This window comes from Pholis gunnellus (genome assembly GCF_910591455.1).
Source record: "Pholis gunnellus genome assembly, chromosome: 5".
Classification (NCBI taxonomy): domain Eukaryota; kingdom Metazoa; phylum Chordata; class Actinopteri; order Perciformes; family Pholidae; genus Pholis; species Pholis gunnellus.
The window spans coordinates 13,495,232-13,632,615 of record NC_136531.1 but is presented as its reverse complement, the minus strand read 5'-3'; the positions used below and the strand labels follow the sequence as shown (position 1 = coordinate 13,632,615).

The following is a 137,384-nucleotide window of genomic DNA, read 5'->3' as shown; positions in this document are numbered from 1 at the left end:
AGCAACGTCATCATCTCTCTCTCTCTCATACATATGTATCTGTTGGTAAGTAAGTACACAGTATACTTGCTATTTTCGTATTATATAGTATATTCGTGTCATACACTCTCATTCCCTCAAACAAACACTCTCACACACAGTTGCACACACGCACAGTGATCCGTCTCATAAATCAGTATGCTCTCTGAGAGGGCCGGAAACCCAAGGACAGCTCAGACACGTGGAGCAGATGCAGCCAAGACCTCCTGGTCCCACTCCACCCTCTCTCACTGTGTGTGTGTGTGTGTGTGTGTGTGTGTGTGTGTGTGTGTGTGTGTGTGTGTGTGTGTGTGTGTGTGTGTGTGTGTGTGTGAGAGAGAGAAAGAGTGTGTCTGTCCATATTTATGGCTGACTCTGAATGCTCAGTCCCGTGTGTGCTCTCACAAGCATGTGCACGTTTATCTGTGTCTGTTTGGCGTGTGCACGTTTGTGTGTGTGTGTGTGTGTGTGTATGTGTCAAGTGAATGTGTGCTGCTGTCTCTCGCTGCCAGATTGGCCTCTTGTCTCTCTCTCTCTCTCTCTCTCTCTCTCTCTCTCTCTCTCTCTCGGCTGTGTGGACTCGCACAAGGCCTCTAAGTTATGAATCTGCAGACATCTCTCCCTCTCTGGCCCCTCAGCCGGTCTCTGCTCCGCCACTTGGCTTTTGTACAGGCACAGCACTCAGTCACTCGTGTATCTAATTGTGTGCGTTTGTGTGTGTGCGTGTTAGCATGTACGCATTTGTTTGTTTGTGTCAATCTTGGTCCTTTGCGCAGTTGTGTCTTTACTCAGATGTTTATTCCTGTCATTTTTTTCCGTGCTCACGCCGTTTTTTTATGTTCCTCAACTACACACACTAAACTCGCACTTAACAAGCTTTTGATCCCCAAATGAGCCTGACCCCCATTAATGGCCACCTGTTCTGGGTCTATGGGGAATGTGCTGTAGTCAAACACTGTGTTGTTTAACATGATTAACACGCAAGAATGACAGGGGCGGGGGATGGAGTGTGCATCAAAAGGAAGCTATTGGTTTTTAATGATGTTTTTCAGCCTCTAACTGACTCTATGCAGCCGAACAGAGAGCATTGAAATGAAACAGCAGCAGGAAACGTCCTGTTGTCTTTTGTGTGTCTGGATGGGACTGTGAGTTATTTATGGGGTCTTTAACACACTGTGGGGACAAGTAGGAGGGCTGGAGAGGTGAGCAGAGTGTCGGATGAAGGGGACGGCTCATTCAACAGCGTCGGTGCCAAAGCAGAGCCTTTACAAAATTCCTTCTCATTCTTACCCAACCCCCCTTCTTCCTTTTTTCTTTCCCTTTTCCATCTCTCGCTCATCCATACCCCATACTTCCCACATATCTGAGGGATAATTCAAATTTCTTTCCCCCCTCAGCCCTCTGAATCAAATCTAATTTCACTCAGGTCCACTCCTGCTAATTTGCCGTTAATGCTTCAATCCTGCTCCACCTCTCTTATCTCTCCGCGGCTCTTTTACTCAGAATGAAATTCAAGTGTAATTTGAAAATCTCCCACTGAATCAAATCTAATTTCTCTCACCATCTCTCACACTAATGTGTATTTAAAAAGCTCTAATGCTGTAGTTTCTCATGGTGATCTGTCCGTGCTGCAGGATATCCATCCTTCTCTTATCTGTTCAACTCTGATTCAAGAGCAAATTGAGAAAAGAAGAATGTTTTACATTATGTGATGAAAGATATCAGGACTCTTGAGGAAGGGAAAGCTGCAGATCGTTGCAGAAACATTGCATTAGATGAATTTATATTTCAGTATAATGTATTGTTAATTTGTTATCTTAACTTCAGCATTTTTTAGACTAAAACCTGAAATCATTTTAGAAACGGACCAGTTCAAATCTAATTTGTACATTTTTTGTCTCACTCTGTCCATCTCGCTTTCTTCTTTTCCCTCGTTTCCCTTCTCACTCTCTCTTATGGTCTGCCTCACACTTTATATCTCCCCCCCCCCCTGCCCCATCCGACCGCCACCATCAACCCTTTCTCCTTTCTCCCCCCACACTCTCCTCCAGTGTGTAACCATGGGTGCGAGATGTCTGGTCAGAGAAAATGTTCCCACATATCAAAAGGCTCCTGGGTTCTGAGTGGAAGCGGCCAAGAGAAGGAAAAGGTCAAGTTGAATACAGTGGTTGAGGACAGAGACATGAGGGCAGGGCTGTGAAGAACGGTGATTAATACCAGCGGCAGAGAGGCTGCAGCACTGAAAGGGCACTGAGAGAGGGAACTAATACTGCACTGTTTTGTCCTTTATTTCCTCTTTGAAATATCCATTCATGGCCCTTCCCTATTCTGTGTCAGTGTTTTGCAATCAACTTCATTTTTGTTAGATCTATGCTTTTGATAAACAGCCTGGCTCACTGTTTGGACAACAATGGAGCTCTGGCACAGAGAAAGAAGATATAAATCAGGTTTTGACTCCACAGACAGTCAGTGAGATCAATTCATTGTTAGCTTTGGCCTGTTTATAGGATTTGTTGACAATAACTGGTATAGAAGATTCCAAGCCTTAGTCTTTATCCTTTTTGCTGTTTATCGTAAATATTAAGTATTTTTTCTTTTTGCACTGGAAACAATTTCTTGAAAACCAGTAAAAAATGAACACGTCAATAACCCCTCTCCATAAAATAGCTCTCAAAATCCCTCTCAGTGTGGCAGCCATTTTTATTCAGATGCCTTGTGTCATTTCTCTCCTTGTTCCCTCCTTTCAGTCTCGTCTACCAAACTCCATGTAGCACCCTCAACAAAAAAAATTTAAATTCAATCACAATAAGCACATTTGCTCCCCCACAGGACATCATTGAGTGGCACGCAGCAACAGTGCAAGGTACTCCAATCAATGGCCTTGTTCGCTCGACACAGGCCTGGAGCTCGTAATTTGCATGACATTGGACGAGTTAGCAGATACTCTCTCTCTCTCTCTCTCTCTCTCTCTTTCTCTCCTTCCCCCCCTCTCTCTCTCTCTCACGGCTACAACCACAATTGCATGCTTCTTATCATCACACACTTATTTTGCTCCATAACACAAAAGACAAGGATATTCACACAGGCCCAATGCGCCCCATGTGGGCTCTAAAACTCACACACAAAGTGAGAGAGAAAAACTACAATAATAAGAGAGGCGGGTTAATTTATGACACATAGATGTGAAGTTTCCACTGAACATTAATCTAACTTGCTGCAGCCCTCGTGTTCTGGTTCCTGTCTACTGCTGCTGGTGGGTGGACTTTGACTGGTGTGTGTGTGTGTGTGTGTGTGTGTTGGTGTGTGTGTTCTCTATCACTTTGTTTATGAGTGCTGTGTAATATACGGATCGCAAACCCCTCCCCGAAATAGCGGTTGTCCAATCATAGCTTAATAACACATTTCAACAGGATAAAGTGGTGTGCAGGGGGCTGTAGTAAGAGGGATATTTAGGATGCAAGATTTGGAGGTTTGTGTCTTTTTTTAGCCTTTCCAAAACACAAGATAAGTGTGAGGAGTTAAGACGAGCTGTGTTGCCCATTTCAGGTTGAATACAAAAAGCTTGATTTAGGAAAGGCACATCCGCTGCATTGGAGCGTAACATTAGCGGCTCTGTCCTGCACTCACAGTTCGGTAATTTACCCCAAACATGTTTGCTGAAATCATTGCTTAGTCCACATCTGAGAAGACTTCTGTTTTGGAAAAGTAAACCATATTGTTTGGAAAATACTAACAATGACGAGTGCATTTTATCTTTGGGTTTCTTCTTTGCTCAATTGTAAAACATTTCTATAACATCAAAATGAGGTTATATCAGGCGAGAAAATGCAGTTTGCAACGAACTCATGGAGTTACCCATAATTAGCTGATAGTAGCAGCTGATAAGCTCTGCCAGTGATAGTTGTCTTCAGTCTGTAAAATCAACAGTCGCTGGCTACAAATGAGAAGCGTGTCCGCCTCTGTGTGACATCAAGGATCTGGAAAGTGTTTTTTTTTTTTATTTAGCTAGTTTGTCGACACCATTAGAGAAAAACTACCGTCCCGCTTTTCATGAGCCTGTTAGAGGGATGTAGCAAAGGGCCAAGGAAGAACCCATTACATCTTGGCCTTGGCGCAGGTCTGTGCTCTCCGAGTGCCATTCTAATTTTGAGATTACTCTGAATTTTGAGTGGTAGCACTGTCATCATTGTAAGCTGTATATGTGCTATGCAAGAATGGAAAGCTTGACAGGCATAGCAACAGTAACTAAGGGAAGCGAGGCCTAGTGAACAGATAAACAACACACACACACACACACACACACACACACACACACACACACACACACACACACACCCTGTGTTCCTCCTCTGTCTATCAGGTGAAGGGCAGAGAAAAAGGGTTTGTGCAAGCGGCAGCTAAGTGGCTCAATGCCATCGACTTGCTCACCGTAGCAACCTGCAGAATTCCACCGCCTCCCCACGAGCCTGGCAGACTATCTGTTCACCCTCCCTTCCCTCCTCCTTCCTTTCCTCCCTCCCTTCCTCCCTCCTCCCTCTCTCCCATCCCCCACTCCAGTAGCACCAGGGAAGCGGTGACGTGGGAGCTCTCAGTTCTGAGAACAGAGAGAGAAAGAGGCACAGAAAGAGAGCCTGGAAGAGAGCGAGGGTGAGGTGGGAGAGAGAAGACGGAGCTGCTGAGAGAGAGAGAGAGAGAGAGAGAGAGAGAGAGACAGAGAGAGGGAAAGAAAAAAGATAAAGATCCTCCCTCTCCAAGCACTGGCTGACAATGACACTGGGAGAGTCATTTCGAAGCAATGAGCCAGAAAACGCAGAGCCGCCACTGCCATTCATCCTCCCTAAGCACGACACTCAGTCACCACCTCGCCACAATCACATTCATCTCTGAGAGAATAGCACTGGCTTAATAAAATGTATAGCAGACCATGTGTATTATAAAAACAGCCCATCTGAATGCAGTGACTCATATTCTTAAAAAATAATGGAAAAGTGGATTTTGATTGTGCGATAGTGCGTTTTATTCATGCAGCTCTCTCCTGCTCCAGGTGTATTTGTAAAAAAAACCTCATACCATGATTTTATGAAAAGATAATACATAATGTGTTCTTATAATATGTGCATATTTGATTGATTGGTTGATTGATCACCACACGAGACAAAAAACAAACACAACCAAGAGGATCACATACATAATCATGAAGTACAGTGTCACAAAATCGAAGAGAAGACATTACGTTTCCATTCAAAAGTCAACTCGACCAAGAAGAACGAATACAAAATCACGATTCTTTGATTGCTTATTTTAAATATTGGACTCCTGAGGTTTCTGTATTGAAATGTATAAAATACAGAAGTACATTACAAGTGAATTATTTATGCTCTTAAACCAATCATTCAGAATATCTTGTATAAAATGGCACAAAATTGACTACATTCATGGCAGTGAAGTGTCACATCACTTATCCCTCTCCAAGTAGGACATCTTGTAATTGCCTGAATTGAATATTCATGTCCCAGCTACCAGCCCTACTCCACTTTCTCTTCCTCTCTACAAATAATCAAAAATACCATTTCATTTCCCCCAATCAGCCCCAGGTCCATGTGCTGACGATGAGATGGAAAACACAGCGTGTCGTTAAGCTGCCAGCTAATCAGCGTTGGCTAGTAATCCCCCCCTCTTTCCATCATGTCTTCCAAACGGGCCCTTCCCTCCCCTCCCTCCCTCCACCACCATCGCTGCTGCTGCTTCTGTAGTCTGCCTGTGAGATGGATGGCACAGCCCTAATCACCCCCTGCAGTGCACTGTCAGCATGGCTGCAGGCCGCTCTTAACATTTACACCACATGATCACACACGCACGCACAATAAACACCAGCCAATAAGTGAGAAAAATCTTCTCTCACTCCGCTCTCTTTTTTCTCATCCTTCAGTTTCCAGCTCCCTCAGTGTGCCCTGCCCAAGGCCCACCACTTCTCTCGCTGTCACCTTGGATGGATTCAGTGGGATGTCCTTTGGGCTGAGGCTTCTCCTCCTCCTCCTCCTCCTCTTCCTCCGCCTTCTCACACAGCGCCTTCCTGCCGTTACCTCCAGGCTCGAGTCTCATCGGCCTGCGCATTAGCACCGGCTTCCAGCTGCCTCACCACCAGCTTCGACGGGGGAGAAGGCTGCCAGAGGAGCCGGGAGGGAGGCCGCTCCCATATCAGCATCCTCTCATGTGGTCGGCTTCAAGGTTCCTCTCAGGCAAGCTTTCAGTCAAGTCTACATGGAGACACACATTCACATTCGTGTGTCAGAAGTGCAGATTTTAGCACTTTAGTTTGTGACTCTCAGATCGTTCCAGTGCAGCTACAATGGTAAAAATGTTCAGCATCTTAAATATTAACATTAAACCCAGAGACAAGGGCTATTTCTGTTCTTCAACATTCACATGGGGGTAAAGCTATCATGAAAGAGGCAGAGAAACGAGTGTCTCCCCTAAGAAGTAGCCTCAGTAGACCAGGGTGTGTATTTATGAAAATGCTAAAAGTGAAGTAAAAATTATTCCTGAAGATCTCTGCTGGTGCATCCTAAAGTCAGGGCGCCCATGTGGAGGATGACTAGAGTGATGCATGGCCACTGTGGGGAATGCTAAATCATTGAAAGACAGAGGACCCTGGACACGAGACTGAGCAAACTCTGAGTGTGACCTTTATCGTTTTAGTTTATATTGTAATCACATGGGGCTTATTCCTCTTTGGAGTTCTGTTAAATCAACTCACCACAAACTAACACAGATTCATTATGATGCCAGCATGGGAGTATTGGTTGCACTGGACTCATTAATGGGAACTTGGAGGGGACAGGGGACATTAAGGGTTCAGTAAGGGCCAAACACTACATTTTTGCCTTGAGGCCCTTAGGTTAATCTGGCCATGATCTTAGCCTGGACTTAGAGACTACAAATATTTAACAGGAAGCATGTGTTGCAAACTGGATGTGTGGAGTTTTATAGAAATGTGAAACCAGGGAGGGAAAGTCTAAAGAAACATGCTATCAAGTTGCATTATTCGAAGTGTAGGATCCGGCATTTTTAGAGCTCAACACCTACTAAGTGATGGTCAAAAAGGGAAAAAGCAGCATTCCGAGTAATAATTATTAATAACTTGCAGAAACATTGCGTGCAGTAGTCCACCATCTCTCCCCCTCTTTCTGTCTCTTTCTCTCTTAAACACACACACACACACACACACACACACACACACACACACACACCACCAGCCAATGTGCTGGAGACCGCTTGTCTCGGTCCTTGTCTCAGACCCCATTCCTGACATTTGTGCTACTGTAATGCATAAAGTTGTCGGTTTGCAGGTCGGGTTCAGGTGGTTGAATAAAGCATATTTTTGTAATTGTTCTTAGCGAGCTAGGCGGTGTGGACGGAGTCTTATAACGAGTCAAGTGGGTGCAGGTAATAACAGACGCTTACACAACCGTCACTAGTGTCTAAATGTTATATCTCGGGCCTCTGCTTTTTCAGTTTTGACAATTTATTTTTTAAATATGCCTCTCTTATGTCACTCTGTAATACACTGGAGTCCGCAATAATGCAATGAATTTACCTGCTCTGCATCACTAAAGCTGTGGGTGAAAAACAGCCGCCATCTATGCGACTGTTGTCCTTCTATGTTTTTGTACTGGTTGAAGCTGCCATAACGTCAATACTGCAGATCAACCCGTACAAGCCGCGGTTTGCCCACCCCTGCCACAGTGTGCCGTTACACATTTCTTACCCTAATCAAGATGTTTTCTCGAGAACACTTGATATACCATGATATGTTTAGTCTTCCATGTGCAGACAAAACATTTAGTGCTGCAGATGTGGAGGGCAGTTCCTCCTTGTAGGTTGGCTGTATCACCTGCGGGCAAACTTTTAGATTCACAACATTTCCATTTTTGCCCAATCTTTCAACAACTAATAAACAGAAATGTTGAATGTTTTAACCAAACCAAAGGAGCTGGTATGTTCCTGGCAGAAAGCCTGCAGGCACATATAGGCTCACATATGTGCTACTTATATTTATTTCAATTTACTTACAGCTCCTCAAGGTGGCTCACCTCATTCTGCTGTTTCTCAAATGAATTAGTCCAAATACTTTTGGGCCAAATACCTTGGTCCTCGTGAGGGTGAAGATTTTTCAGCATCAGTTGTTCGATGGTCATGTCCTCAATGGCTTTGTAAGGGTGCTTTTACACCTGTAGTTGGGTTCATTTGGTCCGGACCAAGGAGAAAAATGATTCACCGATGCATTTTAGTTCTGGTTATTCAGACTGACAGGTAACTCACTGACTGGACAGTTTTGGTGATTGTCATCCTCATCAGGACCCACGCGGGGAAATCAAACTCTGGTGACGGATAGAAGTTTATGAAGCACTTTAATGCTTCTGATGTGTGTATTCATGTCTTTTGGTACCACAAAGAGCTTACAAAGAAACAACTAGCATTTATTAGTATTATTAGACTGCAAATCGACCGCATGTTATGAAAAATAAAAAGGATGAAAAGGAGGCGTCTCGTACAGTGATGATTCATTGCTTATTACTGTGGGATCCCTGTCACGCATGTTTTAATAGACTTCATGAACTCACAAAGTACACAAAGCCAGATACAACCAGCAGAGTTTGATTGACACCAGCCCAAATGAACCGACCGACCGTGAGTTTGTTTTAATCGGACCAAACAGGTTGGGTGTGACAACACCTTTACACTCCTGTTAAAATAATAAAGAATTCATGTTGTGGATGAAGAAAAGTGTTGGCCCTATTTGATTTTGATGGGCTAGTGACATAAGAGGGAAAAAAATAATGTGTTTAGGATCCTGAGAGATAATACAAAGGGGGCAAAAATTAGTTTTTTTTTTTATTTATTTCTCCATATTTTGTCTGAAGCTTCAACAAATGGAATTCAGTCTGTAGGCACTGTCTAAATTCAGGTTTACTGTGGAAAATATATTATTGGATTGCTATTCATTTAGTTCTTATTAACTACAATTACAATCTCACCAGGAATGGATGAAATATAATACCAAAACAATATGCAATAGTAAAAAGAGAGACCCTCCCCTGCTTTCCCAAAACATTTAGACTGCATAACCATCCCCCTTTTCTGACCTCCCAAATCTATTCAGTCCATTTCAGTGGCAAAATGGACTTCAGTTTAAAGCACATATGGATTTGAATGCCGATTTTAAAGCAGCTATAAAGGCCGTTTTATGACAAAAAAGTGTTTTTACAACGATGGGAGAGGGCCAGGACATGTGGGAAATTGTGTGTCAGTACAGGAGAATTCTCTTTAGTTTTTTATAGGCTCTCCTCCAGCATGACATTCACATAATTTGGTTACAACATTTTACAGCTCAGTTTTGCTTGGCACCTCTCTGCGTGACTTCCTCGCGTGCATTTATTTTCCAAGGATTTCTGCCAGTCAGATGAATCCCCTGCCTGTTCTACCTATGCACGCGCGCGTGTCTCCGTCTGTATGGTTTATGTACATGACTGCTCCCCTGTTGACCTGTTGACCCGACCGTCCAATGAAACCATGTGTCCGCTCCAAACCAGACTCCGCTCAGCTGCTGTCTCTGTCTCTCCTCCAGCCTCCCCATCAACAACACACATGTCTCCTACACGGCTCCCTGCCAGACACGCAATTATTTCCATGTGCACCGTTGGCATCGGAGCTGCAGCGGACAAAGAAATACATCTCCCAGGAGTCATTTGGTGACCAGTAAGCATCGGTTTATGGTTCATCTATGAGTCAGGAGGCAGAGGCACTGTTGACTGCAGATTAACCACAAATAGTTGTAAAATTCATAGACATGATAACTAGTTTCATCGCGTGTGTGTGTGTGTGTGTTTAAGCACGACATATGAGGGAGGTTTAACCCACGTCACAATCAACGTAAGATCTGTTATGTACTTTTCTACTGTGAGTCACCGAGGACAGCGGCCACTGCTCCGACAGTCGTGACTGCTATACCTGCGTCTGACATTGACAAGCGCACAAACACACACAGCGTCATCGATTACATGTTTAGTTAGAAGGCTGAGTCACTGTGATGACAGGACACACCTCTCTCTCTCTCTCTCTCTCTCTCTCTCTCTCTCTCTCTCTCTCTCTCACTCTCTCTCTGTGTGTCTGCAGGAGTCTTTAGAAAACCTCCCATGAGACTCATTTCACCCATGAGTCATGTGCACCCATTAACTTCTACGTCATTTCAGATAAAAATAACTCCAGTATCAGGATTGCGTCTTGAATCGGTAATTGCATGCTGGTGATTCATGTGTAGTTCCCGCTTTATGCATCTCCAAAGCCTTTTGAATTATACTCAAAGGAGGAGATAATGAGTGTGACTTCATGAATCCCAAAGAATTGACTCTGTCCCCTCGGCAGGTTAAAAACATTTGTCACACGCCGCCACACGTTGGGAAATCAGATTCTTTCGAAGGCAGCTCTGGAGATTACATTTTCCTTTTGTGGCTGGCACAAAGACAAAACCCCTGAAGAAGTGAGACGTTAGAGGTGTGTGTTCATTTAAGACAACACTCCTGTTTATAATCTGAATAGTCTGAAATACATAATGTCAATTCTTAGTTTCTAGTACTTTTTAACACATAACGGTGTATAACACAACATAGAAAGAGCCAACATAAGTCATCCAGTAAATGTAAGATATGACAAGTGAGCGGTCGATATTCTCATTGTCAAACATGTTTTATTTAAGTCACATGATTACGTTTTGTGCCATTCATCATTTTTACAAAAGGACATGTCACATCAAATGGTGAAAGTCTCTTTAATGATAAAATCTCTGACAGGTGCTGTGTCAAAGAAATTAATACAAATGTGTGTTGTGAAAGAAATGTTGAGTATCTCTTCAGTTTACAGTATTAATCCAGTTCTCCATTTCTCCCTCTCGCTAACATTACTGCTAACAAAACCAATAAATTGCGTCATGAGCGCAGGCTGAGCTGTTGTTAAAGGTGCATTAGAACCTGCCGGCAGTTCAGTGGTGACTCACTTGTTTGATCTTTGTAAAAAAAAAAAAAAAAAAGAAAAAGCTAATGTCCCTGCTGAAAATAACATGAACAGTGAAATGAAGTGATGACAGTTTGTGCTGTTCAGCTGTGGCCGTCGACGAACCACGACTACAACCTTTGTACTGTTCTAATACTAAAAGTAACATTCACCCCACTCTGCTCGATGTAACATCCATTTAAACTGTCACATTTCCAGGAGCTGCCCGAGAAAACAGTCTTGTTCCCAGGTGATCCATCAGGCATTTTGGGGTTTGGTTTTGAAAAGGTTTAATTAAAAACAAACATGTAAGTCAAATTTGGCAAAGCCGAAGAGGAATATGCAGTCTTTCAGCTGATGTTAAAATCTGAAACGCCTGGAATTCTTTTGTTTACGTAACTGAGTCAATTATCCTTTTTTTTTTTTACAACAGCAAGTACTCAGTCATCTTTTCATTTATTATCAAATGCCAATTCTGTATATTCAGTTCCTAATTAATCATAACAGTCAGAAGACTTTTATTCGTGAGACAAAGTGAGTCTCCTCTCTGGTTTAACAATCATGCGGATTTGGAAATACACATCTTTATTTCCTTATGAGCAAATATGTGCTGTAATTAATCACATCCTTTCCACTGGACTTTGTTTCATGACACCTCGTCTCGCTTCCATCCTCCTGTTTTTCCTCTGCTGTCATTTAATCTGTAGTGCGGCGCTGTGACGCAGGCAGAGCGTCACTTTTTCCTCCGTGGAAATGTCATCTTAATCAGATGCCCTCACTTCCAGGGCGAAGCAGTGGCATCATCGGATCCATGGATCCAAGTGAACTTGTCCATAAACATCAGCTCTTGTGTTCACCTGCTCCTCCTCCTCCCTGTATGTGCAGCGAAAATGCTCTTTAATAGATAGCCCTTCACTAACTCTGATTTTCAGCTTCTCTTTGTGTCAAGTCTGAAATGTTTGTGGGTTTCTTTCACATTAAACACATTTACTGTAAATGATGTTCTGTGTATGTGGTGCCCTGCACGCAGTTGTCTCCAACACTCCTCTGACAAAGAGATTTTAAAACAGTTTTAGAAAGCAAAGTCTGCATTTTTCACTCCTCCTCACAGTAATGTCGTCTTTCCTCCCTTCACTATGTCACTGTGTATTATCATCACATCTTTCCGTTTAAGCTTCTCCCTTGCACAACAATCATGTGCTTTGGATTAGTTAGTTGATGTAGAGGAGAAATGTTTCATCATGTCTTAACTGGTGAAAGGTGCAGGTGTGGAGTTAACTTTATATTGAACAACTGACTCTGCAAACAACCAAAGCGCTATAAGTGTAACAACTATTGAGTGAAATGTTGAACAACAATATGATTTATTTACCAATTATAACTTCCTTACCTAATGGGTTTGATAGAGTATTAATACCAGGATATATCTAATGTAAAATGGGTTAGAGTTACATTTCCTCCATTCAAAATGCTGTGTTCAATTTCCTCTGGAATTTCTGGAGGATTTCTCATGTGCTGCTCTTACTGGATGAAGTGATCATCTTCAGCAAATCATTTCATGTGCAGTATGTCAGTCAGTTTCACCAGTGGGGCGGGTTGCACCTGCACATTGTGCTATTGCATGAAAACGACCATTGTCATGTTCATAAATTAAAGAATGAAGACACGAAGTGATCGGCATATTTATTCTGAGGAGTAATTGGCAGCAACCTAACCGCACCTCTGAACTCTGAATTTTGTTTTCGTTTATGTCAGAAGACCAGAGGAAGAGACCAGATGTAGATAAATGAGCGGTTTGACGTCGGAATTGTTTATCAGGTACAGGACAGACCTGGTCGCCTCCAGGCTCACGTTTTTTCTTTGCTTGTTTTTTCTTTTCTTCCCTTAAATGATGCTTCATTTTGCATAAATATATATAAAATAAACCACGTTATACACAGCTCAAGAAACACCGGCTGCTCGTGAGCTGAACGTGACTGTCTGCTGGTTTTCGTGTATCTTGTTAATGCATAAACACTGTGGACTGAGCGGGACTCGGCGGTGCTGCTCAGGTGAAGTTTCTGTTCGCGCGGTACCATTAATAACACACGCACGTGCTGCATCACATTCCATCTGCCCCCCTGGAGCACGTGCCATGTTCCAAAGCTCTTACATTTCCACGATAACTGTCGCGTGAGCGCTGTGTTTTATCAACCTTTGGCTTCATCAGCCATTGTCCCACTGCTTTGACATTACTATCTGGTGAGCCTAGTGATCAATGCTGTTATATGTTTGTGAAACCAACATGTTGTGTGGCGGCGTGAGGAGCACACAGGTGACAGAGTGGTCGTCCGTTAAAAGCTTCCTGGCCAGTAATACCTCCCATTAAACCCCTTATAGCTTCTAATTGACCACCGTGTTTCTTTAGCTCGTCTTTAATTTAGGAATGACGCAGCTGAATTAGCAGACTGCAACGCTGCGCCCTTGTGCGCGCGACGAAGCCGCTGATGCGCGAGCCCCGCCGTGCCGCAGAGAACGAACCAGTGAAGAACGACGGCTGTTTTGACAGTCAGGGTGCTCGTGAGAGGGATACTTGACACAAATATGCAAGTGTGAATGGGCTATGCTCGTTTATTTAAAGACATATTTCACCGTCGATTTGCACTCATTGCCTTATAAGGAAAGACAGTCGTGCCTTTCTGCAATAGGCCAAGCGCTGCAGCCTGCGGGATCCCTGCACTTTAACCCTTTCACTGCTGAATTTTATTTGGTCCAACCGTATAAAACAATGCAGCGAGGGCTTCAAAGACAATTTTATATTTTTATTTTTAAAGCAATGCATCGAAAATGTATCCGTGCTGTAGATATACGTGCAATTAATAACACTAAACAACTGGATATAGGAGACAATGGCAGTAAGCAACTGGATATGTGATTTGAAATCTTCTCTTTGTCCGTCTATATCAATTATTATTATTTTAACTTTGGTACAACCTTAGGCACTGCCATTTCAAAAAACTCTATATAGGTTTGGTGCCGGGTGTCTTTGTGTCGCTTTAACGTCAGGCCTAAGCTGGTTCACACCGTGAGTCATGTCGGCACGCTCTTCGTGCCAAGCGATAACGGAACCGTCTGGTGCCTGTCCTGTCGGGACTCCATAGTCAGAAATGACCCTGCTGGAGTTAAAGCCGGCGGGGTGAGAGCCCCGACTGGGGATGCTGACCTACATCGACTGCCACACAACCAGGGGCCATCTTTTAACAGCGCGAGAGAGAGAAAAAATCCACCAGAAAATCCCCCGCGACACAGTGCCATCTGAAATGTCATCTCTTTGTGTGACCTTGACTCAGAGAGGATATGGAAAATCTATTCATTGTAACGCGCACAACAGCGGCCGGGCTCTGCCAGCAGTTTAACCACGAGCAATGATTCATGGCGCATTACACATAAGCGGCTCAGTGCAACGCAATAGCAGCAACTAATGGGAATTTGTTTCCCTGTTCCACCAGGATTCCCCGTAATAGACGAGGCCCTGTTATGGCGGCGGTGATAAATCAGTGTCGAACAGGCTCTGGCCTTAACGTTGGTTGGGCCTATCGTGCGTTGTCGGGTGGAATAATTCGTTTTGTGGTACTGATTGTCTTACAAGTGGACCCAACTGTATCATGTGCCCAACTCATTAATACATGTTTGATCGCCCTGTGTGTAGTGGGCTACACCGAAGGCGCGAGGATACGAACCCAGCCCGACTAGTCCTGGCTGAAAATACTAAATGAAGCCAAAGGCCTGGACACGCTGCAACATTTGATGTGATTCAGGCCATCGCGGTTTAGGATAAAAAACGCTCTCCTCTTTCATAGCACCCTCTTGCAGTTGGATCTCGCTACACATCCAGCAACACAAGAGGCAGGCACGGTGCGTTCAGGGTTTCATCTCAGCTCGTACTTTAGACATCCACATTCCGTTTTTTTTTTTTTTTTATGTATTGTCTTTGGTTGAACATTATAAAATGTGTTATGTGCGCTTTGATTGTTATCTCCGTGGATTCCTGTGTCATGGGCGGGTAGGGTTTCGTTCCAACCAAACAAAACAGCAGCTGTCTTCACATACTGGCACTCCTTCTCAGCCAGAGAGGGGAGAAAAACAACTTTCCTACAATTCTGGGAAAGGAAGAGGAAATATTGCCCTGAACAATTTTGGTTTTGTGCCACAGCATAGCCAAGAAGAGGTGTGTGTGTGTGTGTGTGTGTGTGTGTGTGTGTGTGTGTGTGTGTGTGTGTGTGTGTGTGTGTGTGTGTGTGTGTGTGTGTTAATTGATTACTTGATGAGCTATGTGGCATATTCATGTGTTATTTGTGCAGATACTGACTAACAGTTGAATAACGAAATAATAATAATTAAAAATAAAGTCCTCATGTATTCTAGGTGAAACGAGTTAAATAGTCTATGATTATATAATTCAGGCTTCAACCAGTTGTTGCCATGTTTTTCATCCCCTTCACTAAATGCCACGCACCTTAGTGTTTTCATAGATACATCTGTCTTTTCCTACAGTGTAACTATTTACATATTGTTCAAATGCCAACGAAGTCGCGATTCCGACAGCACCTGAATGCAGCATGGGAACAACCCCCCGCCCCTATTACCTCCCCCTTGTCTGACGTCACACCAACGGTTATTTGCATGAAGTGTTTTCTCGCTGCAGATTCAACTCGCCTGCAGAACGAGTCTCTCCGAGGGCAAAGCGAGGGAAGAGGCGCAGTGAAAATAGGAGGAGGAGGGGGGCTCTTGTGGTTCACATCAGAGCAGCAGCAGGAAAAAACGGCCTGGACGCGAGGATAAGGTGTCGGATAGCATAAGCAGAGGGTAAAAAAACAAAACAAAAAACAGAAGAGCCGCTACTCTTGTATCGGAAAATGGAGCTGCCCGCCGCGGGAGAGCACGTCTTTGCGGTGGAGAGCATCGAGAAGAAGCGCAGCAGAAAGGTTTGTCACAAGAGCACTGAAGGACATCTTTACACACATGCACATGGAAAGGAGGATCATTACTCATTGGGTTTCCTTCACCCTGTTATGGACTATTTGTTCTATTATTTTTTTTCATTAGATCATTACTAAGGTGACGGTGCAATGCAGAGTGACATTGTCTATGTAAAGTAACGTTGCGCTGATTATCCCGTTTCTCTCCATTCTCAGGGGAGGTTCGAGTATCTGGTCAAGTGGCGAGGATGGTCTCCAAAGTAAGTCCCTTTGTCAAACATAATACTCATGGTGATGATAAAACAACATTCAAAACAGAAGTGTGTGAATGTGTGCGAGCTTAGGCGCGCACATGGACGGTTGCGCGTTCTTGCTTTGGGCACTCGACGCGTTGGCCTCGATGATGGATGTGGTTTTACAATGTATGCAATCCCCAGTGTGCCAATTAAAGGAAGACATGTCTGTAATTGAGCCCTATGTTTAAGACATGCCCATATATCTACAGTTGAGTGGAGGCTGGGCAATTGTTCTCCTCCCCTCCACATACCCGCGCGTAAAAGTTTCTCATGATTTATTGCACGTGCATCCACAGGGAGTGCAAGTCTCAGCATGTTGTTTACACATGGCCATGCCTACAAATATGAGCTAGAGTTGTTGTGGCGCAAAGATAGCATTCTGATGATGTCTGCCACAGTTTGACAGGCCTATGTGTCCTCACTGCTCACTGTCTGCTCTCTGAATAGATACAACACGTGGGAACCAGAGGAAAACATCCTGGACCCAAGACTGCTTGATGCCTTCCAAGACAGGTACGTTTTGAGTTTGGTAAACAGTCCTCACAAGTGGTGAGTTTCCCGTTATATATCACACAAACAGGTTTCGATCAAACGCCTCCTACATTTCCAGTTCTCCACACAATAGCTGTCTGTTACTCATCCACGTGTTTGAAGAAGGAACTCCCTGAATGTTTGCAGTTGGGAACTATGCTGCATGGTCACTCTATCTGGATAATCCCATGTGGATAATAAACTTGCTACATAATCTGTCAGTCAATGTTCAGAAATGCAGCGCCTGGGGGTTAGGATGAGGATTAACACTAGTGTCATCGGAGGGTCAGGGTAGGGTTAAACTCAGGTCAGGGTTACCAGAGCAAACTGTGACACTGTGTTGCATCTACTTTGTCACCTGATAGTTATTTGAGTGTCAGCAAAAGGTTATAATGCTAAAGTGCTACCTGCTGTCCCACCCTCCAGTCACCACATGCACCTGTGTCATCTTCCACAGGACATGGCAACCACTTCAATTACCCAGTAGACGAATTATTATTGATTATGCAAAAATGATAAACCTACTTTATCAATAGTTCTGTCTGGCTAATTGCTAATTTGGCAAATAGTTTTGACACATTTACATCATTATTTAAGTAGCTACTGAAACTTCAGACGCCCTGCAGAAATCTTTGAAGACATAAACAATACTCTGATTGGAATAACAATGGATGTCTCATATGGGTTGTTGTTGTTTTCACCAAAAAAAGTTAGTTAAAATGATTAAAACCTCTTCTCCTTCACGAATAACTCCATATACTATGAATTAGAGAGTATTGTTCAATTCAAAAGTTTAACTACGAGAGACAAGATTGCTCCTACTCGGCAGAGGTGATAGCAGAGAACCTTTAGCAGATTAATGTGGAAGCAGCATTCAAATGTCAAACTCTACTCCTACATCATTCTGCACAGCGAAGGTCCAACATCCAAGTGAAGTAAGAAAAAAGCAGGAAAACACATTTTCTGAGAGAAGGGGGGGGGGGGAGGGGGGGGAATTATGATGCACATCTTTTCTTAATCTGCTCATGATGTAGTGGAAAGGCAAGAGGAAATGAAGATTGAAGTGAGCAGCGAATTTAAATAGCAGCTTAGTAACTAATAAATCAGAGGTGCATGCACGGTCTCAATGTCTTACCAGAGGTACTTCCTGATGTTCTCTATTAGAGGAAAATGTGTCCATGGTCTTCAAAGTGGGCTACCATGGTGAAATTAGCTGCTTGGCTAATTGCTAAATAGTCTGTTGAGTGACTGACCAGACAGCTCCACATGAAGGACAGTGTAATTTAATTTCTTCAATGCCTGGCGTGTTAAAACTGTCACTGGCTTTTCTCTTTGCCTCCCTCACCTTTTTGCTTGCAGCAACCTTTCAGGCTTAGGTCACACGTTAAAGCAAAACACCAACCTCACTCTGTGTCTGTTTTTGCAATTACCTCTCTCTCTAAAGAGGAGCGATCATAAACTAATTGAGTGTCTCTCCGGGGAGCCAAATCGTCTGAATGCCAGGCTATGAAAATACACTGAGTTGTCATTGTAATTAGACGTGCGCGAGGAGACTGGGGGAGGGGACTGACGTCACTCCCGTCTGTGGTATTGAGTTACTGCCTTGGAGAGACTTACATGGAGACGCAGTAAAGCTAAAGAAAGTCAGAGGAGGGCTGGTCTTTATCTTCTACTTTAGATATAGACATTACATGAGATAGTATGTGTTTTTAATTAAGGAGCCTCGTTTGAATCCACTATCCCAGTTGAGGACAAGTGTAATGAGATACTGAACATGAAGAAAGGTTAGGATACTGTGAAAAGGTAAATACATAACAATGACATAAAAAATGATGCTCCTTTTTAATCTGTGCTGAATGAATTTCACTGTGCACCAGGAAGTGTAACTCCAACCTGTAACACGGGCTCAGTATTTCCTAATTGAGCCTGAGGAGGACACCCGTGACGTTGTGTTGCCATGCAACGGCGACTCATCTCTGCTAGACAGTCTCACTGATTGGCTGCTGCTTTGTCTCTCCCACAGGGAACGCCAAGAGCAGCTGATGGGATATCGCAAGAGAGGACCCAAGCCCAAGCACCTTCTGGTTCAGGTGAGAAAGTAATGATACTCAACACTTCTCCTGATCATCAATAATGCAAGAGATGAATTACAGCTTTGCTTAAGATCCATTGTGCACAATTCCCTCTCAGATCCCAGGAAGCAATATAGAAGCATTTAGAATTTCAGATTAAAGGCTGATTTAAAGGGGCCCTCCAGAGATTTAATATTGCACTTCCATAAAGTCACAAAAACACAGTGGATTCCCCGTTTAACTAAGTTAGAATATTTATTACAAACAATAGATTTGCTTATTATTAGGGACCATTTTCATGACCTAACAGTTGTAGCTAAATGCTCAGTGAATCGTACATTTAGCGAATCAATCACAGGTCCAAAAGGCTGGGGGAACCCCTCAGAAGAGTCTTTTTGTTCCTCTCAGGAGGGTGTTGGTGGTAACACATGGGATAAAGTCAATGACGGGACACAAAGCAGCCAGTGACATTCCTCCGAGCTGAGGTCACAGCCACAGGAGACACTTTGAAATGTCACTCTGATGGCCCGGCCAGTGACTGAAAGAGCTTCACAGTAGCTGTTGGAGGGCTGTGAAAACATGGACGAAGGCCCCTGAAATAAACGTTGTGCCTCAGAAGAGCCCCTCACACATTCCAAGCACTGTTTCTCCAGTGCAACTCATGGGCCCCAACGAACCATGGCTTTTTGTTGTAGCCTGACACAGACACATGTGTAGATACTGTAGACAGTTCAACCATTAACCGCCCCACTGAAAGGGATGCTTGTGTAAAAACACCAGAAATTGTGTAATTCTTCATGTAATACTGATGGAGGTGTATGTAATTCAGGCTTTTTTGAATAACACAAATTGCTGTCTGGTTTCACAGGTTCCGTCTTTCGCCAGGAGATCCAGTCTTCTGGCTGGTCTCCATGAGGCGGCCCTGGACGAGGACAGCTGTCAGAAGACCAGCCCCATCCAGATGCTCCGTCCCCAGGGACAGCAGTACCAGCTGAACAGCAAGAAGCACCACCAGTACCAGCCGCTGTGCAGGGAGCGCGAGGCCGAGCAGCAACAGCCCAATGGCAAGAAGTTCTACTATCAGCTCAACAGCAAGAAGCACCACCACTACCAGCCGGACCTCAAGGACCACGAGGCCATATTTGTTAAACCCAGAGAGTTAAAAACGCCAGAGCTGGCTAACAAGGGTTACAACCTTCCCCCAGTGCTGCAGCAAAAGTGGGTCCGGGACAAGGACTCCGGCTGCCTGACCAAAGTCAAGGATATCACCATGGAGCTGAAGAAGCTTCCAGCGGACCTCAATGGCCACAAAGAGCCGGAGAGGGTGAAACCCAAAGAGGATGCTCTACCGCAGTCTAATGGTGTCAGCAACGGCAAGCTAAAGATCGTGAAGAACAAAAACAAGAACGGGCGGATCGTTATTGTCATGAGCAAGTACATGGAAAATGGAATGAAGGCAGCTAAGATTAAAAATGGTGATTCTGAAACCGCTGGAAAGCCACTGCAAGGAACTGACAACAGCACGGAGAACCACCTCGAGAAGATGAAACTCGTCAAGAAGCTCGGCCTTATGAATGGATTTGCTAAAAACCCCAAAGACAAACCAACAGTTCCCAGTTCTGGATTTAACGGACGTTGCTCCAAAGAAAAGGAGCTGTCCCCCAAAACGGAGCCAACTGTGATGGAACGGGATAAACATGTCGAGGTCAGGGGTCAGGGGCAGCTTTCAGCAGATCAGCCTTTACAATTGACAACCAAGCCTAATCTGCTCTCCCTGCCTTTGGATAGGGGAGTTCCCTCCCCACTGGACAAAAGAGGAAGCCAAGGTGGATTTCAAGGACTGAAGCGGCACCTCTCTGACATCGACAGTGAGGTTCATGGGAGTAGTAAGAAGTTTTTGAGCTCCAGGAGTATAAGCGCTCCTAAAACAGTGTCTTCGCCCTGCCAAAGCATCAGCAGCGACCAAAACGGACACCAGAGTCACATTGGACTGCAGGACTGTGGGTATGCAGACCAAGAGGAACCTATCGACCTGAGCATTGTCAAGTCCAGGCCGAACGCAGCCCGGCCTGAAACACACACACAACCTCAGACTGTAAGACAAGCTGAAGCGCACACACCGGCTGAAACGGACACACAAGCTCAAACACAAACGGACACACAGACAGAAACTCAGAGTGAAACTGAAATACACAAAGAGGAGGAGAATATTAGCTCATTGTCTGTTTCGAACCACGAAAAGACAAAAGAAGAGACATTTCCCTCTTTCCAGCCTTTCCTTGGGAATATAGTGATCACAGACATTACTACAAACTGTCTCACAGTCACATTTAAGGAATACATCACAGTGTAACTGAACTGGGTGCAAACTGTGCAACTGTATAAATGTACATTAGATATATTTGTATTTTCGGATGCTTGAATGTACAAATGGACCCTTGATGTTGCTTTCATTTTGTATAGTTCAGATTTTAAAAAAAAGAAAGCTCCTTTTATTGCATTATTTGCATATTTCTTCAAATAAGTCTCTGTTGTTATTACTGGAGATGCAGTATCTACATTTTGCTATTTCAAACTTTAAGCCAATTTAGGTCAAATAAATGTCTGAACTTTGAGATGCACTAAACTCTTGTAAATACTCTTCACTTTTCTATTGCTGTAATTTCATTATTCACTCAACTGTCTGCATCTCAGAAAATGTTTAACAAATGTAGGCTATATGGAGAATTTTGTAAGGCAGAAAAATTATATTGAAACATGGTAAATTACACTGTGTGTGTGTGTGTGTGCGTGTGAACAGATGGACAGATTTAAACAAGGATGCATGCTGTTTGGAGAGATTATGCTATTAAGCATGCTTAAACAAGCAGATAAAGAAAAAATGAGCGCCTTTCTGTCAATAAATGTGATTTACGTTGTTGAAAGGGAAAATGGGATGTTTTTAAATGAAAGATTATTAACGGTTAATGTTTGATATATGCTCCTTTGTGAAGTGTTTTTTGAGTCATGCATCTCGAGATCTGATACTGAGCACAAGTCACTTCCATTAAGACAGCTGACGTACAACCCTGGGACTCTATTTATTTTATGTTTTGTAGCAGTGCAGTTACAAAAAAATGCCTTTTTTTTTTTTTTTTTTTATTGAATCATATCGGTCACAAATCTGTGTTAACGCTGCCAGTGGAGCTGTGTAATCCAATAGATTAGTACCACCAGCTGGGTGCTCTATGATTCCGTTTTTCATGTTTCCGTTCTCTGCCTCCCTGACACGTCCTGTAGGCGACACAGTTATGAATGGGATTGAATGGACTTGTCCTGGTGTCATATTTTAGTAACTTTTGCATCATCGCGTTAATGTGAGAGCACACATCCTTTTTAATAATCAGATCTGTTCCCTTGTGTCACACATGCCCCCTCTCCTGTTTTCAAAATCCCTTCCAGCACTATGTGATCTGAGGTGCATTGAACTGCTCTGAGAACCATGATCAGATGAACTTTTGATGTTTTTTGTGCAGACTAAAAAAAAATGAAGGCTTCCTATGATACATTTTGCAATAATAAAATTGTTTGCAAATGATGTATGGACTTGTGTGCAATGTTTTTTTTAAGATTTACATAATCTTGTCCAGGTTCATGGCTGGTATCTTACATCACATGTGACCTTGGCCTCCCACAGGGAATCAAGATTTAACCCGGAAAGGGCGGCTGCTAAAGCGCTCTTACATGGCCATCCTTACCTCCGAAGTTGCTAAATCTGTACATGGCTCTATTTGTGGCCATGTGTGCGGAGGCTGCAGGCCGTGAGGATTATTACCGTGAGCGTTTATTTTCAGATGGGCTGCCCGAACCAGCTATGTGCCCTGTGTGCATAATGTCGCAGGTCAGTCCTGGTTTTTACTGATCCATACGGAGAGAAATGCCTTTTCATTCATTTCAAACACTCAACACATTCAAGCGACTGAAGAGGCAGGTTTGCTGTTTAATAAACATAACTGGTAGTGTTGTAAAATGAAGATAACAGGTGTGTGTTACCCAACCTTTAAATGTGTTGTATACTCAGAGAAAAACTTAATTGGATAATAATTGTTATTAATTAATGTTCATTAAACTAGATGGCAAAAAAGATCTATACTGTGAGCTGGTTTATGGTTTAACCAACACTTCGAGGTGCCCTTTTTAGTCGTTTAAAGCTCATCATTTTGACTTGAACAACTGTTTGTCAGATGTGACCTGAATAAATCCTCCTGACATGCAGAGAGAAAGCAGGAGGCGACTGGTTTCTGTGCTTAACCAACAGGTTCAGCTGAAATGGCTCCCCACACATAACGCGGGATGTTATTTCCACGGTTTCTCGTTTCAGCCATTCGCATAATGAGGCTGACAGTTGCTGTTCCTCGGAATAACTGGAGGGCGCTGTAAAGGAAGGATGTGCAGAGAAGCTCCGTCCTCTCCCGGTTCGCAAACCTCCCGAAACATCGGTCCTGTTTGCGAGCATTTGAACGCAACCTCTGCCTTTTTGTCTCGTTTGTTAGGGTACAAATGTTTGATGTTTGCCTTTTCCGACGCTGTGAACACATGACTTGGCGAGCGAAATGACAGACGGCAGCTTCCGACCATTTCCTGGGCTGCAGCCCGCCAATAAAACTGCTTTCTGTGCGTGTTAACGTGAGCAACGACAGAGAAAATGGCTGTCCTCCCTCTCTGCTCCATCCAGTTTCTTCTCCATCGTGTCTGTCCGAAACGCCTCGCAGCTGCTGCAGCTGACAAGATAATTGCAAAAATGTTTCTGCTGAGCGACTAAAGCGGTGAATTCCCCCGAAGGATGCACGATGGAATTACGTATCACGCGGCTTGTTTGCTCATGTACAGGCCAAAAAAACCTGCAAAGCTCCAACCAGATTTTTACGTTATCCGTTAAATTAAACAAGAACTGTGTAAGAATTGTGTAATAACGTGTTGTTGGTGAGCCACCCTCTGGTTCCTCTTATCTGCCAGCTCATGCTGAATGTGTGCATGCGTGAGTTAGGCCTGAAAATGCTCTCTGGCCGATAAACACAACTAGTTAGTGTGCTGTTGTTTTTCTCAAAATCACTGATCTATTCAGGGGATCCGTTTTGATAGAAACGGGAACTAATTATGAACCAAATGTGTTTTCCACAGAATCTTTTCAGTGTAGGCCTACAGGGGTATTTTCCACATCCACATAAAGTGCATGCAATGCAGATTTTAAACATTTCTGAATCCAGCCACAACAGTTTGATAAGGAAGGAGGCTTGAATACTAAATTTGCAACAAACAATCTTTCCTTTACTTATGGTAAATATGAGTATTGCTCCAATGCAGTTGTCAGGAACTAAACACGAAACAGCCTTTAGGCCTATACTTGTGCTTAACAATGACTACTGATACAGGTGACACATATAGCTTAAATTGTGAACTCAATTGTTTAACCATGAGCTATAGAACTCCGATTATTCTGTGAAAATTAATTCATTTTATAAAAGTTTTTGAATAAAACTCAAGATGTTTGTCATAAAAAAAACACATTTAGTTCCACTATCAGAATGATACAAAATATTAATCTCAAACTCGTTGCTGAGCTATCTATTCACAATGTCACAACGCCTCCATTTGCCTCCGTGATTTCAGCCTCGTGAGCAACTCGGTGGTAAATTGTTGCAGAGGCAAACAGCGCACGTGCACTCACTCACAATGCTTGATTTAACCTGCTGGAATAACCCAGCTGGATCCAGTTTAGTGACAAACAATTGACTAAACCCCAAATCATCCAGCAGTGACTGATGCATTACCGCTGACCTCTGTCCACGTGCATGATTCAACAGGAGTAACGACACAGGTGGTTTAACACAGCTAGGCCTGTGCGCGCTGCCGTGGTTAAAATATGACCCAGTCACCGATCAGTGTTTTACGTCATGGGATTAGATTTGTTCGTGGCACGCGGACAAAATTAGCCAGTAGCCTAACTGGTGAGGCGTTAACACGTAGGCCTATACCCGTCACACCACACCGCCTACGTGTCTGTTTTTTTTTTTTAAATAGGATTTGTAGCCTCCATTGAAATCTATTTTCCTTTATGCCAAGGGGGATTCAGGGAAGGAAACACCTATAAATAACGCTGGTATGCAAGACTACCTGTTCTGTTCGTATGATACGAGAGCCTGCATCACCTTTCTATTAGTTGCTTATGACTTGTAGATCAAGGTCCGGCAGGGACGTTTGCTTAAGAAAGACGCATAAACAGGAATTCATTGACTGTCGCACCTGCGATAATCATCCCACCTCTCACCCTCTCTCTCTCTCTCTCTCTCTCTCTCTCTGTTTCTTTATTAAAATGACTGCATGATCCATATTGCCTGTGGTGTGGGTGTGTGTGTGTGTGTGTGTGTGTGGCCGTGCTTTCCCGTTTTGTGCGCACACGAGGAACCAGCGTCTTGCCCGGATACAAGCCAACCAATAGTGTTTTAACGGCGGCAGCACTGCTGCACTGCAGGCGCGCCGAGACCAATCGCATCCAGAGTCTGAGGTGCGCCCATCTTCCCTTTCTGTGTCTACACTGTGTGTTTGTTTGCGAATTGGAAAGTACGACAGTAACGACAGAAAGAGGAGTGGAATCATAAAGTACATCTTAAAATCACAATTAGACAATCGCCGTCCTCCTCTGAAATGCATTCATTCCAAATGCAATGGTGTATTGATGCTTTAAAGATTCCGATATAGCATTTACCACCACGTTACAATTTCACAGTATAGTGCTTTATAAAATGTGCATATCTTCGATAAATCTATTGTTTGGTAAAATGTCTTTAGATGGATTTACTCTCGCTCTCTGTGGTCTTTCTGCAGAGGCTTTGAGTGAAGTAGTCTGGCTTATTTGGCAAATGTGCGCATGCATGAAACAGATCAGCAAAGAATGTGACAAGTGGAGACTCAATGTTCTTGTGAATATGATTTATCTGCGTTAGGCCGTCGCTTTGCTGTGTGCCAATGACTGGATTTTGTGTCAGAACAGCCTGCAGAAGTTTAGTTTGAACTGATCTACCTTGAGTAGAAACAAATGAGAAGGAACATGTGTTTTAGTAACACATTTAGCAACAGTGTGATCGCGTCTAGACTTTTAAGATAACTCAATTCACCGTGGCCTATTTCTGTACTTTGCAGACACGGTAATTAATTAGTCATTTGCACACAAGGGACTTATAAAGACAACTATTCTGATGAACAGACAAAATGTTAGTGGTCATTATAATAAATGATTGACCCTTCATCATCCCACAGCTACCATGGTCTTTAAATAGCGATTATTGTCTTGATGTCTGATGTCTGATGTCTGATGTTGATATATATATATATATATATATATATATAGGCCTATATTAGATGAGGGCTCATGGGATAATACAAGTCTATACATTCTTTAAATTAAGCCGATGGCCCGAGACATTCCGTCGTTTGTTCTTGTCTTGAAACCACAAACAATAATCATTGCCTCTACTTGGATCGTTCATTGATATGAAACATGTCATTGGCTCCTTTTTAAATGCATGTTAACATATTTGATCATCATAAGTTATTAAGATGTTGGATTTAGAAGCTTTATTGTTACTTTGGGTTTAAGTATCTGACTATAACAATAATGTTGCGCTGTCTAATTAAGAAAGTCAATATTCTTCACACAATAACGTGATTTAAATAGACAGGTTTTTAAATATTTTAAATATTCAATTAGATTGTTTAATGCATTCTTTTAAATCAACGATACACTGATAAGGCTTTGCATGGGTGTCTGGCATGATTTTACTTCTTTTTTTTGAAGTGGAAAGGCAAAGGTTTTATTTTCTATCTAAATCGTTATTGGACATGAGCGTCAATTCCAACCTACTTTCAACCTAATCTGCCAATCGCTTTGGTCCGGGAGACTTGCTCAATTAAAGTAGCACGCTTTGTTAATATAATATAATATATAATCGTATAGTTTATTAGTCCTTTTGAGAAATAATGACTAAGTGATGTACTCAGTTATTATCGGTTCATCGTTCCGGGCTGCATGAAGAACTCGCATTTTAAGACTTGGTTGTTTGTTCATCTATTTTCTGTTCTGTTTATTTTACTGTTTAGTTAATGAATGAATAATCATTATACTTTTAAGGGTTGACAAAGATAGGCTATATGCTGTAGGCTTTCCTATTTTATAAAACTGTTAGTTCTGTTGACCAGCTACTATCATTATTATTATTATTATTATTATTATTATTATTATTATTATTATTATTATTATTATTATTATTATTATTATTTGTTATTATTCAGGTCAGGTACTTTATTCGTATCAATTACAATACATTATTTTATTTGGCATTGCCTATTACCTTTTGTTGAGCCTTTGCTATTTTAATTTGTATATATTTTTGTCTTTATTATATTTATCTATAGCATAGAAAACGTACCTTTCGGCCTGTCGGTTGTAGACTCAGCATTTATTTATTGATATTATTATGTCAACGTTTTAAAAAGAATTTAAGACACTAAAATATTCCCTTCTCTGGTGTTTACTTTTAATTTTGTGTGGCTCTGTTATCGCGTTGGCTGGTCCATTCAAAAAGGCCCAATGAAAGCCTATACATGTTTTGATGGACTTTGGTTGAGTAATCTCACTGGCAGAAAAAATCACATACAGACATAAAATCTGTTAATGGTTTATACACCAGAAGCAGACCACAACCCGATGTTTTATTGAAAAGATCAGTCAGACAGTAACTACAGAAAGGAAACTGGCAAGTAGTCGGTCAGACCTGAAATGCAGATAAATATGAAACGCTTTCCTGGACCGCATGCAGTCACAGCCTAGTTTAGACTACAATCTAGAAATACCATGGACTGTCATTTTACCCGATTTAAGATTTGTTTTTAATAAATGACCACTCAGAGAACCTCTCTGTTTATGACAGGTCTTTGATTTAAAACAACACAATTCCATAAGTAGGCCTGTATGCAACACATTTGCTACATATGCCCTAAAACCTTGCGTTCAAAGTCAACACACAAGGTGTGGAAAGATGAAATAGTATGAATAAGAAATAGCCTCTAATTTCGCCTGACGGGAGCAGTGCATTGATCCTTGGCAAACGAAATGAACGCGGTCACTTCACTTGCAACGAGTTCACACGGACGACTACCGCGTGTGTACTGAATAGCACTAATACGCTGATAATAACATCTGCCAAGCAAGTTTACTGCATTATCTGATGGATACTTTGCTGGCTATACTTAACAAAAATGAGGGATTGTCTCCGTATCTCTCGCCGTCGCATAAATCAAACGGCATTGCTATTTCCTGGTTCATCTATTCGCTTGAGGGACACTGTCGCGTGCATGTAAACTAAACTGCATTTGATACCACGTGCATTTTTTTTGAATATCTCATATAAATTGCGCGAAATGATTCACTCGCCGCGCGGGTAAAAAAAAGCCACCACCACTCCTCCCGCCCCGAAAAGAATTTACTCGGGCTCGCGCTCCTCCCCTCACTTAGCAACCCGAGCACGTAGCAACGGCTGCGCCAATGGGCGTTCTCCTCGAGGTTCCACCGACTGCGGTTCCTTAGCAACGCAGTAAAAAAATTGCGCTGACGTCCATTCTGTCGGGGAGTATTATGGTCTGTCGGGAATTCAGAGTGGCTGGGACCGGAGAAAAATATATCTGCTGTGCTAACTGTTAGCTGTTCACCGAGCTAACGGTAGGTAGCACTGGAGTAAACATGGAGCTGTCTGCCGTCGGGGAGAGGGTGTTCGCGGCAGAGTCGATCATCAAACGGAGGATAAGGAAGGTACGAGGGAGATGGAACGGGCCCCGTTTCTCCGTCAACACCGCACTGTACTCGTACTGTTGCCCTGCAAGCTAATGAAGTATTTTCTGTTTGTTTCTGATGGCATGCAGGGTCGGATTGAATACCTTGTGAAATGGAAGGGCTGGTCTCCCAAGTAAGTCCTGCTACACTGTGCGTGTGTGTGTGTGTGTGTGTGTTGCGTGTTTTCAGCCCGCAGTGGTGGTGTGTCTGCACTGTCTCGACTGTGGCTGTCGTTAGCCGGGCAAAGCTAGCGAAACAGATTAAAACCGAGGAGTAACGTTCGCGTTATCGCACGATGGAGATTGTAGCTTGCAGGCTAACGATACGGCCGTCCCCAACAGTGTGTGTGTGTGTGTGTGTGTGTGTGTGTGCGCGCGCGCGTGTGTGTGCGTCTGCGTGAGTGTGTCAGCGACCGCTTCCTCAGCTTCCCCTAACGCTAATGTTTTAATTCACAGATACAGCACTTGGGAACCAGAGGAGAATATTTTGGACTCCCGTCTGTTTGCCGCTTTCGAGCAGAGGTGAAGTTAAAATGCTTTTTATGTGCAGAGCCAATGACTGTTCACATGTCCAATAAATACATATATATGCATGGTGTCCTCGCGGTGCACTTTGCTCCCGTGACACTCAACGTGGGTGTCTGTCACTATGTTTTTCACAGGGAGCGTGAAAGGGAGCTGTATGGGCCCAAAAAGAGAGGACCAAAACCCAAGACATTTCTGCTCAAGGTAAAGTTTAGCAGCGTTGTTTCATGTGTGTTTTAATGCGTCGCATGCTTGCCCCCAATAACGTCAAATCCGTACTAATATGTTTAATATATCACAACACAGTCTATATAATGTATATTCTGGTCTCGTACCTTTTTACTTGAAGCCTTCTCAAATTCATTTCGGTCTCATTGTATTTCGCCTTAATGCGCAAGCCTCCTTAATGATGCTAATTATACATATTCCGTATGTAGCTTGTTTATTAGCCAGTGAGGAACTGTTGACATGCCATGTTTGCAAGCTTGCGTTGAAGCTTCTTGCTCTAGGTCCTTAATCTTCATGTAAAATCCTCCTGCACCATGCCACTATATCTGTCATTAAATTAAGATGAATAAATGTTTGGGCAGTAATTTAAACACTCAACATGTGTTTTTAGAGAAGACATTTTGACATGTTACAGTAGGAAGAGCACAGGTGTGAATAATAAAATGAATGATGGCTGAATACCATTTAGCTGCTCAGGTTTCAGGGTCCTGGCATGCTGCCTGGTCACGCTGTCTTACTATAACCAGTCAAAACAACTGCCATGAAAAAGGCTTGTTAAGTCAACTAAGAAATACCAAAAAACGAAAAAGAATAGTCATTTATTTGTATAATTTTGAATAATAATTTCCCTCTCATTTTCTTACCTTTCAATAGGCTCAGGCTAAAGCCAATTCCTATGAGTTCAGAGGCGATGTAGTCCGAGGGATGCACATCACCTACCCGACCCCGACCCTTGTGACCCCCAGGGCCAGAGAGGGTCTGAGAGCCGTGGTTCCCACCATCTTCCCACCCAGCACCGTCAACCGCGGAGAAAGCGTACGGTTCCGACCCCCAGAACTGACCACCCGTGAGTACCAGCAGCCTTCCCTTCAGCAAAGCAGTCCAAACGGGCTCATCCACATACCCAAAAAAAGAGGCCCAAAGCCTAAGCCCCGCTTCAAGGACGGCAGCTGCAGCTTTGAACACCACAAGAGGAGAGCAGAGGAGCAGGTGAACTACAGCCCTCACAAACTGGCTAAGCTCCAGGGGGGTGAAGAGATGAGTCTGATCAAAGTGACCCACAGACATCCAGAGATCCACGGTCATAAACACCACCACCATCATCACCACACGCACAACCGGGGACTCTCCGGGGCAAGCTCCTACAAGCAGCTCCACTCGGACCGCAGCCTGCATCCACACAGGACAGACATGGACACACACAGGACTAAGGACAGCTCCACCTACCTGGCACCTGTACACTTCAAGCACCAGTCCAAATTGAACCAGAGCCCGAGTCGCCCCGCGGAGCTTCCACAGATGGAAAAGCCTTACTTCTTTGACAGGCCGTCCCCGACCAGGCTCGACGTCGACTTGGACGAAATGACGTGGAGGCCCTCCGCCGGCAACGTGGAAAAGGTCTTGGTGACGGACGTGACCACCAACTTCTTGACCGTCACCATCAAGGAGAGCAGCACTTCTAAAGGCTTCTTCAAAGGACAAAAGATGATTGCTTGACTCATTTCCTCTTGCCACGCTTCGCTTTCTCTAACTTGCATCAGAGTCATTCTTTAGCATATATGACATAGTGTGATTATTAAGCAAAGCGTTTCTTGTATTTAGTGTATGAAAGCAGATTACGTAATGTGCATATGTGTATATATTATAGAGTTGGACATGTTCTGTTTTAATGTATTGACCAAATCAAATTAGGTCCACTTCACATCTTGCATTGGTTGAAACATGAACAAGTTGCATGTTTCTTTTGCAGCAGTCGGCTACTTTCTGTACAGTGTGAATTTTACTATTTTGCAATTTTAACTAACTAGAATGTATTTTTTTCACTCTTATATCTTCCAGTCTGAGCTCATTTATGAGAAGTGAGGCGACGTTTGGATTAATAAATTCAATCCGAGGATTGATTATTTCTCTACAATTTGAACCGATTAGACTGAATATAACACGTTCAATTCAATGGGGTCAATATTTAATAATGTACTCAAGCACTTTGAATTCAAAAGTATTAAAAAAAAAATCATCTGTTTGTGTTGCATTCAAAGACCGAGTCTGTAATGTCTCTAACATTTGTAATTGTAAGAGACGTAATCAATTTAACATGGACACGCTATACGAGTTTTCCCAAGGTGTGTATAACAACATGTTTCCATTAACTCTATTTTACATTTTCATAGAAAACGTTCATAAAGCTTTAATGTAAGACGATAATCACAGAGTTGGTGTCAATTTGCTTTTTAGACGCTTTCCAATAAATCCTTTTGAATTTTCTCAATTCCAGTGTGTTTTAATGAGAGTTTTTATTTCAGCCCCGTCATTTTTTTACTGTTCTTTAAAGGCAATGGAAATAATGGATTTTATCAAAACATGTTATGCAACAGGCCTTTAGGTCCACCGTCTATCGTTAGGGTTACTTTCTTATTCTTTATATAGATTTGAATGGCCTCCATTTCTGTTATAACTATAGGACATTGGGAGATCAATGAAAGAATGTTATTTTTAATTCTTACAAGCTAAATAAAGCGTCACTAGTGCGATGACTAGGCCTACAGCACAAGTTAAAGGCCTTTTATAGATACAGGCCGCTGTAGCGGGCCTGTATCATTTCGGATTAGAGTTAGTTTAGCAGAACATTCGGGTATTCTCTCTTTAACACTAGCAGTCCATAAACCCGTAGACTTGCTGTGAATATTTCGCGCCAGTCAGCTTTTTTTAGGCCACTCTAGCTCAGTCGTTTGAATAAACGACACAAATGCAGCTATTTATTCTCATAGGCCTGTTCTTTATTCCGAGATGTATTCAATTTCTATCATTTTAGAATAAGCGGCACATTTATTTGTTTAATATATAAAAGGACGATATATAGCGTCAACCAATGCCATATACCGCAGCATTTATAGCCTATGGGCTTTTAAAATACATATTTCAGAGTTCTTTTAGATAGAATATTGTTCTTCTGGGCTATAAGGCCTCTTTCTCCCGAGTGTGCAGCTGGATGGACCTACTTTTTTACTGCTCTTTCCAGGCGCGACATTAGGTTTCCCTTTGTGTGTCAGGTCTCCGGTCCAGAACACCTGACAACACTTTCACGGGACACCTAACCCCGGAACGAGGCCGTCTCTTTTGTTGTGCCGAAATGATAAACGAAACAAACTGTTTCCTGGGCTTGAACCCTTTTCATTACCGGATCCTGGTCTCTTCCAAAAGCTCTCTTTATCGAAATGTGATACTGAACCAAAGTAAGAGGCACAGCATTTTGTTCTCGCTTATCTGATTGTTAATTAAACGCATAACGTCATAAGCTCCTCGATTTAATGCGTTAAACCGCTTGTGCCACTGACTATAAATAGGAGCTATAGCCCATAGAGGGGAAACAGCCTACATAACACCTCCCCCTGTTCTTATATAATAATAATCATCATCATCGTCATCTTAATAACAAGACCACTGTTGTATAGGCGCATATATGGATTTATTTGTGATTGTACTCACTATAATACATTTCACTCTTTGACGCACGTTTAAGAAAACAAATGCAGAAACTACTGACAGTAAACCACACAACTGTAATACAGTAAGATTAAATGCATGACCATTTATATATCAGAAGTCTTCACATGGAGAGACAGAGAGAGAGAGAGTCCATCTTTTTATTATTTCGTTGCCATGTCCATGTGGTCCTTTACTGTGAAGAGAAAAACGTAAAGAACAGTTCAAACAGTGTTATCTGGTCAGGTGAAGTCAAACATTATGTGATTCATGGATTCTACTACATCAAACATGCAGCTGCCATTATGAATCTAAACTGAATGCATTCAGGGTCATATTTCCTCACCAAACATTTGGGAGGGAAGGTTGTCTCCCATATATATTTTTTGTAGCCAACAATGGCAAAAACATCTGTCTCTGATGTGGTAATTGGCGTGTTGATATTCAAACATATAACTGGTCATTAAAATCATGCTTTGTTTGAAATACTTTCTTAAATGTATGTGTATATATATTAGTTTCTTTTATTTAATCAAACCATTTGGCAGTAGCTCAGCAGCCCACTAGATGGGGCCGACCAATGGCTGAGAATAATTGGTTTAAAGTATTACGTGACATGAGTCAGAAACAGTTTTACAGGTTTCTGAGGTTTCCTCCTGTCTTGATAAAATCACAGACAAACAGTAAGAGAGTTAACAATAGTGAAAAATTACCAACATAGAAATAAGCAATTCAAAAAAGGAAGAGGCAATGAAGAGATTAAGTTGTAGATGAATGTAATGACTTTACTCCGGCCCGAAAGCAAGAATTACTTTTCTACTTTTGAAATTAGCGGTTTGGTAAGTGTGGAAAAAAAGTTTACGCCCTGCAGTGTTGGTTTCTTGCTGTGTGTGTGCACAGGGGTGCTTTCAGGTTCAGTGTGCATTTGGGGTCCGAAGTGAAAGTGTAGACTTGTGGGGACCTCTGTCATCACCTTCATCAGACGGGGTATCCGTAGTTCCTGTCACAGCGAGGGTAGCAGTGGGGGTTCAGCCAGTTCTCCATGTTGGTCTCCTGGGCCCTCTGATCCAGAACCTGCATGTGGAGCAGATGCTCCTGGGTGGAGTGATAGGGTGATTAAGGTGGAGGTACATGAATAACTGCAGGTCTGTTTTGCAACCCACATTTGCACAAATGAAACCGAGTGTTAAAGAGGGGAATCAGTGCTACTCAGAACTTCCCCTGCTTTCGTTCTTGCTTTACACCACAGCAGCAGTGGCACATGACAGCCAAGAGTGAAATTACAGAGGTGAGTGGAGCTAAACAGAGTGAAACATGCTTGGACTTGAACAATGATGAATGGATGCATTCGAAGCATTACAATGCACAAACGCACGGAGACACATTACTTTAAAGATGCTGCTGCCTCAGTTGGATTAGTTGCACTTCAGTACACTGACAAAGGCTGAATGTCTTTTATTAGCTGATTCACATAGTGAGTGCATGAGGACTGATTTGTAATATATATAAAAGAAACTGTTAAAAACTGTTTTTTTAAATAGATTTATTGAGTTTTGGGGTAAATATTTTCTACAGAAAGTCAACATGGCTCTATGGTAAAGTGATGTCCAGGTGACATAATTTAGTGTAAGTGAAAACTAACTGTGTATTTAAAAAACAAGTAAAACTTAAATCTTAAACTCTAAACTCCCCTCCCATTCTCCAATGACTGTGTATGTAATATACTTAATTGATTTCAAATTAGAAAATACTTTATAATATATGATATTATATCTAAGGTTTCTCCAAACAATCTCTGACGACTTATTTCTATTTATCTGTTTGTTTAATATTTTATTTTGTTGTTTTATTTGTTTTATTTTAACTCTTTGTTGAACTGGTTTTACATGTCAACTGTATCTGACACGTACAAACTACTAAACAAGTGTAAAAATGTTTTCCATGAATGAATAATAAATGTAAGACATTTTTAAAAGATGCTGATGTCGTATGTAAATGCATATCTTGTCGAAACCACCTAACACTCCTAATTAACAAATAATGAACGCTTAACGACATAATTGATATATGACATGACATGACATGCTTTCATGAGTGTGGAATACAATTTAAAACCTTTTTAAACCCAACTGTGTATACAAACACTTATTATTTTTATCGAGCATTCATTAATTGTCAATACAGCAGCAATTGATGCTTCATATGAGGAACTATTATTGTTGTCAATGAACACTATGATAAAAACGTCTTAGTCATTTCTTAATGCTACCTTACAGTTTCTAAGAATGTATTGCTTATAATAGGAAGGTTAAAATGCTGTTTTACAGAACTCAGTGTGATCGATAGTCAATATGTCCACCCTGTGTAATGTATCTGTGCTCTGTGCTCTGAATGAACCTTACCCTCATTGGCTCATCAGGGTGGCCGGCCTTCATTGGCCGTTCCTGCCTCTTGCTGCGGAGCAGCTGCTTAGCGAAGCTCTCCTTGATGATGGGGTTGGCATCTGAAGGAGAGAAAGAGAGTAAGAGTTGGACTAAAAAGAGATCAAATGTTTTTCATGTGCTACTAACATCCAATTCTTCGATGTGGGAAAGAAAACATTCCACAAAGTTGCACATACAGAGATAAAAGAATGAGATTGTATTTTTGTTTTTGTCAGATGTGAGTGTGTGTATGTGAGTGGAAACTAAGACTGTCAGCTCTGGGTTTAACCTCTGCCTGAGTTATTTTGGTTTTTTTCTACAATCATATCAGCTGTTGGCTCTGTGGCTGGGTGTTAGCTAATCAGGATGACATTCCTCTTAAAGCTGTGTTTAGACCCATGAATAACCCTCTCACCACCACCCATTGCTGGTGAGCTGTGGCTGACCTGATCTGTTTAGCTGGTCCATGTGAGGCTGTTTATTCCCCAATGCAAGCCCCAAAGGAGCTGCTAACACACACACACACACACACACACACACACACACACACACACACACACACACACACACACACACACACACACACACACACACACACACACACACACACACACACACACACACGCACACACACATGCACACACATGCTGGCCTCTGCAAGGGCTCTCTGTTTCCCTCTCTCTAACCCAGGCCTGTTTTAGGAGGCACAGTGTTTGGTGGAAGGCAACAGAGTGCCCATTCATCCTCCTCGCTCCCCAGGGAGTCGGGCCCATGCATCACGTGACCCCAGCAGGCAGCCAGGCTGGCCCTCTCTTCCTCCCCTGCCAGAGGGAGCTGCTGTGAATCAACCCAGCTCTGTCAACACGAGGCCAGAGCTGCTGCTGCTGCTGCTGCCTGGGCCCCTCAAAGCAACGTGGCAACACACTCTCACACATTCTCAAGTTATCCCGTTAAGAGAGACAGATTTTTAGTTTTCAGAAAAATCATCAATTGCGAAGATTTGTGCGATTTAACTTTTTTGTTTTCAAAGCAGGAAAGCCCGCTGAAGTTAGAGCAGTTGTACTGGAAATGAACTTGATGCAGCATCTCAATATGGTCATGCAACGAAAGCAAGATGCACTAAATTCAGACTCTCCTAAATGACATCCTCATTATTCTGTTCCTGTCTTTTCTTAACTGGCCTAAATCTGCCCTACTGATTGTTGTAAATTCACGCAGCAGGACAAAATGTTCTTTTGACCGAAATTTCAACCCATAATTCATTGAGATTGGCTTCATGCTCTCCTCAAGTAAATCTCAGGTAATCTCAGGTAAATCTGAGAGTTTCTTACCTGTGTAGATGGTCAGCAGGACCAGGCAGAGCAAAAACACCACCAGCTTCTTCATCTTCTTTGCCTTTTTCCTGTCTGAGGCTTCTCTGCTCTGAGGTCCCGACCAGAGTCCAGAGGGGGTGAAGGGGGAAGTTCTCCTCCTCCTCCTGCACGTCACCCACAAACTGTCACATACGGGCTCATGTTACTGAGGCTATGTTTCAAATAAACCACGATCAGTGATGATACATTTACTCACATACGAATGAAATGAAATATGAATCATATTAGCTCTAAAGCTGCAAAATGACAATGCAGGAACAATTGAAAGCACTTATGTGTGAGGTCTATTGAGGCAAATGGGAGGGTGTCCACTAGATGGCGGTGCAAACACAGTCATGTGGAGATGAGAGGCGCTTTTCAGGTTGTTCAAATCATTTCAGTAAGTGATGAGCTCTGTGTAAACCGGTCGTCTATTTTATAGATTCAGGGTGATTCCCCTGTTTTAGCAGGTAAATGTTTAGGTTATCTACTTTTTGAGAATATTTTATATTTGTAAATTAAGGATAATGTAGAAATCAACCATGAAGTACATACAAGTTCAAATGTGACATCTATCTATCTATCTATCTATCTATCTATCTATCTATCTATCTATCTATCTATCTATCTATCTATCTATCTATCTATCTATCTATCTATCTATCTATCCATCTATCTATCTATCTATCTATCTATCTATCTATCCATCCATCTATTCATCATCTACCAAGATGGGTTCTATTATCAGTGACCATGTGTTGGGGGCCCTGTCATGTAGTTTTAAGAGCTCATGTAAATGTATGATGAAGTTGTGTTCAATCAAATTACCATAAATATATAACACAAATGAAGCATTATTTTAGCACAGGAGAAGGTCTACTGGTTGCTCTGGGATTCATGTGAACTTGGATGCAACAAGGTAAAACAGTGAACAACACATAGCCTATGACATGTATCAGCCCATCAGTTTGCTTTGCTTATCTTACATCATGGTTGTTTTATTGTGTTATTATTTCCTTTGCTGTCACAATGACATTATTTTTGAACGAGGACCATACATGTTTTATATAATCTAATTTGTAATGTATGTGTTACTGTGTGTTTGAACACTTACCTGTCTAAGTATCACCCTAGATTGATTTTTGTTTATTATTTGTTCATTCATGTATTCCTGTAATGGATTGGAGCCCTGCCATTGACGTGGGAAGGAAAACGTTATTGTGCGTCACTGTTTCCGTTTCCGCTTCTTGCTGCCCCCACCCCCTCCAGTGGCGTGCGCACTTTAATGATAATGTTGCTTTGGTTAATTCCCAGGGCATAGAAAAGCTTTTATTCCCTCAATGTGATTATCTAACACGCCATTAGCTCACAATGCAGCGCAGAGCGCATGCGTGCTGTGGAGCAGCAGTGTTCACATCAGGGAGCTCAGAATCAGAGATGATATAAAAAGTGAGAGGCACGATGTGTTCTTTTCCTTGTTCGCTTAAATATCAAACGGGAAATAATGGAGATATTTCACATTTGGTCCTGTATTTTTTTTCTTTAGATTAAAGTATTTCTTTAAAATAATAGAAGAATATATATATATATACACATACCGAATATAATAAAATACAATACAAACGCAGTATCTACTTGGGGCCACAGACACCTGTACATTTTAAGGGCCACATAGGTCAAATTATCCAATACTTCACTAAAACAGATTAGAAATGTCCCCAAAACAAAAGAAAACAGATTTGTGGCAGAACTTTGTTTTCCCTCTCCTATTAATCATCTCATCATCTATCTCGTGACCTGTTGGAAGGGCCTGACCCCTAGGTTGAAAACTACTGGACAGAACAAAAATTAGCTCCAACAAAAAAATAAATGCTGCTTCATGCATCCGTTTAACATAATAATGTCATGAACAACCAGTCACAGGGGCATTCTTCTGCAGAATGAGGAAACAAATGTTGTACTTTGTGAATTTTGAACGCAGGGGTTTTCACTTATTCACATTATTTTCATTGTTCTATTGGTACTTTTACTTCTTCCACCCCTGACCATTCTGCAAAACCCAGCCCACATGTAATACTTATGGAAGCCTACATTTGATTGCTAATACTGTACCCCTATAATGCTACTTAAACAATTGAATGCAGGACTTTAACCTGCAGTGGAGTATTTGCTAATTTTATATTGCTAATCCTTGTACTTGAGTAAAATGAGTTGAATACTTCTTCCACCACTGGTTGTACAACTGTAGTTGTGCGTATTTGCGTTTCCTCTGTGTGTGAACTGAACTATCTTGACATTTTATCATCTCTGACGAAGCTACGGTAGCGCGGTAGCTCATTGGTTCGACGTCACATCGCTGTCTTCTTGTTTATAGCTAGTTATACATTGAAAAAAATTCAGATTAAAGCTGGTGTTTGTGCCAGTTAAACATTGGTGTCTGTGAACATGCGTGTCGCGGGGAAAATGTGGCGTGCGTCCCGTGCACAGTGTCTCTGACATCGCTCCTCTCTTCACTGGTTTCCGCCCATTAGCATCGTCGCTAACGTCCAGCAGCGATGCACAAGGAAGGGGACGAGGTGCAGGACGACTGCGGCTCCCGGGAGGAGTGGACGCTCCTGTTCTGGACCTCTCTGGCCGTCATCGTCCCGGTCATCGTCACGCTGTGGTGCAGCGCCCAGCGCTCGAAGCGGAAAACGCACATGAAGGATTTCTTTCGCAAGAGCAAGCACGGCTGGCACTACACGGACCTCTTCACCAAGCCCACCTACTGCTGCGTCTGTACCCAGCACATCCTCCACGGGGCTTTCTGCGACTGCTGCGGCGTGTGCGCCGACGAGCAGTGCCTGCGCCGGGCCGACCGGAGCCTGACGTGCAAGGAGATCATGGCCCCTTGTAGCCCGGGCGGAGCCATGGAGCACCGCTGGGTCCGCGGAAACGTTCCCCTCGCCAGCTACTGTGCAGTGTGCAAACAGCAGTGCGGGACCCAGCCGAAGCTCTGCGACTTCAGGTAACGTACGGGTGGTGCTACAGGTGCAGCCGCATGTGTAGGAGACCCACTTTAGTGTGTGGGTGCTCTACATCTGCAACTGTGTGCGTAAAAGACGTGCTTTTTACACCCGAAGAGCCCCGAGACACAATCTGTCGAACACATGACTACGTACACACTAACATGGCAGTGAAATAGTGAGGTGCAAGCACATTACATTTTAATCTATCTTTCATTTTCTCTAATGGACTGCTGCTGCTCTCTGGGATAGCAGCAGGGCACAAGCTGGCTTAGTCTCATATTGTCAGATAAATGACTGCTAATCCTAATAATGACTGGCAGCTTCTCAGGTCAGAGGTCAGCGTCAGAGACAGACTAGCACCCCTGCAGCTAGTAAAGGTTCAGGGTCTTGCTTCTTTCAGCAGGAATGGCTTTTGTGTATTTTCTTGCTTTTCTAATGTGTGTCTGTCTGTGTGTGTGTGTGTGTGTCCCTCTGCCTTCAGGTGTGTGTGGTGTCAGGCCACAGTCCACGACGACTGCATGGACAGCCTGACGGCTGCAGACCAGTGTGAGCTGGGCGAGTTCCGCAACCTCATCATCCCTCCTCACTACCTCTACCGCGTCAACAAGCTCCGCCGCAGACACCCCGACGAGTACAGCAAGGTGCCTCAGTGTGCTCATGCTATGGGTTGTGTTTGGTGTGCCTGAGCTGTTTTTAAGCGGTGTCTGTGTGTTTCTCTAGCTGGCTTCGTCCTGTGGCAGTGGCTGGACTCCAGTGTTGGTCTTGGCTAACACGCGCAGCGGTAACAACATGGGGGAGGCTCTGCTGGGAGAATTTCGCTCCATTCTGAATCCTGTGCAGGTCAGGATGGAGCTTCTCCTACGTTGTCTTTAATTTGATCAAATCATCCTTTAACTTTCCCTTTAGTGGTCAACTTAGGCAGCATTCAAATTTCTGCTCAAAACATGTCTTTTCTCCTCCAGGTGTTTGACCTGTCTGAGCTGACTCCCCCCAAAGCCCTCCAGCTGTGCAGCCTGCTGCCTCCCGGCAGTGTGCAGGTGCTGGTGTGTGGGGGTGACGGCACCGTGGGCTGGGTGCTGGACGCCATCGATACCATGAAGCTGAAGGTCAGAGGGGACTGTCTCTGAGCTATGAGAAGGATTTTTATTACAATGTGGCATTTTCTTTATCCCCCTGCCTTGTTACCAACATACCCGCTGCTCTCATATTGTCCTGTTTCAGGGCCAGGACCAATTCATGCCGAGGGTGACCATCCTGCCCCTGGGTACAGGAAATGACCTTTCCAACACTTTAGGCTGGGGTGCCGGGTACGCTGGAGAGATCCCCGTGGAACAGGTTCTCCGAAACATCCTTGATGCCGAGGTGGTCAAAATGGACAGGTGGGGCAGTAATACAAGTTTGAGTCTTTGCTTTGGGAATAACAGTATAATATCAGCTCAGCAGCTTACGGATTGTACTGTTTGATTTGTCTTACAAAGTTCCTCAGTTTAGAAGCTGTGGAAGATTTAGTCAACAGCTTAAGAACAGTAAAGGTCTCAAAAAGTCCAAATTGAATTCGTTAGAGCTTCATCTAAATTGTGTTAATTTTAACACTGTGGTGGTATCTTCTCCATTTCTTTCTGTTAATTTTAGTTTTTTTTAAAAAACTAGTGACAAGTTCAACAATTAAAACTTGTGTTTTACAAGCTTGATCCAGTATTTTTAGACTCAATATATTTAAATTTCTTTAAGGCAACAAAGTAATCAAGTAAAGTCTTCAGTATTTCTCCACCAACTGTGTATTCATTTCATCTCCATTTCTAAAATGTTCCTTTTCATTTCCTACATTTTCAGATGGAAAGTGCAGGTGGCTTCAAAAGGCCTCTACTTTCGTAAACCAAAGGTGAGTTGGACCTCTTGTTTTGAATTCTTCTCATCAATGTTCAGTCTTGTCTTTACTTGCAGATATGTTGTGTCTCAGTCAGCCGTACATATAACACACATGTCCTCCTCAGGTTCTGTCCATGAACAACTACTTCTCTGTGGGGCCCGATGCTCTGATGGCGCTCAACTTCCACACGCACCGTGAGAAAACGCCCTCCTTCTTCTCCAGCCGCATCATCAACAAGGTTCAGTTATTCTCTTCATTTGAATACATAAATCATGTGCAAATACTGAATTTGAATTAGCATAGTGAAGCAAGGCTTTATCACTGAATATGCTTGTTTTTTTTTCGTCAGAAACATCAGAGAAACAAAGTGCTTTACGTTGATGCCTACTTTTCTCTTTGTTTTTCCCCTCCAGACTGTATATTTCCTGTATGGCACCAAAGATTGTTTAGTGCAGGAATGTAAGGATCTGGATAAGAGGATTGAGGTACAGAAGCCTTGTGCATGTGTTGATGCTTCATGTCACTTCTGTTTTCACCTGTGTGGTTCATAAGGAGAGTGAAACGGTATCGGACAGCAATTTCCCTATTTGTGATATTCATAGTTGAAAATCACTGACTTATGACACCATAAATTAGACTTTCTTTAAGTTTGAGCTGCTTGCTTACACATGGCTATATATATATATATATATTTATTTATTTATGTACATGTATGTGTGTGTTCCTACCACAGTTGGAGTTGGATGGGGAGAGGGTGGCGCTGCCCAGCCTGGAGGGCATCATAGTTTGTAACATTGGCTATTGGGGTGGAGGCTGCAGACTCTGGGAGGGTATGGGGGATGAACCCTGCCCGCCCACACGGTAAGACCTGCACTGGCAAACAGGACAGTGAGAGATAACAATTACAAATAATAGATAATACAGATTAAATATTGTTTTATATTTATATATTTATATATTAGGTATTTTTTATTGACAATGTCATCTCGTGCGATAAACGCATCGTGAAGACTGAAATCCCTGATATTGCACTCAGGGTTTATTGAAAGAGAGTTTCAGTAGAAAATTGCACTTTAAAATGTATTTGTTCAATAAAAGAACAGTAAATAATTTCAATCTTTTTAATTCAACAAGCAATTTGTTGTATTTCAGAGGCAAACTGAAAGCAGCAGAAAGTCAGAGCCGAGTACATCTTCAATATCTGTTTAATATCTGTTAATTTATTGCAGTTATTCGAGATATTCAACAAAGTTATCGCACATTTTCCTCATATTGTTCAGCCCTACTGCAAGCAGCAATTAATGCGTCACGGATCATCAGGAGTGAGAATAATTAATTCCTCGCTATTCATGTCATGGTGTTCTTACTGAAGTGTATGCCAGTACGGTTACCATGCCAAGTAATGGTGAGCAGCAGTGATGTTTCCCGTCCCTGCAGGCTGGATGATGGTCTGCTAGAGGTGGTGGGTGTGTTTGGCTCCTTCCACTGTGCTCAGATCCAGGTCAAAATGGCCAATCCTGTACGGCTGGGACAGGCCCACACTGTCAGGGTGAGGCAATGGTACACACACACACACACACACACACACACACACACACACACGGTTCTACCATAGGGCTTACTGTTGACCTCAATAAGAGGAGAAACACAATGCGGTAGTCAAATTAGTTTTCACTGCCCTTTGCTTCGTCACAGCACTTGATAATCTGATTTTAAACTAATCTGATCAAGCATATGCTACTCGGCTCCTGCATGTGCTCATATCCGTTCTTGTTGAGTGGGACTATACCACATGAAGCACAGCAAGGAAATCATTTAATACTTTTTGAATACTTTACATAGTTACCGGATGTATACGGTTATTGAAAACAATGATTTTAACCAAGGGTGAAGGTTTGATGTGGGGGAACACAAAGTCAAGGTTCAAAAAGGAAAAAAAATAACTTTGTACATGACATTACTTGTATTTATTCGCATTTATATCAGATTAGCAAATAACACGGAATGATGAAATTGGTATTTAAGCCTTACATAAAAATAGTCTGTCCAAAAAATTCGAAATGCTGTGTTGAACTTCTTCTTCTTTGTTACTAATGGCATAACTCTACTGGAAATAATATCGGATTTAGTTTCACTGATAGACATCTGACAACAGTTGATCATCTTGACAAATAAATAGGTGAAAAAATGAATTACCGTATCAAGAGCGTCTGTCCCTAACTACCTTGCCTTTATGTGATGTTCAATTTTAGAGAACATACAATAAGGAGGACGATGCATTTTGCGTCATGGTCCGTAGCCTGAGGGGCAACTCAGGGCAGCAAAAGGAAACTAAGAAGAAGCTTACGTTGACTTTCGCCTTGCTGCAAACCATTCCCTCAATTTTAGACTGTAAAGCTATTTCAAATATTAAATGAGGAGATAAATTCCGGTGGATAACGGCAACATGTAGAGTAAGGTAAAAGTGTGTAAACCTAGATGTGTAGCAAGAGAGTTGTAACCTTCTGTCACCACATTAACATATAGAACAGAAATAACAGTGAGTACCAGATGGTAAGCTCCATTCACACAGTTTATCTCATATTCAAGTGTCGGGGGTTATCTTTCCCTCTCTAGCTGGTTCTCAAGAGCTCCAAGATGCCCATGCAGGTGGACGGAGAGCCGTGGGCCCAGGGTCCCTGCACCATCACTATCACCCATAAGACCCAGGCCCTCATGCTGTACCACAGTGCCGAGCAGACGGACGATGACGACGACGAATCCAGCGCCTCTGAGACAGAGAGCCCCACCCCTCACGACTCACCCAGGGCCCCGGGGCCGGCCTCCGCTCGTGCATGACCCGCCCCAGACGTCATGGGATCTGAAGCTCCTCTTATTTAAATCTCCGTCTTATTTTCTGCAGCCCAGTTTCTATTAATCACTCTGCTGCAGTGGCACTTTGTCTTCATCCTCTAAGATCTTTAAACACACTTTATCCTCCAGTCACATTGATACGAATAGGTGTTATCATTTTTTCCCCGTCTAAACATTTCATATGTTTTCAGAGAGCTCACTGGGGTGAAATGGGCTGGTGTGATTTGGGTCTTTATATCTTTTAAAATATTCTAACCCAGAGCTCAGGCAGTCCCCCTCCCCCCTCCACAGGTGAGACAGTCAGGAGGAGGTGAATGTTTGTGAGAAAGATTGCCGTTTATTGTCACTGATCCTTTGTGCCATAGCCATCTATAGTCAACTATAACACTGTATTTATTCTACTGTATTTACGATTTAATGCCCAGTGTAGCCCTGCAGGTATCTGTGAGCCATTTCCAACCAAACCCACACAAAGCCATGTCTAAATCAACAGTGATGAAGCATTAATACAGTGAAGGGGAGGTTTCACTAAAGATACATCCATAGCTTTATTGCTCTTTTTTTTTTAATCCAGAAAGAGCAAAAACATTTGATGACATTGGTGTAATGTTAAACCGCTCAGAATATCTGTTAAATTCCCCCTTCAGGCTCCAAATCACCACATTGATTTTGGGTTTAAAGTGTCTCCTGCATTTGCAAGATATGGCTTTGAAATGTGTGTGAAAGCCAAAAGGTCTCTGAATCTGATGGAGCAAGGGCTCTGTTACAACTGCAGTGTGTTGTTAATCACTGGACATGTTGGTTTGCTTACTTCATGGTGCCGTCTTAAGTAGCTCACCAAACTGCTAGATTGTACGACGATACGGTCTTGAAACTATATTTTCCTGTAAAAGCTACAGGAAACAGCCTGACTTTATGTTGAAAGTACTGCCAAGTAACTTTTGCCTACTTGTAAAACCTTTTGTTTTTTCCTTTTCTTTACATTTTTCTTTCCGTTTACATATTTTGTGTTGCACTGTTTTGGCACTTACCGTATACTGATAAATACCTTACACTGCGTAGGATGTAGGCTTTATACATGAAACCATAATGCCGACACTTGATGTTGCTGCCGATAGTGATAACTGCTGATGAGATTAAGCTGTCCCGTGCTGTTGTTTTACGTTGTTAACGTAATCCTCTTGCACTTCATAATTTGTGGTTTACCAAATAGTCACCACAAGGTGGCAGACTAAAGACAGTATTATCTGTAGCTTGTCTCCTTAACTGCTAGTTTAAAAATGAATACCATCAGTTACTTGCATGTACTTCTCTGTGTAGAGTTGCATCTTTCTTGTTCTCTACATAATGTGTGCAAGAGGTCATTTGTGTTTCTGTCAGTCGAAAACATGTAGGGAAATTAATGTTGCCACTTGAGGTGGTCCTGTTTATTGCAGAATGGTTGCCTGTTGCTCACAGCCATATCAGAAAAGCCTGTCGTATGTTAGTTTATGCTTTCTTATGAACCTGGAGCCAACTTGCTGCACATGAGGCTGAACAGGGATCAGTTCTTAGTCCAGGATGCCTATGCTTTTGGAATATGCACCTCTTTGGCAGATAACCAAGCCTTGTGGTTTCATCACCCTCTATTTGTTTGGTGAATGTCTTCTTGCTCAAGGACACCTGTCTGACCGCTTACCTTATCATCCATGTTTACCAGAGTTGTGTTGCACTGAAATAGCTTAAATGTAACTGGGGTTTACTGTCAGGTGTGTCAGCCACGCTATGGCTCTAGTTCAAGACACTGTTTTTAGAGTGAAATACCTCAATAACTGTTTAATGAATTGTGCGGCAATTTGGTAAAAATATTGACTGACGCCAGAATAATGAATCCTAATGGTTTTGTTGATGCTGAGTATTTAGTTAGCACCACTAACGGGTCAAACGTGTGCTTGTCAAATACTGTAGTACTTGACGTGATACTCTTGATGTAAATTACTGACCGGATTTCTCTCAACCTCAGCTGTAGTTTGAGACAAATGCTAGATAGCATGCTAACATGCTAAATATTAGCACAATACATCCTTACTATACACATGACAGCACATGCTAGCATGCTAGCCTCCAGCTCAAATCAGAGTGGGACCTAAATACAGGTGTTGATTGCAAAACAGCTTAAGGCTTCACTCATAAATATTTTTATATTAACAATGAATATAATTACTATGTGTAATGTGAAACCTCCACATCTGAGATGGTTTGTTCAAATCTTTACTTGCGTTATTTTTTTTCCCACCTGCATTCTGCGAAGAAGGCAATGAGTGCTATCCGATCACAGGCAGTTTTCGCAGAATACGGGTCGATCAACATTTCCAGAAATCTCTTGCACAGTTGTTGCTCGTATGCCATTGGTTAAACTACCACGTGCCAAGTGTGTCTAAGATGGCGGACCTCTGCTATAGACCAAAACGGCTACAAAGAGAGTGAATATTGTACTTATAGTTGTTAGGTTGCCAGAAACATGACTTCAAATGAATGCTTATATTGCTCTGTGTCTGCTGGATGCTAAGTAGGCTTTTGTTTGCTAATGTATTTGGAATAGCAACTTTGTAAAGCCATAATATCCCAGTGGGCTGTCGCTTGTTGTGGAGTTATGCCCCTAACTGACTGAAGCAAAAAGCTGATTATTCAGCTTTGATCTGATGAGAGTTGACAACGTAGAGCTGAGCCTGATGAGCTGATCGCAGGATAACCCTTTTGATTTACGTAACAATGCTTTTTTTTTTTCTGGTGCTGCTAGTCTTAAGGATTTAACAATAGCAAAGTGGTCTCTCCATTTTTAAACCATCCAACAAATGTGTTTCCTGTTGTATTGATGATTACACCTGAGAAGTTTGCTAGCGTGGCTAAAGACCTTTACTTGTTTTCTTGTTGAGGGCGGAGCAACATGACCGTGATGTTACTGGTTGTTTTGAATGTTTCCCTTTCAATCCTGTTAGTTTATTTATTAAATCTTGGCAGATACAGAACTGTATTTATATAGACTCAGTTTCTCAAGGCAAATTTCACTGTGTACCAAAATGCTTTGATTATTAGTTAATGTATATATTTGAATATGCTTACTTTTTTGCAGTCAAATATCTATAGAGATAAGAGAACCCTAAAAGTTGATAAGAATGTGGAGAAACATAATACATTTTACTTTGACCAAGATATGGTCCTTATGTGGCCTCTGCTAAACAGGAATGAGAATACAAAGTAAGAGAGAATAAGCTTTTATTGGTAAGTCATGTAAATCATAGCAATTTACAAAAATGAAAAGAGGATTTGGTGAAATTGTTATTACAGGTGACAAAAACTGATTTTGATTGAATTGAATGTATTGAAGCGATCTTTTGAATTTGAAGACGTTCCCATAAATATTTTCATAAATAAGCATCATGTCTCTGTTTTTTAATTGTGATATTATACATTTCTTGAAGAATTTGACGGTGGAAACTGCTCCCACGATCCCTAGTCAGAGATCACAGCAGCCATACAATGACCTTGGGTACATTACATTAGTCATTTAGCAGATGCTTTTACCCAAAACAACTTACAATTCAGATTATATCACATTTCTACACCGTAGGCACAGCTACGGGAGCAATTTTTGGGGTTAAGTGTCTTGCTCAATGATACATCGACATGCAACTAGCGGAGCCAGAGCCGGGGATCGAACCGCCGATCCTCTGATTGAAGGACGCTCTCCTGCTCTCCACTTAGCCACAGTCGCCTTAGAATAAAACCTTCACACTGACATCATTATATTGTTAATCATTTACCAATTTAACAAATGCTGATCTCAAATTGAAATGTTTATTTCAAAGCAACTGCATATCCAGTGACTATTGCATAAAGTAATGCAAAATAAGCGCTAAAGGCTGGCTTTGTATATGTGTGTCTATGATTTTTAAGATATATAGTAGTGTCAGTTATTTTTATTAGGCTATGGATGGTGTCGAGTTGGTTTTATCTTCTGGGGTTGTAGGATTGATAGGAGTTTGGCACATTTCTTCCTGGAGCATTGGGGGTTCTTTTGTCTTGTTCTGAAAGGAAAATATACAAAGGTTTCTTTTGTAGTTCGCCCATATTATGAGAATTGTGCCACTTGCCAAACTGATACTTGAATTGAATTCTGTCAAGCTAAAGTACAGCAGTGTGTGTGGGAACTCTTGAACTTGTCGTTTTTAACCTAAAATAAATGTTTTCTGTAGTTGCTGTAAATGCTACAATTCCAAATGCAACTCGTAATTCAGGTTTTGCAAGTCTATAAAAGAGTTATAAGCTGTTGTATTATTATTTGTATTCCCTGAGAAGCTTGTCACTGCTAACTCTACTGTACTGACACGTGGTAATTACTTGCAGGGCCGTCACAGGGGGGAGGGGCATTGACATGCATGCACATGAATCACAGTCACACGCATACGGCTATTCCAGTTTTACTTCACGCAGGTCCGATTCTCAAGCATTGCAACCTCAGTCCGTCAATTAATATTAATATTAATGCATTCATATTTTGCACCCTCAGTTTAAATTTGAATAATATATGCCAAGTACAAGGTGGTAGTTCTTAGTAGCACCATCTATTTTAGTTAATGTATGTACATCAGCGCAATTTGCTTAAGGGCTAGGTGGAGGTTAATATTGATCAGTGGGTGAGGTGGTTATTAAATACACTCTCAGCCAGTCACATCACTGGTCTCATAGCTCTGAAACAGTTAAGCGTGATAATGACGGCTCTGCAGACTTCATTCGAATTAAAAAACAAGCGCAAATGAAATGTTATACAAGCAATGGGCTTGACTTTGTCGTACGATACACATACAATCGTGCCAAAACACAAAGGTAAACTCACCAAGGCCACGAGGTACTCGGCAGTGTGTGCACTGGTAGTTCCGTTAGCTGTTGGCGTTTAGCGGTTAGCCAGACACACCGTCCAAAACAATAGCAGTTTCCGCCTCAATGTGTCCCTGGCCGTAGACTAGTGGCTGAGGGTCAGACATGCCCTGAGCTGTGTTATCACTCGGAGCCTCGATCACTTAATCCTAATTCTAATGTATCTCACCTCGTACATAGTAACGTAGTTTAGTAATTAATGTTAGACAACAGCGTTTGGACTGCAATGTGTTTCGAGGATAAAACATGAGATGCTACTTTTGCTGAAAAAAAAAGAAAGTCGGAAAAGAGCCTATGATGAGCCCTGGTAACCAGTTGTCTCCTTCGTAAAAAAGTAGAATATCAAGTATAACCGACCAGTCTGGCGTGTGTAGTGGTCTGTATGGTTATTCTGTAGCATCCTGGTGTTGCTTTCACTTGCACAACACTCCTCAGAGGCTACGGATTTAACATTATATAACAGTCCTGCTGCCTTCAGATGCTGCAGGGATTTCATGAACTGAAAGGAGAAGCTTTTCATACAGTATATATATATATAGTGTATTATTTCATTTCAGAAGCACGTTGGGTCATGAACAAAAAAAGGTCCAAAGCCATTGAGGCTCAAGGCACAGCCCATGAGACGGTTCTTTACTGGGCAAGCTAAACTGATGTAACACACTGATCTACATGTTCACTGGGCCACCACCTTCATAGTAAATACTGATAACTGATGCCTTTAGAAAACAACGCCCAATTCAAACACTTGTGAAAGCATGTCAGGGGAGGCAGTGAGATGCTTTTCACCCCGCCTTTAAGTGAGTAAGCTTGCTAAAAGGGTAGCTATTATTACCTGACACTAATTCACACCATTATGGTTTAGCATGTATTATTGTAATGATTCTGATGGCGTATATTTTAAGAAGAGAAGTGATACAATCTCAGTGTCCCAGGGTTACATATCTGTCCGTCTGCTACAGTCGTTTTGTATCATACTATTGAGAACAATATAACAATTTGATATTGTGTGTGTGTGTGGGTTTTATAACTTACTTGTGTTTTGTCCTGGCATAAATGGAGGACCCTGATAAGAGCCTGGTGGCTGGCCCTGCACATACTGAGGTGGATTCCAGCCTGCTTGTGACCCCATAAAAGAATACATTTGTCCAGGAACTGGCTGGAATAATGGCTGGATGAGTGGACGACCTGGACTGTGCGACCTGGGCTGCCTTTTCGGCTTTGGAGGCTTGGTTACTTCTGAAACAGAGTTACAAAATGCTCGTCAAATTGTTTTACTTTATTTATTTGTTTTTTTAGCCCTATCAAAGCACATACGGTATGTGCAAGAAATACCTTCATACAGCTCTCAAAACTTAGGTAAGCACATATATTGACGAGCAAAAAATACAGATGTATCATTCTTTTCTGTGATTTAAAGGCTGTGCAGTACTGTGTGTGAATGTTTATCATACACACGGGCAGATATTTTATGATAGGCACATGTTGACTACAGTAAATACTACTGTATTTAGATAAAACCTTCATAGAGATTAATATACCAGATTCAGTTTGAGATCCACTGCTTTTTTTATCTGTGAATGGTAAATGGACTACAATTAGAACATCTCAAGAACACAAGGCAAATCATTTTATATTTCCAGTAGTCCACCACCACAACAACGAAACTTTAATAAAGTCAACATTTTAATTTAATCTCCAGTATCTCTCACGACACAAACTCACCAGATGTAACGATCTCAGTCTTAAGTTCTGCAACACAATTGAACAAGATTGGCTTCATTATAATTTCATAATACATTTCCAAATGTAAAATCTCCCACTACCAATGTACCTGCACATTCACCTGGTTTAAGAATGAGTAGTCTGGCCTCAACAGGATGTTTAACGATCTCTGTCAGATACTCCTTCAGGAGAGCAGCAAAGGCCTGTGTTGCCGTCACCTTCTTGGAGTCCAGGGTGATTCGAGGGGCAGAAGGGTCTTTAAACTTTGTAGCTTTGAAGTCCAATGAAGCCTGTAAGGAAAAAAATACTTATTAATGGGATGTGTCTGTAAGACATGGCTTAGTTAGGTGCAGGGTGTAGCAGCATCCATTGTCTATCTTTGTTTCAATATTACCTCTGGGGCCAAAGTCAGAAATGTTAAAATTAGAGCTGCAATTGTTGAGTATTTAGTTTATCCATTAATCAACATATCATTTTCTCAACAATTGTTAATTTCAGAAAATAGTGAAAAATACCAGTTATAACACCCAACAGCCCAGGCTGACAGATTCAAATTGTTTTTTTTTTCAATTTAAAGTCCAAAACCAAAAGATATTTGAATCATATATCACTGAGAAAAAAATGGAATCCTCACAAGCTGAAATCAGCAATCTTTTGTTTTAAAAATAGAAAAATGATGGACCAGTTATAAAAATAAAATCAACATAAAATAGAAATAATATAAAAATAAAATAAATAGTCGCCTATTAATTTTCTAATCTACAAATTGCTGCAACTCAAGTAAAAATTCAACACATTCGCTTTAATACTAATTGTGTTGGCTGACACATCCACCCATTATTTCAAGTGTATATGACATGAGACCAGTTTCCCATTTTAATTGTAATTTCTCTCTCTTTTCCCTCCCCTATTTCATCTTCCTGTGACAATGTTCATCCCACCTGTAGAAAGGCCAAGGTTTGGGATCGATTCAGCAGGCTGTAGATTTGTTCTTTGGCTTTTGTCATTTTGACAGTATTGTCAGTCAACCTCTTCGTGTAGTCCCGAAGATTTCTCTGGCAAATGTCCAGCTCGTTGTCCACGTCATGCTGGGCCTGACGTTCTTCTTGGTCCAACATATCCCGCATCTGCTGATACACAGCTGCCAATGTGGTCTTTCTTTTGGTTGCTGCTTCCTAAAAAAAAAGACCACGAGAGGAGCCATGAATAGATACATGAACATGAAGCCTAATTAAATGGACAATCTGACATGATGTAATTGCCATATTGTTTCATTTGGTAAATGAATACTTAATTGATTTGTTTCCTATTTTGGGGAAAAAACTAAAATATAATAGATAAAAATTACCTTCAGCTTGCTCTGCATGTCATTTATTTGAAACATAACAGTCTCAGTCTTCTCAATTTTCCCATCCAGCAAACCCAGCTTGTCTCTCAGGCCAAGCTACAAAGACAGATATGGAACATAGCTTCAGTACACAGAAAATTACGTTTATGTTTGGCTCACTTCCCTGCTACAGCCTCAATGGAGGCCCTAGAGTAAAATGCAAACAATCCTTTTTATATTACATGGACACCATCTGGTTTATTCCTGCAGCTTACTCTTTAGACGGAAGCACCAAGGGTCACATGTTTTTATGATCCTAAAGTGCATTTATAAGCAACAGCCTACTGCAATAGTCTTGAATGCCTGAAACCTTAGTAATAGATGTCCCTATTATTGTCCATTTCTAAGTTAACTTCTAAGTTTGTTTAGAGAGAGTTTGATGGGAAGATTGATATCACTCCCATGTCTGTAATGTTACAGTAAGTTTAGCAGGAGCCAGCAGCTAACTTAGCTTAGCACAAAGACAGAAAACATGGAGAAACAGCCAGCCTGGCTCTGCCCAAAGGTAAAAAAAATGATCAGCACCTCCAGGCTCACTAATTAAATGGTTATATCTTGTACATATGGACAGAGCCAGGCTAGCTGTTTCCCCCTATTTCTGGTCTTTATGCTAAGCTAAGCTATCCGGCTACTGGCTCCTACATATTTAGTGCAACGTAACAGTCATGAGAGAGATGTATCAATCTTCTTGTCTAACTCTGGGCAAGACAGCGAACAAGCATATCTCTCAAAATGTGCCTTTAAATAGGTGAGGACCGGCCAAAATGTCCTCACTTTCTACATAGTCCTCCCTCTGAAGGTTGAAAACTCACAATTAGTCCTCACAAAGATAGATGTACAAGTAAAACACACACACACCTCTTTCAGGTTCCTCTGCTCCTCGGGGGATATGAAGGTGCAGCCTTTGTGCACCTGCTGGAGGCAGAGGCTACAGATAGGACGGCTGTGTTGGCTGCAGAAAAGCTCCATCAGTTTGTGGTGGTCCGGGCAGATCCGCTCCGACAGGTCTCCGAGGGGCTGACTCAGCTGGTGGAGCCTATACGTCGGGTTTTCCCGGTGAGGCCGCAGGTGCTCCTCGCAGAAAGAGGCCATGCATGTGAGGCAGGTCTGAGACGCTTCTGCTTCCATACATGTATCACAACGTATGACATCCTCTTTCTCGGCGTTGATCTCCTCTGCTATCAGGCTGGCCTGGCTCTTGCTCGTCCTCAAGTTGAAGGTCTCCACGACGGTGCTGAGGACCGTGTTTTTCTTCAGCTCCGGTTTGGTGGCGAAGTGGGTCCGACACTGAGGACAGCTGTAGAAGTCCTTCCAAGTGGCGAGCAGGCAGTCCTGGCAGAAGTTGTGTCCGCAGGGGATGGTCACCGGACAGTCAAAGGGACTCAGACAGATGCTGCAGGTCAGCTCATCCTCCAGACTAATCAGAGAAAACTGACTCGCGTCCATTTCGGCCATGAAAAGATTAGGCTGAGGGGAAGAAACGAAACTTAACTTGGCAATTTCTGGGACGTTTCCTTTCCCATGCCACTATTATGTACTTATTTAATACCAATCGGCCCCAAAATACCGTTAAAAGATACCTTTCTCTAGCGTACCCAATAACATACAATCCACCTACTCACAGTTTCTTAAATATCTCTTGTATATCATTTACCCCCACATACCTTTGACGCTGGTGCAGCTTACTCCAGCTCGCTGGCATTAAGTCAGGCAATAAAAACTGTGTTATCTCTGAGTCATCACTTCTGCAAACTCTCTCTCTCTCTCTCTCTCGCTCTGCAATTATGTATAATCTTAAAACTGCCAACAAACTATCTATATGTATATATCTATATAGTATATCTACATATATATATATATATATATATATATATGTGTAAATGTGTTTGTATATATATATATATTTGTTTGTATATAGATGTTTGTATATATATACACACTGTATGTGTATAAATCTATAACTATATGTTTACATATATATATATATATGTACAGCTTAAACAGCATTGTGTTGCAAGCACTCAATGCAGCTCTCTTCTGCCAGGAAACGATCATTTGCTGAAGCTATATCTTATGCGTGCAGTGCCAAAAACAGGCTGTGATAAGAGAGAGGGAGACTTACTTGAGAATTGTGACACAAGGAGGTAACTAGTAGGGGGAAATTTAAAAAGTAAGTGTCCCAGGAACACTGGAAGGGACCCACATCTGAATGTGACATGGAGATGGGGGTTGATATGGATTTTGACATGAGAGACAGACGAGATAAAAGAGGTTAAAATGTTGGACTGCTCCTTAAACCACCTGTGGCTTCTTAAAAAGAAAAAAGACGAGTGTCAGAGAGAGAAACATGTTTTATTAATTATTGGTTCAATACAAATTAACTTACCAACAGTGTTGGGGACACTGAAAACAACCACCATGCGTGAATCACTACACAGAGGTTGGTTAGAAGTTAACTTTATACAGCATGCAGTTTGAGTAAAATCCACTGTACTGGTACACTTGAAAATAGTAAATGCAAAAAACAATTAACTTTATTTCAGTTGAGGATCAGCAAACATACACATTGATCTGCAAGCCACTGGAGTCTGTGGATGATCTACCATACATATTACGAGCTCAAAATAGAAGGCATAAACAGTTAAGTCACATGTTGCATGAAATAAACGTTAACTCCTTCACTCTGCTAAGCATAGACACGCCCGTTATGCTGTTAAAGCTTGGTGGTAGGAGCAAACCAGTGTCAACACTCATTGTGGTATGGGAAATCTCTCGATAGTTTCACAAATATGTGTCCCAAACCACTAAATAGTGAAAACAGCAGATTTCACGATACAGTTTCAGACTTTACATGCAGTGATGTACCGTACCTTCAATATATTCTCATGCAACCTAAGAATAAAGGTTGCACTTGAAGTGCATTGCCTGAAATGCCTCCCAGAGATCTTTAAACTTAACCAACAGTTAACTGATGAAAGCAGCGCAGCAGTCAACATGTCTGAACCATTACCAGGTTGTCAGTAAAGTCTCTCTGGAACAACATTGACATCTGAACCCCTTAAATGCAGTGAGGTGAGATGAACAAATCAAACTATATTCAAACAACTTCACTGTAAATATACTGTATGTTGTGCAGACAGATATCTGCTGCTTTACACCCATACAGTTTGTCGTTTCACACCTTTTAGCAAGATGAACACGATCGTGGTGGAACGTCATCTTACAAGCCAGGGTAAACTTTGTATCACCCAACAAATAATCACCATGAATCTATATACTACCCTTCCACCACTTTACGAAAAAGCCAACAGAGCAGTCTGATGGCTTGTTGGTTTAATGTGCCCATCAAAGATGTAAAATTGTGTAACATTTTATTTCTATGGTGCACACCATGCAAGCATCACATCCCAGGTTCATATTTGGCCAAGGACCATTTGCTGCATGTTTACCTTCTCTCCCTCCCCCCGCATTATTTCCTGGCATAAACTCCACCAATAAAGGCAAAATGCCCAAAAAATATTAAAAAAGAATAAGAGAGACTGCCTGGACTTGCTGAAAACAGTCTGTATGACTTCTCATCAGCCAAATCAGTCAAAAAGTTAAGGAAGTGACGATATAGGGCTAGTTGATGCGAACAATATATGCGCTTATCTTGACAAAGAGGTGAGGAGGTGAGGTTTAGCAGTAACGACTAAAATGAGCAGTAACATTACAAGAGCCGAATTAAATAAGCTAAATTCAACAACTTAATGTTTGGTCCACACACTCTATTAACAGCGTAGCACATTGCTATCACCAGATGAGTGACAACTTTGTTTGGCTCATTTTCTGTCACCAGCGTAGCATTAAAGCATCATGGAATTGGCTAGCTAGCTAACTAGCACACAGCTAGCTACGCTAGTTAGCTAGCTTGTTTTGTACTAATAATGTACTAATGTACTAAATTTGTTTAATGACCATGAAAAACAGTTCATTGTCTGTTGTCCTCCTATTTCTATGCCATGATAACACGGTTAAGTATTGTTTGGTATCAAAAGTCGGATAGATCGAGGGAATATACGAAATCTTTAAGGTCACAAGAAATGATTCATATCCTGATATATGAAAAAATTATCTTGATAAGATTTTCGCCTCATCACCCAGCCCTATAACGTTAAAAGCAACACTCCAGTGCACTCCAAAACAATCATTTTTCACATGCAGACTAAATCGCTGCACTGACATATGCTGGAGAGTGATGTCATTAATTCACTTCTGTATCCAGTCACATTTACAATACAGGATGCACACTAGCACACACGTACTGTACAGTTAGTGTACAGTGTGCGTTGTGTGTGCTCTGTTATAATCCCAGCAGAGGAGGAAGTAGATCAAATCTCTGAACATCGAAACCCACACAAGGAAACCCAACTACCACTCCTCCCATCAAGGCAACTGGCTGAAGGTGACTGACAGCACACCTGCCTTTGTTACCTTGTCTTTCATTTTTGTATCTGTTTCAGTTACATTTATTGAAATTAAAAATAAAGAAAATGGGAAGATAATTCATCCTGCTCATCTTTTGCCATCAAACACAGCATTGTGTATGTATTCCATCTGCATGCAGTATAAGCTTTAAAAACACATTTTTACCGTGTTTTTAAATAACTATTATGAAGTAATTGGGGCACGTAAGTGCGTCCTAATCACTTAACATGCAGTTTATAGACTGGAAAACATTTTGTCTATTGCTTTTCCTGTGTTTTGAAAAGCCAGCTTCATTTTTTTGAGTCGCATAACTAGAAATTCAGCAGCAGAGCTAACGACAACAGCTAAGGACTTAGCTATGACATGCCATTAATTCTTGACATCCATTTCAGTTGTGATGCTTCAAGCTGTCTGTGGATAATCTGACCAGAATACCCTCAACCATCTATTCCTTCATTTTCTTGGTTTGAAGCAGAACTAATAGAATGGCACTCAGCAGTAATCACTAATAGTGTGGATCATTATTTGACTGGACCCATTCCAACATCACAAATTGCCATTCAGTTGCAACTGTACAGCCGGCCAGCCTTGAAATGAAAAATAAAGACTGGGTTTATAGATACAACTAGCAAAGTATTTCTCTCATAGATTATTGAACGTGATTACAACAAAGGGCTGACTATGTATATATGTGTGTGCTTGCATATGCCATCAATGTGCATCTGCGCCTCATGCCTGCAGCTTGCACAAAGAAGCGGACGAGCCACTTGAGAAAATCCAGAAAGCTGGATACACGGCTTCAGCAAAGGGGAACACAAAGGAGTGGAAGGGATATGCCCTGTCTGCCACGTTATAGAACGTAGCAGTACCCTCCTCACAATCCAACAGCACACCGATGCGCTTTGGATTGGGATTGAGCAGCACGGTCTCACTGCTGTTATACCAAGCTGACAGCTTGACGTTAAACCACTCGACACACCAGGACTGGGCGTTGCGGCCCAGTCGACTGGTGGGACCTTTGCGGTCAATGCTGCTGTAAGCCAAGCCGACGCCAATGAAGTTGTTGCTGCTCAGTCTGACTTCCCAGTAGTGGCGTCCTCGAAGGAAACCCTTGGAGGCTAGCACCTGGGAGCAGACGGAGAAGCGTTCAGGGCAGTCGGGGTAGTTTGTGTGTTCATCTGACACAGACGCCTTAGTGAAGCCCTCACTCAGTTCAATGCGTTTGTGGGCCGTCTTTGGATCCAGAGTGAGCACCGTACCATCTGGGAAGGACGGAGAAAACAACAACATTCAAATAACACGTTGCTACTAACGTAGGAGGAGACCTGACGCACTCATTCACTTACATTTCAGAAGTTCGGTTCTTTTTTCAGCTGATGTTATGTTTGGGGGAATGTCCGTCGTTTCTACAACAAAAGACACAAAATAAATTTGTAAATCGGTCTCAGGGATAACAAGTAAAAGCTTTAAAATCACAGAGCTTACATATTAAAGTTTGTTTACAGCATATGTCAAAAAACAGTTGTATAAAGCCTCATGTGGCTCCAGAGAGAGCTGCATGAAGTCTGATAGATTGACTCAAGTGACGTCACTTGAGTCAGTGTCAGTTGGGGCTGAAAACCACAGCTGGAAAAGAAATCTGGAGGTCTGGAGTGTATTGTGGGTAATTTAGGAAAAATAATGTATGGAATAAAGAAGATGATATGACTGGTTCTGCAGCATCAGTTTTGATATATATATATACATATAATTATTTTTTAACTCATGAGTTTGACAATGTAGCATTACTAACTCGGTGGAGTACTTGGATGGTGTCTACCTGGTGTCTCTTTGGATTCAGCTGCAGGAGTACAGCCTTTGGGTTTGTCTTTCCCATCAAACGCCAAAAGGTCCTCCATTGATTGGTTCCTTTTCCCCATATTGGCTTCTGTGGCTTGGGGAGGTTTTTGTTCTGATAAGATAAAAAACATAGTACGTTTGTTATGTAGCTGCAGTGATAATTTTGAGAAGCCGTTAAGTGCAATCAACATGCATTAATTAAAACATACGAGTTCTTACACCAAACAATGAGCAGGTAGAAGCAGTAACACACAACCAAACAGTCTTTCCTCATTGATATTAATGGGGTGGACGAAATATTGAAAACATGTCTCAGTATATTGCATTAGAGTTCAATAGCACCAACACTACGAACTCAAAAAGGACCATTAAGTTGAATCAACACCTTTCTCAAAAACTGAACATGATAACCTTCATGAAGGTTTGTAGTAATAGAATAAGAGATACACAATCCACTTTTTTTTCCAGTTCCAATCTGATACCTGAATTTGGATATGTGCAGATAATGCTATAATTCCTATATCAGAGCTCTTTTTGCATGACATTTGCATTGGACTGCAACTTTGCATTTCATTTAAATGTATTCCAAAGACATTTATTTTACTTGTAAAGTAAGTAGCTTTCATGGCAACTCTTTTAATGTTTTGAAAAACCTCAAATCAAGTGCACAGCAATGCCGTCACAGTCTGGCTCTGTTTCTAGAGGCCTTTAGACTTTTTTGCATTGTATCTTTTTTGTTGCTTATAATAGTTCAGTGATCTTGAGGATTATTGTTTGCTCCTTCATTCGTTTGTCACGTTTAGTGGTTCGTGTTTATTTTTGAGATACTCACCTTACCTTGGTTTTACTTCCTGCCTTTTGTCTTTTCATGCATTTGTGATTGTCTGTCCCGCCCTGATTTGTTCCACCCATGTCCCATCACCCTGCCGTCTTTGTGTATTCAGTCTGTATGTTTCCCCTTTGTCAGTTTGTCGTTGCTCCTAGTGAGCAGTGGTTCACCTGTCTTCCCATTGTGTTAGCTCAGTGTCTTTAGTTTCTAGTTTATTTTCTTGTGATGGGCCATTGTAGATTTGCTTACTGCCCACCTGTGGACCGTCGTGGCTCAATGGGTAGAGAGGGATGTCCAACAAACGCAAGGTCGGCGGTTCGATCCTTGGCTGCTACATGTCCTATGCCATAATGTCCCTGAGCACGATTATGAACCCCTGCAGCCCACTGCTCCCAATTAGCTAGGGATGGGTTAAATGCAGAAGTTACATTTCGTATATATGTATATGACAACAATAAACATAACTTCAGTTAGTGAGCCTTTTGCTTTATCAAATCATTGTACTCTGCTTCCTCATTCTTATCTGTGCTTGGGTCCAAAACTGTTAGTCTTGAAATGTGACAAATACATTATCAAATACTAGTAAGTACATTTTTATACTATATATATATATACACACAATATACAATCTCCTTCATATGGTTTTCTAATGAATATTTGTAATAAAAGCTTTGTAGAGAAAGCAAAAGAAAGTGTAAGCATGCATCTGCGCACATTATGTTTGAGAGACTGATAATGTTTTGGTGACGCAATTTCTGTAATGCGTGTTTATAGTGCAACCCTTGCTACCAATACCGGATCACTCCCTTCTCTAATAAGAATGCATTAGTTTCCGCTAGATGTACCTCATAAACTGCCAACTGAGTGTTAACAATTAGTGTGATAATAAATACATTTACTTACTTTGATTTTTCTTCTTTGGACCCGATTTGGGTTGGGGACCTGGACCTTGGGGACCTGGACCTGCCCATTGTGGCCCTGAGATAAAAAAAAAAAAAATAGGCAAAAGAAAGGCATCCTTTTACAGTCATGTCTAATACAATGAGTTTCAGTTTTATTTTACTCGTATCATAAAGCATTTGTGTTGGACAGGAACATACCAGATGAACAGCTAACAGGTACAACCCCCTTATAAGCTCCTGCGAACATGTTACAGGTTCATTATATTAGTCTTTTAATAATCTTAATGACTTAAAACAGCTACCCCAACCACCACACAACGCAGCATCAATTTGAGGAATATTTTAAGATCAATTAAGAATAGTGGTATTTTGATATCCACCATGAGCCAACTCACCAAGAATGCCAGTGTTAATATCTGCAACAAAATAATTGGACATAATTGGCTTCTCTAAACTTTCTAAATGCATCTTGAACTGTAAAATGTCCCACTTAAGAATTTACCTACACCAGCATCTTAGAAACGATTCTGATGGCGTAAGGTTTTAGTAGAAAAGTGATACAATCACAGTGCAGATTGGTGCACTCTGTGTTGCTGCCAGCCCATTGTGTGTATGATTGTATATTTATATCTTACTTGGCCTTGGTCCCATAAATTGAGGGCCCATGAAGTAGCCTGGTGGATGCTGATGTGGATTCCAGCCTGAATGCTCCATATAGGTAGGCATACGAACTGGCTGGAATAATGGATTGACGGGTGGACGACCTGGACTGTGGGACCTGGGCTGTCTTTTCTGCTTTGGAGGCTTGGTTACTTCTGAAACAGACGAGGTGACATTTTGTCAGATGTATGAAGGTATTTTATCAAAACTTCATAAATGTAGCCGTTTTTTCTGCGACCTCAGAGCTGTGCAGACACGTGTGTGAATGTTTATGTTATTATCGGTAGAGATGAATATACCAGATTCTGGCTGAGATCCAGTACTTCCAGAACTTGCGGGTGCTGAACCAGGAACTGCATCTGTGAATGGTAAATGGACTGCATTCATATAGCGCTTTACAATTTGCCTCTCATCCCATTCACACGCTCACACTGATTAAGTAAGCTACAATGCTACCAATGTGGAGACATTTGGGTGTCCCGCTCAAAGACAGTACCATGCGTGAAGAACCCTGCATTTAGTGAATGACCCGATCTACCTGCTGAGCCACAGCTGCCCCAATCAGTTCCAGTAGCCCCCCACCACAACGAAGCATTAATAAAGTCAACACTTTAATTTAATCTCCAGTATCTCTCACAACACAAACTCACCAGATGCAACAATGTCAGTGTTAAGTTCTGCAACACAATTAGACACGATTGGCTTCATTATAAATTCACAATACATTTCCAAATGTAAAATCTCCCACTTAAAAAGTACCAGCACATTCACCTGGTTTAAGTTTGAGGAGTCTGGCCTCAACAGGCTGTTTAAGGATCTCTGTCAGATACTCCTTCAGGAGAGCAGAAGAGGCCTGTGTTGCCGTCACCTTGGGGTCCTGGGTGATTCGAGGGGCAGAAGGGTCTTTAAACTTTGTAGCTTTGAAGTCAGATGAAGCCTGTAAGGAAAAAAATACTTATTAATGGGATGTGTCTGCAAGACATGGCTTAGTTAGGTGCAGGGTGTGAGGTTCAAAGGCGACAGCTGGGGGCAGGTTAAATGAAGCCTGAGAATAGAGAAACACATTGTTGTTTTCTTGATGGAACATGGTTTTGTTGAGATAAAGCTATATTATGTTCTGCTGTGGACATAATATAAGGTACTGTAGTTTAAATATCATTGGAATGAAGAATAAAGTTGTCAGATTACAGTGTGATGGTTGAAACCAACAACATCTCACATATTCCTGTGTTTCTTTTCAGTCATTGGCACAATCTCAACCCGGACCCAACAGCATCCCACTCAGCTCAATTAAATGAAAACGTCTACGGCAACTAGAGGGTAACTATTAAAAAGGTGCAAAATACAATATTCAGAACATTAATATAGCAGCAAACAACTATTTGCGATGTGACGATATAGTGAATTAATGTCTAACTGAGCGGAGAAGGAAGTCGCTCTCCCTCTGTGTGTGTGTTGTTAGCCAAGCTTCTCCTTGCTTTGTGTACATAACCTCAGTGCACTTTTGTGCACGTGAGCGTGCCCACAGCTCACAGCTGCAATGCTTTCCTACGGAGGTTACAGCTGCGGACGTCATCGCGGAAGCTCCGGTTCCGGATTTTACAACCCACTTCCACTCCCCACTAATTGGTTTGGGATGCCACTATATATGTCCACCCTCCATGCTAACGCGCAAACGGTTTGGAAGTAGGTAGGGACAAGGGTTAGGGGCCGACGTGGAATTAGGCCATCCTGTCTCCTGTTTATTTGAATTGGTCATATGTGAATAAGTATCGCATACAACTCCACTTTACAAAATGTCCTTTAACCCGTTAACAAAGCATGCTGTATTGCTTTAAATTTAAAACTATAAAAGTCAGTTTCCAGAATCTGTGCGGATTGATGATCACAGTTGCCTCACCTGTAGGAAGGCCAGAGTATGGGACTGACTCAGCAGACTATGGATCTCTTCTCTGGCTTTGCTCATACTGCCAACATTCTCAGTTAACTTCTTCACGACACCCTTGAGTTTAGTCTGACCACTCTCCAGCTCGCGGTCCACTGCATTCAGAGCTTCATGCTCGTCTCGTGCCAACATGTCCCGCATCTGCTGATAGTCAGCTGCCAAAGCCTTCTTCCTGTTGGTCGCTGAGTCCTTGGGGACAATCATGAGAGGATCCATGAATAGATCAGTAGGTCACAGGACAGGTAAACACAGGGCGTAGATAAAAAAAAGCAGAAATACCTTACAACACAAAAACTCAGTGTTATGGATTACAAATAAACTTGAATCTCTTATCAATCAATTTCTTTTTTCTAGCTTCTTCTTTCAAGGCATTATTTGTGCAAGTGAATGAAACAGTGAATGTTAAATGTCGAGGGTTACCTTTAGCTTGTCCTGCATGATGCCAATTTCAAGTACAACATTCTCAAACTTCGTAATCTTCCCGTCCAGCAAATCCAAGTTGCTCCTCAGTTCGGACTGCAAACAGAGAAAGATGACTCATTACATTTTTTCAGACAGAGACACACAGCTCAAAGACAATCAGGATTCACTTTGCACAGAGCCCTGTCTTTCAAAGACCCATTATTGGGTGAAGCGCTAACTTCAGTTTAAAAAGGACAAGGAGATTGGATCCATCTGACACACACACACACACACACACACACACACACACACACACACACACACACACACACACACACACACACACACCTCTTTCAGGTTCCTCTGCTCCTCGGGGGATATAAAGGAGCAGCCTTTGTGCACCTGCTGGAGGCAGAGGCTGCAGATAGGACGGCTGTGTTGGCTGCAGAAAAGCTCCATCAGCTTGTGGTGGTCCGGGCAGATCCGCTCCGACAGGTCTCCGAGGGGCTGACTCAGCTGGTGGAGCCTATACGTCGGGTTTTCCCGGTGAGGCCGCAGGTGCTCCTCGCAGAAAGAGGCCATGCAGGTGAGGCAGGTCTGAGACGCTTCTGCTTCCATACATGTATCACAACGTATGACATCCTCTTTCTCGGCGTTGCTCTCCTCTGCTATCAGGCTGGCCTGGCTCTTGCTCGTCCTCAAGTTGAAGGTCTCCACGACGGTGCTGAGGACCGTGTTTTTCTTCAGCTCCGGTTTGGTGGCGAAGTGGGTCCGACACTGAGGACAGCTGTAGGAGTCCTTCCAAGTGGCGAGCAGGCAGTCCTGGCAGAAGTTGTGTCCGCAGGGGATGGTCACCGGACAGTCAAAGGGACTCAGACAGATGCTGCAGGTCAGCTCATCCTCCAGACTAATCAGAGAAAACGGACTCGCGTCCATTTCGGCCATGTTGAAGCGTCGGGAGAGGCTGCGAGGGCAGAAACGAAACTTAACGCGTCAACTTCACGAAAACGAAAGTAAAGAGCTACTCGTTTCGAAAGGCAACATTTATTCTTAATGTTTGGCGTATTATGTTAGCAATATAACATTTTATATTTTAACCAACTATAATAACTGTTAAATAACTCTGTTAGTGTAAAATATTAATCTTAAAACGAGGTTTGTACATTCAGCGCGACGCCGAGTTCGGCAGTCGACATTTCAGCATTTACCTATTATGTATTTACCTCGACACTCGGAAACAAATATCTATATATATACACAGTATGTATACAGTATGTTAATCTCCCACAGTACCTTGAGTCCTCAGGTGTAGGCTACAGCTGTGACGTTGTGCTGCGGTCCAGTCTGTAAGTTAGACAGGTTAGACGGTAGATATAGATACTTTTTTTTAACGGAGATTTTCCTCTATTTTTTGTCCACTCGTCCACACGCAAACGGAGTTTTAGCTCACTAACACGGACATTTTTTAAAAACGCTCACTACTTACAACTGTGTAGACAGCGGAGCGTTGGGAAAACTACTATGTCGTCGACCCCAATTCGCGCATGCCCAGTGTTGCTTTGTTGAATGAGCATGTGCCAGAAACAACAGCAGAGATTGCTACTACTTGCTATTGTACTTAATTAAAAGACTTGACATAGTAGTCTGTATGAATGGATCAAAAATAATGTTTGGATTGATATGAAAAAACAGGTCAAGTGTTAATGCTTTATGGTAAGGATGCACAAAAACGTCAATCCAACTGTTTATAATTATAATTCCATATACATACACTTAAAAGGACCGATTGAAACCCACATTTTACCTAACTTATAATGGATATTAACCTCTTATTACAATTCTCTAGTCAGAAAAAAAAGCAGGTCTAAGTGCTGTACAAGTACTGTAAAATGCACAAAACGCTCAATCCATGGAGGAATACACAGCCCGTATTCAGAAACTTTGCCTTTAAACGAGGCGTCCGGATTTCTGTACGGTTGTGATGTCACAGCTATACAATATATAGACCGTTTCAGTTTTAAACGCGAATATATGTGTTCCAAATATGTTCCACTTTAGTTATGGTTGGAATGTATCTGAGTGACATCAGCTGACAGGAAGTAAACTTGGAGCCAAGCTGTTGCCTAGAAGGTTTCGGTTTTTTATCATGAAACATGAATGTATACATGTTCGACCTGTTTACCTTCTTAAGTCACATGCTTCTCATCATATTCGTCATAGATTCTACTGATCACTGTTAAAGCTGTAGGTCTGGCCCCAAGCTATATAGCAGAACGCTGACCCCATATGAGCCAGCTTGCAGCCTTAGATACTTGGTTGGGGCCCTTCTGGCGGTTCCAAAGTCAAAGCTAAAAACTAAAGATGTCTGTGCTTTTGCCATCAAGGCCCCTCGGCTTTGAATCGACCTGAGGAGATAAATTCTTGCAGAATCAGTGATCTCTTTAAAATTGCCTCTTAAAACTGACTAGCTTTAAGGTGATGTCGTCATTTTACTGCTTTCTATTGTTTTTATTACATTTTCTTACTGCATTGATTTGTGAAAATGTTTTATCCATTGTACTGTTTTATCTCAATTTTAAATTTTAGCTAAGTTTTGTCTGTCAAAGCACTTTATAATCTGTTTTTTTTAAAGGTGCTGTATAAATAAAGTCATTTTTATTTAATAGTATAGTTGCCCATGTAGAGGAATTTCAGTGCTGCTTCGCAGCATAGGTGGTGCTTATTTATTGATTGTTGGGTTACGGTTATGAGAATGTTCATAAAGTTTTAACATAGATTATTTTTCATTGGAATAATGACTCATTTGAAATCAACTATATATGCTTTTAATAAAGCCAGGTTTGTCACTCAAACAGGCACTGAGTATCTGAATAATACAGTATTTTACACACTGACACCAACGACATACTGTATGTCTCAAACACTCGTAAACTGTTTGTCCTGTGATGTAACTGTTCCCCTCACTTTCCATTACATTACCCTTAATGTTACACTCATATACTGTGTGACCTCACTGACTCTCCAATCTGTAGTCTTCAGACCGTAACTTACGTTGTCTTTTCCAGGTGTTTGTGGTCCAAGAATTGAAACTTCCAGAAAGAGTCGCTGTACGTGCAGCAGCATACTTTGTCTTTACCATTCTTCTGTCTGTGACTTTTAATAAGAGAAACATTTTGACGTGTCAGAGGGAAAAGTTCAGATGTTATTAGTGAGCCAGCATGTAGGCTGTAATACTAGAGCTGATGAACAACTAAGTGTAATCCTCTTATCAATATTGTTCATTACACCTGTGTTTGACAAGTCACAGTGTCTGCTGTGAGCGGGCTATTCTTATACAAAGTAGTAGTGAGTTTGTTTGTGGTCACAAAGAGCCACAGTGCAGCTACTAAACCCACAAAGGTGTTTTCACCTGGTGGCTAATTAGACTGCTGCTCAAGTAGAGGGTGGCAGAGCGATGTTGAATCAAATTATGTGACGTCACCAAACTTCATGGACCAATAAGAATGATGAATGTGTACCGTCTCCCACATTAACACAGTTGCAACAAAAGTCGTTGTACAATGAGTTTGTATTATGATTTAATCAGCTGAAAATATTTTATTCTCATTAGTTGACAGGAAGTCAGTATCTGAGTAAAAAGGATTATTGAGTTGTTATGTATGTTACTGTAATGATTTTATTTCATTTTATTTGTGGGATTTATAATGCAGTTGCCCAATGATGATAGTCACAGATCTAGGTACTGAATTGAATAGAAATGTTGAATTGATTTTATCGATCTATTTAATATTATTTAATTGAGCTGAACTACATTGTACACACTTCATTTGAATTGTATTGATGAAACAGATTTACTGTAGTTAAATTGAAAATGTATGTAAATTGAATTGATGTAATTGAATTGAACTGGATTTATTGGTAAATAAATATTAAAGAAACTGCAGTCAAGTATTTTAATATTTTATAACATAACAGTAAAGTGTGTGAAATGTCAATCTTAAACTATTCTTTTACTGCAACTGCAGAATAAGGCACCCTGTGATTTAGGAGGCTGACCATGAACTGCAGTGTTTACCCGTTCAAATCCGGTCAGGGACCTTTTTTTCATCTGTGTCCCTCATCTCCTGCCCTCTCTCTAATGTCTACAGTAATAACTACAATGCCACCAAAATACGCAGTGTCACATTTTGTGTTATCCCCTCAATTGATCATTGAGAATATTAAGCATAAGTCATTGTCAAATTTTCTCAAGTGTGTGTGTGTACACATAGAATGGTCTGAAAGAAACACTTCAGTATTTCTTTTATTTATCAGAAATGTTTACAAGTCACATAATTATGCAGCCAGGATACAGTGAAAGCTGAAATGCAGACAAATCATATATGTTTTATGTTCACTTCAGTCATGTATTTGAGTTTGCTCACTCAAATACGCTCTAAATATGTTCTTAAAATAAACGTACAAGTGATCAAGAGACCTGTGACTTCAGAAAATTACTTCCACGTGAACTCTATGTATGTATTTACACAAAACTGTGGCACTGCAGCTCTAAATCTTTTTACTGCCGGAGTTCAGTTGCTGTTGATGTGTGGCTTTTCCGGATGCTGTGTTTTATTTTGGCCACTGTTGTTGGCCTCAGTGAGTTGGTGAAGGTCCTTCAGCAGGTCTGCAAACTGCTCCTCCTGTGAGCACATTGAAAACAGACATCAATATGTATTCATCCGGTCACTCAGAAGGGGTTTCTCCCCACAATACACAATATAATTAATAACAGCTCATTATTTATTCAACTGCAGGTGAAACATTTAAAAGGGCAGCAAACACTCACTCTCACATGTATTTAACTTTGATTTAAGGACTCAAAATGATCAGTGAATCACACAAATAGTGCAAATATACTGCTAAAACATTTGAAATGAATGCTTTTCACCTTGAAGCTGCAGAATTTAAGAAATTGAACTCAGTAGTTACAAGTTAGCCTGTGTTTAGCAATGAACTATACACTACAGTATTTTATAGTTATACAAATTTCAGTGCAGTTTTGATTGACTGATGTGGATGAATAGATAAAAAGTGAATTATGAGATGAACTAATGAAGCTTGAAAATCAGCTTTATCCGTCTTCTTACCAGTACGTTCATTCTCTCGGCTGCTGCAATGGCAACACTTAGCTTCCTCTCATCTTCCTCCCTCTCCTCCTCAATCACACCGAGCCTGTGACAGATGGAAGATATGTTCATATAAACACCAAAATAATATGGAACCATCTAATATTTTACTGCTACATTACAGTTACTTAGCAGACGCTTTTATACAAAGCAACTTACAATTCAGATTCTATCACATTTCTACACCGTAGGCACAGCTACGGGAGCAATTTTTGGGTTAAGTGTCTTGCTCAAGGACACATCGGCATGCGGCTAGTGGAGCCGGAGCCGTGGACTGAACCGCCGATCCTCTGATTGAAGGACGGCCCTGCTACCCACTTAGCCGCAGCCTAATTGCCAATTAGTAATAGTTAACACAGCCTAGAATACACATTTCTACACCCAGTCCAATTTAAGTATTAACAGCTTCATTCATCTTTATGAGACTAATTCAAGTTGTAAAGTGTGGAATACAGCATGCAGACTGAATACACATACTCATGATAAAAACACAAAATACAGGAAAAATTAAACGTATTTTAAACTTTTTAAATATAAACAACTGGAAAACTTGCTGACAAATGCAACATGCACGTTACTTTTGAGCTTGACTGTTTTACCTGAAGGTGGCGCTGGCTAGCTGCTCCTCTCTAACAGCCAGCTGATTCTGGATCTCGGTCACCTCAGCCTGCAGCATTGCATTCTGGTCCTGGCTTTGGATAATGAAGTCCTCAAGGCGCTTTGCCATGTCCAGCTCACGCTCTGTCACCTGCTCTATCCCCAGACGGAGCTCTGATAGCTCTTGAGCATGCTGGGATGTGAATGACAATTTTACATTTTATGAAATTCCATTCCATTAGCTATACCTGCTTATCATGGGGTCATGGGGGCCGATCACAGCTGACATTGAGCGAGAGGTGGAGTACAACCTGGACAAGTCGCTCTTCAATCACAGGCCTGACAGCCATTCACGCGCACATTCACACCAACATGCATTATAAAGTCACCAATTAACCTAAGCTGCATGTTTTTGGAGCACCTGCAGTGAACTCACGCAGGCACTAGGAAAACATGCAAAACTCCACACAGAAAGGCCTCACCAGGTCAGCAGGTTCCTGACCCTGTGCATTTTATGAAATGTAATAATGAGATCTTTCACTGTACAGCCAGAATCAGGTTGACATACCCTATCAAGTAAGTTGAAGTGCTCATTTGCAGGCTTCATCTCTCTTGACTCTCTGTTTTGGCTGACTTTGATCCATGGAACTGGTGCATTTGCACGTTTGATAGTGCCATTCTGAAACAAGAGCAGAGATAGTATACTTGATTCCTTTAATTAACCACACAAAGTCACACTATGTCAGAATATGGTGATTACAACTGATTAAAAATGCAATATTTTAAAATAGTCAACTAGTAAAATGTTAGGTATGTCTAGCAGTCTTTATACCTGTGGCATGAGCACATGACCTGCTGAGCTCAGTTACCAAAATAGACGAACTAAGCTCACAGTTCCTCTTTATACTCACAGTATTTGGTGATGAGATAAGTGGTTGGTTGGTCTCCATCTCTTGCTCATTGTCAGCTGTCGGCAGAGTTTCAGAACTTGTCTGCCTCTTCAAGGTATGTTTTGCGTGACCAGGACGTCTGTGTGGAGCACTCTGGGTTCTGGTGACTGGCTTCCTCTCTCTCATACTCCTCCGAGTCCTTCCATCCCTGTTGAAGTAATGAATGAATAAATATGTTACTTATTTAAGTGCCTTACATCAAATGATGACATTTGGAAAATCTGGACATAATTTTAGCATCCTACATCTGTACTTTACAATATGTGTATTTATTTACATACGAATTGATCAAAGGATACCTGCAAGTCATCATTGACTCCTGATAATATGACAGAAGCCTTTCACTTACAACACACTTATTGAGGTAAACATAGTGAAACATTACTTCTTTTTGTACATGGTGCATATGATATTCTAAATGTTTAACGGTATGGTTTGGGATGAAAAATATCCAATTTAAAATGTTAATCACTTGTATTTGTGTCCAAGGTGACTGTTATACTGGCCTGTCCTAAGAGCCCTTAAATGCAGGGTTGGTAATCCTCTTAAAAAATGAAATGAAATGGATGAATGAATGGATGAGAGAATAAATCATTGGTAAAAAACTCCAGTCAAAAATTACCTTTATAGTTATTGACATCTTAAAAGCAATATTGCTTGTGCCCAGTAACATACAACTATCATACCCATCTCGTAGGCCTTTGGAGTCCACAGGAAGCTGCTGGAGGGATGATTGGTGAGGGCTGTACTTGGCCAAGTCTTTAGGAGGAATGTACATTGGCTTGGCTTGTCCCATTTGGCTGCAAGAAAGAGCCAGCTAAGTAACATGTAACAACCTCATATTCAAGTTCCTAATACATTGCACGTTAATGAGAATTCAAATATGATATAGACCTTCAACATACCTGCTAATTATGATCCGATGTGCTTTTGGTCCAAGTGACTCTGTAATCTGATTCAGAATTGAAGGCAGAGGGTCCAGCTTTTCAATTGTGTCCTGAGGGAGAAACAAGCTGCATGTTAGGCCCCATTTAGGCACTCTTTAGTACCTGTAGTGCCAGTACCTTGGTGCTTTGTATTGACAAGAAAAATGCTATTAAAGCAATCTGTCCATGAAAACATCCATCAAGATGTAGTCAATTATGCCAGACTATCTGGAGCTAGGCTGGCAGATTGAAATGAAACACACATGTCCAGCTCTTTCTGGATACAGATCACAGTTTTACTATCAGGTGTAAGCAGGCAATTGGAGACTTGTCCTGTTAGTCTCCAAATTGACTCATGGACGCTGACAACTTTACATAATGCAGAACAGACTACTGGTCCAATCACACACAAGCTTGATGTTCATGTAAACATAAATGTTAAATACTGCAAGAGTTAGACAAAACTTTACAACTAACAACCAAACTGGACTCATGTCTTTTCTGTCTTACCTGGTCCCTCTGATAGATGATGTCTACCAGAAGGCCATGGAGCACAGCCAAGCGTAGAGGCAGATCCACATAGCCATCAAAGGAAGACATTGGGATTTCTGCATCTAGATTTGACACCGTTTGTAGAAAACCTCTCATTCCATCCCAGTGCTGCTGCAGGAATTCGTTCATAAAGCTCATGTACTCCTCCTTCTCTCCAAACCTGAACAAAATATTTCATTTACGTAAGCAACTTGAGGTAAACTAAGTAGATTCTTCATTCTCTATAGATTTTGTAGCAGTTAAGAAGCCACTCACAGGGTGAAGTTGGCCAGATTCTGGATGACTTTGGCAGTTAAGGTGAGGGTACGCAGGGTGTTTGGCTCTGGATAAGGCTGTGTCAGGCCAAAAAGAGAAGGACTGAGGATAGCAGGGCATAAGAATCGAAGGAAGAGAGAAGCGGAGATGAGACGCTGGCCAATCTCTGGTCTGCCCTGGTCTTCACATAGCTCCACCCAGCTAGAGAAGATCTTGTTTAACTCTTCAGGAAAGGGTCTGGAGGGAAGAAACATATCAAGCACCAGCTTTGTGAATTGGACTTTTTCCTCAGTGCAAACACAAGCCTAAACATTGAATATTTGTTATTTCATGTATTTTTCTATGATGACTTCTCTTGTCTCACCCATGGGTCTCAATAATCTTCTGCACCACCTCCTCACAGGCTTCCATCAGGTGCTTCTGGTTGTTTGACAATTCAGAGGCAGGGCATTTACGAGGGTCAACTTCCCAGTTCTCCACCGAGGCGTAAAGACGGGTGATGAAGTCTCCTGTAGTGAAAAGACAGCACAGAGTTCGATTAATACAAAGCACCAATCAATACCAATTCCAAGAAGCCACTTTCACCATTGACCTTCCTTACCTAGAGTGACAATGAGGTACTTTTGGCCAACCAGCTTCATGTATTCATCTATGGCTTTAGTGGCCAATGTGTTCTCTCTGAAGATCAATGCCTCCTTCTCTCCAAGACGCTCCACCTCTGCACTGCCCAGATCAAGGAGGAACTCCTGAAGCATACATAATTTAGATTAGAAAATAAATGTCTGATTATTCCTTTGTTATTGTATTTTTTCAAATCAGATTTGGTGCAGTTAGCTTATATGCATTTTCTTTGAGACTCTACCTTGGCTCTGCCAATGCTCTGCAGTACATGGACCAGAGCTCCTGCCAGCTCTTCCTTCTCCTTCACATTCAGAAGTGGCTCCAGGTTTCTGCACATTTCCACATAATCCACCGTCACATACTCAGCAAACTCTTTGTATTTCTCCATGGGTAGCACTTGCAAATTCTGAAAACGAGCCTTGATGCGGAGTGAAGCCTGTGGACCCAGCAGTTCTTTGTTCCCCACTGTGCCTGAGGCCTTGTATGGAGTAATGGGATACCACTTCTCCTGATAGGTTCTCCCTTGTATCTCAGCTAAAGGTATGGCCACACTGCCCAACGGGTGTAGGCTGGATTCATCTCTTGAGTGACGCTTTTTCTTGGGATCTTCTTCTCGGAAGAGGTGCAGGGTGATTTGGGCGACACACGGCAGGTTGTCTAGCTCAAAGAATTCCCCCCAGAATAACTGACACCCTCCAGCTACACCTCCACTGGCCCCCAGGCCTCCTGAAGACCCAGAAGAGTTGTCCCCTGCCATGCTTGAGCGGTTAGGCGGCTTGCCGACAGCTCGGCTGCTGGTGCGGGCGAACAGGGTCCCGTCCAGGTGTAGCTCACAGTAATAACTCCGTTTTGGTGGCAGATCCTTAGCTTCATTTACCCACAGACTCAGGGAGTTCTCTGTGCGCTCAATGTTATCCTGTGAACAGAGATGCATTGGACTATTTTTATTAGGATTTTGAATAAACATGATACATTACATTGGAACAAATGGCTAATGGCTTACCTTGTTGGGCTGGGCAGCCCTTCTCAGGTCTTCAATCCAACGATCACGTTCGGCAGCTGAGGAGCATCCAAAGCAGTGGGTGTTCTCAGAGTTTATCACCTGCAATGAAACCAACAGGACCTTGTTAGCCTTACTGGGATAGAAAGTGTCTTTTTCAACACAATTGAGGATAATGTATGATGCTTCTTGAGTAGCCTGTATCTTAGACAGAATGCACAAGTCAACGTTTACCTCAAAGCAGTACTTTTCCCCCAAAATAGAGCTGTGGACTGGCCTGATGACAGTGCTGGTGTCTGCACTCAGATCTAGAGTCCCCAATGCACTGACTGGAATTGACACAGACTCCCGGGAACCATAGTGCCTTAGAAATAATCAGAGTTGTGTAGTGTGAAATAACAAGATTTCTTAAGGGTAATACAATTTACTTTCACCTTTTACTACCCATTGTTAGTGCCCATGGGACTCTAGCTCATTGAAAGAACTTTCACAGACCTATAGGTACTATGAAAGGTTACATACATATGGAATTATATATTTATTGATAGATTAGAATTTCAACAATCAAGTCATTGGGGTAAGTTTCCAAAAGAAGGCCTTGTAGAGATCACATTGATTGCCATGCCATGTTGTACAGACATTCATGGTCCCAACAGGTTGTAGCCTACTGACATGGTACCTATACATCAGCATGTAAACATTGTCGTTGTGAGCATGTTAGCATGCTATTGTTAGCATTTAGCAAAACTTTTTATATACACTTAAATCTCATATTCAAGGTTTCATGTAAAATCTGATGTTCTGGCGTACAGAGCCAACACAACAACGAATGGTTGAATGTCCAAGTATGCTTATGGACTGCACTGTATTTACTTTCATAAATATTACAGTGTGCTTTACCTGCTTCCTTTGTTTAGTCCTTTAGGGTTAATTTGGGTGTTGCTGTTCCTCTTGGCCCTGTTCTCGAGACGTCGCTTGATCAGTGCCTAATGGCGAAGAAGGCAAGCATGGTGTATCAGGGCAATTATGTGTTATGTCAACAGGAAATGCGGGGGTAGCAGTTATCTTTGTTGTGTACAATACTCACCCTCACACCGCCATCTTGATTCTTTGGTCGAGGGCCACCTGGTGACGCCACATGGTCAGGGCTACATTCTGAGTATCAGGAAGAAATTAACACTTTGATATTGACAATGAACTGAAAATTTAATTTTTATGTCAGTTTGTTTCAATATTCTTGGTAACCTGTCTTAGTTTAACCGAAGCTAATGATAGAAATGTAGTTTCTTTCCTCTCAGGGTTTGTGGTCGATACTTCAAATATGCCTCAAATATCTTAACAGAATGTTTAATTGGGTTCAAACCCCCCTCGAAATTCTGTGTTGTCTCTGCTCCAACACCAATGCTATCACTTATTTCTGCACTTCTACTGAAGAAAGACTAAACTCTCAAACAATTAGTTAAAGCTGTAATATTAGCAAATACCTTCAGATTAGGCCATACAGGATGTGGTATTCAGCTGGCCCTGCAGCTATCTCAACTTTACTGATGTTGTATACTTCGCTAGAACACATTATTGAAACCTATTTAAAGCTTTGCAGAGGATGAAATTAGAAAATCACATTATGCCATGATTTCTCCTGATTTGTCTCTTCAGTGTCATTTTTTAAACCCTTCAGTTGTGAGGTAAAGATATATTTTAAAGTCAACTATGTGAATGTAGAAGTTTAAAATGTAGAGTACTGTCAGACTGATTTTCCCTTACCGAAAGCCCCACCACAAACAATCCAGCGTCTAAATCCCATCATTTAGTCCGGAGTTGTTCCACAGTCTTGTTGCTTTGATCTCAAGTGGTTCTGGCCTTTTTTAACAGTCCATTAACATCGGCCTTTTCTTCATCAACATGATGATGGTGACACCGAGCCAACCAGTCAAAAACAATACAGGATCCGTCACTTCCACAGTGCAGCTTCTTCATAAGCCAAGCAGATACTGACTATGCCCTGACTCTCACTACCAGCTTTCATTTGACTGTTGGAACACCCAGGCGAGATGTTATCTTCCCCAAAAAAATGTAGAGGAAGTAATTTGTCACTCGCACGCATAAACATTCAGCCATTACCTCTGGGACTGTCTGCACAATCATACAAAATGCTGCTGTGATGTCAGTAGCTGCTATGTTGGTCCTACTTGTCCAAATTTCCTATGGTTTGGCTTAGTGTCATTTGTTCTTTATTGTGTGTGGGTGATATATTAACCTGTGTCGATATCAATGAGGTTCTGCATGCTGAGGCTGGACAGGAAGCTGCCGACTCGGTTTCGAGTCCACATCGTTGGCTGAGAAAGAGACACACACACACACAGACATATTTTATCACTTAACTGCAAGTATAGTGCTTACACCTTTGGCTGGAGATGAATTTTAGTGAAGTATGAGGAGTTGGTGAGTGGCGTGTACATGTGTGTTGGTACCTCTTCCTCTGGAGGAATTAGAATTTGTCCATCTTCAAGCACACAATTGCTAATGTCCCACAAGGGTAGCTCCTGAGGCGGGGCCCATTGTAGTCTTGGGAGTTCAGCGGGTACAACCTCCTCCAAATCTGCCACACAAACAGACACACACATTGATATATTTCACTATGCAGCTTGTAGAGAATTGCATTGAACTGTTGCAAGCGGTATAACCACACTATACAATCACATCTGATTTCTCACACTCTGCAGAACCAACTATATAGTCAAATGTGAATAGTACATGGACATAATTACAGGCACACGCTGGCCCTTGTTTGCTTTTTTTGTGGTAATTATAGGATGATGGCACGTATCTCCCACACACTCCTATTTGGGGAGTTGCCGGCGTTACTGATGCTATTGCTCTCTTTTCATGACACACCAGGACGAACTACGCACATCCAGTGGTGCCTCTGTAGTTTTCCCTTAGTGTGCACAACCTTCAACATGTATTTGTAGGACACTTCAGTTTTCAATTTTCTCCTTTTTAATAAGCTTAATTGGCATGCTGTTTTACTTGTTTAACGTAAATGCAAGAATAGATAATAAACAACTGCAACAATAATACATCCATAAATAATGTGTATGTAAGATTTTCTCCTTATTTATCAATATTTATAATCCAAACTAAATCTCTTTTACACCTGGATGATTGTTGCTCAGTCTGTGTGTTGCCAACGTTTCTCATTGTTTCTGTGGTCTCAGTCAGCCAAGGCCCAAAGATGTACTTAGTTTTTGTTGTAAACTGACATGACACCACGCTGCTGGAGACTTGGGCTGTATTGCTGGGTGCACTGGAGTAAAGGGAAGCACGGCAGAGCCAGAACCAGGACTGCAAGGGGCAGACTTTCAGACCCTGCTGCAGTAAAATGAGAGGTTTTCTAAAGGGACTCAGGCGTTCGGAATCACTACCACTTTCGTCCACAGGAACTGCCAAAATCAACACAAAATAACATTTGTAGTAGCTGTAATGTATTTTTTTGTTCACTCTTGAATGCTATTTTTGTAAAAGAATTAACACACCTCAGTGGCACACAGTGCAACGTGTTCAAGATCTGATTACATTTTATTCAGCGATGTCCCTCTCAGGATCTAAATGTGAGCCTGAAATGCTTTGGCTTTGAGTTCCTGCTCAGCAGAGCGGAAGTTTCCTGTGAGAGTGGTTTGTAAATTTTGCTCAGTATCGGTACTGGTTTGCTGCTCTACATTTACAGCTATATTTCTGGGTCATTTATCAGCAGTTTTGACCTTTTTTGGAAAGTGAGGATTTTTGGTCTTTGCCCTGTTCAACTTGAGGGTTTGCTAGAACTCATAAAGAAGGTCTGGGTTTTGCTAGTCTGCTAGCTTTAGTCTTTTTTTCAGAGGGGAAGGACATTTTCAGATCATTTGCATGAACAGACACTTGATTTCTGTGTTTAAAAAACAGCAGTTGTTGATGCTGTAGTTCAAGCAATGTTTAATTACAGACATTTGAAACTTCACTTTTGCTTCACACATTTGTGTTTACCACTGATTTTGACATCCAATTTGTTGCATATCTATAAATATTTAGTTGAGAATACTGGTATGTATTCTTACTACAGATGCAGATCCTTCTGTATAGTCGTCAGGCTTAGATTTGACATCCTGTGTTATTACACACAACTTACAGGGAAACTGTAAGTTTATACTGTATATATATTATATATGTATATTTAATTGAGCTGCTGGCTGGTATGTTGTTTAAGATACCATCACAATGATGTTGCAACCCAATGATGTCTGGTAGTTTTTTTTATTTTACTTTTATATCCTTTAGCTTTTTCGAGATCTGCTCTTTTGCTTGAAATGTTGAAGTTTTAAAATAGAGATTTTCAAAATAAGTTTTCCGTTTATCTCCAATTTGAATGTACACCTGACTGTAGCTTTTATTGGTCGACAGATAAGTTCCAGTATCTCAGAATTTAACTCAAAAAGTCTTAAATTCATTGCAAGTAGTTTTGTAGATATTCTAATATATAATTATGTAATCCATCATGATCTTCTACTTTTATACTGTTCTGTCCCTCCTTAACGTTGTCTTATTTTACGTTTGTCAGCTTTGCTATTAGGTTGAGTTTTATTACTGAGTTTGTCTAATGTGGCAGTAGATGGTGAAATACTCTTAACAGTATAGCAGCTATATGTATCATGCGTCATTGTGCAGAAAGGCACACATACACTACCTACTGTAAGTGTGCACTGAATGATCCTAAAGGAAATCATGCTTTAACCACATGAGGTGCCCATTTTGCTGTTTAACAATTATCTGGGGATTCACATTTTACCACAATTTGATGTATTTACCACAAGATGAATCAGCGCTACTCTTAAACATGAAATTGGAAGAGCAATATAGTTGATGTAGTTTGACTAAACTGGGGTTACCTTGCAGTAATGTTGGGGTGCTGTTCCGACTCTGCAGCCTGGGCCTTTTGAGCTTCTGGGACACAGTCCTCAGGTACTTTTTGAGGAGCGCCCCGCCGCCTCCTCTCTGTGAAGGGTCTGTGGAGGAGACCCCTGAGGTCTCTGCAGCAGCTGACGATGATGCTGCATGAGCTGAGCTGGCAGAGCTGGAGGAAGGGGACAGGGCTGAAAACAGTGACCCGGGAGGCTCGGACAGGGCCCTTCTGAAGGGGTTCTTTCTGGCCCCTTTATCCGGCTTGACTCCCTCTCCACCTTTCCCGCCAGGGTCCTCGCTCAGGGCCTTGCGCCAGTTCTGCATCTTGCTCCATTTGTTGGTGGCGGCCTTCTGACTCTTATCGATTGTAGATGTGGAGGAAGCTGCTCCTCCTTCTCCATCTTCTTTCAAGTCATTGAGTTTTCCCTTAGAGCCGGTATGCCACTTGTACGTGTTGAGGGGGTCGGTGGGCTCAGAAGTTTGTCCTTGAGGAGGCTCCCCAGACGATTCCTTTTCCCTCTCTGGTGATCCCTGCTCCTTCGGTGGTTGTTGAGCTGCAGGCTCTAAATCTTTCTCCTCTGTGCCCATTTCTAGATTTTTTTTAGGGTGTGTGACTCAAGTTGTATCTCTCCTCTCAAGGATGCATTAATCAAAATTAAAATTAAAATTAAAATGCCTTCATAGGAGACCTCACCTGTTTCCCTTCTAATTCACTGCTATCTTTGAGACTGTAGTGAGTGCTAAGGATGTCAGAGTAGTCGGTGCCTTCACTAGTTCTGTCTCTCTGCTTCTCTCGTTTCCTGTCTTGCCAAATGTTATCCGGCAACAACATGCAACTAGCTGCTCTGTCTTGCTCTGGGGTTGCTTTGCTGCAGCGCCCAGCTCCTCTCACTCACAGCGCGCTTGCTTCCTCATTAAATGTTACAGAAAAAAAAAATGTTTTCTTTGCTTTATGTTTTCACCTAATACTTCCCTTCTTTCTCACTTCCTGTTCTGCTTTCGTCCAAGGTATTCTAAGTGTGATTTGATATATAGTTCAGCTCCAACTCTACCTCAAAGGAAACCTGCTTGTCTACCTCTTCTTGAGTCATTTAGTCAGTCACACTCTATGAATATGAGAAGTGTGGTTTTTCATTCTTCATTTAAATGAAGGAGGGCGCAACTTCATCTCTAACCCGTACTCTGTCTTTTCATCTCTACCCCGTACTCTGTCTTCTATCATTCATTGAAACATTTGATAAATCAATAGTTTAAATACACAGACTGTGATTTTTATGTTCAGAATTATACTTGTAGTAATTTGAATGACATGAATAACAACATTTCTCTTGTCTAATTAATATTTTAATGATATTACATGTAAAGATCTACAACACAAATGCCACAATTGACTATTATTAATTCCATGATCAATGAAGCAGTCTATTAGTAAAAGAGTGACGGTATCCACGTTGTCAGATACCTGTGGGTGGGTGTATGGACTGTTGACTGTTAAGATCAGTTTCCCGTCAAAGCGAGGCTGCGCTTCCTGCCAAGATCGGTTTGTCAGACTCTGAAAACCACTTCCTGCCCTCATGCTGCTCTCTGCTCGTACACACCTGCAAGGACATGTTTCTGTGTCTCAGCAGGGCGAGATGTCACCATCAACGTCAGCCGTTGCCTGATGGCTAGAATATAAGTGGACAGCAAGTTACTGATGCCACTGCAGAACTCTACATATTGTGTGTAATATCATCACATAAACAAAGACCAGTAACTGATTTAAATCAGCTTTTTGTGCCAAATCTGGTTCAATATCTAAATGACTCCATAGTAAACTTAAAATGAATCCATTAACAAATGCCAATACGATCCATTTCGTTTAAAGAATCAGTTGTATAAGTAACTGGAAGTTATAATTTTGTTTTATTGAGGCCCTCTGGTGGCTGCGTGCTGGTACTGATAGTGGTATTGAAATTATATTGAAGATGGGCATTGACTGAAGAGCTGCAATGATTACTCATTGAAACGATCATCAACAGAAAATGAATTGCCAAACGTTTGCTGCTTCCAGTTTCTCAAATGTAAGAATTTGATGCTTTTGTTTGTCATACATTATGGTAAACTGAAGACTTTTGGATTTGTTATTCAGACAAAACATGTCATTTAAAGAGGTCACCTTGAGCTGAGGGAGATTATACATGACACATTTTCAGTATTTTCTCGACAAAATGATAAAAAACCTGATCAAGAAAACAATCAGCAGATTAATCAATAATGACAATAATCACATTTGTATCATAATAATCACCACCAGGAGCAACATTTTGTCATAGTCTAATTAAGAAAAAGGTTTTAGTTTTTCTAGAAACAAGATGAGACTTTTTCATATAATTGTATATATTTTTTTAATCTATATTCGTTTTACCTTTACTGATCTGTAAAATACCATCATTACTATAATATAAAACAGTCTGCTGCCATGCTAGCGGCTCTGTGAGACTGCACTTCGCCTCAGTGGTGCTTTGAGCTAAATGCTAACATACTGAGGTGTGATGTTTACTCAACAATCTCATTATTTCTGCAGGAATTTAGTCAAAACCATGTTAAGGTATCACCAAAGTTTTGGGAACCGTGAATGTCTTTTCCAAATGGTAGGCCAATCCTTGTGGATATTCCTGTGGGTAAATAGAACATTTGACCTGCTGGTGGCACTAGATCAAAAGTCAGTAGGATTCATTCTCCAGGTCCAAAAAGTGCCACCTGTACATTTATCTGCATCACTACTGTAGGATGATGTAACACAAGTTCAATCAGGAAAAACAACACACGTTTATACGACCGCAGAAGCTTTCTTTTCAGATAAAAACTGATTGTGAAGAAGGCATGTTTTCTCAGCTGTGAGGAAAAGTAGAATATATAGGGCTAACACAAATTGCAGCTGGGTACAATGTGATTGTTTCTGAAAATGGAAAAATAAAGAGCATGATGTTGCTAAAACATCAGTTTATGGAATTAAGTCTGTCCTTAATTGCAATGTGTTGTAATTGCAGCCATTGCCCAGCAGAGCGCACTGCATATCCCTGTCTGCAGTTAAGTGATCCATTTGCCACAGATGCTGCTGTGAAATTTCATTAACACATGCTCTTGATCAAAATCTGCACAGCTAATTAGACAAATTTTACAAGCATCCACATACTGTTTTTGTTCTCTAAATTATGTTTTTCAATCCATCTGTATTTGTAATTAGTAGTCTTTTGAAACCCTCTCCAGAGGCCGTGAACTATTTCCAACACATAGGTCACACATGCTTCACTTGATGATATATAAGGACTGTGCTCCTGGTTTCTGTTTTGCTGTTATTGGACTTTTAGAGTGCAGGTAATGAAGGAAAGAGGAACACAAGGAAGGAGACCGGAGATGTGAGGAATGAAGACCAAGCTGTACATCAACCTGGGCTGTCACAGTATTCGCCTTAATGATATGTGATCTGTTTTCGCTTACTACTGGCAAAATCACTGAACAGCAAACAACATGATGACTCTTTGCAATGACAATGATTCAATCTAAGCCAAAGTTCTGATATTTGCTGGCACATCCCGTTTTCATGGGAATGAATGGATTCTCAATGAATCAAATCTGCCATAAACACATTTTCCAGCCAGACAATAACATTTAATGCAACATTTTAACGTTTGTTCTTTAATGTCTAGTGCGATAGACCTCAGTGCAGACTCAACTAGCCTGGCCGTTAATGCTATCATCCACCGCCATCACTAAACCTCTTATATAATTAGGATGTGACTGTACTTAACTCTGGGAACTAAACAGAAGCTTATAGGCCACAGCAAGGTCTACACATATATGGGCAACACGTGTATATGAAACACACAGTAAAATAAATTTGTTCACGCAAATCTAAACACTTCTGTACTTGAATCTTAATGGATGAACCACTTAGATGGGTTTGTTTTTCCACTTCATTTCAGTATTTTTTTGTTACTTTGCAGGGTGGCCTGTTACAATTAACTTCAATTTTTGTCAACAGCAGAGGTCTTGGATTACATGTGTGTAAATTATATAGAATCAGCACTTGTTTACAAAGCTTGTTATACGTGACAGCGATACAGAAACTATCACAGTCCAATGGCAGCATTCATTACTTCTGGCCAAAAATAGCTCTCTGTCTCCATTTACACTTGGTATTTGGGTGTTTGGCATCTTGCCAAGGAGACACACTTTTGAGGGTAGGTGAACCAAAGACACTCCGTGTTCTTTCATTCTAAACAGCTAAACGAATGAGAGGGTTTGAAAGAAAGAGAGCGTTGGTGTCATTGCTTTTCATATATTGTAATTCAATTCAACATACACCGATTTTACTCATTCATACACCAGTTTGAGGGATTGTTAGTCAGACAGCAAGCCTGAGGTGTGGGGTTTGTAGGATGAGGGCATTTATAAGGCAGTGGGGGTCTGAAATGCCATTGGTTGAAACGTGGAAAATTAAAGACTTGGCGTGTGTGAAGCTTCCCTCACACTAGAGGCTTTTCTTTCTTTTCTTTTGCAATTCTAAATAGCTGGAGTGCCCCTTTAACAAGCAATCTCATATATTCTTTTTTGGTGAAATGTCAGTCTCAATAGCAACATAATTCTCCCCTGATGCCAATACACACAATACACACAACACTGGACTAGAAACATACAGTATGATCTGGTAGTGTGACATGCTGATCTGGTTGCAAAATAAAACTAGAGATAAACTGTGCTCATCATGACAGATTCTCAGATATAAAACAACGAGGCTATGCTACTGCTCATAGATGACTGTCCTCTGCTGTTTGTCGTTCACTGTGGTCAGGCGGTGGAGTTTTATGGAAGCAGCACTGCGCTGCTCTGAGAGGTGGAAAAAAACTGGGTTTAAAAAGGGGGAGGAGCCACGGCATCACATCACAGGCATGACTGAGAGAGGAGGAGAGAGGACCGAGGAGAGCACTGAGAGAGGGACACTTTCATCCATTTAAGGGTGATTTAGAGCTGGACGGCTGTTTAAGCTATCCAGTCTATCGCTTTGACTCTTCCAGTCAGAGACGGACCGCGAGGAGGACTTGTTGGCTACCTCCTCTGGCTACATGGCCAGATAGCACAACAGAGCTAACTATTAGCTTCTGGATTCAGCTTCACCAACCGGCGAAGTGAAGAGACCGAGGAGGGGAATGGCTAGAGTTTGCTCGGATAACCCTTTCGGAAGAAACAGCGACTAACCAGACTAAACCAGCCCAGATTTATTTGCTTCTTTGAATCACCGGTAAGCACCAGTTATGACATTTATGTGAAGTTGACGAAGCGATTTGAAAAACGTTAAGTTAGCGCTAGCTCGCGGGCTAGTCTCAATTAGCAAGCACTGTTATTGTTTCAGCTTAACGTTAACAAGTCGGCGCGCGTGTGTGTTGTTATCTATAAAGGTGGTTTATACAACAATAAGTAAGCTGCTGTTGGAGTTTCATCTTCCTTTTTTTTAGCCAGTAGCATTTCATATGGAGATTTAACGTTAAAGACGTTTCATGTGTAGGTGTCTGACAGCGTGTCACCTGAAATCTCTTGATGAACACATGACTGTTACTGAAGTAATTGTCTTGTTTTGCCGTGTCTTCTGAAGTTGCGGACAGACCCTGAAGCATGACGGTAATTATGTACAGTAGTAGCACTCGTTAGCCATAGAGGAATACTGTGGTTTGTATGCTGTCGGTCCTAACCCCGGTTATTATTAGTGTGCCTCCCCTGATCCCTCTGTACGAAGTGTTGGGACTTCAGCTAACTCCTCCTACTTGGTTACAGACGTGTGTCAGCATGCTGGACAAATACAGAACATGAGGTTCAAGCCACACTTCGCACTTCTTTTTAAATTGCCTATAGTAAGCAGAAACGTTACACCACATTCTGTTTAGTTTGCATTAAAACCCACAGTGTGTACATTTGTCTGTTAACTACCAATGTTCAAGCGAATAGAAGATTATTCTCTTATCCAGATGTTTTTACTCGTGTGTCATCCTGTTCTCTATCCTCTGCTCCAGCATGTGGAATGTGCAGCACCACCTGTCTTTTTTTTTTTTTTGTATCATGAAGTAGAGTGTTGTTGTGTGTTACCCTAACTTCTGCAGAGATTGTAGATGCACTTAGCTTAGTTATAGGCCATTCCCAGTAGTTTCCAGTGAGGAGCCATTGCAGTGGTGTAGTGTCTGTTTGATAGATGAGCGGGGCAAGCTGCATCCATTGATCAGTGACACCATCGGTCACGGCTCAGGACACTTCCCTTCTGCAGCCCATAACTATACACGTTTTTTTTTAGTTCATAGGGCTGCTTGCCAACACACACACACTCTCTCTCACACAGACACACGCACACGCACACGCACACACACGCACCTGGCATCATTCGAGCAGTTGGCCATAACACACCTTTTACTTAATTACACGCTGAGTCTCCTCTTTTAGGGCCAGATGCTGCCATAGTGCTGTGATTTTGGTACTCAGCAGCAACACAGTTATTGTGATGATGGGAAGAGTGAATGAAATGCCACCTTACATCTCTTTTCTTCTTTTTTCCACAAATGCCTGTGAGCATAGCTTGTTTCTTTTCTGATTTGATTTGTTCTTATTCCCGTTCAGGTTGTTGGTGTTACTGCGATCCCCACCATGGTGCAGAAGTACCAGTCACCTGTGCGGGTGTACAAGCATCCCTTTGAGCTGGTGATGGCGGTAAGTGTCTTCTACCTGTATTCACAGTCAACTCTCTGTAATATTGAGTTATGTAACGCTGGCGTGTGGGCGCTTCAGAGGTCGCCCTCAGAAGGTAGTCATTTGAGCAGAATTACACACCTTGCATGTTATTGGCTCACAGATTCAAAATGCTGTTGCTGGAACGTTTTCTTATGTCCTGGGCGACTGAAATGACCGACTCCCATCGGGCTTCCTGCCATCTCAATGTTTAAGATCCGTTCGCCGTTCCCTAAGATGTGCAACCGCTGTGCTGTACATTTGGACACTCAGCATCTGAATCTATTGTATGGCTGTTATGTCAAACAGAGGTTCCACCTCAGATTTGGTGTAAAAACAAATTCAGTGGCTTTCATGGCTTTTAGTGTCGGCCTTGCTGCATGTTGTCGTTCACTTTCAAGCACGAGTTCCCTTGTTCAGTGCAGAGAGACTCTCATCTCCCTCTCCTCTCGCTCTTTTTTTTTAAAGGCTTTCTCAGCAGCATTCCTTGTGCCATCTTTGTTTTCTCTCCCCAACGTTTGGAACTTGTCTTTATTTCCCCCTTTCTGCATATAATTTGCCATACAAATCTGTTCGTCTTTACCCGCGTGCAGTCGGACAGAGGATGTGTGGAAGGTTCACTGGCTAAATGGCTCCAGCAGATAGAAAACACTAACCGATTGAGTCCCTGAACACTGGATCTGGAAAAAACAATGACAGAATAGATTTTCTACATATTTTCACACCGTATCTCTGTAAAATAGATTTATTTTTCTTTTAAATTCAGTGGGAAAAGAATGACGAGTGATAGTGTGTTAAACCATGAACTATAATCTCACAGTGGATGGATGGCTTACTCTGCAATCTTTTGAGCTCAGCTGCTGTTTGTCAGTAATGTTGCTGTTAGTGCACGCCTGAAGAGCCCTGGCCTGATTATACAACTGTCAATTTCAACCAAACAGTCTAACTACTCAAAGGTACTTTATTGCTGTGCTGATCATTTTCAGCAATGAATGGATTAATTCATTCAAATGACCTCTGAGCACCAGGAAGTTAGTTGGGAATGACGTCCTTTTTAACCGCCTGTCATGTGTCTGCTGCTGCTCTCTTTAAATGGAAATCGGCGTTCTATATCAGCCTGAACAAGGGTGCAGGAAGACAAATTCTCCTGAGCACTGGCTGGACTGAACACTGGGCAAACTGATGGCTATAAATAGAGGGCTGGTCCTTACACCTGGGTCTAAGCATGCAGCCGAAGGGGAGAATAGTAATAATAGTGAAGCAGAAATTCACCATTTGTAAGCTGGAGATGACCCTCCTCGTGGGCTTTTTGTAGGCTTACTTTTGCAAGACGAATGGAGTAACCCTGGGTGTTTGTAAACTAGGGCAGCAACGGATAAGGTGGATGTTAAAAGTTGAATACAGGGATACAAATTTCAGACTCTATAGTGCATTTTTGAATTAATAGGCTGACATGTTCAATCAGTTTGTTGCATTTGGATTCTTTTCCCTTTTTTTTTGCGACTTTTCTCTGCAGTGAGTATTTGTTGCAGACACTGCAGAGCTGACCTAATGGTGCGTCACAACACGTACTGGTTCTTTTTAATTTAAAACCCAGTAAAATCTGTCCCCTCTCACTTCCTCTATAGCAGGGCTGTCGCCTTTGCTTCATAGTAGTGCAGCAACAAAGCATTGATGGAGTGTTTCTGTGTATTGTTTTTAACAAGAACCAGCTTCTTTTTGTCAAGACTCCTTTCACTTTTCAATGTGCGTACGGTGTACTTATTGTGCGGGCAGGCCTCGGCATTATGCAGAGTACCAAAGGATCTGCACATTACTGTGTTGGGCCATAGCTTAGTTCAGCCTTGTTATTCTTCCCTCCAGTTCCTCTTTCAGAGGCTTCTGAAATATTTGCCAGTAATGGCTTTTCCGTTTTGTCTGCTGGGGGATTATATTTGACATTTAGCTCGGAGGAATTTGGAGTTGTCTCTCCATTTGACTCTGTTGTTTGGATACTGTCAGTTCCTTGAAAATAGCCATTTACTCTAATAAAAACCAAGGCTCTACATTCCTCCATTAAAGCCTTTTATGTGGATTCTTGTAGTTAAAATCTTAGCTTAACCTCGGCCTCTCTTCACTTTAGCCTGAAGTATCCAATCGCCTCACTGACAGGTGCTATTGAAGTATGTCAACCCCTGCATAGCGCTGCTGTGGCTCGAGTGTACTGTTGCGTAAGTCCTGCTCGTATCTCAGATGCCCTTCAGCTGTTTCTGTTCTGCAGCAGTTACTGTACCCTGCTCGAGCATGTCAATCTCGGTATTCCCGGAGTCGACAGCCTTTTGGCAGATTTGACACTCTTCTCAGAACTTAGTGGTTGAAAGTCCACTGCAACAACCATGACGTGCTTTATCTTTTACATTTTTGACCGAGCCAGCATTGACTTTAACGGCAATCAAGTCTATTGTTTAGAAAGAAGTCAACCTGGGTTGACCACAATACGGCTATAGTAATAATAAACCGTCGCCTCCCTTGTATCATTGGGAGGTGTTGCTTTACTTGTTTTGATTTTGGCTTGTGCTTGAAGACTATAAAAGCAACTTGACAGGACTAGATGTGACAGTTGATTAAAGATTCTTCTGTAACATTTCACTGAGTGATTTATTGCAGGAACGTCTGATGTTGACAGTTAAATGGTATCAAAGAGGCCAGCTCCTGAAAGTGCTGACTAGATTAGAATGGAGCCAGAGTGAAACGCACTCCAAGGCACTGTCAGTATGTATCCTCGTAGAAAAGTCTCAACTTCCTTTTTGGATGAAGTAATCTTGTGTGCAGATCTAAGAAGGGTGAGACTGTTGTTGACTAACAGCTGACTGGCTTTGTTTGAGCCTTCTTATTGCCACACAAAGTTGGCCTGTTTTTGACATTTTTTTTATTGTTGAGGAGTTTGGAGAATCACTGAAGTAAGGAAGTACCTCAGCAGCCACAGCGGTCCCTTGAGTCCGCTGCTGCATCTCAATAACAGGAAATGTAGTCGATGCTTTTTGCTGCCGTTATCGCAACAGTTCCAGTTTCAGAGCCTTTAGTCTGTCCTCGGGGAGGCACATAGGAATGTCAAACACAATGCCACTCTCGCTGTTGTTTCACAGCTGAAGGGACAGTTGCTTCTGGAACACATCTACGAATGAAGAATGACCTCAGTAGCCACAGGAGAAAAAGAAAAAAAAGGATTACCCTGGAATAGCACATAGTTGCGAACTTGATGCTTAAAAGACAATAACTATATCTTAAGTCCCTCAACTCCCAGAAGAGGTATTAAATGAGTCAAAGTGTTCCTGCTCCATGGAAACGTTTGGGCCTGTGGCTAATCCACAGGGACCAAGTGCTGTGGTCCTTCCCCTGTCACAGTAGAGTTTCTACAGGGAATAAAAGAGCAGGATGTGCCATGCTGGTGTAGTGCCTGCTGGGACATTTCCTTCTTATTGACTAAATCCTCTTTATCAGTGGCGGCAGCACAAACAAATACATATTCTTTGGAAAATGAGCTGACGTATTAGGCGGGGCGCTGTAAAAGAAACGGGTGAAAGGGTGCACACTGCACACACCTCCTTCTCAGACACACTAGAACCTGTTATTTAGTGAGGCCCTCAGTGAAAATGATTGTTTCCTGCGATACAGGTCAGGTCTCTGTCACAGCTCAGTTACTTTACGTACGGGAAAGAGACAGGACCAGCAGTGAAACAGGACACCCGTGATAGTTTGGTAGGGGACCTCGTCTTTTGAAGGGTTGTGACTGTTTTTAAACTGCATCACCAGCTTTGAGTCAACTCAATAGAAAACACAATTAGCAGTTCTGCCTTTGATTCCTGTCGCTAGTGTGTTGTGAGCTGCTGCTGCGACCTGAATTTTAATTAGTTTTTTGTTCCTTTTATAACGGGGGTATTCAATTAAAATTCAACGAGGTCCCGTTAGAGAGAATTTTCTCATGCAAAGGTCCGGAACATCACAATAATGTCTAACTGGCGCTATGATTTAGTCTTTTATTTATTTATTTATTTATTTATTTATATATATATATAATTTTATTTTTTTTGATGGAGCCCAACAGTTGTATTAACGTCTGTATGTAGTCAATAACTGACAATAAAGAAACAATATTTATTGTTAGATTTCAAATTTAACTGGATGAATTATAAATAATACATAATCAAATAATACATAAATGTTTAAAGTAAAATAAGTGCTGGATTTAAAAAATAAAACACATTTAAGTTCATGTGTGAAGTGATGTCAACCAAAAAAACATGATCTTATATAAAAAACATAATATTATATAAAAAAAACATTATATTCTTCTCGCCTTCTAAAAAGAGTACTTTGTGTGCAGGGACTTTATCTGTGGTTATTGAACCTCTTGTTTCAGCTCCATTACCTCTCTGTTAACATCATTGTTGAGCGGTCAGTTCATGTGTTAGGATTCTGATCATATTCGGATCTTAGATTTATTTTCTGTGACTTCGTTTCGGATGTGAGTGGGTACGTTTGCTCAAAAGATTTGTGCTTTGTCTCTTTAGTGTCGCTGCACATTGCTGCTTTGAATAATCGCCACGATCTCTGAACATGTGAGACATACTGGTTTTAAACTGCCCGTGGGAAGAATGAACATCTAAGAGTCGGTCCATTCTTGGTTAGAGACTGGTCTCTCTGACCACTTTCCTCTTTTCATGTGAAATAACTTCTCTGACTCACGTAATTCTCCTGCTCTTCATTCTGTTTCCTCGTCTCTCCCCCGTGTGTCTGAATCTCACTTGAGTCTGGAAACTTATCAGAATACACATATTTGATTGCCGTGAAGGCTGGAAAAGCGGCGCCGGTTAAAATAGTAGTGACCCCTGTTTTATAGTGTCTCTCAAAAACTGGATCATGTAAGGAAACTGAACCTCTATTATGCAAAACAGAAAAAGGAACATTTTAATCAATTAAGCACACGGGTTCAGTAGATGCTTATGCATGTCTGTTTTGCCTGTTGGTTGGTTCGATGATGGCACCAAAGTCCAGCCGTTTTAAGACAACAGAGCTCACGTTACCAGCTTTGATTTTTTTGGGGGTAATTTTTGCTGCAGCACTTGGGAGCTCAGATCTTGCACAGTCTGCTTATTCTGTCTTCTTTCGCACCATGAACTACTTTGTGCCTCCTATAACTCTCTCAATGTGGGTCAGCCCTAGCACGTTAAGTGTTGGATCACCAACACAGTGTTTTGTGCCACTTTGCTGCAGAGCCGGTGTTTCTAAACCTGGCTCATCCTACATTAACCTCTCTCTTTGTCTAAGCACCGAGTGGCCCTGCCAGGGTGACATCCGGTCCCACCGTGTCCTGAGTCCTGACCCACTTAAGGCCAGGTCCGGTTAAGGCTTTTTGCAAACCAATTCTATGACGCAGCAGCAGTTACTTTTATTGTTTTAATCCATCTGTGAGCTGCCAGGCTTTTCTGTGTCTCTTATCTCACCTAAAGGTGTCTCGTCTACAGGCGCGTAGTTATACAAGCAAAGATTCACCTTCATGTCAGCCTTGCCTGAACAGCGAAATGGGGTCATTTGATTCATGCAATCTGGAAACATTGCCTATTGAAAAAGAGAGCACAGACGAATGAAATGAAACCGGATTACACTTCATTCTCACTACAGTAGTTATTCATACAGAGCTCCTCAGACGTTTAGTATTCCTGCTCCGGTGAAATGTTTGGCTGTTTATGTATGCATTGCTCATTGCGCCTCTCTGTTCTGATTCAGAAAATGTCCCTCCACTCCTCTGAATGAATCTGTCAGAGCTGTGCTTGCATCGTCTCAGTCGCTAACTCGGCTGCATGCTGTTTGCCAAAAACAATGAAGAGTTATAGCCTGCTTTGGGGAGAAGAGCTTAAATAAGCAGCATTGCTGAACGACTGCTGTACCACCACCACCACCATGTGACTCTGGGAGCCTATGAGAACATTCTGGAGCTGATTTCATTCACTGATCACCAGAAAACTCATTCACCCTCTTTCCTGCTGCAAGGTCGAGATGCTGCCCCAAAACAGCCCCCCCCCCCCCCTGCTTTGCTCTGCTAGACACAGATGAATGCGTATGCACAATGACCCTTTAGCGTATTTTACACTGCAACCGTGGTACAGTGTGGCAGTGGATAGTGACTCAGATCTATGCGGCAGCTAGGTGACGTTAATAGAGTGCTGCAGGAATCAGCACTAAAGCCTGGAAGTGAGTTAGCACATTTTCTTTTTTTTTTTGCACTTCCAGTTCTGTCGTCTCAGAGTCGATGGGTTCTTTGAGTGGATCTTTTTGGGGTTAGATGCCTTAAATGAGGCCTGTGGTTAACACAATCTTAAGAGATTTTAATCTTTTTTTTCTACGACTTAAATTGATAAAGGAATTTTGAAAGTACGATGCTAACTTCCGGATTGTCCTGCAAAAATATGTAATCTTTGCAGTTCTCTATATGAATGTGTAGAGGATACTGTGACACCTGCTGCCTTGTTCTCCATGATAACGTGCGGCTTATTTTACAGCTGGTTAAACGTTGTTTAATCTTTTGCACGTTTGGTCGGCCTCTTTTTGAGTGCGATTAAAGTTAAAAAAAAGAGACAGGAGTAATCTTGAAGTCCGATTTTTTTGATGCGACACAGTGTGTCATGGTAGGTAATAAACAACCCTCATACTTTATTATCCTTCCATCAGCTTTGTATGCATTCTCACATACGCCCCCATACTCCCGCAGAGACAACTGCATTAATCTCTAAAGGGATCAGACATCTCCAGTTATCCCTCCTCCCCCCTCTCCGTTATCTTTGTGTTCACTGCTATTATCTCAACCTTTTTAAAGGATGCTCAGGAATCTCCAGCAGGATTTACAGAAACCATGAAATAAGAGGTTAATCGCAGTTAATAAAATCATTTGGATTTTGTAATAATGTTGGCAGTTGGCAGGCAGTGGATATGCTTTGCCAGCACTTCTCTTTCCCTTACTGTAAATGAGGATATCAACAATGCTGCACTTTCCTGTAACTCGTTGCTTATGAGGAATTTGCCCTCTGCAGTGGTGTGGTCCTGTGTGGAGACCAGTCAGAGTGATGAGTCACGCTGCACACTTAGGAACAGAGGTGCAAGACCCCTCCTTCACAGAGAATTTGGAGAAAGAAGTTTTTTTTAAAGTTGACTTTGAGTCATGTCCAGGTGGCAAAAAAAAAAAGTCTGAGAAAATGACCCTACTACTCTTCTTGATTTAATACCTCAGTAAACATTGTAAACATGAGTTTAGGGTCTCAATATTTAGTTTCAGGTCTTCTTCAATACAGCATGATGTTCATTTAGTAAAGGACGGTCCCATTTAGAGTAAAATAGACCATAAAGCAGAGTATGCTTTAGGGAGGGCTTACTGTGATTGACAGGTTGCTGCCGCTGCAAGAGCCATCAATGGCGTCTCTACGTCACTCCTCCGCACTCTAAATATGGTTCATTGGCGAAGGCCGCAATCCAAGAGGACTACGCTCACTACTTATATACAGTCTATGGTTTTGTCTTTGTAAGCCTAATTATTAAGCCCTTCTTCTGATGATTTGATAGCTGACAGATGGCCGACTTGCTGCTTTCTATTCCCGCTGCACACCTCTATCCAATCACGCATGCCTAACCTGTAACTGCATATTGCACGGCCCACCGAATATTTAGGACCTTTTACATTTACATAAGGTCTGTGTAAGGGCAGATTATCCCCCCCCCCCCCCCCTCCTCCTCTCTCCCAGTTGGTAGTTCCAGGCAGTTCTGCCATTACAAAGCACAGTGTAGCAGTGAGATCATTGGAAGGAGAGCAGTGGGTGGCGCGGCATGCAGAGACCAAACGCTCTATTGTTGCCTCTGTTCAATCAGGGGCTTGTTCTCTCTCCTACCCCAACATCCAGCCTGCACCTCGGCTCAGAGGCATTTGGACCTGATGGGCGGTGATCTTGCCTTGTCTTTACGTAACGATATGATTACCCTTCACAAACCTTTTCCATCACACTGTGACAGCAGCTCAGAAACGTTTTCGTCTGTTTAACTGCAGTAAATACTGTGTTAAGCACTCGACAAATACGAAAGTGTTTGCGCGATACTAAACCTCCCACAGCGGCTGTGTCCACAGCATCCCTGTCGCATGTAAAGCTGTCCAACTGGTTGGCCCAGCCCTGGAAAACAGGGACACGTAGGCTCTGAATACATTCCAGGATCCTTTTCTCCGAAGTGGTTTCACCCTATTTATGCTCACATGAGAGGTTCCCTATTCAAACGCTCCGTTTGTAAACATTCATTCAGAGGGTTTCATGAGTCATAGTGGACGTTTTGTTTTGCCAGTACTGTTGAAAAAGCCTAATGGACCAAAGTGAGGTCGTGCTGCCGTTGTTTGGGCCCCGAAAACAGGATAATGAACACAGCTGTGAATCCCTATGATAAGCCAATGGTCAGTTAATCACCTTAAGTATTGACTGATCAAAAATATATTAAGGGACAATGATCAAAATGGTGTCTAATTTTAAGTTCTCAAGTAAAGCCTGTACATTTTAAATTCTGTCTCTGAATGTCATTGGGTTATTCGTTCGACAATGACCGGTGGAGCAGACATTGTAGTGAAAGCTTTCTCTTTTTATTTCTGCTGCAGAACTGGAAAGGAAATAAAATCCAATCACGGACTTTGTAGGAAAGATTCCTCTCTGCTCTCCTCTTGGTTTCACTATTCGGATGAGACCTTTTTTTATTCTTCATCATCACGAGAACCCGATAAACCAATACAGCCTGTCTGAACTGTCACCTGCTAATTCACATGTATAAAGATATGTAACACCAGTGTTTTTGTTGACATTATCCTGTGTGTTTGAGTCTGTTATAGAAGACGCACAGAATTTTTAAGCTGCCTGCTCTGTAACCCCCTCCCCCCCCCCCCCCCGTCCTCGTCAATGACCTAGTTTGAAGTTTATAGCTTTTCTCTCTGAAAATAAAGGCAAACCAGGAGAAATTTTCCTCTCCACATGCCATTCTTTATACATCCTTCTCTAAGCTATTCGCCTCAGATGCCAGAAAGGCCTTTTGCATCAGGGCCATTATTTTCAGCAGTGGGTTGTGTGTCTGTGACAACCCGTCTCATGAATGAACGGGACATTATCTGCCATTTGGCAGCGCTGGCTCACTAATCTGTCAGCCTAATAGTCTCTCAGATCTTCTTGTGACCCAAACTGTTCACCAGACAGCACCCTAACATCCTCTCTGCGAGCAACATCGAACATGACCCAGTCAGTCCAATTCATTATTGGCATGCACATGGCGGATAATGGCCCCAAAAAACCCCAAATGTAGCTGGCTACTGTGAAGGGTTCCCAGCAGGTCAAGGCCCAGGGTTGCCTGAGGTAGTGGGTGGGAACTCCTAATGAGTTTTGCCACCAAACATTGGCTAAAATGACGTCGCACTTCTGCCAGCAGCACACACTCAAAGTCCGGTTTGTATCTTAAAGGGTGGTGTGTATTTGTGATGATGTATTGGGTCTTTTAAGACCGAGCCTGTGGCAGCACTCCCGATAATGTGTCCTGTTGTTGGATGTCTGACGATCCTTTATCAGTGTGGCTGTCTGCATGTGACACTGAACAATACTTAAATGTTAAATTTGAGTGTTTTAGGAAACAGTTGCTGACTATCTCTTCTGTGTACTATATTACTTGTTTATTGCTGAGACCAAACGTCTCAGACTCATTTGTTTGTCCCAAAGCCAACAAAAGGCACAGTTTGTTCTGTACATTCAAATGAATAGAACTCGTCAAGTGTTTCTTAAAGACAAGTTTGGTTTGGTAATCTAAATGTGCGTGTGTGTGTGATGGCCTGTCAGAGTGAGGTAAATATAGGACTTGACCGTATGATACAATGCCTGCAGTTTGCCTCAGTGATTTGCATTCAGACTAGTCATCCAGCCCATATTATTAGCTAGCATACACATAAGTCATGACAGCTCTCACTCACACTGTCTGTTTCTTATACACCTTCTTCCCGTTTAGTTTTCTTACCAATGTTATCAGTTTTTATCTCCAAATGAATGTAGGACGTCAACAGAGATATTGCTGTCTAACAGCTAATAACTAAACAAAGTGCAAATTAACACTTAGTTCATTGACGGACAAAGTAACTAGCACTGTTACTGCTAATAAAGGTTAATAAACAATTTCATGGTTGGTTAGTAATTGATTACAATGATGCTATGTTTAATTGTACATTAAATGCACGTAGAATACTAGCAGTTTGGCACCAACTTGAGTTCAGTGATGTAATGACCCTTACTTCCTTTATATATTACCTGTTGTTGTGGTGTTTGGGAATGACATCAGCTGACAGGAAGTAAACATGGACCTAAGCTGTTACCGAGCAATGCAATTCCCTTGAAAGGATCTATATGACTCTGTTGTTAGTCACTCTTTGTCTTGTAACTTTCCTCTGAATACTTAAGAAATGCAGCCAGATCGTCTGCTGCATCTCAGCTTATGTTTTGACATCATCTCTAAGCAGTCCTCATCAAGTATCGTCATCTTAAAAGTGCTCCTAAACCACAATGTTCCCATTTTGCCAGCCACCAGAAAAGCAAGCTGATATAAAATAGCAGAGGCCGACCTCTGGGCGGCTGCTGTCTCTATTACACAACCGTTTTCATAAGCTCCAGAGATGTGACGCTGCTTCCGAGGAAGTTGTAAGTGTTCTCCAGTCAGTGTTGGTCCCAGGAGACTGTTGGCCCTCACCTCACTTGCGTATATAAGCAAATGGCATACACCTATGATGCAACGCACTGAAGAAGTGGAACTAAATGTTTTCTGTAGTCTGGCAGCAACAGATCATGCAGCATGAAGTTCATGCGATGAAGGCTGTATGAACGTGATATAATAGAACATTTCACATCAAGTCAGTTCTTGTCTTCTGCAGCTTCCTCTGGTTCTTGGGAGCAGCTATAAATTGATAGAAACATTGCATCAGAGTTGTTGTTGTGTTACAACAGCTTTGCCTTCAGGGAAGGGTGTTTTTCTTAATTTCGTCCAAACCAGTACAACTATTTTGTGGTGACCATATTGAAATACATTGGAAGACTCGCACCACCTCCATTCTCTAACCACAGTCATGTTACCTGTCACACCACCTCAATGTCTCAATGTGCAGTAAAAGAATTCTGAATGTTTATGAAGTAAATCGTCGCTGCTTTGAAAACCTTGTACCTCTATATTTTATTGGTGCAACGGATCGTATCGGCACAAAGGGAGCAAATATAACTTTTAGAGATCCCGATCATGTCTTTTTGCCGCCGATACTAATTGCTGAACATTGATGATCAATCCGATCAGATGCAGTTCACTTTGTTGTTTGATTATAGCAGCTGGTCCACAAGGCTCCAGGCTTTTTTGCCACCGTCCGAAAAAACATTTCAACCACTAATCGAAGATAACGATCGTCAGTGAAACTTTATTTCACACTGTGATGGTCAAAGTAAACCGTGAAAGTAATCCGTGGTTCACATGTGTGCCGAGCCGTGAGGGGTGATCCGTACGATCCGTTAAACCACCAATTAAAACAAGTCTGTTCATTAGTAGTTTTAATGATGTATTATAAACTGCTTGGAGCTTAGTGTAAACGGGTCATAGATCCCTCTAATATCTATTTATGTTGCTGTGAAAACATCACCACTTCTCCAGAAACAACTGTATTCCTTCAACACTACATTTATATGTGAACACATCGTGATACGTTATTTACCTTCACCCAATACTCATTTTCACTGAACATCTTAATGTAGCCCAACGGAACCATCGTTCGTTAGCCGTTAGCGATGCTGCCCCCGTCCTGCCAATTTACACACGGATTGGTTGTTTACGATGTAACATTATCAGAGATAGGCGACTAGAAACGCATGAATGTCGTCTTACAAGGAGTGTGTGTGTAAGCTCCGCCCTCGGTGAAACAGAGTTTAGTGGAGAGGCGACACCATTGTTACTAGAACCTGTTTCTTCACAAACATTACAGTCGACTAATAGATTGAGACTGCCACTTGATACAACCCGTAAAAGCAACAACCAGGTCAACTACAGTACTTGCCCTCCTAGTGTAAAGTCATACCTGCATATTTTTGTTGTTTGTTTTTAACGTTATTAAAGTAGTTGATCTAATTGAGACAAAATAAATGAGTTTGTCATATTGTTTATCTTTCCTCTTGATGTCTTTAGAGATCTCTGAGTGTAAGGATCTTGGTAGGCAGTGTGACAAACTAATAAAGACAACTGTTTTATGGCAAGGTTGGAGTTTTAAAAGGATTTTGCGTCAATTTAATGAAGTACATTGATTATAATTATTTTCACTGTCAAATGATGTGACGATGAAATCCCAATCCCAAAGATATTCACTGTGCGGTGATGCAGAGAAAAGCAGCAAATCCACACATTGGAGGAGCTGGAACTAGAGACTGTTTGGCATTTCTTGTAGAAAGAATGTTTTAAACAATTAATTGATTATCAATTCAGTTTCAGATTCATTCTCTCTTAGTCAATTAATCGACTTAACATTTTCAGCTGTACTTGATTTGTAAAGGTTACTCCAGAGGTATCACTCCCACCAAAAAACATGGTATGTCCCAGTGAGCTCTTTTTCCTGTTTTTGTTTGGACCATGCTTGCAGCTATGTTTAAGTTATTATTTTTTTTTAATGCCATAAGCTCAAGCCAGATAATAACTGGGCTGCCTGCCAGCACTATTGTTTTCCTGCCTGGTAGTACGTTCCGCACATTTACATGCAGCCCTTCTGTTTCACGTTTCCTCTCGGAACTCCTGGGTTTCCTGAATCTCCCTCCCTGAGAAACATAGGTGTTGTTTTCCAAACTCGTGCCCTTATCCACATTGTCTGTTGTCTAAAGGGAGAATGTTCTCTGTGTTTGCAGGAAGGGATCAAATGACCATGTATTGTTTGTTGTATATTCTCTCATGCGCTTCTGGAAATCACATCAAATCTCCAAATTCCAAGAAAGAAAATTCCAGAAACCCTTTACTCATGGCGTGGCCACTCAGGATATGTTCAGATACAACATATCACCATGGACCCTTATGTTGATGTGTCATCAATGCAGCTATGTATCCCAAACGTGCCTTGTAGAACAATGAGTCAAAGGGCTACGAAATGAATTAGACGTGGTTTGATTCACATGAGATTGATGTGACGAGTATTGTTGGACGGACTAGTGTACGTTTGTTAGTAGGTATTACTATTCAACTGTAGCAGTTCACTGTCATTATTAGTCCCGGATGTGTACGGTGCAAAATGAAGTCAAATGATCCGATGTGACCAGATTGAGTCTCTTTTTTTTGGTGTAGCTGAGCAGCGTGCCCTTATGTTTCCTTTTTGAGGAATAAGCTGGTATCATGACCTTCCTGTTTCTGGGTTTTCAGTGCACATGGGGGCAGCTGATAGTTGAGATTGGGGAGGCTCATTGTCCCATGTAAAGTGAAGCGTATGTTTTTGTACAGTACGTAGGGCTATTGTTTTGACTGCGCATGGCATTTGTGGTTGAGATTGTTGTTTATATACGGTTGTTTTTCAGGGGTGAAACTGATGATTACGGTCAGTGCTGGTTTGCTGACGGCAGTACAAAGCCTGCACCCAGTTGTTCCAGAGCATCACAGGCTAAAAAACAGAGCTCAGCATTCAGTCAATGGGCAGTTGGCAGCTGGTAGTGGCTCGGTAGCACCCGGCAGTGGCTCGGTAGCCCCGGTAGTGGCATACCAGGAGCTGCTGAACCCGATGGACTTGGGTTTAATATATATCCAAATTATTTCCGGTTTTCTGAGAAATGTACATAAAAACGGGAAAACCTAGTTAGGTTCTAGGCATTAACCCAGAAGACATAAAATATTGGTATCACTTCAGAAATACGTAAATACTTGTGTTGCCTGTTAACTGGGCGGTCCTTCCTCAGTGCGCAGTCTACAGCGCAGTCTACAGCGATGTCAGTGACCCAGTCTTCTTTACTATGCTTTGTGAATGTGACTTTTTGCAGTGTCATCACTATTCATAGCTACACTACTAATGCGTTTCTGTTTAAATGATTTACTAGAACACAGTGTAAAAATGCTCTGCTACAAGTAAAAGTCCTGCATTAAAAATGTGACTTGAGCCGGAGTAACAGCACAAATGTATTGGTGCAAAATATTCTTGAAGTACCAAATGTAAAAGTGTACTCATTAAGCAGAATGGCTCATTTCAAATAATATATATTTATGGGATAAAAGCTGACTAGCCTCTGCACAACAGCTGAGTTTGTTTGTTTTGCAATAGTGAGAAGACATATTTTAGAGACACGGTGTGAGCCTTGGGCACAGCGGCTTCCATTGTGTATTGAGCCTTTTTATTTTGTTACGGTGCTTTTGTAAAAAGTGCTTTAGTGGAGTCGGGGCCGTTCTCTGCTGAGGCTCAGCTCGAGTGAGAAGTTTGGAACGATACTAAGTTGAAGGAGCTTTTCTTTGACCTCTTATTCAGATTCCTCAGTCTCTCTTCTCTCAATACTTGCATTCTTATGAAATACCTGAACTTATTTTCTTATTCATTTGACATAAGCTGTCAGTACAAGACTTGTAGCTGTGTGGTATGTTTTTAAGATGACAAACACTGTTTCAAGGCCCTAACAAGAATACCATGTTTAGGATGTGGCTTAAAAACTAAACTCCCTGCAAAAGCGACCATGATATGTTGAAATGTTTTCACAGAAATATAAAATCGATATTAGAAATGGAATTATGATATCCTAACACTTGTCTAAGCATCTTATAATGTTAATTATAATATCTAATTAAAGCCAAGAACTTTTTAATTATTGTTGTTATTGTTATCTGTAGTGGTTGAGATTTTTTGGAATTGGTCAAAGGAATTGCATTCGGTCCGTCTCTTCTCCTGTGACGCTCTGCGAAAACAGATCGTGATCGGTTGTGTCTTGTTTATTCTCAAAGTGCAGCCGTTGGATTGTGATTGATTGCCGACTGCACAGCACGTAGACGGAGTTATTGAGACCTCTTTTGTTTTCTTCCTACTCGGAATGAAACTTCATACCTAACTGATGTGTTTCCAGATTGCGAGCCATTGTATTAGCTAACAGTTCTGTTCCTCCTTCCTTGTTTTCAGGCCTATGAGCGCCGGTTCCCGACCTGTCACCTCATCCCCATGTTTGTGGCGAGTGACGTGGTGGAAGAAGAGACCAACGAGGACGGTTCCACCACCAGGGTGGAGCGCCGCTGTGCCCTGGATGTTGACGCCCCGCGCCTGCTCAAAAGGGTATGTTGCACTTCAGGTTGTCAGCTGATGTGCATCTAAAGTACAATGCTGTGTGGTTATTGGGATCTTTACCAACTCCTTATACCTGCCCCAAAGTATTAAATCATTTTTTCATCAGTTAACAAGTTTGTTTTTATACAAACAATGTAGTGATGTTGCTTGTGTTCATTTTTAGTTCTACGTACATACAGTAGTATATAAAGATTTAACCTTATTTGTGTGTGGTTTGCAGATTGCAGGTGTGGACTACGTCTACTTCATCCAGAAAAACATACTGAACCGAAAGGAGAGGACGCTTCACATCGACTCCCACAATGAGACCTTCTCCAACAGGGTGATCATCAGTGAGACCTGCTGCTACTCGGTCAGTAGCATTCACACCCTTGTGATGCTGAGTGCAGACTGTTGTCCACACTGTATATTTGTAGTGCCGATGGCCCTGGAGAGAGCAGTTCTTATGACATGCTCAACCCATTGAGTTATACAGAACCGCACAACTATATTCCCACACGCACACCCGCACACACGCACGCATGTTCTGTAAAGCTGTTGGCAAGCTGCTAAATAGCAAGCTGCCGCCAGTACAGCCATGCTAATGTTTCTCTTCTAATCTCTGCATTGCTTCCCTGCACAGAAAGCCATGTTTACTTGCTCAGAGCATGTTGCTAGCTAACTCTCTTATTATTCAGTCCACAGCTGAATGCTCTCAAGTACTGAACTGAAACCAGCATGTCTTTTTTTGTTTCTCCCGGTTCCACTTCTCGATGCTCGAAGCTTCACTCTGACTTCAGATCTGCCTATTCGTGAATGGATGTGCTCTGAGTTAATGAGGTCAAGCACATCGTATTAGCCTCAAACCAACTACAGTGCTAATTTTAGGTCCAAGGCTGCACAGAGGTTCTTACTGTGTGCTTTAGCACACTGTGCTAACATTAACCAGGATGGACAGGTCAATTAGACTGAGCTAATGGACCGAGCTAAAGCTGAAATATTTTGGTAGCCAAGAGTAATAAAGCTACCAGCACAGAGCCTTCGGAAAGCATTAAACTCACGACTTCTTTTGAAATGCAACGCTGATGTAGCCTCAATTAAAATGGATTGAAATGATTTGTTAAAATATCTAGATCAAGTTTTACGTTGATTTAATATTCATCACATGAGACACATTGAAACAAATTGTAGCCTTCTACATTTTTTATTCGCTTCTTGGTCCAAATACTGAATTCCCAGATTAAAAACTAAGCAGTTGATAAACTTAAATTTACTAATAAGATATGAATAAAAGTTTCACTTGGAGAACGCGACTCCTTTTTAAAACTGATTTGAAATTATCTGCTCGAATACCCATCAGTCATTGCAACATTAAGCCTATTCACGGTAGTACAGGGTCTTACAGAGCGATGCGTCTTTTATCTTTATATTTACTACCTTTTACAGAGTACAGACACCGGCTGCTGAGAGCACACAAACTCAAAACAGCTGAGTTTAATGTTGGCCTGCAGTCAAGTTACTCATGGAATTACCTTTAAGTAGTGATAACTGCTCTGCAACCACCGCATTTGTCATTTAAACCAGGGAAAGCAACGCAGGCTAACAATTTCGAAGCTGCTACATAAATGCGTCACGCACTGCTCTTTATACCTAAAGAAATGATAATAGTTTTATTACAATTAAAGCCCACGAGTTAACCAAAACAGTGCTAGAATCTGAAAGATAGATGGAAAATCTGTATGCCTTGTATTAGCTTATATTACTGATACTGCTCAGCTAAATCCTCATTCATTCTTTCAACCACAGACCTGACACACGTGTGTCCTTGTAAAGCTCCAAACTGCTCATGTGTAAACGCTGATGCTATGTGGACAGACTGACACACACACTCCTACTCAAAGTGCACAGTGTGAAGATGTCTCTCTGCGTGCGTCATCATCTAGCGAAACTGGGTGTGACCTGGTCATCTTATTCATGTGTATACATTGTAATATACATTACAGCGGTTTGATACCTTTTTTCATATAAACTGCCATTTTTAAATGTTCTTGTTAAACGGTTTGTCATGTCAACATTACGGTTAACATTAAGTTTAATTATGACGCAACATCAAAACATTCCCGAGTACTCGTCGATCAAAGGCAGAGGTGGGCGGGTTTTCACGGAAAGCGGGTCAATTAAACTACCGTAAATGACATGCCGTGCATCTGCCAATGGCTGTAAATGTGGATGAGAGGGCACTTCAACATCTCCAAAAAAACACTTATTGCACACTTATTGCCGGGGTGCCATTGGTTGAGCTACTGCGTGCCCAAAGTTGCTGACCCCTGCGATACGCGTTTGTGTGTGTTGGTACAGGTTCACCCTGAGAATGAGGACTGGACCTGCTTTGAGCAGACCGCCAGCCTGGACATCAAGTCCTTCTTCGGCTTCGAGAGCAACGTGGAAAAGATCGCTATGAAGCAGTACGCCACCAGTATCAAAAAGGTGTGTGTGTTGTTACACTTCATCAATACGTGTAGGTGTTTCCTTTGTTCTGTATAATGGGTGCTGTATGGAACTGTTTGCTTTTGAGAGGTTTCTGGAGCATGAGTGAGTCAGTTTGTCTCCGGTTTTATTTGCATAAATGAGCTTGCATAATATCTTTGAGTGGACCAGCGTCTTCTGCTGTGGACCCAGTGAGTCATCTGCCTTCATTTAGGAGGGATTTTGGCAATCTTGATTGCATTTTCTCCCTGTTTCCATTGCTTCAGTTGGAAATACTAAAAGAATATGCAGAGTCTTTGTCTTTCTTGGTTTGAATAAAGTACATATGAAGAGAAAATATTGTTTTTGTATTCCAAATAGCTCACATAAATCTAATTTCCTTGAATTCACAGCCTCTTCTGCTGTTTTTGCCACAGTTGTCCCACTTCATTTCTACACTGGTGTTCCTCACAGGGAAAAGAAATCATAGAGTTCTACCTGAAGGAGCTACAAGATGAAGGGATCTCCCATGTGCCGTGCTGGACTCCCTCAACCCTTCCCGCGTCTGTCCCCAGACCAACCAGCCTCTTCACCAGCCCAGCTGTCCTCCCCAAACTGGCGGTCACGCCCGCTGTTTCTATCCCGCTGCCCACTGACGCCAAGGACATCACCTGTCAGGACATCAAGCAGGACGGCGGCGCCCTTCAGGCAGACAGCCTAGCAGAGATTCTGTCCGGCACACCTGAAGGTCTGTTCCCTCAGGGGATTGAAAAAGAGAGAGCCAGCCTCTTTCTATGTTTAATGTGTAATAGGGAAAATATTTGTAGCACTGTGAACAGTAGAAAGCAATGGAAGCAAGGCCTCATTGTGTAGTTATATAAGACCGTCACATTTGAATAGGTTTGAATTGGCACAGAAATGACTGCGTTTTGTGGGGTTTTGGTTCCATTAAAGGTGTATGTATATATTTACACTTTGACTGAATTATGTTAATTTAAGGTGATCTGTGTTTCAGACAAATTGGATGCAGACTATATCAAACGTTATCTAGGTGACCTGACCCCCCTGCAGGAGAGCTGTCTGATCAGACTTCGCCAATGGCTGCAGGAGACTCACAAGGGAAAGGTGAGTGTTTTACAGTTTTTGTAAGGATGGAATAAAACCGAATAGCAATGCTTAGATTTGATGAACTATGAAGACTTGCTGCCCACCTCCAAATTGAATCCTTATCAGAGACATCTGATATTTGAGTCCAACAGCTTCCAGCTACAGTTAACATGCTAATATGGCTAACTGACCTGCTATGATAGCAATGGTGTAATTTAAATTAGCCAGTTGGCAGTGTTTAACTAACACTCTCCCCTTACTACCCAGATCCCCAAGGACGAGCACATACTGCGTTTCTTGCGTGCCAGAGACTTCAACATGGACAAGGCACGGGAAATCCTTTGCCAGTCGCTGACCTGGAGGAAGCAGCACCAGGTGGACTACCTGCTGGAGACCTGGATCTCACCACAGGTCCTCCAGGACTACTACACCGGGGGCTGGCACCACCATGACAAAGGTAGGACCTGGTGGCGTGTGCATTTCATTTAATGGGGTAGTTAGATGCTTTGAGGTAGGGTTGCATGAGGGTACTTATACATAGTCAGTGTATAAGTACCACAAAATCTGTTTAAGTTTGCGATATATTTAGAATATTCTCAGTGCTTTACCCTGCTGTCAGACGGCCCAAGACTCAGAGCCACAAGACTCTTTTGACAAAAACAGGCACTGTATCTCACAGACCACGAGAGTGTCTGGCCTCAATTGGTTAAAGTCTCAAAATAACACAAACGAAATAACCGATTGAGGAAGCGGTAGACCAGCAACTCCTGTGTTCTGCGAGGTAAAATCACTGTTTTTGTCAATGGAGTCTTTTGGCTTTGAAGAGAACATAGATGGAAATAATGGTTTCAGTTCCCCGTTTTTTGTTTAGGTCGTCCTTTCTTCTAGATGTCTAAAATATGTTTTGCTGCCGCCCCATCCACAGCAGTACATTGCTTTGCTTCTGTGCCGGAGCTCCTGTCTGCTTCTCTAGAGCGGCGTGCTGATCGTCATCTAATACACTGACTATGCACGAGTACCTCAGTTAACTCCACTTCAAAAACATAAAAATGCTCACATGTACAGCCATACTCCGATACAGTAACATACTACAACACTTAGGATTTATGTCGGCCGTGTTGAAGTTGTCTGTGTTAACTAGAGGAAGACCTCAGTTCTCCAGTTTCTTATAGACTCCAGTTACACACACCACATGCTCCAAAGTCATTCTTGGCAACCCACAGCCTTCATCCATGCAAGTGAATTTGGCCAATTTGTCGCCACTACTTGGTTACTCACAGTCAGTCACATTCTTCATTTTGGTGAATGCTGGGAATTCCTTGTTTAGAACAGTTTATCTTCCCATTTCAATCTTTCCACAAGTATTCGTATGAGATCAACAGAAGCAAAGCATGAAAGCATTTCTCAGTGTATTCACAGTAACAGAAGAACAGACTACGTATTTCCATGTAACATGCAGCCTTGTGTGATAGATTATATAAAAGTTTGTTTTGTCCTCTAGATGGTCGTCCTTTGTACGTGCTGCGGTTGGGCCAGATGGACACCAAAGGACTGGTCCGCGCCCTCGGAGAAGAGTCTCTGCTCAGACATGTATGTTACGCAATTCAAAAACACACTTGAAGCTTACGTGTATCTGCGTGTATCAATGTAGGTCGATATGTTTGTAGGTCAGGTGGTCGGTGGTTGGATTACAGGTTAGGGAATTAATGTACACTGACATATCCTGACAGGTGTATTAACACCCGGGTGTAAACCGTACAGTACATATATAAATAGTCTGCTTATTTATAATGTTGCTCTGTGTGAGAGCCAAATGCTCAACGGTGCACTGAGGTCATGTTGTGCCATTTCAGGTGCTGTCTATTAATGAGGAGGGTCTGCGGCGCTGTGAGGAGAACACCAAGGTGTTTGGTCGACCAATCAGGTAAACCTTCAGTATACTGGATGTACTTCAGAGCTGGACAGGAAATGAATAGGCAGCCATTTTGATTATCAGTTAAATGTGGAAGTCTTTTTTTTTTTTTTTTTTTTAAGCAGAAATAGTTCCAGCCAAACAAATGTATTGATTTACTGTTTTATTTTCTCTGTTTGATATAATTATGAATTCAATGTCTTTGAATTTTGGACTGTTAGTTGTGGATGAGTGATGGTTATTTTTTCATATTTCTTTTTAATCTTATAAGCTAAATACATTTATAATATTTAAAGGGGCTAGAATATATAATACTACATTAGAATAAGTATATAATAATATATATGCATAATAAAATGTATATAAATTAAGCAAATGTAGTTAAAACTGTATGCAAGACAAGCCTGAAAAAATACAGAGAAAGTAGAGTTCACCATCCTGATGTCAATTTATCAACATAAAAAAGAATCAATATAATATTCAATAATGAAAATAATAAGTTGCAACCCTAGATCAATGCCGATTTCTCAGTAAAATGTCATAAAAGCTTTAGATGTAGATGAATAGAAAAGGAGAATTAATTTAATGGAAAAGATGAAAGAAGTCTTTCTTTCTTTTTGGACCACCGAGCAGCCTACAAATTCATGGAAGGAGAATGATCTCCCCCAGAATGGAAAGACGCTCTGACAGAGAGAGGGAACAGAGATCGTATCCGTTATTTTGGCCGCCCTCTCAAACAGGAGGAGGTGGTTGGGATAAGAGCCGCGCAGGAATGCATGCAAACTATGAACGTCACAGTCCTCAGCCAGCATAGATGGGAGGAAAGAGAGGATGCAGAGGGGGAGGAGAGGGGGGGGGGGGGGGGGGGGGGTCCAGAATTAGAAAGCGATGCCTTCACCACTTAAGCTTCACCTCAGGGTGACAGGTGCTAAGTGGTTGGAAAGAGGATGTAGCCCAGTTGTGTGTGTGTGTGTTTGTGAGAGTGTTTGCGGCGTCTAATCCTCGCTCTTCCTCTCCTGTAGCTGCTGGACGTGTCTGGTGGATCTGGAGGGGCTGACCATGCGTCACCTGTGGCGCCCAGGGGTCAAGGCGCTGCTGAGGATCATCGAGGTTGTGGAGGCCAACTACCCAGAGACTCTGGGACGGCTGCTTATCTTGAGAGCCCCCAGAGTTTTCCCTGTCCTCTGGACTCTGGTAAGAACCAGAGGGGGGATACTTCCTAGCTCAAATAGTCTCCTCATAATACCAGTTTATGTGGATTTGAAAGGTGTTTCAACACCTGTTTACTAACACAGCGAGACACACACACACACCCTGCTTTGCTCTTGCTGTAAATTCATTCATTTCTGCCATGGAATAACTAGGATACAACTAATTTGGTGTGCCCATAAAACATATCCACGTCTGCCTCCGCCCTTAGGTGAGTCCATTCATTGATGAAAACACCCGCAAGAAGTTCCTCATATATGCGGGCAATGACTACCAGGGTCCTGGAGGGCTGGTGGACTACATCGACAAGGAGATCATCCCTGACTTTCTGGCAGGGGAGTGTATGGTGAGTGTCAGATGAAGATTTAGTAAACCGTTACCCTGTCGTTCCAGAATATGACTTAGTTCTGAATGTGAACTTTCGGAGACACGACAGCATCTACACTGTTGACCCAATTCTGTGTTTGATTGTCTGTTGTTTGTGCTCCGCAGTGCGAGGTACCAGAGGGCGGCCTGGTTCCCAAGTCGATGTACCGCACGGCCGAGGAGCTCGAGAACGAAGAGGTCCGCCTGTGGACCGATACTATCTACCAAAGCGCCAGCGTCTTCAAGGGAGCTCCACACGAGGTGAGGCTCAACTTAGAGCACCAAAGTGAGAAGAATAGATGGATGTTAGTGTGACACTATATATATATATATATATATATATATATATATATATATATATATATATATATACAGGACTGTCTCAGAAAATTAGAATATTGTGATAAAGTTCTTTATTTTGTGTAATGCAATTAAAAAAACAAAAATGTCATGCATTCTGGATTCATTACAAATCAACTGAAATATTGCAAGCCTTTTATTCTTTTAATATTGCTGATTATGGCTTACAGCTTAAGAAAACTCAAATATCCTATCTCTAAATATTAGAATATCATGAAAAAGTATACTAGTAGGGTATTCAACTAATCACTTGAATCGTCTAATTAACTCGAAACACCTGCAAGGGTTTCCTGAGCCTTGAAAAACACTCAGCTTGGTTCAGTAAACTAAATCACACGTATGGGGATTATCACAATATTCTAATTTTCTGAGACACTCCTGTATATATGGCACAGAGCTGCCTGATGTCTCTGATGAAAGGTCTGCCATCTAGTGGTTGTATGCGGTAGAGTTTGCAGTTTTTTAAATCAAATGTGGCACAGCTTTAAAACATAATCCGTCTGCAGTGACATACAGTTAATCATGTTACATCATTTATACCAAAGGGAGAGATGCATCATCATACATAATCACCCTCCTGAAAATGGTTTTGAGTTCATATGACTGAGCTCTTAACTTCACAAACGGATGTTCAGATTTATCTTGCTGCTCTTTGTCACTGACGGTGTTTTTATTTTGCCACATGTAGCTGATGCTTAAATATAGAGCAACATAAATATACCTCTTTTATAAATGACGATAATAAAACAGCCATAATGCTCTGACATTATTCCTGTAACCAAGAAAGAATGTATGTAAATAAAATGAGAACATAAGGGCTGAAAGGAGAAGTAACTTCTTTAACTTTTTAGTCTCTCGCTCTCGCTCTCACTCTCTTTTAAATATATTTCCATGTCTGTCTCCCCTCTCTCCCCCAACCAGCTTCTGATAGAGATCATCGATGCCTCCTCAGTCATCACCTGGGACTTTGACATGTGCAAAGGCGACGTGGTTTTCAACATCTACCACTCCAAGCGGGCCCCCCAGCCTACACGTAAAGACCCCCTGTTAGTCCATGGCATCCCCTCTCCAGTAGGCAACAATGTCCAGCTCATCGATAGGTCATGGACGCTGGGGCAAGATTACAGCATGGTGGAGTCCTCGCTCACTTGCAAGGAGGGCGAGAGTGTGCAGGTGAGGTTCAAGCAGTGTGAACTGATGCATAACGGTGCCAACATTTTGATCTGTAACTGTATTTTATGGGTTGTTTTTGCTGGTCATTGACGTACGGTTAATCTCCTCAGGGCTCTCATATTACGCGGTGGCCAGGTTTCTACATCCTCCAGTGGAAGTTCCACAACATGCCGGCCTGCTCGGCCACCAACCTGCCCCGTGTGGACGACGTGCTGGCCACCCTGCAGGTCTCCTCGCACAAGTGCAAAGTCATGTACTACACTGAGGTGTTGGGCTCTGAGGACTTCAGGTTAGTAACTGTGTGTGTGTGTGTGTGTGTGTGTGTGTGTGTGTGTGTGTGTGTGTGTGTGTGTGTGTGTGTGTGTGTGTGAAAGACAATTAAATACATTTGTATCCATATCCATATATGTGTATGTATGTGTCCATATTTAGGTGTTTTACCATGATGTTATAGTTTTACTTTCAAACCGTACTCCTTTATTCCTGCTCATTCTTCACTCCAGTTTTTCCCCTCCACAACCTACCACGTAGTGCCACGTATGACATTCGATATTTGAGTGAATAAAATCTGTAGTGTTGCTAAAATGACCCTATGACGAGCCTTAAGAGCATCATGATTTTTCTAGGCAGAGTTTTGAATTGCTTCCCCCTCTCAGAGACTCTTTTTTAATCCAGCCTTTTCTGTCCAATCCGCTCCTGATCTGTTGCTCACAACCCTGCCTTCCTGCTGCTCCGTCTTCTTCCTGTGAAGAACGGCTTGCTGGGATGTGCAGAGTTTGTAAGTGGCTCAGTGTTTGCCCCCTTATCTAGTTCATTGTCATTGCTGCTAGTTTGAACCGCCCCTGAGCTCCACGTTTGCATCTGTTCCTGCTTATGGCTTTTGTTAGCATTTGCAAACAGGATGTTGTTGCTTTGTTCACACTGAAGAAATAATCCTTGCACTAAGACTACTTGCTGGCTCCTCTCGCCCTGTCTGCATGTCTAACAATATCAGGAACCCTCGGCTGGGTTAAGTTCAGCACACTAGTGCTCAACTGCTGTATATCCAAGTGTGCTCATACGCACAATACACTTAACATGTGCACTTGTATACCTACTTACGCAGACATTTCCTGGCATTTGTACTTGTTTTCATCACTCATCCATTTTTACTACCAACTGACTGAATCTCACTTTGCGGTTTCATCTTTCATCTTTTGCTTTTGAATCAAACTTGAGATCACCATCTAACTCATTTTAGTGTCCTGTAACAGGATGGTTTGGTACTTCACAACTAAGAATGTGTCTGTAATGTACCTGTGCAGCAACCTACAAACGCATGCCAAGCATTCTTAATGCAATAGGACAGTTGATCGCTGTTTTTTAAATTTTTTTTGTGTAAAAAAGAACAAGATGCTGCATGTTCTAAAGGAAGCCATAACACCCTTTGGTGTTGTGGTTTTGCGCGCAAGACGGAGCGGATCTGCTTCGGCCCTCAACAAAATCACCCTGAACTTGCCCCATACCAAAATACTTTACTGGAACAATCGAAGAAATTGGGCATTTTAAGATCCTCTCACACACAACCTTTCTACCTGAGACTCTGCTGCTTGTTGCAGAGCCTCAGCGGAGTGGATTAATCTCCCTCCTGTGGGTTTAATCCGGCTGCATGGCTCTGCGTCATGAGCACGAGCTGTGCGCACAGAAGGCAATGCACAACTCGGCAGTTGTATTCATGTGAAGTTGGTGACCTGCTCACGTGTTCTCTGTCTCTCACCTCAGGGGTTCGATGACCAGCCTGGAGTCGAGCCACAGCGGCTTCTCTCAGCTCAGTGCCGCAACCACCGCCTCCAGCCAATCTCAGGCCAGCTCGATGATCTCCAGGTAGAAACTGGAGGCTGAGGACTGCTCCCCCCCCCCCCACTACCCTTACCATCAACACTCCCCTCCTGCCCTTCCTCGTCGTCTTTGGACTCTGTTCCTATTGCACAGCAAGTCTCTATTGAACTGAAGCATGCTTGCACAAACGGAAGACAACGAATAAAAAAAGAAAAGAAATCTGAGGCAAAAAGAAACGTACTCTGTACACTTTAAAGGGCTGATTTTTTTTTTTTTTTTTGCACAAAGGTGATAATATATATATTTTTTGTGCCTGGTATCTCAGCTGGGCTGCAGTTTGAATCAGAACATCAGCAAAATGTTTGTTGTGTGGAAAGGTTAAAGGTCGGGAAATGAATTGCGGTGCCTTTGTGGCACGAGAAGCTGAAATAAGCAATATTCTCATCCTTTGGAGCTACGCGATCGGATGAAAACACTGGAGGCGCTGTTACGTATATGCATTCACATCTACACCCACATATGCAGTGCTGAGGCGACGCATACCTCATGCTTGTGCGCTCTCTGATAAACTGGATGTGCTGTTACATACAAACACACACGCACATAGACACGCACGCACATGGACGTTTTGATGACATGCAAAAAGTGAATTGAGTGTTTGCCATATTACCAGAGGGGTTTCTTCAATCTGGTGACTTGTTTATAGGTCAAGTGTGGGCGGGCGGAGTGAATTCTGAACAGGACCTGGGTCAAAGATCACCTGCGATGTTTTTCAATCGTCATGGAGGTACGGAGTGGGTGGAGCTTATTGAATCACGACAATGTCAGCGAAGTTGCCATTTGGCGGGTAAATAACACTCGGATATTTTCCCGCCGTGGCCGCGTAAGCTTTCTGTTATTAATTTCGTCGTCTTTTTTTTGGCAAACCCCCCCCCCCCCCCCCCCCCCACCACGGGTCCGTCTCACGAGGGCTTTATCACACCGTGAAGATCATTTGAATATTTGACCCGGGTCTGACTCTTAGCTCGGTCAATCCGCGAGAAGCAATAACACAAGTTTGACTTTCTACTGTGTGAAATATTTCTATTTATCATTAGTTTGTATGTGGACGATCATGGGTGCTGATTGCAGATGAGCTTTTTGTTTTTTGTAAGTCGTGTCCAGGCAGACAGATGGGCAAACTGAGCCAGTAAACAAAGTGGCGACATCATTCTATCAGGAGAGAAGCCAAAATAACACCCCAGCTTCTCCTGGATACCTTTTTTTTTTTTATTTAATTTTTTCTTGGAACGACCACAGTTGGTTTGCTCTCTGCACAATTGGGGAACTTGGGTCAAGAACAAGTCGTTAAAGGAGATGCCTTGTTACGGATTTGTGAATGTGCTACTGATTGGCTAGCTCTCGCCAGCCAATGAAATGCCTGAATTTGGAGGGTTGTGATGTAATTGGGCAGAACCGCCATCGCTCTCTGCTTATGCATCGGAGTGATGTGGATTTCAGTGTGCGTGATGGATGAATGTTACGCAGTGATATACGTTGATGGTGCGCGAGTGGACGACATGTTGATACTGTACGTGTGCTAGTTGGGCGGAGTTCGTTGCCGTACTTTGGAGATGAGTGATTGATGGGGTGAAGCAGTGTGGTGTGTTACTGCATGCTCATGTGGTGATTGGGTTTAAAGATATATTATTTAAAGATTAAGAGATAGACATTTTAAGAGTTGTGTGTCAATAAATACCATTTTAGCCTTTGTAAACATCACGTAGCCGCTGTAATAGATGAGCAACTGTGAATTGGGTGGACATTTCTAAATGCAACACTTCCGTGCAGCAGTTTTTAATAACAGTTATTTGGCTGATTAGCATCGATGACTTCACGTAGATCTGACTCCCTGTAGAGGGCAGACATTACCGCCATTGCCAAGAGTCATTCTCGTGCTGAAATAAAAATCCAGACGGACGGAGATGAGACCAATGTTTTCTCCTTCTATCGGAGTCACACTCCTGAGAATACTGGCTCTGTCTGTTGTTTTAATACATTAAACTGCTCATTTTTTTTTTTTTTTTTTACTGTTAATGAAAGGTCAAGGGTTAACTTGTGGTAACTGTATGTCATTAACTGCAATAACATGAAATGCTTTACTGGAAAAAAAAAAGGACCTCAGATTGCGAGCTATTTAAAGTGTGTGTGATGGTGTAAAAGGATAAAAGATGTGTGTGTGTGTGTGTAAACACTGCCTCTGCCCCTCACGGCAGACGTGTTTCTCTACTCGGCCTCTTCTTTCTGAAGCATGTATACAAATCACACAACTTAACTTTCCTTCCCCTGATTATTCCTTCAGGAGGCTCAATTTCCATTTCTTCAATGGTTCCACTGATGATGAAACAAGCGACGTCAGTTCAACGCTAAACTTTTACTTCTCCGTCTCTCTCTCTCTCTCGCTCCGTCGACTCTTTGTCACTTGTACACTCCGGTCTTTGTTGTTTTGCTTTCTAACACTTTTCATTGTGTCTTAGAAAGCAGAGCGGACCTTGATTTGAAGCCATAGGCGTAAAGAAAGTACTCCGATCAGATGTGTTTTTGTTTCAATTTACCAGAAGACTATCATGATGTGCTGTCTCTCTGACTTTAGCTCTTACAGTATGTACACTTTTCATCAAGATCTCATTGAGGAATGAGGGCTATAACTGTCTGTCTGTACTGTTCAACACTTTTATTATCCGTCTCTCTGCTTCCTTCTCATGTTGCATATCTTCTCTTTACCTTGATGTGAGGAATTATGTGTAAAGTACATGTTTGGATTGATGACAATATGGCGCCTTTACATTTTTTTGAAAACATTAAACTTGAATTATGAGAAAATATGTTCAGTTGCGTCGCATTCATTTTCAGCTCCCTTTTACTACACTTTCTACTTGTGTCAGTAGATTTCTCCAAAAGTTAACATTAGATAATGCCTCGTTTGCAAACTAATCCTTTCAGAGAACTTGTAATAAAAAATACGTGAACGTAAGTAGTCAACTATAGGGAAGTTTCATGTTATCTGTTCGTTACAATGTTTACGCAATTCACTAGGGGGGTCCCCTTTAATGCATTTGGCGAACACAAGAGTGTACTTTTACTTTGTTTCAGATTTTAGAATTTCATCCTCCGCTCCTATAATTACCTGTGTATCCAAAATACACTCTAACCCTCAAGGACTTAAATCTCCCACTGCATTACAGAATATCTATATCTATAGATCTATCTATAGATATATATCTATAGATATATTTATTCCCTGCCTTCAAAATGATCGCTTTTACTACTTTCCATCAGAGTTAGACATGTTCTCATGTTTACCCTTTGGAGTAAATAAATGCTATTTTCCTGGCTTCCTGGCACAGAAAATAATGATTCAAAATCATTGTTGCTAATCATTGACATATTCCCAAAGTAAATAAAAATGACGCCTACCATTTAGTATCAAGAAGGCGATACAATTTATTTTTTGTGACATTATGTGAACAAAAGAGTTACAATTCTGAAAATGAATATTTGTGACTATGATTAGGACTGAAGTTGGTTAAACCATTTAACTCGGTTAAAGTGGAAACTCATATTGGTTTATAACTGTATAGTTTTTTGTTTTACCTCTAAGGACATCAGAGCAACTTCTTTAAGGCACAAACATAATATTTGACCTGGAACCTCACAGTTAACTTTGAATTAACTGAGACTGAATTTCAAACGGTCTCTATTGCCCAATGATTACATCAGTGTTATTGTACACATTGTTAAGAGAATAGCTGTAAATGGTGTTGGTGTGCCTCCCTACATTTTGTAATCCCCGCGTCCCTGTCTCCACTTTAAATGACTTGTTGATTAATGAGTCATATCTACGGGTTTCATGTTTGCTGCATCACTGCAATGATCAAAAACAGTCTGTTCCCACTGACATGAATCTCCGTATTTCAAATAGCTGTTTTTCAGTCTCTTTCTTTTCTCGTAGCTGCTGTCAGTTCTGCTGTCGGCGTTTTACTTGAAACATAGTCGTGCTGTTGACTTTCTGAGGTTCAGATCAAAGCATAGAAAAGGATCAAAAGAAACACAGAGGTTCTTGACGGTCAAACATCGCAAGATCACACGGTTTTGAAGTAATACAGATATCTGATTTAAAACGATGTCTGTGGAGCAGGAGAAATGGCCCAACATCTCACTTTGTAAAAAATAATTTAGACATAGGAAGTCGTGTGACATCTATTTTGTCACAGCAGTCAGGCCAGGCTCTAATTTGCCAAGACGTGAAACAAAATAAAAAGAAGCAGAGCCCTGAGGTACACCATGTGTCAATATGGTAGGAATATTTCAAGATTTGCATTACGGATTTATTTATTTCTGGCCTTTATTTGAGAATTTATTTGCAGCCAAATCAAGTGTGCCGTGCTTTCATTATCTTTGCTAAAACAGAGTACTTATCTGCCTCTCTGTATTTCTGTGGTCAGTGTCTTGTCTCTGTTACTGTCACTTTGTTCTGTTCATCAAACAATCTGTCCACTAAAAATTCTGTCCTTAAAATGACAGTGATCACTGGACATGTTGGTGTCAGACCAGTTCTCTCTCAACCTCTGTGCTGATCATACGTTATTGTTGCCTTACTTGCTGATTTGAAGCTGTGACGGGCTCATCCCAGATCTAGTGAGTCATATTTTGGTTGCCCTGTACTGACATCATCACGTTCAATTTGAGCTGCTTTTAGTCCATTAAACAGATAATACAACATATTACATAATGTAACAATTATTCTGTCTGTATATATAATATTTTTAGTTATTGTGGATTATTTACTGTTTATTACTTATTTACTTATTTATACTTATTTATACTTTTTTTACTCTGTATCTTGTGTGAACTGTCCACTATGCTGCTTTAATTCTGTACATTTCCCCGCTGTGGGACTAATAAAGGGTTATCTTATCTTATAATATAACTGACATAGCTTAATATTACCAGACAATAACTTGGTAACTGTTTGGATAATAGTTTTTTTAATTATTGTGCATGGATCCGAACAAGAAAACATTGAATGATGTGTTGGTGTAATTCACTACTCTGACCACTAGATGGCGGGATGAACCCGCAGGATGAACCCGCTCAGCTCAACACCACACTGGTGCGAGACGCAGGCCCCGCCCTCACAATGACGACAGTACGCGGAAGCAAAACAGGGACACGACACGAGCGCTGGTGCTCACGTTTGCTCCTGTTAGTTGATTTTTTACTTATTAAAAATATTTTTTCCCCCCCGACCTGATTGTGTCCTCTTCACCAGACTGATACAGATGTTCGCTCCTCCTGGAGAAGATCTGGTCAACCAATGGGAGAGGTCAGAGTGCTGTTCATTCGTTTACACACCTGGACTTTAATACAGTAGCCTGCACTAACTCACATACATGTACAACTGATATCACTGGAACTTATCTCCAAACAGTTTAGCCACTTGTTATCATTGGCTGACCCGAAGTGTTAGCTTGCTAAAAAAAAAAAGTGCTCCATAAGGTGCTGACAGATGTTGCTGCACTTGTCGGGGTCCCTGTGTTGTTGTAACTCTTCTGCCAGCAGCTCTGGAGTTGCACCATCAGTCCCCAGCAGCCATTGATTTGTGAGTTTGTAATGACAAGGCCAGTGATAACGCCATGATTCCATATTATGTCCTTATGCCGCCTGCCATCTCCATCTAGGATGTGTGTGTGTGTGTGTGTGTGTGTGTGTGTGTGTGTGTGTGTGTGTGTGTGTGTGTGTGTGTGTGTGTGTGTGTGTGTGTGTGTGTGTGTGTGTGTGTGTGTGTGTGTGTGTGTGTGTGTTGCTGTAAAAGTCCAGCTGAGGACAGTGTGTGTTGGTTTGCAAAGCCCTGGGTAGAGAAGTAGGCCATGGGTTGTCTTAAACCAATTATAATCTTGACCACCACCTACAACCTCTAGTCCACAGTCCCTGGTTTCAGAATAGAGGAGCAGCACTTCTGTGCAGATGGCATTGTACAAATTGGGGAATATGAAGACAAGTTTAGATTTGCATTAAAAAGTAGTCATGCAAAAACACCAAACATTCCCTGGTTCCAGCTTTGCTGCTTTTTTTTAGCTTTGTTTTAGATATTTGTTATAACATCTTCTAGGCAGAAAGGGTCAAGAGGCCTCAGGGGAATAAACCAGAGCTGAAAGCATTAGTCTATTCTTCTTGTAGTTGGTTGGCAGAAAATTAATCGGCAGGCAGATATTATAATAATCAATCAATCTTTCAGTTTTTTTAAAAGCAGAAAGGCCCTTTAAATCTTTGTCATGTATAACAGTACATTTAGTACATTTAACTTTATTCTGTTGTTTGGATAAAACAAGCTATTTATTTAAATTCTAATAAACATTTCACTTTTCCCGGACATTTTACGATTAATTGCCTTCCTAAGACACCAGCAACCAAACTCTTGAGTATTTAGCAAAATCACAAAATGAATTTATTCTTTCAACAAATCTTACTCCTCCTCATAGGGTGGTACCACAATATCACAGCCGGCCTAAACACCTATGTGTAATTGTAGAATGTAAACTCTAATACGTTTCTCAACTACTCATTATTAGAAAATACTGGATTGTTACTAAAGTCAGCCACCATGAGAGCAATAGCCAATCTTGTGTTCAGACATTCATGTTGGGATTAGTGTGAGTAATGGTCCCCGCTTGTGAGTGAACATGTTAGACTCAGGAGTCTGTCCTCTGTGCAGCGAGCAGGCTCGTCTCAGGCTGCAGGTGATGGAGGAGGACACTGAGGACTGGCAGCGAAGTCCAGACTTCTCGGGCCTGGAGAGAGTCGGAGGAGTGGACCTGTCTTTTATTAAAGGGGATGACGTCAACGCCTGCGCCCAACTCGTGGTGCTCAGCTACCCCGACCTGGAGGTGAGACGTCCCCCGACTGTACCAAGTACTTTCAGATGGAGGAATCGGTGAGCTTTGTCGGCCTCTAGTGGTGAGAGCTGGGAACAGAATGCCTTTGCTCAGTCTGGTTGCACAGCGCCCCAACACTTCCACAACTGAACCTGTGTTAGTCAGATAAAGTCACATTTTCACAAGAAAGGTATAATAAAGATATGTCAGGATGTAAAACTATCATAAAATCGTATTTGCTCTTAAAAGTAGCCTTGCTAGCTTTATTTTGGGAATGCAAGGCTTCATCACTTCTCACTTATCTTGACTCCTGAAAGCTGACTGCAGCACGAGGAGGACTGTGAACACACTTCATCAGATGACTCATACTGTACTGGCAGCAGCCGATGTGATTTGATCACCTTAGATCATTTCTCTTATTATTTTCTGTCCACAGCCCTCTGATCAGGAATATACCAAAACAGATCCTGTCCACTCATCCTGCTTTTGATTTTAGTTTTCTGCATGTAACCTTAAAAGACATGAAAATGTCTTTATCGGCCAGATGTACCTTACATTACATATAGTGCGGTGTATGAATTTATAGATACTTGACCTGCATGTAGCCATGAGATTATATTACAGTTAAACTGGAAGATCACTAAAAAAAAGTTCAAAATCGAGTTTCTTGACCTTTGAAACAGAAGGTTATTTTTATACTTATTGATGCTTATGTGGGGACAACTGAGTAAACTTCATCTGCTGAGGAAGATCAGGAAATGGTGTGGTTGAAAGCTCTGGAATACACTTCCATTTTTAAATTATTATTTGTATTCGTGGGTCATTTGCACATTGGCTCATAATAGCTTGTATTTAACACATATTGAAAGTATTAACTGTAGTGTTTATAGCCAGCAGTGGTTTTAGCACCTAATCTTCTAAATGCTCCACTATGTTCACTAGCTAGATGCTAAAGTGGTCGTTGTGCTCTTTGCTGCTAGCTTTCAGTGGCTTCATCAGAGCTTTCTAACTCATTCTTGAACTTCTTTCTGGCTGATGAGAGCAGTGGAACCAAACCAATGAGCTTAAAGACGCTAAATGTCTCCATAGAGCTGAGGGGAACTGCAGAGTTGTTATTTGTACTACGATTGACATCTTTCATATTACTGTATGTCATTTCATCTATTGTTGATATAAAAATATTGATCATAGCAGTTTAAAGTTTAACAGTGTTGAAGAAGTGAAAACACAAGTGTAAATGAAAATAATTGCAAACTCGTAGCCACGATAAAAAAAAATGTTCTCTGTATTTGGGTCTTTGTACGAGGAGAACACAAAGATCAACAATACGTAATCAAGACAAATGTGGTTGTGAACTATGCTATAGAAATGCCAAACGCATTCTAATCGTACATGGACCCGACAATATCATGAAGGAATTGTGAACTACCTGTGAAAAGTGCTTATTTCTTAATCCAAACATCCAAACTTCAAAGGGGCCTTTGAATATTATTGATTCACTTTGTAAAACAGCCTTCAAATCATTTTTACATGCGCCTCTTCTCATGGGTGTGATGAATATGAATATTCTTAACCCCAAAAGTTTGTGGATGTCTAATCTCATCCAAATACATTTTCTGAAAGCAGACTTGCCAAGCATAAAAAGCAATATTAATACACCCGAGAGCCGAGGTTTAGCTCAAGGTCCAGTCTTGATACAAGCGCTGTTGTTGAACCTTGGCAGTTCTAATTTTCATTTCATTATTCTCTTTTCTGAAAGCCTTTCACAAGCATTGCTCCTCACTGGCATTTATCTGTGCACTAACATGGGCTGCTGGCCCCTTCTCATTATACAACCCATTATAATGAATGACATTTGACCCCGTACGTTGTTGGTAAATGGACCCAACGAGGCTAATGAAATGTTCAGAAAATGCTGCCCGGTACTTGGAGTGTGTTCCCTGCTTGTTTTCAAATGTACTCGTAACACCTGAGACCATTTGTGACACAAAGTAAAATTGGTAACATGACACACAGTGTGTCACGGTAAAAAAGGCCCTTTTAATGTACAATTTAAATCACACTTAAAAAACAGCAACTGTAAATGTGACTTAATATGCTTTAGGCATGAACATCCCTATTTGTTGATATTCTTGTCAATAAAACGTTCCCGTATAACAAGCTGGCTGTTTTATCACCGCTGTGTAGCAGAGGTCTGTTCTGAAAACGTCCTTGTGTCGAGCGCCAGTGGCTTGCCTTCATCCACCAGCGAGAGCGTTTGCATATTTCATTTTGCAGCCGTTGCTTGTAGGCCTTGACAAGAGGTGTTTGTATCTGATGTTGCAGCATCTAACACTGAGGCACATTTAGTCACTGAACATGTCTGAACCATGAGACTTACAGAGCGGAAATGTTCGCAGTAACAGCTTCTCAGATAATATAATTTGAAAGCTGTATAACCTTAATTTGTAACGGTGTCCACTTCTGAACACAGCAGGCTACTTAAATCGAATAACTTGTCTGACGCTCAGAACATGTTCACAGCCTTAAATCAAGAAGAAGTAACAGATGTTTCATTTTGTGCCAGATGGGGGATGCTAGTGATGATCTTACACAGCTTGTTTGTGCATCTGTGGACTCCCCGTTAAATACGCACTGGGGTGGATGCATTTGTCCAAAGCATGACCCTATGATCCTGACATTTTCTGAGCTCCATTCAGAGCTCCATTCCACCCAGTGCTGTTATTACACTGAATTGACACTGTTATCATGTGTGTCAGCGAGCGAGCAGGTAGGAGGTCGGTGTACTGAGATACATTAACCGCTGTCTCATCTTTTCCCAGGTGCTCTATGAAGACAGTCAGATGGTGACCCTGACGGCCCCCTACATAGCGGGCTTCCTGGCCTTCAGAGAAACCCCCTTCCTTCTGGAAGCTCTGCAGCGGCTGGAGAGGAACCAGCCCAAACTTCTGCCTCAGGTCAGCTTCTGCACAAACACACTAATGTGAGACTTAGATGATTAAGGGATAGTTTGGATCTTTAGAAGTAGGGTTTTAAAATTTGGCTAGTTCAAAAAAATGTCAAGCAGGATGCATACAAGCTTTCTTTCCGAGTGAGATGATAAGATCAACACCATACTATTGTCTTTGAGCACAGAGCTGGAGGGAGGAAGTGGTTAGCCTAGCTTAGCATTAAGACGGGCGCCAAGGGGATCCATTGTGAAAGCGGGTTTGAGGTTACCGACACTGAACGAGGCACTGACACTATTCGGCTCATTTAAATGGCGCAAACCTTCCATTACTTCGTGCACATTAAAACACACTGAATGAATTGCAACTCCGGTGACAAAGCTCTTCTGTTCTCCCTCTCTCGCGCTGTCTCTCCAAAAGTCGCCTCTAATTCATCCTCACCCACTCACTTCTGTTTGTCGCAGCCCATGCGCCTCCCACTCTGTCTCTCTGTCACCATGCACGGAGGTGTGCAGAAACAACACTCACTCACACACACACACACACACACACACACACACAGACAGAGTTCTATTTGTACTGACATTTAGCCCTGGACAGATGCAGTCACTGCTCCGTTTATCTGCCACCTTTTGAAGTGATGTTTTTCACCGTGACTTATGATTCACAGCTGAAATAAGTCAAGTCACCTTTTGCTTCAAGAATTCATCGGAGTCGTGGGGCTGGAAGAGTTAGAGCATCAGTGTGAGGATCTTGTCTCTTACTAACTGTAACTTTTGAAACTCAGTATAAAAGCTCTCTGCTATCTCACACTCTATTGTCGCTTTCACACATGCAGTCTATCCCCGAAATGCTCTGGGAACAGGGGATCATGTGTGAGTAGGAGCGGGGCTCGATATTCAGGGGAATCTGTACCACCGATTCCCCACCTCAAGACCTCGTAACATTTAACGGAAAATGCTTGAGGGTTACGTCTGACGAACGACACTTCCACGTAGAACAAATCACCGCTAATGACGTATTTGAATGAAATCATTTACGCCAATGCTTTCGCAGGCGATTTGACTCGATATTGAATACTAGTGAGGCTTCGGAGCGAGTTATCCAGTGCACGTACATCTGGCCTTGCTCCTTCTTCTTCTGTTGAGTTTCATGGCGACTAGCATCCATAAGTGATGCATCACCATCTTCTGCTGAACTTTTTCCTTGCCCCTTCTGTTCCAGCATTGTCATATTTCTGAATGTAGTGCATGTGTGAGTATGGAGAAAATCACTGGCGGTGCCTCAAAGCTCATCCCAGTAACATACTGGGAGCTCTGTGTGAAAGAGGCTTTCATCTCCTGACATTGTAGCAGACAGTGGTAGCAGCAGGGCCACAGACTGCAGATAAGCAGAAAACAAGTTTCACAGCAGGCATTATAACTTGTTATATCAGGAGAGCACAGGTGGATGTAATAACATTAACGATGCCTCTGCTCCACTGAAGTGTCTCAGCAGCCATGATTAACGTTATTGATTGCACCTGTTTTTCCTGCTATGACATGTCGCCTATATCAACGTGTGCAAATGTACAATAAGCCTTCAACTTTCAACATGAACAGTAAACAGCTACAGCTTTGTTTTGTGCTATAGCTGTATTCATTTCAGTTGTGCCCTCTCAACAGGTGGTGTTTGTGGATGGGAATGGTCTCTTCCACCACAGAGGTAAGTCAAGCTGCTCTATTGATCTTTTTTACAACATTTTACATTTCATGGCATGAAAAGCACTGCATTCCATTTAGGTGTTATGCTGCATTCGCCTGTAAGCATATGGGAAGAACTTATTATTCTGTATTTCTTTCCCCCACTTGGCTGCTCATAATTACGTTGAAACGGTAGGACGTGAATGTACTAGCATGTGTGGGACCGAGCTGGCAGGCATGAGGAGGCAAATGTGGGTTTTTAAAAATAGGGTTTTATTTACCCAAAAATGAAAGTTACAAAGTTAGCAACAAAGTTCTGGGCCCATAAAAGAGGTCAACTAAAGAGAGTTTAACTCAGGCTCTACTAACTCAACATGAACGGAACAAAACTGTATGTTGGCTGATCAGACCATTTCTTTTAAACAAAGGGGATTTGAAGACACAGAAACAAACACTACCAAATAAACTCTACATACAAAACAAAAGAGGACAGGTAGCATATCAGTATAAATATATTTTAGCAATTAACCAAAACAAAAGCACCAATAAACTAATATGCTCTAAAGCAGAGGTCTTCAACAGGGGGTCTGCGACCCCTAGGGGGTCCGTGGAGGTACTGCAGGGGGGTCGTGACATTTTTGGTTGATTAGACAATTTTTCTTTTTTTTTTTATATTTAAAACAATTTAAATTACATTTCTTTTTTTTTTTTCCTCAAACATGAATCTGTCCATTATTTTAATAGTTCAGTATTGTATGCAAGATAACAGGTATGTTCATGAATAGCAGTGGCACTAATAGGTCATCACTCATTTTTGTTTCCACATTTATGTTTAAAATAAAAACGTCAATCTGAATAACTTGTGTGCATGATTATCATGCAATTAACAGACAATGTTGATATTGGCATTGGTATCAGCTGACAAGGTATGTTTCTAAATGGCAGTGGCACGGCCACCCTCACTGTACCTTGCACATGTTTAAAATAAAAACATGAATATATGAACCTGTGTATTATTTGAATAGCTTAGTATTGAATGCACAATAAAGAGGTATGTTTATACATGGCACTAGGCCAAGTTTAATATAAAACACAATTTATGTAGTAGGGGGTCCCTGCTCCATCTCTATCAGTTTGGGGGTCCTTGGCCTGAACTCCTGCTCTAAGGAATAAAACAAACAATCTACTAGAATTTAAGATCCCAATCCTCCCCATGCTGAGCCAGGCACTTGGTACATTGTGATTGGCTACTTTCTGTATTTAAGAGCTCTGCTTTAAGGGGTGCAACTTGAAAGACCCCCCCCCCCCCCCCCCCCCCCCCCCCACATTTGAAGTGTGAACACACAATATCATACTACCGCTGCTAAGAGAAACTTTCATTTTGTGTTTTTGGCGGTATTAAAGCAGTAGTGTTTCAGAATATCAGACTCTCTTCATTTCACTACAGTCTGCCACTCTTAAGTTCTGGTTCTCCTGTGCCTTCCTTCCCTCCAGCGGGCCCAGCAGTACATACTGGGTCATATAGAGGAATCTGAATTGAATCGTAACCAGTTAAAAGTTCCTTGTACTAACTTTGAATCACATATTGAGATTCAGATCCATTTGAGCTCATTTAAAAACGCTTGTTCAGAGTTCAAGGCGAGCTGTCTTGTCTCTCTCTTTTAAAAAAAGGCTCTGCAGTATTTAGTTTTATGTGTGTTAGGCTCACATCATACAACCATAACATGTTGTTATAATATCAAACAAAGTCATTACTATGGTGTCAAGAGTAACTCAAGGTTTCTCTGAGCTTTGATTTGACATTGTCCCCGTTTGGACCCTGCAGAGTTCGGCCTGGCGTGTCATCTTGGCGTGCTGTCGGGGCTGCCGTGTGTGGGCGTGGCCAAGAACCTGCTGCAGGTGCAGGGTGTGAACAAGAGCGAAGAGCACCAGTCGCAGGTGAGACGTGACTTGAACTCAGGGTTTTTTTTTTTCCCCACACTTGACAAAGTTGTTCATTTGTTTTTGTCCGTTCTGTGCTGTCGGTCATCAATGTAGAGAATCTGATGTGCTACCTCATATATTGTTTTCATTCTTGCCGTGTGCAAATGTTGTTTCTTTAAAAGAGGCGCCAACCACGGGTCAATGAATTATTTAAGTTATCAAACTGTAATCACTTTTCTTTTTTTTTTCTGCTGTGTTTGTTGCTCACTGCTTTCCAAAATATGCAAAGAGATGTCAGGGACGAAGCAAAGGACAAAATCCTCACTTGCTTTTAAATGTGCACGTGAACTCACACTTGCACATCTATTTGTGAGTGTGTGCGTGTGTTAGTGTAATGCTGTTTTGACAGTGTGTCTTTTATTACAAGCCAAGGCCTTCTTGTGTAGCTAATGCACAAAGAAGCCTGTGACTTTTTGAATGCAAATCAAGCTGGAACAAATACCCATTGGTCAAGGTATACCTGTGGGACAGCACTAACTGGATTTCATTAATATGCAAATGTTCACTTTGTTTCAGTCTGCAGCCTCAGTGACCTGTTGTGGAAAGAATAAAAACAAGTCAAAGTTAAATCAGCCATATGAGCAGAAGTCTGGCTCGTCTAAAGTAAGAGGATAAACAGAGTCTTAAAAAGACTGAGTGGCCTTTTTGACATTTAATAGCTAGACTGGATCTATACATTGCACATATCTGTAACTTCTTTCCTCCTATCGAAAAGAAAGTTTCAGATTTCCACAATCCCAGTTTTACTCAAAACTGATGTGAGCCATTCTGGCATATTATTATCTTTTTGGATATCCAGAACAGATATCTGCAATTGCAGATATTCATATTGTACATATCTGTAATGACATTTTAACTAGTCACAATGTATTTTGGAAAATGCAAAAGTACATTATGTATTTTTTTTGTTTTGGATGTCTTGTATTAAAATCATGACGACTAACAATTGGATATCTGAAATGTTCTTCCTGGTTACAATGACTGTATATTGCAGATATCCAGAATGTTCATTCTAGATATCAAAAGTGCAATTGTGGATATCTGAAACTGGAAGCTGAATGGTAAAAGTGTGACGTACTTTCTCTTGGGAACAATGACATTGTTCATTTTGACTACAGAAAGAGTTGTATATCTGAGAACTTCAATACATATCCAGACTAGCTGTTAAATGACTGTAGATGCCTTTACACACAGACTATTGGAAAAGAGTTTTAAATGGGATCTTCAGCAACCTGAAGCAAACCAACACCCTCATAATGTGAACTCCTCATAGAAAGAGCTTGAACTCTGTCTTTGCTCTGAGGTGACAGTGATGATAATTGACCTAAAGTGCTTTCCCTGTGGAAAACATCAATATGCAAATTCTTTGTACATGATATTGATGTGTAGAAGAGCAGTGATGGGCATTTCCTGTACTTGCAAATGACAAGTGCTGTTGAAAGGTTTCTAAGGGAACCAGCATGGCAGGCTCTTGCAATCATCTCATCCAGTGCTAACTCCATTAGCAGGCAAAGAGACTCTCTGCTTATATCCCCAGCGGTCTTCATGTAGTAGTGTAACATACTAATTCAATCCTCTGTAGGACTGTATCCATCTCCCTCAATTACTGTTGGTGGCTTTGGCGTCAAAAAATGTTGGATCGTCTCTGCTGCAGGGTCGAATCTGATCTTTGTCTCCACAGAACACGGTCGCTGCCGAGGATGCAGTCACACATATCTGCTGATGCTAATCCCGGTGGCTCGGACATGTTCATTATAGGTATCGGGTTGCTCCGACAGTACACGACTATGATGCGTCTTTGGGCTCAAGCTATCTGCTTTGGATCAGTTTGCCGGGCATGAAATTTTAGAATTCCCTCCCCGTCCATATTGAGGTAATTGTAACTCTCTGGGGCTCCGTCTAATTTGGCTACAGACACGGCACAGGATTGCGACGCCTCAGGTCAACACCGCCGTTGGTGTTTGAGCGCTTGGTAGGAAATTAACTGTGAAGTAAACTGTGAAACACAAGCCATGTTACCAAATTACAGAAAATGAGCTGGTAAGAAATAAGATTAGCTATTACGGGATCTACACGCACGCCGCCACGTACCACCGACGAGCAATATGCTGCCATGCTCAATTAGATCTCAGGAAAAGTTTCCTAAAACGAGTTTCTGAAGGTTACAGAGAGAAGTTTCTCTCAGTTGCTGTCATTAAATGTTCAAGCCTCAAGAGCAAAGGCGTGTGTGTGTGTCTTTATCAGACGCAAGAGCACAGAGGGTATAAATGTGAAGATACACAACACTCATTGTGTGGATGTAGAAATACACGCAATGACCTGTTGGACACAGATTGTTCTCATTCTTGTCTCTTTTTAAGAAACAGCAGTTCAGCACTTTTGGAATTATACATGTGTGGTTTCTTTCTGAGAGTGAGATTAGAAGATCAGTTTTGCGTGTGTTAAAGGGCAGGTCCGTAATTATTAAAAATATATTTTAGATTTTTATATCTGTCTGTAGGATTCCTTATGTATTTAAATCTGAACATTAACATTTTGGTTGGAATTTGTCTTTCCATCCTTTTTTTTTTTTTTTTTCTCCGTCTCTCACTCACTCACTGATGGCCTGGCTGTAACTCAAACTAGTGTGTTATTGATGACTTGCTCGGTCTTTCTGACTTCTGCTATTCTGGCTCCAGCCCTACTCTTGCTTCATAGGAGCCAAACCTCTCTCACACACTCTCACACACACTCCCACTCACAGACACTGTTGGCCTCATCCCAGCCGGGATCGGAGGCCCTGTGCGGCCCCCCCCCCCCCCCCTTGTCTCCCTGCTGGCTGCTTGCTGTAATCAGTCATAGGAGAGCAGACACCCCATCCATCATGGAGGCTATAAGCTCCCTTCATCGCTCTGGCCCATAACCTACAGCACACCTGTCAACAGCCACCGCCCACATCACTACGTTTGACTTTGCTCGGCCTTTTCGACTGTTTGACCAAAACTTTAATTCCTATAGAAAGAAAAAAACGTTTTTAAAATGCAGGTACCTTGAGTTCCTCATCAACTAATCCGAAATATATCGCTTAGGTTTAGTCAATTTTTTTTATTATCAGCAAATCTTAGCCAGTTTCTGTCATCATGTCTGATTGAACAGATTTACTGTTTAGTTATTTTTCTTAGTATGACTGATTTAATATCAGACTTTATTGTTATGAATGTCTATGGCTTACTAGCATCTCAGTAGCAGCTATGAAAATATCTATTTAGATTCAGACAAGAAGTCAAACCGTGATAACTTTCCAATATATTTTAGCCCAGTAAATATTGATTGTTGCTTTACTAAAATAATCCAGAGGGACGTCTCGATCAAGTTGTTTTGGCCCCAATCCCATCACTTTTTAATATTGGGTATCTGATGATAGTCTCATCCAATATTCGATTATTACTGTTATTATTACTATTATTAGGTTTATCAAAAGTTTAAATGATTCTATTGATTGAGTTTCTCTCAGCAGAAAGTTTGTTTGGTGAAGAGGATTTTTAGAAGCAAAAATCTTCTTCAAAAATGAACATGTAGAACATTTTCGTGGACTGTTTTTGGATAAATGTTTTGCAGAAAAGCCTGAACAAACACCTTTTTAACAAAGGACATAATAATCCGTGAAATCACCCGACAGTGATAGTGTCTGTCTGGAGAAAACAAAAGGCACCTGTGCCGTACTCACCTTCTTCAAAATCAAAGTCCAAAGTAGAAAAGGAAAAAGAGAAGTGTCCTACAGCTTCAGCTTGGTGAAACAGACACAGCTGTTTTTGTGTTAATATGTGGAATATAATGTCGTTACAGTTGACACATTAACGGCAGAGTCACGTTAAGTTATTTTTGTTGTCTGGTGCAACATTTTCACCAAACTGTCAACGCTTTGGTTTGGAACATGTATTCTTAAATAAACATTTGAATATGAAGTAAATATCACTCTTATTATTTCTTGCCAATCAAGGATTTGCTATCCTTCAAAAAAATACTGTAGTTTGGAGCGTGAAAACATAGCAAAGCTCCAAGTGTATGTCGATGAAAGTCAGGTCACAGAGCTTAAAGAACAAGAGAGCGAGAAGCCTTCACAGCAGGTTAATAGTTTGTTTCAGTTTGCTGCTATTTGTATTGCCGTGCATCTTTTTTTACTTTGATTTTTGTGTCTTTGCCTCCGCAGATAGCTGCTCTGCAGAAAGGAGGAGACAGCTTCCCACTCACAGCCGCCTCAGGCAAAGTGCTTGGAAAGGTGCGGCAAAGGACAGACACACACAAAAAAAGTAGAAACATACACTTTTAACAAAGATGTTGTTTTGTTGCTGCTGACTTCAAAGAGCACCCACCCTGACGATCACAATAGCGGGGAGGGAGAAACGTGGTCCAAGTAACGAGAGACGTTTCTTTTTGTGTCAAGGCATTAAGGAGCTCCGACAAGAGCTCCAAGCCGGTGTACGTGTCCGTCGGCCACAAGATCAGTGTGGACACGGCCGTACGCCTCACACACTCCTGCTGCCGCTACCGGGTCCCAGAGCCCATCAGACAGGTATGCGCTCACACGCACACACACACACTGCCTGTCAACAGTGAGTTCACCGATCGGTACAGTGTGGCAGAGTGGCTACATTAGAGCCTGTCTTGTAGAAAAGGCAGAGCAAGAAGCGAAAGATTTAGTGATCAGATGGAAGCTGTGAGGCAGAGCGAGCAGTGCTCATCACTTGTGTAACAGCGTCCTGCTGTGAAGCAGGGAGGTGTTTGAGCATCGTGCTGTTTGTTTCAGCAGCAGGGCCTGGGAGATTTGTAAAATGACGGGGAACAATGTATGCAGCCAAAATAGGGATGCTCTGATTTAGCAATGTGGAAAACCCTGGTTCAGACAATAATACGGTGCTAATTGTCAGGGACTGGTCCTGCAAAGCTACAGTGTTTTAGCTCTAAGGCAGGCAATCCTTTTTTCTCTCTTGCAGCATATTGCCAACGCTGTTATTATCCTAAAAATATGTTTTCCACTGACAACAGGTAGCTGTGGGTAACGGTATTGGTTGGAAGTGATGGTACGATATTAAGACACTCTGAAATACTCATAATGCTTTGCTCACTTACCGAGAACATCTTGTTTGTCACATATTTCATTTTCACATGTATACGCTTATTTTGTTCAAGAGAATGTCGGTTAGTAAACACAAGGATTTCACTTATACACAGTGTATTTGCCTTATTATTGGTCTGCATGTATCTCTAAGCCAAACGTTGGAGAAGAGATAACAGACACATTGTTCTGGTGGAATGATTTATGCTTCAGCAGGACTGTGACACTGTGACAGTAAGCACGCAGCCAATTACCTACAAACGCCTGCATTACCCACAATGCAACTCCACTGCCACCAGTGCTTTGTAGAGATTCTGGTGCGTTATGCTAGTAGTTGCTAATGTGGCCTTGAGCCGCTAGCCTCAAGCAGACATGAGGAGCGGGCTACAAGGGTCTGATGAACTCACTTTATAACTCAACATTGCCAGATTTTCTTCCTTTACAAACCTTTCGTCTTCAGCCCCCAACCGTCCTGTTGAGATGGACACCAAAGATTTGCAAAATCCCACTTGTGATGACCGAGCCTAACTTTAACCATTAGGTCAATGCCTAACCTCAACTATCCTCCGCAAGTTTCACATTGAGGGTTACCATCTCGACACGACCCCACTGATGCTGACCCAAATGACATCACTTGAGGCGATTTACCAGACATTGTTTTTTTTGTTTTTTTTCTTTGTTTCTGTATCCGTCAGCAAGACGATACAATGAACTGAATTAAATTTAACCTCACTATAAATGTTTTTGTGTCACTTTACACATATATGCCATCTACTGTGTAGTGCACCCTCAACAATGAAGTGGGTACAAAAAGAAATCAGTGTTGGCTTTACTGGTTTCATGAATAATGTCAAATGAATCTTTTTAACAGCATTATTTTTGTTGCCAAAAAGCCAAAAAGTTGTTTTGAATTTGAACTGATCTCTCGTCCTGCTTCAGGCTCTCTGTCTTGCTGCCACTAGGCTGTGCTGTGCTTCTGCTGTTCAGTGTGCTTTTACTTCCACGGCACAGAAAACCAATCACACCACACACACACACACACACACCCACGCATCTCAAAATCAGTTTTTCGCCAGGGGAGCTACAGTAGCAGCAGCTAACTCATCCCCTTCTATATATATGTGTGTGTGTGTGTTTATTTCATCTAAGTGTCATGTGTTTTGCTGGTGGGTGGAGGAGGTGGAGGAGGAGGAGGAGCAGCAGGCGGCTCTGGCAGCCACAGGGACTGAATGTGGACATCAGAGAGAACCAGGGACACTCTCACCTTCCTCTGTCCAATCACTGGCACCTCTGTCTTTATTTTTCTCTTCATCCAACTGTTTTCCTCTCTCTCCCTGACTTCCACATTCCCTTTTTTCTCTCTCCATCTCCCACTTTTGCCCTGCTTTCTCTGCCTCCCGCACATATTTTCTATTCTCTTTACTGCTGACATCACAGAAAAAACACATCACAGATCAAGATCTGGTGAGTGTCATGTCCGGAGTTGAACTCTGAGTTTACGTCTTCCTTTCGTGGGCAGAGCAAGATTCAGGTCCCTCAGGTCGGAGAAACTTCAGTTGCAACTTGTTGAGGAAAAAAATCAAAAGCTGTCAATCTGACAGGATGACTGTCTGAATTACATAACGGTTTTCTTTGTGAAGTCTGAAGATAAACTGTAGCGTTCAGCCCCTCGGTTCAAACACTCATAATGGAAGATTGAAGGCAAAACATATACATGTAATGACCTGCTAAAACAACACATGCATTAACATATCGAATAAGCAAATGTATGAAACTAATGTCTGCACATATATTCATGGTCATGCACTTGATTGGACTCGGAAGCTAAATGTTGCCAGCGTCTGCAGACATTGTGTTGCCGACACGCACAAAGGAGCGCTCAGAAAAGGGCATTGACTGAACTCTTGAGGAGTGGGATGTGTAGCACACATGGCATTTATGTTGGCGAAAGTAGAAATCGCATAACTCATTGTGCAAGGAGAAATAATGATACCGGTAGCAGACACAGATGAGATGACAAATTTAAAGGTTAAAGGTGTTAAGATCAAGAAAGTGTCCTCGTGATGTGTTGTTCCACCACACGCCTCCATAACAGCTTTAATGCTCCTTGTCATAGGTTGTACAAGCCTGAAACGCTCCAAACTCTCTTAGGTGTTCGGTTGGGTTGACTCTAAAGGCCACAGAATATGATTTATCAGTCAGTGAGCCCTCGTATGGAATCTGTTTTCATTGTTTCTCCACTAATGTGTTCATATTTTCATTTGTCGCCCCACTGTATGTGACAGACGGAGGTAATTGTGTGTATTAAATCCAAACCAGGAAATGTCAGAGGTCTATAAAAGTGCTTGTTACTGCAGAAGAACCCAGTTATTTTCTGAAAATATAGCTTTTTTGGTTTGTTTCACCAGTAGTCCATAACGCAACGGTATTCAATTTACTATTACGTCAATTTACAATGATTGCAGTTTTACATTTTCAGAAGGTAATGGTTATTGCTACAAAGTTCAATCAAGAAGTCTGACTGTAAATCAAAACAACAAAACGAAACCTTTATACTGATTTCATTAATGATGTTTTGTCCTCAGACCTTCATAAGGTAATTTATATGATTGTATAAAGTACCTGTACTGTTTGTCCGTATGAGATTTAGCTGGTGAAGATGAGTGAGTATAAGTCATCGACAGTGTGCAGGAATTCATCTTCTATTCGTATTAAATTATGCCTAAAATGGAGAAAGGCAGCAAATCCTCATGTTTGAGAAAAAGAAGAAAAATAATGTCAAAAAATGATAAATATATTTATTCATTATCAACCTTTCTGTTGATCAGCTCTTTAGTTAATTGACTATTGTTTCAGCACTACATCTTTCAGAGCGTTGTTACGTTTGATTAGATTTTGTGGAAGGTTCAAAGTGTGTTTTGGATTAGCTCAGTGAGCCAGGTGTTACTTTACGTTTTAATACTCCGTAATAATGAGTTGCAGAGAAAGTGATCATCTGCTTCATCACAGCAGCTGGGTTTTCTTTTTGTGAAACGCTAAGTGCAAATTAACCCTTTTACTCCTGTTGCTCTTCTCCATCTTCTCCACCCCTCTCTCCACTATCTAATACGATCCTCTCACTGCACATCATGACTGAATCAAACCCCTCCTTCCACAGCTTGAGAGATTCAGAGAGAGAAAGATGAAAGGAAAAGATGACATCATGGTTGGATTCTGCAGTGAAGGCTCATGTGTGAACGCACTGCTGCAGAATCTCATATTCCCCAGTGCATTGGTAAAACACACATATATGCCAGAGCTCAGACTAATTCACAGCACAGTTATGCTCCCTCACACCATTAAATTCTCACACTCCTACTGTATCCCACACTTCACCTGCATGTGACGGGAAAGAGACGGCGAGCTGACACCTGCCTCGATTCAGTCTCTGCTTCTTTTACTTTCCAGTCACTGTGACAGCGAGAGAGTGACGAGCAGAGGTCAGAGGGAGGAAGCTGACATGATGTTGCATTAGTGGCCACTCTAATCCTTGTGGAAGCACATTGTGGGTTGTGGTTCATTGTCTCTTTTCATAGAAACTAAGTTATCGCCGCCGTGTGGACATCATGCATTTTGTCGCGTGTTTCTGTCTGTCAAATATTCACTGGCTTCAGCTTCTCTAATGCAAGTATTTGCTAGTTTTCAGTTTTAAAAATAATAATTTAAAACTGAATTTGTTTGGGTTTTGGACTATTTGTTGGACAAAACACATTTGAAGACATCACCTTAAGCTATGACGAACTGAAATGAAAATAATTGGTATTCCTTATATACAATTTTGAAAAGTAGTCCTTTGTCGTCAATGATCTTTGATTTCTGGACTACTTCCTTGGATATATAGTTGTTGGATGTATAGTGGTCTATTTACATATGATAAAACTGTTTACATGATTTTTGATGAATACCCAAAGTCTTTTGTCTTATTTACCTCTCGTACTGATCCAATGTTTTGCCAGTGTGATGTTTATTCATTTAAAAAAAAAAAAAAACTGCCTTTGCTTGATTACCATAATTGCAATTTGTTAGTTTTTATTCTATTATTATTCTGATCACCAATTGTATCTTCGTGATGCTCTGATTGGATAATTTACCCGCAATCTATGTATATTATATACCTAGATAAATGCAGCATATATAAGGAACTGAGATGAAGGTCGTGTTGGTAAATATTCCAGGTTCAAGTTTTGTCCCCTTCATTGAAGCTGAGCTGCCCTCCGACTCACCTGTCAGACATTTTGGTGAGCAGAAATATCTTTTAGTTGTTTTAAAGAGATTCCTCTGAAAAACAACAACTGCTTCTTAACACAACTAACTAAGCTATAACAACAGTAACATGACTTACAATTTATTTCAGACCAAACTACATTCTTCTCCCAGGAAACGTTCAAGAAAGTATTATGAGATATATATATATATATATATATATATATATATATATATATATATACACTAGACTTGTAACATAAAGCGTTACCAGCAGAGTAACTTCTCCCTTCTACATGTTCAACTTGAAAAAACCTGCGGGTCTCAAGCTCTCTCTTCTGACCTTTCTGCTCACTTATTATAACATGTGTACACACAGTCCATCCACAGACATGCATGGAAACCCTGTACACATACCCACAGGCACAGTTTGTACACACGCGCATCTCCATCTCCTGTTCCTTCCTTTCTTTCCTTCGGCAGCCAGTTAAAAGCTCTAATGGCCTCAGTAGAACTGAAACCTAATTGTCTCTAAGCTAATGTTCCCAGACAAACACTGTTTCTCTGCAACTCCTGCTCAAGTGGAATCAGCAGGCTGTCTGTTGGCTCTGTAGAAAATTACAAAAAAAGGAGTGGTTTGATTGCATTGAGTGGTAAGTATTAAACTTCCTACAAGTCAAAGGCAAGAAAAAACCTTTTGTCAGTTTAAAAAAATGAACATAACCCGAATAGTTGGTCCTCAATATTTACACACCTAATGCAGGATGTTGTCAATGGGTTTGTTAAAGTCCCAATTGCATGAATTGTATTTATTTTTTATTGCATTTTTTTGTTTAGGATTACTTTTGATGTCTTTCCAGCATTTCTTTTGTAATCTATCAACCTGGGCTCTAGTATCATCTCTTCCCTCTGCTCTAATCACTTTCTTTTCTCATCAGGGGTGATATCACTCGTATTAAAGGTAAAACCGACGTTTTATTAACACAAAAACGCACCCTTGCTGGTTAAGACAACACGATATCAGCCTGATTATAGTTTAGAACTTTCTTTGCCTCACGACGTGTTCATCACACTGTGACTTTGACCAATAGGAGCACAACGCTCTCCTCAACGGTAAACATAGTGAAGCGAAAGAGGAATGACGTGAAAGATTAAGATGTTACTGGTGCTGCAAGTGGAACTGTGAAACGGAGTAAAGATCTGTCGTTTTTCATAAATGTTTTTAGGCTTTTAGGCATGCACAACGCTATTGTTTGTTTACATTCCTGTTCCTGGAAGTCGGTCCCTAGCCAATCCTTCCCAGTGACATCATGCGTATTGTGAAATACGACGAGCTTTGACTAGTCTTGGACCAACATGTAGTCGGTCAGGTAACGGCCAAGCAAAACAGCAAGGTTTTACGGCTTTTAATCGTCTCGTTTACAGTCAAATAGACGATAAAACAGGATATGCTTTAGGGTGGGGCTACCTTGTGATTGACGGGTCACTACCACAACGTTGTACGGTCTGGGAGTTGTCCGTGTTTTTCTTTTACAACTTCAACCCTTTCACCCTGTGTTTTCAGTTCATGTAAGTAAATTATTAATTGGTTAGAAATGGATTATTGAGCGTGGCTTAAAACAGCTGTGATGATGCTGGATCTTATACCACATACCAATCTGTGTGACTGATGGGCTTCAACAGGTTTGTTCACTTTGCTGTGTCATGTGTTGTCTGGGGATAAATTTGGTCCATCAGTCATCATCTCCAGAATGAAATCCATTACTCCCCAGTCCCCTCTCCTCATCGTCCACACACACTGATGATGGGAAGACATCCACTAGTAATGGGACTCTGATGCTGCCTGAGATGTACAGTAACAGCCTATTTCCAGACCTCTCCTCTCTGTCTGAGTGCTTTGCGCTTTGCGGAAGTCAGTATTTATGATCCCTCTACAGCAGTCACCTGTACACTGTTCATATAAGTCAGTGTGTAGTTTAAAGTTGGTCTTTTTGCCTTGCACACGGTTTCCTGAAATTATCAGTTGGGGTTGACTTGTATTTCTATCTAGCTGTTTATTCATGACTGCATTAAGACAATCTCCCCGCAGGGCCACCCATGCTAAGAACATCTTTCTACAGAGTACAGTAAGGCTCTTCAGGTATTGGATGTGTACAATTTCCCCACTAAGAGGCAATAAATGTGGCTCCACACATTTGGTTTCCATACATCCCTCTCTGTGCCGGGCAGGAAAACAGGAAATGTGAAAGCTCCACAGCTGCACTCCCAGATTGCAAAAACAGATGGAATTTCAATGTGAGTGAAAGGCGATGGGGAGCCCGCATGCATAGAATAAAAGAGATGGAGGACGATGTGTGTGGGTATAAGAGGGAAATGGGGGCAGAGGAAGCATGCAGTTTGTTTATGTATGCCTTCAAACAGATATTGCTAATGTGGTGTTTTTGTGCACCAAGATATATTTGTGTGTAAGAAGCAAGGATTTGTGTTTGTTTGTTTTAGCGCTGCAGTCTGCCGATGCAAGAATTCATTGTGCGCCCCAGCAGGCCAGAATGAAATGTATGTTTTTCTGTGTATGCTCTCTCTCTCTCTCTCTCTCTCTCTCTCTCTCTCTCTCTCTCTCTCTCTCTCTCTCTCTCTCTCTCTCTCTCTCTCGCTCTCTCTCTCTCTCGCTCTCTCGCTCTCTCGCTCTCTCGCTCTCTCGCTCTCTCGCTCTCTCTCTCCCTCCCTCTCCCTCTCTCTCCCAATCAGCCTGCGTGTGTCAACTGTGTGGCTTGCTTTTGATGAGTCTCCACTTTTTCGACTTTCTCTCACCTTCTTGTTGTCCCCGCCTCTTCGTCGTCACTGTACTGTTTTCCTCTTCTGTCGCTGCCGTCTCTCATCCATCCATCTATCTCCACCCCCACCCCCTGCTGCTTCGTCTCCACCCTCTGAATAATTCAGGCCTGCAGAGCTGGTGTATTTTCGGTTGTTGTCACCTCTGCAGTACCACAAACACAGCCCATAGTGAGCACACACACATACACACTTACATATGGAGTCGTGCACACACACACACGCCGATTTACACAGACAAGGCTGCCGACGGCAACAACAAAAAAAGACTCTTGAGACCATTGAGACTCGCTAACTACGAAGAATTATCTTTACAGCGATTTCACACCATCATTGTGCGCCACCCCGTCTCTGCGCTGCTGTTCCAGCAATGAATAATATTGTCTCACTTTTCTGTCACCGTACTCAAAGTTTACCTGTAAAGTATTGTGCAAGGAAAGACTTAACTTTGGAAACAAGAAAACTTCCAGTACTTGTTTTTGATGACATGGATCCCCGTTCACTTGTGTTGGGTTTCTCGGGAGTTACTATAAGATGCTGCACATTTACATGCTAGTTAACCTCCTTAAATTCCACTACATCCACTGGGAATTTGGCA

The 137,384-nt window shown here is 41.8% G+C and overlaps 9 protein-coding genes across 19 annotated transcripts in view; 5 read left to right on the top strand and 4 right to left on the bottom strand.

Moving 5' to 3' along the window:
• Positions 1-15,784: 15,784 nt before the first annotated feature.
• Positions 15,785-22,501, top strand: LOC306695544 (E3 SUMO-protein ligase CBX4-like). Its single transcript, XM_079158805.1, has 5 exons — positions 15,785-16,031; positions 16,242-16,285; positions 16,769-16,834; positions 18,876-18,942; positions 19,793-22,501. The coding sequence occupies exons 1-5, from the start codon at positions 15,963-15,965 to the stop codon at positions 21,275-21,277; spliced, it is 1,731 nt and encodes a 576-aa protein (XP_079014931.1). The 5' UTR covers positions 15,785-15,962; the 3' UTR covers positions 21,278-22,501.
• Positions 22,502-28,649: 6,148 nt separating this feature from the next.
• On the top strand, positions 28,650-31,760 carry cbx8b (chromobox homolog 8b). The gene is made up of 5 exons (XM_079158927.1): positions 28,650-28,768; positions 28,879-28,922; positions 29,245-29,310; positions 29,451-29,517; positions 30,196-31,760. Exons 1-5 carry the CDS (start codon positions 28,700-28,702, stop codon positions 31,036-31,038), a joined length of 1,089 nt encoding a protein of 362 aa, XP_079015053.1. The 5' UTR covers positions 28,650-28,699; the 3' UTR covers positions 31,039-31,760.
• Positions 31,761-32,997: 1,237 nt separating this feature from the next.
• Positions 32,998-36,942, bottom strand: cUnh17orf67 (chromosome Un C17orf67 homolog). The gene is made up of 4 exons (XM_079159631.1): positions 36,779-36,942; positions 35,427-35,527; positions 33,998-34,119; positions 32,998-33,220 (listed from the first exon to the last, which is right to left on the bottom strand). Exons 1-3 carry the CDS (start codon positions 36,831-36,833, stop codon positions 34,003-34,005), a joined length of 273 nt encoding a protein of 90 aa, XP_079015757.1. The 5' UTR covers positions 36,834-36,942; the 3' UTR covers positions 32,998-33,220; positions 33,998-34,002.
• A 2,236-nt stretch (positions 36,943-39,178) lies between these two features.
• Positions 39,179-48,217, top strand: dgke (diacylglycerol kinase, epsilon). The gene is made up of 11 exons (XM_079159627.1): positions 39,179-39,806; positions 40,289-40,448; positions 40,528-40,647; positions 40,770-40,913; positions 41,029-41,186; positions 41,641-41,689; positions 41,802-41,915; positions 42,091-42,162; positions 42,411-42,538; positions 43,115-43,226; positions 44,294-48,217. Exons 1-11 carry the CDS (start codon positions 39,355-39,357, stop codon positions 44,513-44,515), a joined length of 1,731 nt encoding a protein of 576 aa, XP_079015753.1. The 5' UTR covers positions 39,179-39,354; the 3' UTR covers positions 44,516-48,217.
• A 145-nt stretch (positions 48,218-48,362) lies between these two features.
• Positions 48,363-54,257, bottom strand: LOC306696111 (E3 ubiquitin/ISG15 ligase TRIM25-like). Of its 3 annotated transcripts, none has more exons than XM_079159628.1 (8): positions 54,221-54,257; positions 53,415-54,023; positions 52,518-52,613; positions 52,111-52,344; positions 51,279-51,459; positions 51,170-51,196; positions 50,480-50,683; positions 48,363-48,597 (listed from the first exon to the last, which is right to left on the bottom strand). In XM_079159628.1, exons 2-8 carry the CDS (start codon positions 54,009-54,011, stop codon positions 48,521-48,523), a joined length of 1,416 nt encoding a protein of 471 aa, XP_079015754.1. In that variant the 5' UTR covers positions 54,012-54,023; positions 54,221-54,257; the 3' UTR covers positions 48,363-48,520. The 3 variants fall into 3 exon arrangements, with proteins under 3 accessions (XP_079015754.1, XP_079015755.1, XP_079015756.1); XM_079159629.1 differs by having other exon boundaries at positions 51,291-51,459; XM_079159630.1 differs by having other exon boundaries at positions 50,480-50,680; positions 51,291-51,459.
• A 632-nt stretch (positions 54,258-54,889) lies between these two features.
• trim25 (tripartite motif containing 25) lies at positions 54,890-65,128 on the bottom strand. Of its 8 annotated transcripts, none has more exons than XM_079159220.1 (15): positions 64,894-65,128; positions 63,949-64,564; positions 63,619-63,714; positions 63,154-63,387; positions 62,025-62,190; positions 61,904-61,930; positions 61,553-61,612; positions 61,229-61,408; positions 60,989-61,009; positions 60,792-60,830; positions 60,595-60,669; positions 59,948-60,091; positions 58,843-58,974; positions 58,370-58,429; positions 54,890-58,285 (listed from the first exon to the last, which is right to left on the bottom strand). In XM_079159220.1, the coding sequence occupies exons 2-15, from the start codon at positions 64,543-64,545 to the stop codon at positions 57,753-57,755; spliced, it is 2,364 nt and encodes a 787-aa protein (XP_079015346.1). In that variant the 5' UTR covers positions 64,546-64,564; positions 64,894-65,128; the 3' UTR covers positions 54,890-57,752. The 8 variants fall into 8 exon arrangements, with proteins under 8 accessions (XP_079015346.1, XP_079015349.1, XP_079015351.1 ...); XM_079159223.1 differs by having other exon boundaries at positions 64,003-64,564; XM_079159225.1 differs by lacking the exon at positions 59,948-60,091.
• A 2,757-nt stretch (positions 65,129-67,885) lies between these two features.
• Positions 67,886-79,320, bottom strand: rasal3 (RAS protein activator like 3). Its single transcript, XM_079159577.1, has 19 exons — positions 78,589-79,320; positions 76,141-76,268; positions 75,927-76,005; positions 74,757-74,824; positions 74,570-74,655; positions 73,904-74,033; positions 73,673-73,771; positions 72,911-73,585; positions 72,650-72,794; positions 72,413-72,557; positions 72,049-72,285; positions 71,752-71,953; positions 71,221-71,312; positions 71,002-71,115; positions 70,277-70,463; positions 69,934-70,044; positions 69,368-69,558; positions 68,730-68,814; positions 67,886-68,282 (listed from the first exon to the last, which is right to left on the bottom strand). Exons 1-19 carry the CDS (start codon positions 79,187-79,189, stop codon positions 68,172-68,174), a joined length of 3,486 nt encoding a protein of 1,161 aa, XP_079015703.1. The 5' UTR covers positions 79,190-79,320; the 3' UTR covers positions 67,886-68,171.
• A 4,225-nt stretch (positions 79,321-83,545) lies between these two features.
• On the top strand, positions 83,546-113,954 carry LOC306696125 (SEC14-like protein 1). 2 transcript variants are annotated; one of them, XM_079159653.1, is made up of 17 exons: positions 83,546-83,885; positions 85,247-85,336; positions 100,539-100,688; positions 100,921-101,052; positions 103,038-103,166; positions 103,620-103,893; positions 104,161-104,270; positions 104,520-104,709; positions 105,754-105,842; positions 106,106-106,176; positions 107,187-107,358; positions 107,585-107,719; positions 107,866-108,000; positions 109,021-109,272; positions 109,383-109,561; positions 110,024-110,050; positions 111,034-113,954. In XM_079159653.1, exons 2-17 carry the CDS (start codon positions 85,274-85,276, stop codon positions 111,137-111,139), a joined length of 2,214 nt encoding a protein of 737 aa, XP_079015779.1. In that variant the 5' UTR covers positions 83,546-83,885; positions 85,247-85,273; the 3' UTR covers positions 111,140-113,954. The 2 variants fall into 2 exon arrangements, with proteins under 2 accessions (XP_079015779.1, XP_079015780.1); XM_079159654.1 differs by lacking the exon at positions 110,024-110,050.
• A 2,353-nt stretch (positions 113,955-116,307) lies between these two features.
• LOC306696270 (endonuclease V-like) overlaps positions 116,308-137,384 on the top strand; it is a 63,209-nt gene continuing 42,132 nt past the window's right edge. Inside the window, exons 1-7 of the mRNA XM_079159848.1 lie at positions 116,308-116,455; positions 117,845-118,016; positions 120,827-120,961; positions 122,617-122,656; positions 124,460-124,572; positions 128,807-128,875; positions 129,041-129,169. Coding sequence (XP_079015974.1) covers positions 116,412-116,455; positions 117,845-118,016; positions 120,827-120,961; positions 122,617-122,656; positions 124,460-124,572; positions 128,807-128,875; positions 129,041-129,169 — 702 coding nt within the window. The 5' untranslated portion in view covers positions 116,308-116,411. The remainder of the gene's footprint in view (positions 116,456-117,844; positions 118,017-120,826; positions 120,962-122,616; positions 122,657-124,459; positions 124,573-128,806; positions 128,876-129,040; positions 129,170-137,384) is intronic.

Bases quoted from the DNA above. Each gene is read 5' to 3' on its own strand.
- LOC306695544 (XM_079158805.1), top strand. From the start codon at position 15,963: ATGGAGCTGCCCGCCGCGGGAGAGCACGTCTTTGCGGTGGAGAGCATC. The intron at 16,286-16,768 runs GTAAGTCCCTTT...CTCTCTGAATAG, and splicing joins TGGCGAGGATGGTCTCCAAA to ATACAACACGTGGGAACCAG. The intron at 18,943-19,792 runs GTGAGAAAGTAA...CTGGTTTCACAG, and splicing joins CCAAGCACCTTCTGGTTCAG to GTTCCGTCTTTCGCCAGGAG.
- cbx8b (XM_079158927.1), top strand. From the start codon at position 28,700: ATGGAGCTGTCTGCCGTCGGGGAGAGGGTGTTCGCGGCAGAGTCGATC. The intron at 29,311-29,450 runs GTGAAGTTAAAA...TGTTTTTCACAG, and splicing joins TTTGCCGCTTTCGAGCAGAG to GGAGCGTGAAAGGGAGCTGT. The intron at 29,518-30,195 runs GTAAAGTTTAGC...ACCTTTCAATAG, and splicing joins CCAAGACATTTCTGCTCAAG to GCTCAGGCTAAAGCCAATTC.
- cUnh17orf67 (XM_079159631.1), bottom strand. From the start codon at position 36,833: ATGAAGAAGCTGGTGGTGTTTTTGCTCTGCCTGGTCCTGCTGACCATC. The intron at 35,528-36,778 runs GTAAGAAACTCT...TCTCTCCTTCAG, and splicing joins CCTGCTGACCATCTACACAG to ATGCCAACCCCATCATCAAG. The intron at 34,120-35,426 runs GTAAGGTTCATT...CACTCCACCCAG, and splicing joins ACCCTGATGAGCCAATGAGG to GAGCATCTGCTCCACATGCA.
- dgke (XM_079159627.1), top strand. From the start codon at position 39,355: ATGCACAAGGAAGGGGACGAGGTGCAGGACGACTGCGGCTCCCGGGAG. The intron at 40,648-40,769 runs GTCAGGATGGAG...TTTCTCCTCCAG, and splicing joins CCATTCTGAATCCTGTGCAG to GTGTTTGACCTGTCTGAGCT. The intron at 42,539-43,114 runs GTAAGACCTGCA...CCGTCCCTGCAG, and splicing joins GAACCCTGCCCGCCCACACG to GCTGGATGATGGTCTGCTAG.
- LOC306696111 (XM_079159628.1), bottom strand. From the start codon at position 54,011: ATGGCCGAAATGGACGCGAGTCAGTTTTCTCTGATTAGTCTGGAGGAT. The intron at 52,614-53,414 runs GTGTGTGTGTGT...CTGTCTTTGTAG, and splicing joins AGCAGAGGAACCTGAAAGAG to CTTGGCCTGAGAGACAAGCT. The intron at 48,598-50,479 runs GTAAGTTATAAA...TTTTCCTTTCAG, and splicing joins TATGCCAGGACAAAACACAA to AACAAGACAAAAGAACCCCC.
- trim25 (XM_079159220.1), bottom strand. From the start codon at position 64,545: ATGGCCGAAATGGACGCGAGTCCGTTTTCTCTGATTAGTCTGGAGGAT. The intron at 61,931-62,024 runs GTGAATGTGCTG...ATTGTGTTGCAG, and splicing joins ACTCCTCAAACTTAAACCAG to AACTTAACACTGACATTGTT. The intron at 58,286-58,369 runs GTAAGTGAATGA...CGTCCTTCCCAG, and splicing joins AAGAACCGAACTTCTGAAAT to ATGGTACGGTGCTCACTCTG.
- rasal3 (XM_079159577.1), bottom strand. From the start codon at position 79,189: ATGGGCACAGAGGAGAAAGATTTAGAGCCTGCAGCTCAACAACCACCG. The intron at 76,006-76,140 runs GTACCAACACAC...TCTCTTTCTCAG, and splicing joins TAATTCCTCCAGAGGAAGAG to CCAACGATGTGGACTCGAAA. The intron at 70,464-71,001 runs GTATGATAGTTG...TTACTTCAACAG, and splicing joins TCCAAAGGCCTACGAGATGG to GGATGGAAGGACTCGGAGGA.
- LOC306696125 (XM_079159653.1), top strand. From the start codon at position 85,274: ATGGTGCAGAAGTACCAGTCACCTGTGCGGGTGTACAAGCATCCCTTT. The intron at 85,337-100,538 runs GTAAGTGTCTTC...CCTTGTTTTCAG, and splicing joins CCTTTGAGCTGGTGATGGCG to GCCTATGAGCGCCGGTTCCC. The intron at 109,273-109,382 runs GTGAGGTTCAAG...TAATCTCCTCAG, and splicing joins AGGAGGGCGAGAGTGTGCAG to GGCTCTCATATTACGCGGTG.